The sequence below is a fragment of the Notamacropus eugenii genome, chromosome 2, assembly GCF_028372415.1.
Source record: "Notamacropus eugenii isolate mMacEug1 chromosome 2, mMacEug1.pri_v2, whole genome shotgun sequence".
NCBI classification, from domain to species: domain Eukaryota; kingdom Metazoa; phylum Chordata; class Mammalia; order Diprotodontia; family Macropodidae; genus Notamacropus; species Notamacropus eugenii.
In genome coordinates this window covers 59480261-59618819 of record NC_092873.1, presented here as the reverse complement: position 1 = coordinate 59618819, position 138559 = coordinate 59480261, and the positions used below count along the sequence as shown (strand labels likewise).

Genomic DNA, 138559 nt, shown 5'->3' with positions numbered 1-138559 from the left:
TCTTGATGGTTGTCCAGAGGTTTAAGTCACCAAAGATGTAACTAGGTTGAATAATTGCAGACTTTGTCATAGGGTGCCAAAATGTAGAGAGTACACTGAAACAGCAAGATTTAGCAACTAAGTTACAGAGAAGAAAAGCTATGGAGGTGGATGACTTGCATTGGGTAGACTGGGACCTAGCCCTCTGGAGTCAGGAAGACAAGTTAAAATTCCTCCTCCTCATCTATTCGCCTTCAAATTAATTATTATGCCTTCTCTGAGTCTTCTCTATTCCACTGTTACTACTCTTGGTTCCTTCCACAGATCCTCATGTGACGTGAGCCTGAGGTTGGGCATCATCCTACACACTCTCATTGCCCTGGGCTTGTCAAGTCTTTCCTCAAACAGAGTTATCTGGGACTGGACACAATATTCTAGATGTGGCCTGGCCAGGGTGGAAGGGAGTGTCACTTTCCCCTCCCTGTCTGTATCTTTCTTAATGAAACCAAAGAACTTTGGGGGGTAATTACTTCATCTTGCTGCTTTACATTGAGCTCTCTGTCTACTAAAAGCCCCCAAATCTATTTCACCTGAACTCCTGTCCAGACAAGCCTGATCCACCTTCTCCCTCTCCCTCTGCTAAGGGCTCTTTCTGTATTGGCTGTATTTGTACCCCCAGGGCTTACCACAGGGCTTGGCTCTTAGTAGGTGTTTAGTAAATTCTGATTGTTACCGATTTACAGTGGATTGATTCCATGGATCAAAGGGTTTAGAGCCCTAAGGACTTTATAGAATTTGGGGCAGAATTCCCCCTGGTGCAGACCATTTCTCCTGGCACAGTTCCAAACCCTTCTGTAATTGGGTGGGGGGTGGGGGTGGAGAGAGGGGAACCTTTCCTTTCCCCACCCAAGTTCAAGTTTGATCTGCTCAGTGCTCTAGGCCACAAATCTGCTGGCTAAGACTGGGACTCATCTGCAAACACTTTCTGTAGGACTAAGCCTGGAAAAGCCTATTTTTCCTCTAGTGAGGCAAAGTGTGTGTGTGTGTGTGTGTGTGTGTGTGTGTGTGTGTGTGTGTGTGTGTGTGTGTGTGTATGAGAGAGAGAGAGAGAGACAGACAGACAGACAGACAGAGAGACAGAGAGTAGGTAGTAATTGTTGGCCAAATGTTGTGCCAAATGATGGAGATTTTTACTTTTTTTTTTTTTTTGCCATTTTCTTAGCAAAGAAAGTCAGAAGTCTTGTCCAAGAAGTCTTGGACAAGAGCCCTTCTGGGAAGATGGCAGAGTGGGAATTCCCAAAGGCATCTGCTTTGCTTATGAATCTCTCAAAACCAGCAGTAGACATTCCCCAGAGCAGTGGAGAGGCTGAGCCCTCCTGTGTTAACAAGATTAAGTCCTTGCTGCCTGACCAGGTCTGTTATCCAAGTTAATATATTACTGGGGGAACTGACCCTCATAAACTTAAAAACAAAAAAACAAGAAAAAAAATGAAGAGACTTCAGAATATAGCCCCCACCCACCCACCCAAAGGACTGAAATATATTTCTCATTAGATTTTAGAGTTGGAGGGGATAATAGAGGTCATCTAACCACCTGGATTTTCATTTTCAGAAAAATGTATTTGCTTTGGGGGTCAGAAAATGTAATCTTCCATGTCTAATTGGCCACATTTAAAGCTAGAGAATCTTTGATCTCTGCTGATCTGAAAGGCTTGGACATCTAAAGGTCTCTCTGTCTTTCCCATTTCCACTCTTTTGTTTATGAGTTAGGCTAATGGCAGCTGAAGTCCCAACTCCTCAATTCTGCCAGTGTGTGATCCCACACACGTGCAGCTGCCCAGCTGATATTCTGAAAGCATAGGGTGGACCTCTTTGCTTCCTATTATCTTTAAGAAGGCAGCTAGTAAGAGACTCCATAGTGCACAGAGCCCTGGGCCTGGAATCAGGAAGACCTATCTTCCTGAGTTCAAATCTGGCCTCAGGCCCTTCCTAGCTGTGTGACCCTGGGCAAGTCACTTACTCCTGTTGGCCTTAGTTTCCTCATCTGTGAGTTGGAGAAGGAAATAGCAGAACACTCCAGTATCTTTGCCAAGAAAACCCCAAATGGAGTCTCAGAGAGTTGGATATGACTAAACAACAACAAGAAATTATTTTTAAGATCAAAATTCCATCTCTTTGATCGGGACAATTAAAGCCCTTCCCAGTCAGACTTTCCCTTCCATTATCCCTCTTCACAAACTCCATGCTCCAGCCAAGCCTACAGGCTTACTGGTCACAACACGACATTCCCTGTGCCTTTGCAGAGGCTGTGCCTTAATACTCCTCTTCCTCCTGGGCTCTCAGCCCATGTGTCCCCTTTCTTGATTCCCTCCACCCCTGGTTCATGTCCCCCTGTCCCCCAAATTACTTTGTGTTTACTTTACATAAATGGTATTTACTTCTAAGGGTGCGTATTGTTTCCTCCCAGAAGAAGGGAAGCTTCTAGAGGACAGGGACTGTTCTTGTCTTTGTGTACCCATCACCAGTGTTGGGAATACAGGCATATAAGACAAATCTGCTGAATTAAAGTAATGCAGATAAAAACAACAAATCTAGAAGACAGCTGAAGGGAAGAGCTCACTTTTATTGACTTTAGGAGCCAATGAAATGGTGCAGCGGATAGAAGGCTGGGCATGGAATCAGGAAGACATGATACAACAGATACTTTCTAGCTGTGTGACCCTGGGCAAGTCATTTTGCCTCTATTTACCTCAGTTTCCTCATCTATAAAATGGGGATAAAAATAGCATCTACCTCCCAGGGTGGTTATGAGGATAAAATGAGATAATATTTGAAAAGCTTTTAGCATAATGCCTAGCACATAGTGAATTATTATGTTAGTTATTATTCACAAAAATATTCAAGAAAAGTATCAGATCCCCAGATTTCAAGATGTTAGAACTCCCTAAAAGTATCTAAAGGAAGCCACATACTGCTGACAGAATAAATCCATAGAACCCTAACGAGGAGAAATTCAAAATTAAACTCATTTAGTCACAGCATTGTCAAATTTCAGTAGTGCAATTACAAAAAAGAAAACCATAACCTTTAAGCTGTCAAATTGAACAGAGAGAGAACTGTCTACAAATCAGTTTCTCATAAAAGAAAAAAAAAAACAACCAGAAACCAGAAGCAACGGAAACAACTGGAGATGCTACATACACAATGAAAATGCATGAGCCTTGACCTCAGAATCAGTTTCTCAGCATATTTAGATATTCTTTTTTGAAAACAAAGAATGATTTAAAAACAAGAAAATGTTAAAGAATTTATGGAGGAAAACAGACCAGTGGAGTCTATGGAATGGACTTAGAGAAACAAAGAGGTCCTAAGGGACTCTTAGAGAAAAGACAAGCTTGAAAAGAAAAAAGAAAAAGTATTTGGATCTGTAAAAATACCCTGAAGAGTTAAACACTTAGAAAAACAGATACTTTTCAACTGTGATTAACCAATTGTTATCTGAATATAATCATTAAATACCTGAAGTGGTTTATTACTGAGTGAAACAGTTCGGTTAGAGAAAAAGCTACAGATAGAGATTATACAATTATAATTATAAAATACTGTTTGCAGAAATAAAGGAGGACACATAGTTGGAAAATATTAATTCTTGATGCAAATGTAATTAAAACTATAGTATTAATTACATTAATTTATAGATTTGATACTATGATAAAAATATTTTAAAGTTACTTTAAAAATTATATGGATAACAATAAAATTCATCTGGAGGAGAAAAGGGCCAGGAATCTCAAGAGAACTAATGATAAAAAGTAAAAATGAAGGGGACCCTGTGGTACCAGATCTCAAAGTGTCCTATAAAATAGTAATCATCAAAACTACTTGTTATTGGTTAAAAAATAGAAAAACTGACCAATGGAGCAGGTTAGGTAAGTAAAACCAGGGAACAAGAGAACATAGTAGCATTGTGTTAAAAAAAAATTCAAGAAAACCAATTACTTAGTTCAGGATTTCCTTTTTGACAAAAACTGCTGGGAAAACTGGAAAGCAATCCAACAGAAATTGTTTAAATCGACATCTTATACCATAAACCTCAATAAATTCCAAGTGGATCTATGACTTAAATATAAATGCCCATTTCATTAAAAAAAAAAAATAGAGGTCAAAGCAATGACCTACCTTTCACATTTATTATGCCTCCTGCTCACCTCTCTATCGCCCTCTATAGGACATTTATTTTTAATTCATTGCAAGCTGTTACATCCATGACTCAGCAGCCATACATAGGGATATGTCTGGACTTGGACATAGGGATGCCTTAATTTAAAGCTTGTCTCATACTTACTATCAGTGTGCCTCAGTTTACCTCTCTGTGCCTCAGTTTGCTTATCTGTAAGGGAGCTGGACTCAATGACCTGTAAGGTCTTTTCCAACTCCAAATCTATGATCTCATTTTCAGACAATACCAATAGACTATTGGTTTTAAAAAGATGAGTCTTTGTTCCAGGCATCAGGAAGGAGAAATCTGCAATTTCCCAAAGGCAATCCTTTCATCCTACTCTTTTCCTTCTGTTTAGTTGTGGGTCAAACTCATTGTCCATTTGTGGTGTCTGTTCAAAATCTCTATACTGACAGATGAGCTTTCTAAGCTGTCTAGCTGGTTTCAAGTCATCAATCACCCAGGAGCATTACATTTATAAAAGAAAATTTCTCAGGCTTACATAATAGTAGAAAATTAATAATAGGACATTTTTATACCCCTCCCATCAGGATAAGATGAATGAAACACAAACATAAATAAGAAAGAAGTTTTGGACTTGATCAGATTGTTGGGATTTATGAGACATTGATGGAAAAAGAAAAACATCAGAGAATAAACATTGTGGGACATTAATTAAAATGTATCATATTGCTTAGAAGTCATGGGTCAGAGGGTATGAAATAAGTTATTATTAAGCTTCAAGAATTGATAGAGATGTGTATAGCAGTGATTTGGAACTCATGTGCCAACTCTTGCTTACCTTAATAAGTTGGGTCCCCAGAATGTGGAGCCTAAGAGCCTAAGAGGCTTTGGGTGGATAAGCCCCCACCAGCATGCTTCCAGCCATGAGTATTGGTGGGTGTCAGTCAGCCAATATGTTTAGAATAAGATGTTTACTAAGATAGCATAGTAATAATGAATGGTACAAAATATCTCCCCCAAAGTCTGTGACCCTCTCTCCCACCAGTATATACAGAGAACAGAAGAGCACACTGCAAAAGGGTAACGTAGCTCTGGGCTGCTTGAAGTTTCTCCACTTTATGTAGTACTTAAGAAGCCCCCATTAGGCATGGGACAGCTTCTGAGTTGAGTGCCTTGTGGAGCCATGAATCTGCCTGCCCACATAGCATCTAAACTGTTCGCAGCTCCTGAGGCAGACACACTGCTAGCTGCTGCTTGTTCTGGGGGATAAGATGAGAATGTGGGAGGTCCAAAGTCTCATGGACCCTGAAAAAAGTCCTATTCTGACCAAGGGGCAGGCAAGGAAAAAGATCTAGGCCAGGGCTGAAAGTTAGGCATTCTCCTCTCCCCCTTCCCTATCTCTATGAGGCTCTTCCTTGGACATTTTGCTGGAATCCACTCTCCTGGCTCACATTTTCCTTCTCTTGATATTTTTGAGATGAACCCTAGGATGTGACCAAGCTTTCTCCACCATTCCTTTGTGGTATCAGCCAAACATCATTTATTAAGCACTTACTGTGTTCAAGGCACTATGCTAAGTAAGCCCTAGGGGTATAAAGAAGGGCAAAAAGAGAGAATTCCTGGTCTCTAGGAGCTCATGGTCTAAGGGGGAGACAAAATACAAATAATTTTGTTACTGCAGGTCATCAAGGACTTTTTTTTACTTAGTTTAAAATCTTTGAATGTCTTTACATTATTTGTCCTTTAAATGGGAGTCCATCAATTTGATTGATTTACCTATATTTACAGAGAATACAAAGAATGCAGAGAAACTTGGGAAGATTCATATAAATCGTTACAGGTTTTCCTGGAAATCAAAAACCAGTTTGTTGAAGAAGATCTGGGTTAGAGGAGAAATGAGTCAACCAATACTCATTTATTAGGTGCCTACTGTATGCCAGTCACTTTGCTGGGGATTAAAATGCAAATGAAACAAACCTGACTAAGTGAAAGTAATAATGGGCTATTTTTCAGCGGGTCTCACTACCTCTGGGGGCTACAGCCAAAATTTCCCAGAGATCTGGCTAGTTCCAAACCAGACTGAGGCTAGGGCAGAGGTGACCAGGCCCTTGGGAATCCCATCTCCACTTTACCCCTAAGCTCCAGGCCTGGAGCCCCTGACAAACATCTGTGTCTTGACTTCTGGTCTTGTTTTATGGATCTGGAATCTGGGTTATCTCTCAGTGGCTTGTTGATAATTGACTCTTGGGTTGACCCAGCTCTGTGGACAATCCTGCCCAAGGTTTCCCCATATCTGATTTATCTGCCGGGCATCTCCACATGACCCCTGAGGACTCTCTTTGGCCAAGGTTTGGAGTGACTTTCTACATGGTGTCAGAGATAATGACAAAGTAAACAACAGATGGACAAATTTATAGGTGGTCGTTAGTGCCAAATTTATAGTTCAAGGTCCATTTACACAAGACAGGAAAAGAGGGAACACAGTGAGCAGAATCTATAAAAAAAATTAGGAAATAAAGTAACAGACCAAAGGATAACAATGAAGGGAATTAAGATCAGAACAGAAATTGCTCAGAAAGAAAGGAGCAATTGAACTGATAAATAAAACCACGAGTTATTTTAAAAAAAAGTCCAATGACATTGATAAATAATTTACAAATTTAATTTTTAAAAAAGGAGAGAGAAGACCCTTGGCTTACAGATTTAGAACTGGGAGGGATCTTCAAGACTGCTCAGTCCAAACCCCTCATTCTAGAAAAGAAGAAACTAGGACTGGGAAAGATTGACCCGCCCTGGGACACACAACTAGTAAGTGGATGCTTAGTTTTTTCAGTCGTATCTGACTCTCCATGACCCCATTTGGGGTTTTGTGGGCAAAGTTACTGGAGCGGTTTGTTGTTTCCTCTTCCAGCTCATTTTACAAATGAGGGAACTGAGGCAAAAAGGATTAAGTGATTCACCCAGGGTCATATAGCTACTAAGTGTCTGAGGACAGATTCGAATTCAGAAAGAAGTCTTTCTGACTTCTGGCCCCATACTCTATCGGCTGTGGTGCCACCTAGCTGCCCCAAATGGATGAGGTGGGATTCAAACCCAGGTCTTTCTGACTCTAAGTCATTTAATCAATAAATAAGTCATTGCTTTATCTGCTGCACCACTCAGATGACCAAAATTGGGCATGAGAAAGGAGAGATTACAAGGCATATTAAGAAAACCATTGGTTACTATAGGCATTTTACTTGCTACTTGAGGGTCAGGGTGGCATAGTTGAGATTATTGGACTCAAAGATGGGAAGATCTGGGTTTGAATCTCACTTCTGATATTTACTAGTTGGGTGACCCTGGGCCAGTCACTTTCTTGCTGGTGAGTTAGCCAACCAGTGGCCTCCTCATCAGGGAGATCCTAGACACCATTCAGCCGCTAAGATTTACCTTTCACTCCCAGGTCAGCTGGTTTCTCTGAACTTCCCAGGACTAGGAACAGAGAGACTCCTCCCTTGGAGCCCAGAGACAGTTAATTCAGTCAAGATCTAAGCTAGACTGTGGGCCATAGTCCTATTCCATAAGCAAGGAGAGCCTCCAACAGTGCTCAGGCCTTCTGATTATTCGGACCTGTACATGTCTAGAGTGTCAGGTCCAGAGAATTCCTCTCTCCTCATCCTTCGCTGAAAATGAACTTGACATCTTCTCAGGAGCTTAGGGAAAGGCTGCCCTGGCTCTTGGGAAAGGCATACTGGTTTGAGAGGCAGTGTGATGTAGTGGATAGAGCCTGGGAGTTGGAGTGAGGAAGACCCTACCTGGATCTTGGTGGCATTTATCTTATAGGACTCCAGGTCATTCTCCCTTCTTTTCTCTAGGGGGTCAGTACTTGCCTCCCATGGCCTTCCCTTCCGCCCCAACTCCTGTCAGGATATTTGGAAACTCCTACAAATACTTTGTTGTGCTGTGAAATTCCCTGGTCTCTCGGCTCTCAGGAGAGTTTTTTCCTTGACTTTAGATCCTCAATACATACAATGCACAAGCCCTGTCTCTTTTCTAATCTCCTCTTCTATCTCTTCCAATCCACTTACTTCTTCCTTGCTACTTACAAATGTTCCTAGATCTTTCTGCAACCTGAAAAACCCTTTGCTTGGTCAGTCTGACATTTCTTGGAAGTACGTTGGAACTATAGGGAAAAAGTCACTAAGCTGTGCTTGCCCTTTGACCCACCAATACCACTTGTACCCCAAAAAGGCCAAAGGAAGAAGGGAAAGACCATATTTATAGCTGCTGTCTTTGGGGTGTCAAAGAACCAGAAACAAAGGGAGTGCCCAAACAACAAATTATGATTGATGAATGTAATAGAATACTATTGAGATGTAAGAAGAGATGGCAGGGACCGAGAAACTAGGGAATGAATGAACTTATGCAGAGTGAAGCGAATAGGGAGTGGAGTCAAGGTGCAGCGTGAAATCAGCATTTCCCCCAGCTCTCCCAACACCGTTCCTCCTTCCAACCAAGCCCCCAAATGGATCAAACCAAATTCTGGGCTTGAAAGTCAGTTATAAGTCACAGTGAGTCATTTTTTTTCTAGCTCAAGGTAGCTTAGGAAGACAGAGAGGTTTGAAGATACTGTGAAAGGCTGACTTGGAGTGAAGTATATACACAGCTCTGGGCAGCAGCTCAGGGAACCGCCCAACACACAGCTATGGTCAGAAAGGGGACCCCTGCACTAGCACTGGGCACAAGATGGGGTACCATCTGGCAGCTCTTACCCAATTCTGAGTGATGATTTCAGGGTGGAGAGAAGAGTAGGTGATGTATTATTGAGAGGGATCAAGGGTATTTTCTGGGTAAGGACCAGAGCACAGACCAAAAAGGTAGTGACCAGACCACTCCCTAGATCACATCACCTTGGAAGTATCAAAAATGTACAGGTCTCCAGGCTGATCTGCAGAAGCAGCAGAGGTGCATAAAAGAGAGAAGCTCAGTTTCCTCATCTGTAAAGCGGATAAACATGCTTGTATTGTAGTCTCTGGATTTGGTACACAGGGTCAAGATTTCTTTGCCAGGTCTGTGGTTTCCTGTTTCCTTCACCTACCAAGGTCAATCATCCCACCACCATCCCTTTAGCATCTTAAGGATTCTTGTCCTTATCTCTCTGCCACCTGCCCCTTCAATGCAGAGGCTTTCTGGTTGTTCCCTTCCTGACTTGGGGATTCCCATCTTGTCTTCTGCTCTCACTACTTTACCCCCCTTTTGCCCCCTCCCTCCTTGGCCTTCCTTCCAAAGACTTTAGTGCCAGAAGAATAATGTGGTTCGAGACAATTTAGCCCAAGCCCTCTGAGAAGCAGAGGGATGAGGTGACTTGGGGCATGTAGGTGCTCCTGATCTAAGTTAATACCAGTTAACAGTTATGTTGTAATTTCAGGGTTACAAAGTGATTTACAAATATTGACTCATTCTATCCTCACAGCCACCCTGAGAGGTGCTGTTATTGTTCCCATTTTACAAATCATGAAACTGAGATGAAGTGAGTTGCCCAGGGTCATACCAGCATTAAGTTTTTGAGTCTGGATTTGAACTCAGGTCTTCCTGACTACAGGAGGCAGCTACATGGCACAGTGAATAGAGCACTGGAATTGAAGTCGGGAAGACTCATCATCTGACCTCAGACAATTACTAGCTGTGTGACCCTGGGCAAGTCACTTCATCTTTTTTGCCTCAGTTTCTTCACCTATAGAATGAGCTGGAGAAGGAAATGGCAAATCACTCTAATGTCTCTGCCAAGAAAACCCCAAAATGAGGTCATGAAGAATTGGACACAACTGAAATGACTGAACCACAGCCAAACCAACAACTTCCAGGTCCAGAATTCTATCTATTGCTTATAGCTGAGCTTGGATTTGAACCCAGACCCCAAGACTCTTTCCCAATGGGGACAAATGAGACTCCTCTCCCATCCCCACTTTCTGAAATGTAAATGGTTTTGTGTTTATGGTTTTACATTGATTTTTATTCTTATTTTGTATGTCCCCTTGATTGTTTGATTGTTATCAGGTTTACAATAAAATTACTTTTGCGATAATAACTGACACCTGGAATTTTAAAGGATCACAAAGCACTTCCTACGTGTGTTACAACAACCAAGTGAAGCTGGTTTTGTTCCCAGTTCTGTTTCTTGGCTGGTTCCCATTTAGGGGCTTGATCCGTCTTCTCTGCCTCTAGAATGGGATCATAGAATTAAAGTCTTAGAGTTTCCGGGGGCCCCAGAGGGTATCATAACCCCATTTTTTACAGAGAAGGAAACTGAGGCTCATAAAGGTCATAGGATCCTAGATTTAGAGATGCAAGGGACCCTAAAGGCCAACCCGCCCAACTCCCTCATTTTGCAGACAAAATAACTGTGGCCTAGAGAAGTTAATTGGCTCATTGGAGATTAATCAACTTGCTGATAAGTGAGAAAAATAAGATTTGAGCCTTTCAAGGTCCACCACACCACCTCTTTTTAGAGGAATTAAAAATAAAAACAACTACAAACCAGTTGGACCAAGTCTACAGATTTCTCAGCCAAGTGCAGAGTATGATCAGTGAAAGTGTCCCAGGAGATGTGAGAGTTCCCAGACCCCGATGACTTCAGTGGGCTGCAACTTGGACCCAAAGCCAGAGGAGGGCGGGTCCCTGTAAGCAGCTGCTTAATCATCCATGACCATTCCAACAGGATCTCATCACCAAGAACCTGGGGACTGGCCAGATGAGACTGAGAGGCTGGCTCTTCTTTATTAGAGATCATAGATCCAGAGCAGGAAAGACCCTTAAAGACCACTAGTCCAAATTCTCCATTTTACAGAGAAAGAAATTGAGACTCAGGAGGGGAAGTGATTTGCCCCAAGATCAAACAATTAAGAAGTGACTCATCGAGTATTTGAATGCAGGTCTTCTGACTCCAAATCCAGCACTATAATAGTATTACTTCTACCTTGAATTAGGAGGAATGTCAATAGTAAAATTAATTTTGTGGATTATTTCTAACATTATCATTGTCATGGAAGGTGCAGCGTGACTCATCAGTTACCCTCAGTTGGCCACCTGTGAGCAACTTAGTCCACCATTTTGAAACAAACGAATTTCCCTGAAATAAAAACATGCCCACTTTCTCTTTACACCATGCTTTTCACTCTTTGTTGATTGTTTCTGCCACTTAATCATCTATGAGAATTTGAGCAAGTCCCTTTTTTTCCTCTGGAACTTAGTTTCCTCATCTGTAAGATGAAGGAGTTGGCCAGATGACTTCTGAAGTCATCACCTTGCTGCAGGCATTTGTCAATTGAATCAAAGATTTTATTGATGTTCCCATAGGATATTTCTTTTAATATTAATAGCACAGCTGTAACTTATGTAATATATGGGATGAATGCTAAATATACTGCAAACTTTAAAAAAGTAATATTTTATTTTCTCCAATTACATGTAAAATAAATTTTAATATTTGGTTTTTTTAAATGTTGAGTTCTAAATTCTCTCCCTCCTCTTTCTCATTCTTGAGGTGGTAAGCAGTCTGATACAGGCTATATATGTGCAATCATGCAAAATATATTTCCATATTACTCATGTTGTGAAAGAGAACATAGACCAAAAAAACACCAAAAATCCAACAACCACCAAACAAACTACAAAAAAATAAATAAATAAAGTGAAAAATAGTAGGCTTTGATCTGCATTTAGAGTCTGTCAGTTCTTTCTCTAGAGGTGGATAGTATTTTTCATCATGAACTCTGTGGAATTGTCTTGGATTATTGTATTGTTTTTGTTTTCTTTTTTCATTTTCTTTTTCTTCTTTTATTTTCTTTTTAGTGATTTTTAATTAATTTATTTGTTTTCAATTTTCTTATGTCTTAGATTTTCTCCCCTTCCCTCCTCTTTCTTTCCCCCCTCCCTCCCTGAGATGGCATGCAATGTTATATGGATTCTACACATACATTCTTATTAAGCACATTTTCACATTGGTCATGTTGCATAGAAGAGTTAAACCGTGAGAAAAAAACAAAACAAAACAAAACATAACACAAGAGAAAGTATTCTGATCCATTCTGTGTTCCAAATCCATAGTTCTTTCTCTGGATGTGGATGGCATTTTGACTCAAGAGTCCATTGGGAATGTTTTAGGTCCTTGCATTACTGTGAAGTGCTAAGTCTACCAGAAAAATTCCTCACAACACTGTGGTTGTTACTGTGTACAATATTCTCCTAGTTCTGTTCCTTTCACTCAACATCAGTTCATATAAATCCTTCCAGACCTTTCTGAAGTCTTCCTGCTCATCATTTCTTATAACACAATAGTATTCCATTGCATTCTTATACCACAGCTTGTTTAGCCATTCCCCAATTGATGGGTATCCCCTCAATTTCCAGTTCTTGGCTACCACAAAAAGAGCTGCTATAAATATTTTTGTACATATGGGACCCTTTCTCATTTTTATGATGTTTTTGGGATACAGTCCTAGAAATGGTATTGCTGGGTCAAAGGGTATGCACATTTTTGTAGCCTTTTGGGCATAGTTTCAAATTGCTCTCCAGAACGGTTGGATCAGCTAATAGCTCCACCACCTATGAATTTGTGTTCCAACTCTCTCTCCCAAATTTTCTCGAACATTTATCATCTTCCTGTTTTGTCATGTTAGCCAATCTGATAGGTGTGATGTAGTACCTCAGAGTTGTTTTGATTTGCATCTCTCTAATCAATAGTGATTTAGAGCATTTTTTCATATGATTATAGATAGCTTTAATTTCTTCCTCTGAAAATTGCTTGTTCATATCCTTTGACCACTTATCAATTGGAAAATGACTTGTATCCTTGTAAATTTGACTCAGTTGTCTATATGTTTTAGAAATGAGGCCTTTATCACAGACATTAGTTGCACAAATTCTTTCCCAGTTTTCTGCTTCCCTCCTAATCTTGTTTGAATTGGGTTTGTTTGTGCAAAAATGCTTCAATTTAATATAATCAAAATTATCCATTTTGCATTTCATAATGTTCTCTATCACTTGTTTGGTCATAAATTTCTCCATTCTCCATAAATCTGACAAATACACTATTCCTTGCTCCCTTAATTTGTTTATAGTATCAATCTTTATACCTAGATCATGCATCCATTTGGATTTTATTCTTGTGTATGGCATCAGGCATTGGTCTATGCCCAGTTTCTGCCACACTGTTATCCAGTTTTCCCAGCAATTTTTGTCAAACAGTGAGTTCTTATCCCAGAAGCTGGGGTCCTTGGGCTTATCAAACAGTAGACTGCTATATTTATTGACTATTGTGTCTAACCTATTCCACTGGTCTATCCCTTTATTTCTTAGCCAGTACCAAGTGGTTTTGATGATTGCTGCTTTATAATACAATTTGAGATCTAGTAGGGTTAGGTCACCTTTCCTAGCATTTCTTTTCATTAGTTCCCTTGATATTCTGGACCTTTTGCTCTTCCAGATGAATTTTGATATTATTTTTTCTAGCTCTAGAATGTAATTATCTGATGGTTTGGTTGGTATGGCACTGAATAAGTAAATTAATTTAGGTAGAATTGTCATTCTTATTATAGTAACTTGGCCTACCCAAGAGCAGCTGATGTTTTCCCACTTACTTAGATCTGACTTTATTTGTGTGAAAAGTGTTTTGTAATTGTGTTCATATAGTCCCTGGATTTATTTTGCCAGATAGACTCCCAAATATTCTATAGAGTCTACTGTAGCTTTAAATGGGATTTCTCTTTCTATCTCTTGGTGTTGGGCTTTGTTAGTAACATACAGAAATGCAGATTTGTGTGGGTTTATTTTTTTAACCTGCAACTTTGCCAAAGTTGTTTATTATTTCAAGTAGTTTTTTACTTGATTCTCTGGGATTCTCTAAGTATGTTGTCCTATCATCTGCAAAGAGTGAAAACTTAGTTTCTTCTTTGCCTGTTCTAGTTCCTTCAATTTCTTTTTCTTCTCTTATTGCTACAGGTAGCATTTCTAGTACCATATTGAATAACAGTGGTGATAATGGACATCCTTGTTTCACCCTGATCTTATTGGAAATGCATCTAGCTTATCCTCATTGCATATAATGCTTGCTGAAGGTTTTAGGTAGATAGTGCTTATTATTTTATGGAAGACTCCATTTATTCCTATGCTTTCCAGTGTTTTCAATAGGAATGGATATAGTATTTTTCAAAAGTTTTTTCTGCATCTATTAAGATAATTATATGGTTTCTGTTAGTTTTGTTATTGATATGATCAATAATGCTGATAGTTTTCCTAATATTGAACCAGCCCTGCATTCCTGGTATAAATCCTACCTGATCATAATGTATTATTCTTGTGATAAGTTGCTGTATTGTTTTTGCTGCTATCTTATTTAAAATTTTTGCATCTATATTCATTAGAGAAATTGGTCTATAATTTTCTTTCTCTGTTTTGGCTCTTTCTGGATTAGGTATCAGAACCATATTTGTATCATAAAAAGAATTTGGTAGGAGGATTATTGTATTGTTGAGAAATGGTGTTATTGAGAATATTTAGGTCATCATTGCTGTGTTACTGTGCTGTTACTGTAATGTTTTCCTGGCTCTGCTTATTTCATTTTTCATTAGTTCATGTAGATCTTTCTGGGTTTTTCTGAAAGTTTCCTGCTTATCATTTCTTATAGCATAATAGTATTCCATCCCAATCATTTACAACAACTTGTTCAGCTATTCCCCAAATGATGAGAGTCTCCTCAATTTCCAATTCTTGCCACCACAAAAAGAGCTACTATAAACATTTTTGTACAAATAGGCTCCCTCTCTCCCTTTTTAAAAATCTCTTTGGGATACAGACCTAGTAGTAGTATTTATTGCAAATCGTTTTCATTTATTTACCTTATACATAATATCCCTCATTTATCACAGATTTCAAACATTGTACCTGATCAAGGATATTATTGGGATACTATAAAATATTATAAATACTATAATGGGGTGTGTGATAAATTACAATCATATTCACACTAATCCTAGCCATCGTTCTCTGAAGTAAAGATGAAGTACTAACCACTAGGAAACTATAATTGGAGACATTGGAAAACAAAAGGAGTCACAGAGCAGAAGCTATAAGAAGTGGGGAGAAACAGAAGAAGAAGCAGGAGAGTGAGCAGAAGTTGAAAGATGCTGGGGACAGAAGACAGGAGAGAAATCTATGAGAGAAATTCAGCTGAAAAGCTGAACTCTCTAGCTACTTTGCTGGGGGACTATTTTTAGGAAAAAGAATCACTGTTTTGCTGTTTGACCAGAGAAAGAACAGGTTTCTGAGGAGCTGGGAGAGTTCTTCAGATGCTGTGCTGTTTAGAGCAGAGCTGAATCCTGCTGCTGTGTAAAGAGCTAAGATTATTGCTCCGTAGTGCTCTCTATAACCCGAGAGAAAGGACAGTTTTAAAGATAACTTCAACTTTCTGTGCTGTGAGCCAGGGAAGGCTTTGCACCTGTGTTGTTTTGAGTTGACTTTCTTTCCCACCCTCCTCATTTAATAGTATTTTATTTTTTCCAATTACATGCAAAGATAGTTTCCAACATTCACTTTTATAAGATTTTGAGTCCCCAGTTTTTTTCTCCCTCCCTCCTCTTCCCTTTCCCCAAGAGGGCATGCAATCTGAAATAGGTTCTACATGTATGATCATATTAAACTTATGTCCACATTAGTCAGGTTATGAAAGAAGAATCAGAACAAAAGGTAAAATCCATGAGAAAGAAAAAAGAAAAAGAGAAAATGGTATGCTTCAATCTGCATTTAGAGTCCATAGTGCTTTCTCTGAATGTAGATAGCATTTTCCACCATGAGTCCCTTGGACTTGTCTTGGATCCTTGTATTGCTGAGAAGGGTGAAATCTACCAAAGTTGGTCATCAAATGATGCTGCTGTTGTTATTGTGCACAATTGTTTTTCTGGTTCTATTCCCTTCACTCAGCATCAATTCATGTAGGTCTTTCCAGGTTTTTGTGAAGTTTGCCTGCTCACCATTTCTTATAGCACAGTAGTGTTCTGTTACATTTATATTCCACAACTTGTTCCATCATTCCTCAATTGATGGGCATCTCTTCTTCCAGTTCTTGCCACCACAAAAAAAGATGTTGAGCTGACTTTATTGAAGGAGAGTCTTGGCTTTTCTAGAAGCTGATTGAGTAAAAAGCTTTCTGGGCTTTAATTCATTGCTCAGAGAGTGATTGAACTGCTTGTTCCTAAACAAGTGAAATGTTGATTTCTGCTAAATGAGTGTAACATTTCTTAGTGCTCTGTTTCCTGCTCAACAGGAAAGTAGTAAATACTGGAAAGGGATCAACTAGTAGACAAGTGATTTTCATGTGATGTGGACTGTTACTGAAGGGAACATCTTTCTGTCAGATATGAACCTGCGAATCCTTATGTAATTTCCCCATATTCCTCAGTTATTTGATTCAGTTTCTCAGTTATAAACTTCAAAACTCCCCAACAGATGGTCACATGCAATAATCTGAGGGGTCACAGTACCCCGCAGCCATCGAATGTTCAGTCATGGCTCTGACTTCAAAAAAGTCCCTCTTAACACATTCATCTGAGAGGTGGTTCTCTTTTTGAAATAATCTGAGACTCTCAATTAGATCTTATGAGATTCAAGATCAATTGATCTTATTAGAGACTGTTTCTTCACCAGTGGATTTTTGTCAGTTTTCCTTGCACAAATGTTGTTTCTGTTTCCTTCCACCCACACCCCTTCAGCAATCAAACTGGACACTAACAACTGGGGAGGGGGAGATAGGAAATCCTTCTTGTGGGAGGTGGTGGTATTGAGTACTCGAAGAGGCACATTCAAGGCACAGCTGACAGTCTAAGGAGGAAGGTGACACGTATATGAATAAACATAGGCAGATTAAATGGAAAATCTGGGATATGTGGCCATCATAGGCCTATATCAGGTGACAGAGAACACATGACACTGGAATCTGGCATCAGAGGTCTTGAGATCTGAATCCTGGCCCTGCAACCATTTACTACCTGAGGGAGCTTGAGCAAGTCTCTTCGGGGTTGTGAGTCTTATAAATCACTTGTTAAATGAAGAGGTTGGGCTGAGGTCCCTTCCAGCACTGGTTTGGGAGTTTGAGGATCTGAATTCAAATCCTATTTCTGGTATTTAATGCACCTGCCCCTTAACCTCCTTGGACCTCAGTTGATTGATCTGTAAAACGATAGATTTCTAAGGTCCCCTTTAGCCCTAAATCTATAATCTCAAATGTCAGGCAATGTCAGGAAAGGTTTGTGGGGTAAAAAAAGCTCTGCTTCAAAAACAGATTAGGAAAAAGCAGCAGCATAAACAACGTCCCCAATGTGTTCCTGGGTGTCTGCTTCCCTGCATTGTCAGTGCTGACATTCACACATTCTTCTTGGGCCGTGAAAATCCCTGGGATCATGAACCTCATGGGGTTTGAGTTCAGCAGCATGAGATTTAAGCCACAGATTGCTTCTTGTTCTGGGGCAGGCTTGGAGCCAGGTCCAGGTACTTTCCCACAGGTTCAGACCATTTTGTTTCCTGGCCTGGAGCAGAAGTATCATTCCTTGCTGGTTCATAGATCCATACACTGCCTTGGGGAGGAGAAAGCCAAAGAAGCCTTGGTCTTGGGTTGGGTCCAGCTGGGCTGTCAACCCCTAGTAAGTGAGATCATAGAGGGATGAGCTCATGATACCCACCCTCCCCTTCAGCCCTTCCCCTGATCAGGGACAGACAAGATTCAAGGCTGACTAGGGGAGGCTGGAAATCCCTGGACTTAAGGGACAGAGCAGAGAGAGCCCAGAGAAGCAGTCTCAATGAAATCACTTCAATTCACTCTCATATTGGCTCATGTGGCCTCAAGGCGGCAGGTTCCTCCCTCTGGACCATGATCATAGATGTCCCTTTCAGCTTTAACCGTCCGGGACTGAGCTCATCTCCACAAAGATGAAGATGAAGGAAAGAAAAGAAATCGAGAGAGGAAAAGGAGAGAAAGAAAATAAGGAAAGAGAGAGGCAGGGAGATGGAGAGAGGGAAAGGAGGAGAGAAGAGGAGGATGGAGGAAAAGGGAAAAAAGTAAGCACATGTAGCCTCAGACTGAGGTGCCACAGACTGACTCCCTACTGCTACCCTCTCCTGTCTCTGCCAATGACCTGAACTTACTCCCTTGTTGGAAGTACTTCTCTCTGTCTCCCCCACACTCTCCTGCCTCACTGAACCCCTTCTGTGTCCTCTATTCTCTAGTCTGAGCAAAGGCTCACATGCCTGAAGCCTGGGTGTCCACATCCCACATAAATCCTGGAGCTGAAGGAAGGGATTTCCATCTCTTTTCCTGTCAGTTCTGTTGGTTACTCAGAACCATTTCCACCTGATAATTAACTTTGGGTGGGATAACAAAATAAAACCTTTAACCTGTCCCTAAAATCACTGCGGATGGAAAGCCTAGCAGCCTGACCAGAGGAACATGGGCTGCAGATGAAGTCCCCAAGGGATAAGAGAAAGGAAGTTTGGGACAGGGATAATTTGTATCAAGTATTCCCATTTTACCGAGTTGTCTAAGTAGTGGCTCCTGGCTCTGTTGGTGGATGAAGGCAGAGGACTTGGGTTTGAATCGCAGCTCACTCCAGGGAACTCACTCCCTCTTTCTGGGCCTCACTTTCCTTCCCTCAAAAATAGTGATTTGGGCCCAAGTGATCCCAGAAGTTCCTTGCAATCTATGATCCTGTGCCCCTTGTCCTCTTCCCAAATGCATAAGATCATAGATAAAGCACTAGAAGGCTCCTTAGAGGCCAACTCTCCCATTTTATAGATGAGGAAAGTGAGGCTCATAGAGGTCATAGACTTAAAGCTAAAAGGGGCCTTAGAGAGAGTAAGCCCAGCCCCCTCCTTTTGAAGGTAACCCTGTATTGGGATCTCCCTGGAAAGAAGATGCTTCCCCAGACTCCATCAGCATTGACGTTGTAGCATGAGGGTGGGGAGAGGGCTGGGAGGGGTTATTTAATGAAAGGTTCTTGGAGAAAGATTTTGGGAGGGAGGGAGTAAAAAGGCAGAGTTCATATTCCTCCATCTTAATAACATCAAAAAAAGAAGTAGTAATCGCTAGCATTGATATAGCACTTTAAGGCTTACAAAGCACTTTGCAAATATCATCTCCTTTGATCCTCCTAACAACATTGGCAGGGAGGTGCTCTTATGACTCCCATTTTACAGATGAGGAAACTGAGGGAGGCAGACATTAAGTAACTTGTTTAGGGTCACATAGCTGGAAAATGATGGAGGCTAGATTTGAACTCAGACCTCCCTGATCCCAGGTCCATCCTTTAAACCCGTGGAGCCTAGCTGCCATCTTGGTACCCTGAGGGGACATGTCTGGTACCTTGGCATTTTACATTCCCAACTCTTGCCTTCAGAGACACCATAATGAGGCACTGAGTTGCAGCCACCAGGGCTGATGAGGGAGTTTGTTCCACTGATGGGGACCCCTCAGAAATGTTGTCTTTCTCCTTGTCTTTGAGTAAGAGAAAGATGCTCCTATCAACCTCTTCTGAGTTCAGTGTCTCCATCTTTCCCACAAGGGGGAAGGAATCTAAGAAGAAAAATGATTAGAAGCACCTGCTGCTGGCCACTGTTGTGTATCCAGCTAACTGCTGGTCTTGACCTCCCGCTCCCTACCCTGTCATTGCTTTCGCTATTCCCCACAAACCCTGGGAGTATAATTGATGTGGTGTAGATAAAGGTGAGGAAGCAGTCAGCCTGGGGAAAACAGCAAAAATCTCCAGGATCTGGTGAGAGAGATGCAGCAAGATAGTGGAGCCCAGGAGATTTCAAACCTTGTGTGTCTCCTGGTGATTGTGTTCATTATCCAACTTGAATCTGATTTGCAAGAGAGCATGAAAATCACTAACCTGAAGTGAATCCAGAATCCCCTAAATTAAATAAGAGAATCCTGTCAGGACTGCTATCAGTCACACCAGGACAAAGGTGGGGGAAGGCACAATAATAATGAATTGGATTGAGGAGGGCTTCCTGTAGGATGTGGCATTCAAGGTTAGCCTTGAAAGAAGTCAGGGATTCTTAGAGGCAGAGGTGAGTCAGTGGGCGTGGCAATCATGGGAACTAGCCTAGGAAAGTGCATGGAAGTGAGAGATGGTATACTGAGTCTGTTGAGTATCAATAGGCCAAGTTGGGTTAGAACACAGTGTATAAGTGGGGGTAATTTGAAAAGTCTGAAAAGGCAGACAGAAGCCACATTGCAAAGGACTTGAGATGCCAAGAGAGTTGGTATTTTATCCCAGACATAATAGGGAGTGTTAACAGGATTTTTTCTGAGCCGCACAGGTTATATACTTGCATCACAAGTGAGGATGGAGGGGGGAAGGTAGATTACAAAAACTCATTTGGTGGTTTTCCAAGAGAAACCCCCAAGTCCCACAACACAACAATTCTGGAGTCACATCTTTGGGGGTTGTGATCACCTCCCTTCGGATACAGAACCAGAGTTCTGTGTTCAGAACAGGTTCTACAATCTTTGATTCACTTCACTTAAGGTCAAGGGATGGTGAATGTTGTCAGTTTTGATTAGTCAGTTCAAGCTGCATTGTGAGCTCTGACTCCCTAGTCAGAGAGGCAGCTCTTGAGAAAATTAATTATTAGTATATTCATTACATATATCATATTGATAAATATGAAAATGATAAATTTCTTTCTCAAGAGCCGCTAAACATTTTGAATCTGGGAAGTGACAAGGCTAGTTATTTTGGCAGCTGTTGGGGCCTGGGGGAGAGTATGAGTTAAAAGCGGGGAGGGGCTGAAAGTAGGAATTCTAGACCAGAGGAAGTAGCTTCCTTAGTCCTTGGCCTTTCCTTACCAGGACTGGAACATTTTATGTACTTTTAATTGAAACCTCACAGGAGATCCTTGAATGTATTTTAAATGTCTTTCCTCTATCAAACCACTGTACTTGACCCCGAACTTGGTGGTCATGCCTGCCTCTCAGCTCTGCCTTGGATGGAGGAAGGAGCACCAAGAAGAAAGTTTGGCTTCTTTATTTGGTTTTGGCTGCACTTGCCTTGAGCCTTTGGATCTAATTGAGTAATTGTCTCCAACATCAGCTTTGGGTAGGTGCAGAGTGCTTGTTGAAGGATTGTGTTCAGAATCAGACATCCTGTCTCAGACCATGCATCTGGAATGGGTCTTGGAGATCATAGGATCATGATCTAAGGGTGAAGGTCAGTAAAAGTAGTTAGACCTAGCACCTTAACCAGGTCATAACATGTCTTTTGGATCAACCAATCAAATGCTTTAAACTAATCTATGCTCTGTTTACTTTATAGAAAATAGCAAGCCAGTCTGGAATCTAGCATTTGAATGTTCGACAGTTCAGAGAATGGAGTAGCTCCAGTCAAACCTCTGAGCAAGATTTTTTTTGGGGGGAGAGAAGTGTTTCCTTACCCTTCTCTCCTTTTTTAACAGGAAGACAACCTTGTAAACTTTGGAGGGTGAAAAGATTTGGACTTCTCAGCAGCATCCTAACAGCTTTCAGGGGACCATCTCTAGTCATCCTGATTTATGTCTGGCCACTAGACCCAGATGGCTCCAGAGGAGAAAGTGAGGTTGGTGACTTTGCACAGTCCTCCCTCACTTAATCCAATTCACTTGTATGTCATGGCATCATCTCCCTGATGTCATAGTTCTCTTCAAGAATGATGGACAGACAACAGCATGACTAGCTGAAGTATCTGCTTTGGGACAGAAGGACAAATCTGACTGAAGAAGCTGGAGGGCTTTACAAGGAGCCTGGCAGAGAGCTATGCCATGGTTAAGGGGAGCTTCAGGAGAGCCCCACCAAGGGAAGAAGAGCTCTTCAAGGATTTGTGAGTTATCTCTTTGAATGTGTGATCTCCAAGTATGAGCCCATATTCCTCTGGATTCTGGACTTGGGGGATTGTTTGGTATTCCCCTAATAAATACTCATTTCTACTAGCAAATTGAATCTGGCTGACTAATTAATATCAACTGATAATCACTGGGGGAAGCACAGTGTTGGGGACTCATGAATTAATAATATTTAGAATCCCCCTTAGTCTCTAGGGAGCCCTAGGACCCTGATGAGGATCCAGCTGATGAGTCTGAGGAGAGGCTGGCAAAGAATCCCAGAATCAGGGGCTAGAGGAGCATCAGAGACCTACAAGGAACCTTAGAGTTTCCTTAGTCCTGCTTCCTCATTGGACAGACAAGGAAACAGAAGCCCACAAAAAGAAGATTGTTTCTCCAAGACCATATTAGATTCAGGACTAAACCTATGCCCTCTTTCTGTTCTCTTCTGGTCTAAACCCCTTATTTGACAGATGAGGAGACTGAGACACCCTCAAGGGGAAGTGATTTACCCAATGTCACACCACAAGTTACTGGAAGAGTGGGGTTTTAACCCAGGTTTTCTGGCTCCAAATTCAGCACTCTTCATTATCCTATATCCTGATCACTGGCTTGGTACTTGCCTGATTATTTCTGCTTTCTTTCCTGAGGATTCTATTCAATAAGCCAGGCTTCAAAAGTTCCTAGTTTTAAAAAAAAAATTTCTTAATGGATAAGTAGAAATTTCTGATACACACATAAGTCTAGAAGGAAGAAGAACTCTCTGGAATGATCATAGAGTTGCCTCCCCAGTCACCAATCTACCTCTGCTCCTAGACTGCCCTGGTTAGGCTCAGAAGCTAATTTCAAGGTTTATTATTGTTGCTGGGGGATGAGGGAGATGTCAAGCCTTCTGGGTCCCTTTCCTCTTGCCTACTTCAAATCCCCAGTACTGGTGTGGTGTGGGGGTGGAGGGTTCCTTGCTTGAGGCAGCTAGCTGAGTTTTTCTACCCCAATGAGGTTTGCTGTTCCCTGGCTGCCACTGAGTTCTAGGTATGCAGATAATTAATTTAAGCGTTCAGAGGAGTCCACAGGTGCCAATTAGACCTCAAGAATGAAGATCATCATCTACTCATGGTCTGAATAAGAAGCCTTGTGCAGCAGCTTTCCATGTTATTATATCCCGCATGATCCCCCTGCCTGGAGTTCTTAAGATCAATTTCCTTTTTTATGACAGTGTCGTAGGATTTGGAATTCTAGATTCAGAACAGAAAGAATCCTCAGAAGGCTTCTAGTCTGACTCCTTTTACATAAGTGAAAAGTGAACCCTTGGGAGATTCAGAGATTCTCTGAGCTCCTGGTCCATTGGGGTGGTTTCACTCATTGTACTTGTCTCTATAGGGCCTAGCCCAAAACAAATGCTTAACAAACTCTTGTTTATTGATTGCTCAGGGTCACAGAGGAAGTAAGTGTTGAACCCAGGTCTACTAAGAGCAGTCAGTGTTCTCTCCATTGTACCATTTATCTGATAAAAAAAAAAATCAGAGGATATCAGATCTTCGATCGGAAGCTAAAGGACCTTCAAGATGCACTTGTCCAGGATCTTTATTTTATAGGTATGAAAAGTGAGACCCTTGAGAGAGGAGGTGGCTTGTCCAACAGAGCTGGGATTCAAACTCAGGTTCTCTGACTTCAAATCCAAACCCTCACTGCTCTTCCTAGACTTACTTTAAATAGAAAGTACATGTTATTATTTGAGGCTTCCAGAAGGCTCCAATTCTTTCTCAAATAGCATGTGAAAACTTCTCCCAGTCCAATGGGTCTCAAATCCACTGATAAGGTAGGGGTTCATCTACCCCAAGCTTGTGAAGGCTTCTCCTGGTGGAATGGGCAGATGTGTTCCAATGACCAGGGAGGTGGCTGAAGCAGGCACTGTGGAACGATTAGAGTTTGGTCAGTCTTCGAGAATGCTCAGGTCATCCACTGCATCCCTGGCCAGTGAGCTTTGTCCTGACACTGGACTCTGATGACTCTGAAAGAGAGAGGGAGGCTGATTGATGACTTTGTGCAACTCTGGCTCCTTTAAATCTAATTCATGAACACCCATCCAACTGTGATGTCATTGGTCCTTTTCAAAAATAAAGGAGGAACAACATTTCTTTCTGCTCACTGGTAATGTTGATTAAAACAAAGAGAGAACTCCAACGGTGGTGCAGCAGAGAATTTTTTCATAATACGTTAATAACTAGCTGCTTGAAGCAGGGGTGCACTGAAGCTCTTCCTCCAGGTTGGGCACGCTTGCTGGCTCCTTCTGGTGAGATGAGTCCTGGAGCTTGGTTCCCTGGTTCTTCTGAAGATGGGCAGAACCTGTGCCAGGAAGACCTTTCCCTCAGTAGGCTGTAAGAGCTGTAGGAAGCTCTTCTAAGCCCATCCTGGGTCCTCTGCTAGCTCTTCCTTGGGCTTAGGTTAGGGGGGAGCGAGAGGATGTGGATTTTGATCCTCTTCCTTTCTCCCCAGGAGTAATGGGAGCTATTAAGTGTCTGGCAGTGGGCTTGCTTCAGGGAGTCTGGGACTGGGGGAGGGGAACGCAACAAGCATTTAGTAAATGCCTACTATATGTCAGGCACTGTGCTAAGTGCTTTACAAATACCTCTTTTGATTCTCACAACAATCCTGTGAGGAGATGCTATTATAATCCATAGGAAACCCAAGCAGATAAAAGTTGAGTAACTTGCTCAGGGTCATACAGCTAGTAAGTACCTAAAGCTGAATTTGAAGTCGAGTCTTCTTGACTCCAGTCTCAGAGTTCTATCCACTAGGATGCCTAGCTGAGGGAGAAAGCTCCTCATTCATCTAGTCCAACCCATTTTACAGATGAAGTACTGCGGAATGACCTCCAGGCTCTGGAGTAGGAGGACAATGCCCCTGCCACTTTTTATTTGTATGACCATGTACAAGTGACTTACTCTCCCTTAGCTGTTTTCCTCATATGTAAAACAAAGGGGTTGATGAGGTTAATTTAAGCTCTAAACTCCAGGAACCCATTCTCTCAAGGACAATGGGGGACAATGATATGCTTGGAGTGGAGAGGGCAATTTGTAATATTGCCACCAGATGGCACTCCCAACTTAATCTAAATTTCCTGTCTGACATTGAGTGATGGGAAGGATCTCAGGTCTCTGGTTTTTACACCTTAACCCAGCTTGGCCAAGCTGTATATTTCTCTGTATAAGCAGAGGGGAAGCCAAGGTTAAGCAGCAACTTGCAAGGGAGTTTGCTGAAGTGAATAGTATTGGAACTGATGTCAGGAAAATCAGAATTCAAACCCCATTTCTTACTTGTGTGCCAATCACTTGGCCAAACCAGGAGGTCCAATCACTTAGCCAGCCTCACTTGCTACATCTGTAAATGACAGCACTTTCCTCATAGGGTTGTTGTATGGACCAGGTAAGAAAATACCTGGATAACGAATGCTATGCAAACCTTAAAGCTCCAGATTATTGTTAATATTATTGTCTCATCCTTGATGTTGTCAAAGGATATGTCCTGAAAATCCTCTCTAGAGAAATCAGAGAAGTAAAGAAACAGGAGAACTAGAGGCAGAGTCTGAGGACCTAGGTTTTACTATGCCCCAGATGAATTACATTCTCTGCTACCACATCTACAAAAGGAAGGGGGTGATCAGAAAAACCCTGGCAAGGCTTCATAGCAAACCATGACCTTATGATGTTAATAGTGTACATTTAGAGTTGAAAGGGACCTCAGAGTCCATCTAATAGTTTACAAATGAGGAAACTGAGGCACACAGGTATAATTGCGCTAAAATTTGAACCCAGGTCTTCTGAGTTCAGAGCCAGGGTCCTATCTACTATGCCATGCTGCCTGAGTCATGAGAGACCAACCTCATTTTCTTTTTCTGCCGGTTATTCAAATTGGAGATCGGAAGAATGGCCTGGTTACCTAGATTTTAGAAAAACATTGGGAAAAGTATCTCCTTCAATTATTGTGGCAAAGAAGGAGAACTGTAGAGTAATACAATGATTAGATTCAGCACTGTTTAAATGGCAGGACCCCAAGAGTAATCAGCAATGGTTTAAAGTCAGCTTAGCAGGAAGTCTCCAATGCCCCAGGGATCTGGCCTTGGTCCTGGGCTGTTTGAGTTCACACCATATGTAGGCAGGCTTTGGGTTCACTCTCCCAACTCCACTGTCCAATATGACTGGCTACCTTTCGCCTTCATAGCTCTAGAGGTGTTCCTGAAGGGGAGTAGGGTTTCTTTCAAATGTTATCAGCTCAAGCTCCAGAATGCTTGTGTGATTTCCCTCAGCAATCAATCACCAGTAATTAGCGCTGCAAAATCATCTAACCAATTAATATCATTTAGTGTTTACAAAGGGATAGGAAGGGTATAGCAGGGACCAAAGTATAAGAACATTCTTCCAAACCAGGGCATCTCAGTCCCTGGCAAGAGTGGACTCAAACTGAAATTGGTTGTGGCAAAGCATCTGTTTGCCCTACTAAATTCACTTCCAAACATGGCCTTGTTGATGGACAGTCATTCCTCCATTGCTTGCAGGACCTAGAATCTTGCGGGGCTGCCAGACTGACTCATTGCTTGTCTGGGTGCTATGGGTCATTCCTCAGGGTCAGGGTTGTGCTCCTGCCTCACCTGGCTCAGCTCGGGCAGCTAATATAGGAGCCTCTAGCATGGACACCAGGCATTTAACTTCTGGAGGCTCTTCCAATTGCCCGAAGCTCATAGTGTCATTGTCTTTTAATACTCTACCTTACAGAAAGAAAGAATAGATACAACAGGGATGGAAGAAACACAGGCACTGTAGGGCTTGGAAGCCACATGGCACCCAGGCAGAGGAGGGCTTCCCACCTGGACACTTGCAGCATTTCTTCTCCACTCAAACTAGAGGAGAGAGAGAGGAGGCCATTCGACTGGTTAGTGCCTTTGGTCTGTCCATTCAATAACCAATTAAAAGGCTTTTCTTCACCACTGAGTAAGCAGACTCCAGCTAGCTATAGTGTGAATAATAAATCTCATGAAGTGGGTGCATTATTTAAATTTGCCTGTTGCATATTTCTATTGGGCTGGAGCCAATGACCATTCTTTGTATAATAACTTTGAATAGTGTGAATTCAGAGACATGCAGCAATTTCATGGGTCTCACTCACACTCATAAGGACATATTGTGAAAGAGAGGGTCATAGTCTTCTCATCTCCATCACCTTCCAGAAACAAGCTCCCAGGCCGAGGCAGTCCCCTACTATGCATGTCAATCAGAACTGTCATTAGTTCCATGATGTCCTTAAGAACTAAGGGTAAACAACAACAAATCAGGAAGGAACTGGGGGCAGTTTACCCTGAAGAAGACTTGTCCTCATTTCATGTGGAAGAGGTATTGCACTCAGCCTGCTTGAACCTAGAAGAAAGAATTAATCAACAAGCATTCATTAAACACCTCCAATGTTCAAGGCATAAGCATGAGGGGAGGTAGGTGGATAGAGTACTGGGTCTGGAGTCAAAAAGATTCCTCTTTCTGAGTTCAAATCCATCTTCAGACACTTACTAGCTGAAGTGGGAAAAGTCACTGGGAAAGTCACTTCACCCTGTTTGCCTCAATTTCTTTCCTCATTTGTTACATTAGGTTGTTGTCCTTTGTTTTTGAAGAGGACCAAAATGACATCACCATGATAAAGTGAAGTTTCAGTGTGTCCAACTGTGGCTAATCAGACCAATACAAGCTTGGAATGCTCTACCACAGGTTGGGCACAGATAGTCCATATGAATTTTGGTGGTGGGTATTCCAAATTTGCACACCCTACATTTCCTTTGTGCTGTCTCAATTCTGCTTTGCTCATAGAGCACAGTACCCTTTCTGATGTGGGTATGCCATGTTGAGCGGTCCTGTGCCAGTGTCTCCCATGTTGCATAGTCAAATCCAAAATTCCTGAGAGAGACCTTGAGAGTGTTCTTGTATTGCTTCTTCTGAACACCATGTGATCGCCAGCCCCATGCAAATTCTCCCTAAAATAGTCTTTTTGGCAAACGCACATTTTGCATTCAAACAACATGGCCAGTGCATTGGAGTTGTGCTCTCTGAAGCGGAGTTTGAATGGTTGGCAGTTCAGCTCAAGCAAGGACTTCAATGTCTGGTACCTTACCCTGCCAGGTGATTCTCAGAATCTTCCTAAGACAGTTCAAATGGAAGCAATTCAGTTTCCTGGCATGGCACTGGTGACTGTCCATGTTTCACAGGCATACAACAATGAGGTCAACACAACAGCTCTGTAGACCTTCAGTTTGGTAGTCAATCTAATACCTATTCTCTCCTAAACTTTTCTTTTCTTTTCTTTTTGTATTGATTTATTTTTAGATTTCAACATTCATTTCCACAAAACTTTGAGTTCCAATTTTTCTCCCTATTTCTCTCCTCCCCCCTCCCCATAATACCCATCCGCATCTTCTCTCATTTCTTGTAGGGCAAGATAAATTTCTATACCCCATTACCTATGTTTCTAATTTCCCAGTTATATACAATAATAATTTTCAACATTTGTTTCTAATACTTTGAATTCCAACTTCTCTCCCTCCCTCCCTCCCCATCCCCACTGAGAAAGCAGGCAATTCAATACAGGCTATATATGTGTCGTTTTGCAGAAGACTTCCGTAATAGTCATGTTGTGTAATACTAACTATATTGTCCTCTATCCTACACTGTCCTGCCTTTTCTTTTTATTCTCTCATTTGACCTTGTCCCTTCCCAAAAGTGTTTAGTTCTAGTTACTCCCTTCTCCCATTTGCCCTCCCATCTATTATCCCTCTCACCCCATTTGTCCCCTCCTCCCCTACTTTCCTGTAGTGTAAGATAGATTTTCATACCAAATTTAGTGAGCATGTTATTCCCTCCTTAAGCCCTATGTGAAGAGAGTAAACTTCACATTTCCCCTCTTGCCTTCTCCCTTTTCTCCTCCCTTTCTCCTTGAACAAGATTTTTCTTATCACTTTTATGAGTTACAGCTTGCCCCATTCTATTTTTCTCTTTCTCCTTCCAGTATTTTTCTCCCTCACCCCTTAATTTTTATTTTATTTTTTTATGGATATCATCTCTTCTGATTCAACACAACCTGTGCTCTCTGTCTATGTATGTGTGTGTGTGTGTGTGTGTGTGTGTAAAATTCCTCCACCGACTCAAATCCTGAGAAAAGTCTCAAGAGTTACAAATATTATCTTTCCATGTAGGAATGTAAACAGTTCAGCTTTACAAAGTCCTTTATGATTTCTCTTTCCTGTTTCATTTTCATGCTTCTCTTGATTCTTGTGTTTGAAAGTCAAATTTTCTCTTCAGTTCTGATCTTTTCATCAAGAATGCTTGAAAGTTCTCTATATCATTGAATGACCATTTATTCCTTTGAAATATTATACTCAGTTTTTCTGGGTAGGTGATTCTTGGTTTTAATCCCAGTTCTTTTGACTTCCAGAATATCCTATTCCAAGCCCTTCAATCCCTTAATGTAGAAACTACCAGATCTTGTGTTATCCTGATTGTATTTCCACAGTACTTGAATTGTTTCTTTCTAGTTGCTTGCAATATTTTCTCCTTGACCTGGGAACTCTGAAATTTGGTCACAATATTCCTAGGAGTTTCTCTTTTTGGGTCTCTTTCAGGAGGTGATTGGTGGATTCTTTCAATATTTATTTTGCTGTCTGATTCTAGAATATCAGGGCAGTTTTCCTTGATAATTTCATGAAAGATAAGGTCTAGACTCTCTTTTTGATCATGGCTTTCAGGTAATTCCATAATTTTTAAATTGTCTCTCCTGGATCTATTTTCCAGGTCAGTTGTTTTTCCACTGAGATGTTTCACATTATCTTCTATTTTTTCATTCTTTTGGTTTTGTTTTCTAATTTCTTGGTTTATCTCATAGTCATTAGCTTCCCTGAACTCAATGCTCTCTTTTAAAGAACTATTTTGTTCAGTGAACCTTCTTTTCCATCTGGTTAATTCTGCTTTTTAAAGCTTCCTTTTCCTTATTGGCCTTTTGGACCTCTTTTTCCAGTTAGCCTCTTTTTTTTTGAGGATATATAAATGGATTTATAGCTTCAATTTGACAGAATGTAAAATTCTGTTGAGAACTTTTATTTTAAAATATTGGAGAAAACATAACAAATTTTGATTACAACAAAGGCAATTCTTAATTTAAAAGATGACTTTCACTTATAAAATACCAGTAGCTTGGAACTTCCCCTATAATACTATTCACTATAGAGTGAAATTCAAGAAAAAGAGAATTCATTTTGTACAATCCAAGGGTTTTTTAGTTTTAGATATATCAAATGTAACTCTTTATTTCACCTCTAGGTGGTCCCAAAGAAGATAAAACATTATAGTGGGGATTCAAAATCTTCCATATACATACATGAAATCATGTTTTTACGTTAGAAAAAAGTATGGTTAAGTCAGAATTTAAACTACATTTATGAACAACCTTATAGCTCAACTGTTTTACATTTGGAACTACTATATTAATACTAAGGAGTAGATCTACAATACTGAAATCTTAACTGATGACATATTCAATAGACAACTCTTTCCCACATTTGCATTTATTAAAAACTGACATCATAAACAAAACCTGTAAAAAAAAATATTCTGACTTTCGTGGAAATGTATAACAGTATTCATGGAAGAAGTTATCATCTGGGACCCCCTCTTCCTCTGCCACGACCATGTCCTTGTCCTCTACCCCGACCTCAGCCTCTTCCTGCAACAGCTTCCTTTTTCTTAGATTTCACCTTTGGTTCAACATCCACAAATAAAGTATCCAGAGGTAAGTTGTCTGGAAGGATGAAGTACCGAATGTTATTTCCTCGTATATTCAGTGTTTCCAATTGTACAGGCTCTCTGTTCTTCAGGGTCATTTTCACAGCTTTAAGATGTATATTCATACTGACATCCACACCTGCGATTGTTCCATGTACTTGTGCTCCATTCTTCAATTCAATGGTTACAGTTTCATGACTCAAGTTCATCAAAAATCTCACGAGCTTCATCCTTCACGGCACTGTCAACTTTTTGTCTTATAGGTTGCAAAATCATGACCCCAGGGTACTAACAGGGGCTGAGGGAATGAATGGCTGGAAGCCTAGCTTCTTTTTTAAAGGTGTTATTTTCCTCAGTATTTTTTTGGTTCTCCTTTAGCAGGCTGCTGACACACTTTCTAAGCTTTTCTATGACCCAAGCCCATTTTATATTCATTTTGGAGGTACTGGAGGCAGAGACCTTGACTTCCTCTGACAGTATGCCATGTTCTTCCTCATCAGAAAGGATGGAAAGAGACACCTGTTCACCAAGAAAGTAACCTTCTATGGTCTTATTTTTTTTCCTTTTTTGGGCATTTTCTCAGCCAGTTACTTGACTTCTGAATCCTTTGTCAAGAGGAGGGTCTTAGTGCCCCTCTTCTCTCCAGTACTGTGCTCAAAGTTGAGATTCAGATCAGCTGATTGACTCCCCCAGGGGCTTTGAGTGGAGACAGGACCTCCACTGAGGGTTGAGGTTCATATTAGCTCCTCAGTTCCATGAGATGCTTTAAGATGAGCTGCCTGGACAATGGACTCAGGTTGCTTCCACGTAGACGTGCACTACCAGCTGCTGCTGCTGCTGCTGTTGTCACTGCCTGGGGCCAGTGCTGTGGGAACCTGGTTCCCCTCTCCCAGCTGGGAAAACCCTCCCACACTGACCTTTGGAGTTTTCTTTGTCGCTTGTGGGTTGAGTGATCTGGGACCCTCCCTGCTGGGAATTCTGCCCTGGAGGTCTGTTCAGGTCCTGTTCCTCCCAATGCCACACTGCCAGGGCTGGGCTCCACTCTGCTCAACATCCTATGGGCTAGCCTTTGCTGTTGGCCTTCCAGGTTACCTTCTACTGGAAACCCCTTACACTCTGTTGTTCTGTGACTTCTGCTGCTCTAGAATTTGTTGAGAGTCATTTTTTACAGGTATTTTGTGGGCTGTGGGGGAAGCACTAGAGTATATGTGTCTTTCTACTCTACCATCTTGACTCCCTGAAACTTTTCTTCAGAATCTCCCAAATACTGAACTAGGTCTGGCAATGCGTGCATCAACCCCATTGTCAATGTGTACATCCCTGGAAAGTGCACTACCAAGGGAAGTGAACTTATCCACAGCATTCAAAACTTCTCCATTTGTTGTAACTGATGGTTCCATGTATGGATGGTGTGGTGGTGGCTGATGGAGCACCTGTGTTTTCTTGATGTTAATTATTAGGCCAAAATGAGCACAGGCAACAGAGAATTGATCCATTGTTGCATCTCAGCTTCAGAGGCTGCATTGAGTGCTCAATCATCTGCAAACAGAAAATCATGCACCAACACTCCCTCCACTTTGGTCCTGGCTTGTAGCCTTTTCAAATTGAAGAACTTGCCATCAGTACGGTAGTCGACCTTGATGTCGTGTTCATTCTTATTGAAAGCATTTGACAACATGGCTGAAAGCATCATGCTAAAAAGCACGGGAGCAAGCACACAGCCTTGTTTCACTCCATTGGTAACTGGGAAACATTGTCCATCATCCAGAACTCGGGCAAACATGCCATCATGAAATTGACATACAATATTGATGAACTTCTCCAGGCAACTAAATTTTGACATAATTTTCCACAAGCCCTCACAACTAACAGTGTCAAAGGCCTTGGTCAGATCTACAAATATTGTGTACAGACCTCTGTTCTGCTCCTGGCATTTCTCCTGGAGTTGTTGGATAGCAAACACCATATCGACTGTTTCTTGGCCCTTTCTGAAGCCATGCTGGCTCTCAGGTATATGACCATCTTCCAGGTGAAGCATCAGCCTATTAAGCAAGAATATTGCCAGCAATGACTAAGAGACAGACCCCCTTGTGATTGTTCCAGGACAATCTTTTCCCTTTACCCTTATAGAGATGAACAATGGAGGCATCCTTGAACTCCTGGATGATAACTTCCTCTTGCCATATAACCTGGAAAGTTTCAGTCAGCTTTTGTATCAACAATGGTCCCCCTACCTTGTAAATTTCAGCTGGAATAGATTCAGCACCAGGTGCTTTGCCACATGAAAGGAGCCTAATGACTTTCAAAACCTCTTCTTCAGTTGGAAGTTCAGCTAAGGAGGGATTGACTTCAACCTGAGGTAAGTGGTCAATGGCCTCAGCATTGATTGATGATGGTCTGTTGAGAACACTATGGAAGTGTTCAGCCCATCTCTCTAGGATCATGTTCTTATCACTAATCAATGTGGCTCCATCAGCACTGAGTATTGTGATGCACCATAGGTTTTTGATCCATAGATAGCTTTCAGGGAATCATAAAAGTGCTTTGGATTGTTACTATCAGCATAAAACTGAATTTCATCTACCTTCTTACTGAGCCAGGAATCTTGCATCTCTCTAAGTTGTGCTTCTACTTTGCTTTTGACTTAATTAAATGCTTGCTTCTTAGAAGTGAATGAACTATCCTGCTGGTATATCCTGTGGAGTTCTCATTTTTCATTTAGCAGTTTCTGAATTTTCCCATCATTTTCATCAAACCAGTCTTGGTGTTTGCTAGTGTTCTGACCCAGATGAGCAAATGCAGTTCTGTACACCAAATCTCTGAAAGCTGCCCACTCCTTTTCTGCTCCACTGTTGTCAACTGTGTGTTGGCTCAACTTTCCCTCCAAATTAGCAAAAAACTGTTCACACTGAGAGAAGTGCTCTAATTTGTTGACATTGATTCTTCTGGCTGTCATTTTGTCTTGGGGGTGGCACTTTTGATGAATATGAATATTTAGCTTGGAAAGGATAAGTCTGTGATCAGTCCAACACTCTGCACCACGCATTGCTTTTGTCACTCTCACATCTTTCCTGTCTCTTCTCCTTATAATCACACAGTCTATTAGATGCAATATTTGCTGCAAGGGTGCATTCATAAAGTTTTATTGAGTTTAGGTAAATGGAAAACAGTGTTGGTGATGAGAAGGTCAGGAGATGCACAAGTCTTCAGCAGCAAATGACCACTGCTGTTGTTGTTTCCAACTCCATTCCTCCCTAGGACTCCCTGCCAAGTCTGGTAGTCTGAGCCTACTCTAGCATTAAAGTCACCCAGAATTATGAGCCTGTCCTCTTTTGGCACATTAGGAACAACTAATTTATCAACAAGCATTTGTTAAACACCTACTATGTTCAAGGCATAAGCATGAGGGGAGCTAGGTGGATAGAGCACTTGGCCTGAAGACAAAAAGACTCCTCTTTCTCAGTTCAAATCCATCTTCAGACACTTATTAGCTATGTGACCCTGGGCAAGTCACTTCACCCTGTTTGCCTCAATTTTTTCCCTCATTTGTAAAATGAGGTAAAGAAGTAAGTGGCAAACCACTCTAGTATCTGTGCCAAGAAAATCTCAAATGGGGTCACAAAAAGTCAGACAAGACTGAAACATAACCAAACACATGTTCAAGTCACATGGCCAAACATTGAGGGTTTAAACATAGGCAAAACAAGTTCTTGGCCTCTAGGAACACACATTCTAAGAGTAATGAATGTCAGACACAAATGATTCCTGCCTTCAGAGAACTCCTAGTTTAATGGGGGAGACAGCTCTCCAACAAGTGTGTATGGACAAGATGGACACAGAGCAAGGGGCTAAGGTGAAGGAGGACTAGAAAAGGTCTCTTACAGAAGGTGGGACATCTGCTGAGATTTGAAGGATGCCAGGGAAGCTACGAGGTCAAGATGAGGAAGGAGAATGTTTTAGGCATAGGCATTGAAAATGCTCAGAGTCTGGAGATGGTGAATCTTGCTGGAGGAGCAACAAAGGGGCCAATGTCATTGGATCACAGAACGTTGTGGAGGAGTGCGAGGTGTAAGGAGTCTGGAAAGGGAGAAGGAAGGGGTCAGGGTGTAAATGGAATTGAAAACTAAACAGAAAATTTTGTATTTGAGTCTAGAGGTAGTAGAGGAGCCACTAGAGTTGACTGAATAGTGTGTGTGTGTGTGTGTGTGTGTGTGTGTGTGCATGTGTGCATGTGATGTGATCAAGCTTATGCTTTAGGGAGATCACTTTGATGGTTGAATGAAGGATGGACTGCCATAGGGATAGACTTGGGGCAGGCAGATCTATCAATATCTAGTGGAATAGTCCAGATGGGAAATGATGATGGCTCGAACAAGGTAGCAGTGTGTGAGGAAAGAAAGGGGTGTATGTGGGAAATGTAAAGGTGAAAATGTCAGAACTTAACCTCTGATGGACTACAGGGTGTGAGAGAGTATGAGGAGTCAAGGATGACCCCTTTTTTTGTGAGTCTGGGGGACTGGGAGGATGATAGAACCCTTGACAGTAATAGGGAAATTAATACAAGGACAAGGCTTTGGGGGAAAGATAACTAATTCTCTGTTGGACATGTTGTGTTTGAGACAGCCACATAGGACATCTGACTCAAGATGTCTAAAGGGCAGTTAGATATTTGAGGCTGGCGGTTAAGAAAGATTAGGGTTGGATAAGTAGATCTGAGAGTCTAAGATGATAACTGAAACCATAGGAGGTGAGGAGATCATCCAGCGATACAGTGGAGAGGGAGAAGAACAGAAGGTGCTAGGGGACACCCAAGGTGAGCAGTCACAGCCTGGATGAAGATCCAGCCAACAAGGCCCAGATGGAGTGGTTGGGCAGGTAGGAGGAGATCCAGGAGAGATGTGGCATGAAAGCCTAGGACAGAGTGTCTAAGGAGAACAGGTTGTGATCAACAGTGTCAAAGAGTGCAGAGAAATAAAGATGATACAGATCGAGAAAAAATCGTTAGCTTTGGTGATTGGGAGACCATTGAGGACTTTGGGGAGAGTGATGAGGTCAGAAGCCAGACTGTAGAGAGAGACCAGAAGAGAGCAGGAGGGAAGGCAGCAGCAGCCTTGATTGGAGATGGAGACAGTCTCATCTTTGGCATCTCTTTCCCTCGGTTTCCATCTCTTTCCTGCTCTGTTCCCACTCCTGCTGTATCTGGAAGTTCATCTTTGGCTGTCTTGGCCTCTACCTTCACTTGTCTTTCTATTGGTCTCTCAAGCTAGACTGTGGCTTTATTTTCGGCCTATGAATGGCAGGTCTGGGTGCTGGAGATCTGGCTCAAGGCCAACTCTGTGAGAGTGCCTTTCACCTGCTCTGAAATCTTTTCCTGTAAATGACTCTGTTGCTCTACTGGAAACCTAGGACAGGAGTTTGTTTACTCATTCTCTGTAGTAAAGGGCAGAGAAAGAGACAGAAAAAGAATCACGGTCCCTAAAGAGATCAGGAGAGGAAACTGAGAGGGCTCTCTGGGGTCAAGCTGGGAGGCAACCTGCAAATCAGCCCCTTCATGTCCCACAGGAGAAAACTTTGGCCCGCACAGCAGGTCATACGAGTAGGAATTTAGCTGGAATTTGAATCAGCTCCTGAGTCCAGATGTACCTTCCTTCTACTCAATGAATAAACATTTATTAAATACCTACTATGTGCCAGACATTGTACTAAGCACTGGAAATACAAGAGGCAAAAGATCTATTGGGATGCTCCCATTCCTACAAGAATCTTTTTTTCTGCTTCCCTAATGCCCAGAGACCCTTTGCTAAGTAAGTGTCATTCCATCGTGAAATGGTACTTGTAGGCCAGTGGTGTTAGGTGTTCAGTCTTGGCTTCATGTTTGTGGGGTCTTTTCTGGTAAACTTCCCCACTAGCTCAAGTCCCCACTCCAGCCTAATGCTGGGGGGCTCTGGAAATCGGGTCCTTGTTACTCACTCATTACTGTGACTGGCCCAAGGACATCTTCCTGAAGTCTAAGATACTAAGGACATCTTGGCAGCCTTGACCTAGGTGCTGGGGTGATTTCATGTGCATAAGTAGACGCCTCTGAGCTTCCTTCCAGCTCTGTTTATTATCCTCTCTAATTGAGGGTTTTATTTTGCAGCATCCTATTCAATACAAGGATTGCTGACAGGTACCTAAACAAACAACAGCTTAAAAACAACAAAAGAATTTAATTGGAACAGAAAAGGCTAAAAAATTAGAAACATTCTGAACATTCTAAATTCATTCAAAATTTTATTCTAAACATCTAGAATTGTTTTTAATCAGCAATTCTAAAAAAACTAGAAGCATTGACCCAATAGGTGCTTTTCCATTCTCTGCTTCTCCACCCTCATTTGGAGAGGAGTCCTCACTCACCCCTGAATCCCTGACTCCCTCCCTGCCCACATCCTAAACCCCCTCCCCTATACAGATTCCTGCCTGACAACTAGTTCTGGCTATCTACCTGGCCCTAAAGGACCCTAGGACTACACTGCTCTGGCAGTGCAGCCACATCTCCCTGTACTCATAACATCCCCTATGTTTATGCTCCAGTCTCCTAGGAAGTAAGGTCCTGCTTGGATGGTAATACTCACCATTGCCTAGCCACAAATTACCATTATTTTATGGATTTTGTATATTAGGTAGAAGTTACGCAGTTGAGGTTTTAACTCAATGAAAGGAAACTTTCTAACATTTAGAGTTGTGGACTGAGGACTGAGGAGCCTTAGGAGAAAGTGTGTTCTCCCTCACTGAGGGGTAAGTCTGACAGTCTCAGGAACTGCATTATTTCCCAGACCACTAATGTTGCCTCAGCCTAACCTATATAGCCATCATCCTAATCAATAATCCCAAGGAAGACAGGACCAGCCATCCTCACTAACTGCTGGCCAGCTGCCACCCACCAGGCATAGTGGCTAAGGCAGTAAAGCACCTTGAGGAAGAGACAGGAGGTGGCATGTTCCAGTGAAGACAAACTACAATATTATTTCAACTACCAGCTCCTCCTCAGTATCAGATGTAGATAGTTCCGGACCCAGGAACACTGGTGATACCCAGCACTGTGGTCTGGCATCCAGCCCAGTCCTTGAAGTCAACATTTGGGGAATTAGCCTTAGTGCACTTATTACCTAGTGAACTACTTCTGCAGGCATTAAACTTGACTGCCTCCATTCCTTTTCTTCAGCTGCCGCAAAATTCAGAAATGACTGCCACGTATATTCAAAGAAAACGACCATAGAAAGCCCAGAAGATAAGGTCTTGGCACTGGTTCACCATCAGAAATGGATGTATTTATCAACAAAAAGAAACTAAAGAAGACATCCCATTGACTTCGGTGCTGCATCCTAAGGACCATGGATGGGGCCTTTCTGACTGACTTACAACTGAGACTTTCCCCAAGCGTGGTCATCCCCTCTTAGGTGCTGAGATTCAGATACAAAGAAGGAGACTATCCCTCTCTCAGGGTGAGGCAACAAGGACATATATAAGTACAAGCAGAATAAATATGAAAAGAATAGTTACAGGTGAGTACAAAGGGGTTAGAGAAGCAGGGTCAAGAAAGACACCAGATGGAAGGTAATAGTCGAATTGTGTCTTGAAGGAAGAGATTTTCTTTTTGGGAGGAAATTGGGGTTAAGTAACTTAGCCAGGGTCACACAGCTAGTAAGGGTCTGAGGTCACATTGGAGCTCAGGTCTTCCTGACTGATACTTTATCCACTGAGACACCTAGCTGTCCCAGAAGGAAGAGACTTTCTGTGAGGTCAAGGTGGGAGAGAGTGCACTCTAGGCATGGCATCAGGGCAGGGTAGTGTCCTGTGTGAGGGGGCTGGACTGCCAAGGGGAGGAGAGGGAGGGAAGGTAGGCTGCCCCCAAACTGTGAAAAGCTTTAAAGTTAAGCAGAGGAATTTGTATTTGATCCTGGAGGCCATAGGGAACCACTGTGTTTATTTATTAAAATGGGTGGAATGACAGTCACAACTAGGAATTTTCAAAATGAGAGCACAAACCATGCCTGGAATTAGTGATATGAAATGAGGCCTGGAATTGTCTTCCTCTCCAGGACACTCAGGGTGGGGGGGGCAGAGGTGATGCCAGGGAGGCACTTACCTGGGAGGTAACCATGGTGGGCAAGATACAGTAAATTCTCAGAAATTAATACCCTAGGGTAAGTCCCTAGTTGTCCTGCCCTGGTTATAGCTCAGCAGAATGACACATACAGCATTGACTTCAGAGGATTCAACATCAGAAATGGACTTAAGGGACATGTCTCATCATCCAAAGGAGGGAACATGCTTTTTGAACCTTCGTGCATTGTCTCAATGTCAGTTGTCATTAATGATTGCCCCAATGGTCCTGATAAAGCTGGTAGGGGCCGGGAGGGCCAGAGATGGCTAACCAAAGCTTTGTGTCAGCAGCCAGCTTTGCTTTTGCTGCTCTGTCCCTGCCTGTATCACGAGGGCCTTTGACCTCAAAGATTTGCTCAGCTCAGTCAGGCTTTCTGCAGACTGACTTGGAGCAGTGAGAGGCAGTCCTCTTGCACACCTAATGTATATTCTGAGGCAACAATGAGCATGCTTTCCTTATCTTTGAGAAAAATCAGCTGTAATGTGGTCAATGTTTTACCAAGTAGGTAAAGCATCACTTTGCAGAGAACTGAAGGGGCTTGCAAGTTCCCAGTTTTTATTTAATTATCTCTTGGTAGAGTAGAACTGATCCATGTTTTTATGGGTCAAACCTGGGATTCCTTTGAGATGGGGAAATATCAATGAGGAAACTCACTCTGCTGATGCAGAGCCATGCCTCCTCTGCAAACCTGGAGTCTTAGTGAGCCACCTGGGGGCAGGAGGAAGGCAGAATCATGGAGCCAGTAGGTGTCAGAGGCCCATCTTCCTGACTCTCAGGCTGACACACCATCCAATGAACCATGCTACCATTGGAAATGCCACATGAAGAAATGTTGGCTCTCAAGGCTTACAAAGGGCATTAGAGGCACCATTTTGTATGAACCTCACAAGAATTCAGTGATATTGGTGCCCTCACTGACTGGTCTTCTTGACTCCAAAAGTTCAGAATGATTAAGTGGTCCACGTTCCATGGTGACACAGTGAGTGCCAAGTCAGTATTTGAACCCAGGTCTACTCCCCATGCCAGGTGTGTTCCTTTTTTTTCTTCCTAGAACTCTCCCTTGGAATAAAGCATGTTGAAGCAGACAAGCATGTTGGCTATTTGGGACAACGTATGACTCATTCTGCACCCAAGGTCCCCCGCCTCCTTGCCAAGAAAAGGGAGGTTTGCTTCACTCCTGTCCTCTGGAATCAGGATTCTAGAGTTAGAGCTGGAAGGTTCTTAAATGTCATCTAATCCAGTGACTCCATCTAATAATAGTCCATCACTAATAAATCCTGGGTAAGTACCTACTGTGTGCCAGGCACCATGCTGAGGATTGGGGACACAAATAAGAGTTCCTGCTTTCCAGGAGCTTGCACCCTGATGTGGGAAGGCTTGAGGCCAGGGGTGGAGGGAGGAATGGACCTGGCACTGAGGGCCCCCCAAAGCTAGGAATCACAGTCCTGGAGTGTATCGGGATGGCCACTGCAGGATTGGCTGGGCTTCTGCAAGGGCTAGGAGGGGCTGGTTCATTTGATATAACCCAGAAAGCCAAAAATAGCAGGCAAAAGAGATAATGCTGTAACCACATATAATGATTGGTAAGGCCACATGCACAAAGGGTGAATAAGTTGTTCTGATCCAATCAAAAAGGGAGTGTTGGAAATTGGCCACACCTTGAAGTGAAGCTACTGGGGCCCAGAAGGTTTGTGGGGTCCAAGCTCAGAGCAGTCTAGGGGAGTGTGACTCCTATGCCCATTTGCTCCAACCCTAACCCCTAGCTGATTTAGCCATAGATTCTAGCAGGTATCTGCCTCATCAGCAGGTGACACCCAATCTAGAAATCTGAGAAAAATTGAGTCACCATAGAGTAAACATAGATACACACTCTTTTAAAAAACACAGATATGGGGAGGAGCAGATCTTGGGAGCCCAGGGGGAGCTAGGACAGTTAATTAGTGTAATGGCTAGAACTTGGCACTTGTACAGTGCAGGAGTTGGCTGAGGTAGGCTCTAAGGACCTTTCTCAGTCCTGGATCTGTGATTGTCTCAACCTCTTTCTCAGCACCGAGGGTGGAAAGAGAGATGAGGGCAGCGTAGTCCTTTAATGTCCAGGCAATAGCCCAGAGAAGGTGACAGATACAATTGCATTGAACTAGCCTGGTGTCAGGCGGGGCTCCTGAAAATAACCCTTGGTTGAGGGGCCAGAGCAGCACTGGTCTCCCAGGGCCCCTAAGGGTGCTAGGACACGCCAGTAGATTGGGTTTGGCCTTTCTGGATAAACTCAAGACTGGCTGCCTATAAAACTGACCTGCTGATATGCTTCAGGATGGACTTTGACCGACAGAAAAGTCATGCTGGTTTTATTTTTTGCTTTCATTTCCTGTTCTTAGCACTTGTCTCTTCCTCCAGAGGGATCAGTTTTCTACCCCTTCTGAATTAATTTCCTCCTCTTTTGGCTTGTCTAGGCTCCCTCTCCATGCCTGGGTCAGCTTTGAGGAGAGAAATGTTTCTTGGGAGGAAGCATTTGAGTCTACTTGGTCTTCAGTGCCAAGGTGTTTGGGTGGCCCTGGCATCCAAAGTGTGCAGGCTGCTGAAATAATGACATGAGACCCACCTGATCCTCTGAGTCTAAGATAACAGGGCTCTGGAGCGTCGTGGAGCTGGTCTGTGTGAGCTGGATTTCAACCTTAAGCTCTATTGAAGGTAAAGGAGAGTGATCCTCTGGACAAAATGGCAGGATAACCTTGACCTTTGACGGGGAGGGGAAGAAGCTGCTGGAGGATCCCCTGGAGGATTAGAGGATTGAGACAGATGGGTGGACTGACTTTCTGCATTGGCCAGATCTCCATGGGACCGTAGATTTAGAGCTGAAAGGGGCCTTAATGGTCATAGCTATAATCATAGTTCTATAGCTAGAAAGTACTTTGGAAGTGATTTAGTTCAATCTCCTCATTTTTGCACATGGGGAAACTGAGACCCAAGAAAGGGGAAGCCAATCAATCCACTATGCACCGGACATGGTGCCGTGCACTGGGGATACAAATACTGTGGCGGAATTTCCCTGCCTGTAAGGAGCTGACATTTGTATGGGGGAGACAACAGGAGCACATCTGTCTACCCATTGTGGTTTCAAAACAAAGACAGTTTTGAGAGGAGAAAAGACTTTGTGCAGAAAGGAATCCTTGAGTTGAACCCTGAGGGGAAAGCCAGGCTTCTAGGATGCAGCTGGGAGGAGAGAGTCCTTAACAAGCCTGAGGATAGTCTCAAAGAAACAAGAGGACCCTTGGGAGGGTGGAAAGGTGGCTCATGGCTCCAGCGCAGAGTGCTGGGAGGGCAGGAGAGTGGAAGGAGGTTGGGGGAGGGGATGTCAGTGCAGGAAGGGCCTCTTTGCAAGAGATTTCAGTATTTTTATTTGGTATTGGAGACAAGAAGGAGTCACTGGAGTTGGTGGAACAAGGAGTGACAGAGTCAGATGTGGGCTTTAGGAAAATTCCTCTACCAGCTATGTGCAGGATGGATGGATGGAAAGATGGATGGGTAGATGGATAAAAGGAGGGACTTCCCCAAGTTCTGGCAGAGTCCAAGGAGCAAAGAAGCTCAGAATCCATCACACCCCTCTTAGGCCTTGGGAGCCAAGGCTCAGGAAGGGAGGTCCTGAGGCTCTGTAACCAGGACCTTCCGAAGCAGCTACTGAAGATGGAAGTCCAAGCCCTGCTTTCCTCTTCAACTTGGAAGAAAGGTCAGTGTCTAGATTAAATCAAATAGTCTGGAGTGTGATCTATGGTTTAGAGTGTGAATCTCTCACTTATCACTGGCTCCCAGAGACAGAGAGATCTGATGCTGTTTTATAAGAAACATGCAAATTTTGTCCTCAAAGTACCTACTTAAGTGCCCTCCCCGAGGGATGGAAGGGCTGGGCACCTGGAATCTGCAGCAGGTTTTTGGCTCTAGGTGGAGGGGAGGTGGCATAAAATTAACATGATAGCGTATATGTGTGTGCCTCTGAGTATGTGTGAGTGTGTGTGTGTGTGAGAGAGTGAATGTGTGTGAATCTAAATGTGAACTATGTGGGTGTATTGGGTAAGGATAGGTGAGTGTGTGTAAAGGTGTATGTGTGAATGTGTGCAAGTGTGTGTTTGAGTATATGTGAGTCTGTGAGTGTATATATATATATATATATATATATGCATGAATTGTGAATGTGTGTGAGTGGGTGTGAAAGTGTGGATCTCTGTAAATATGTGTGTATATGAATATGTGAAAGTGTGTGAGTGGCTATGTCTGTGTATATGTGAGTATGTGAGTGTGAATGTGTGTGATTGGGTATGTGTACAAGTGTATGTGAATGAGTGTGTGTGAGTGAGTGAGTGAGTGTGTGTGTATGTGAATGTTTGTACTAGTTGGGCAGTAAAAAGGCACCAAGCAGCTTTGTTTGTGTTGGAAAGAACATTTAGCAGTCACCCAAGACCTGGGTTCAAATCTTACCTCAAACACTAGCTGTGTGATCATGAAGAGATCTTAGCTAACTTGAAAATCAGTTTCTTCATCTGAAGAATGAGGAGAATGATGGCACATACACCTCCCTGAAATGGCACAAGGTCTGGAAAGTACCTTGGGATGTCAGGGATGTCATCATCATGAGAGACAACAGGATGAGCCCAATCAGAATCAGGATGACTTGGACTACTGTGTACTGGCTGTGTGACCCTGGCCAAGTCACTTGCACTCTGAGCAACTGCGGAAGACTACACACTGGAGAGAAATGCATTGAGGGAAGGAGCTCTTCACCAGGCTCTCACTCCATCCACGGAGTCCCAGGTCCACTCTCTTTCTTTATCACAGGGATGGCACTTCCTTCTGGAATTTCACTGTCTTCACATATGAGGAGGAGACTGTTTTGATCTTTTCATTGCCAGATGTGATAGTCTTTTGTCCACCTTTCTGCCAAATTGAACAGTCCTGGTGGTCTGTGAACCATAGTTTGCTTCTGGTTGCTTTCTCTTCTCCGGGCTGTTCTCAGGCTTCTTTGTGGGTTCATCACCCACGTCACATTCCCTCTGATGTTCTCCAAAATTTGGTTCTGGTTTCTTTTTTCTTCTCTCTCTGTGTTCTTTCTGGTGGCCTCATCAGCTTCCAGGAATACAACTATCATTTCATTGCAAATCTGCTTTCAGCTCAATGTACACGGTGCCACTCTCTATCCAGGCTTCAGTGCGACCTTATTGGACATTTCCAAGTGGATGTCCCAGAGTCATCTCCAACTCAGTAAAGCCCAAGCTGAATCCATTCTCTTTCCCCTACCCCGTCCCCTTTCCGTCTTTCCGTAGAAGGTGCCACCATCCTTCCAGCCTCCCAGATTCATAACCTTCCCATTATCCTCCCCTCCCTTGTGTCCCTCCCCTCCTATATACAGCCAATTGCCAAATCTTGTAAAAATAGAACAAAATTGGGCTGAAGTGGGATGGGGTTTGGATCGGCTGACATCTGTGGTCTCTATAACCCTCTGTATACTAAAGGCAGCAAGAATGGGGATAAGTGCGGGGAGAAGGGGAGTGAAGGAGAAGCCTGTGAGTTAGGTGCTGAAAATTCTGAGAAAAGAGATGGCCTGGGGCCAGGTAGATGCTTTCAGTTAAGAGCTAGACACTACTCCAGACTGGAGTGAACCTCAGAGGGTGAAAGGCTGGTCACAGAGGGAAATATTTGGAAGCAGAAGGGAGAGGCGATAGTACTTGGGGGTGGGCAGGAGAGTGCTTATATCAAGTGCCAGAGGGGATGGCCAGGATAGCTAGGGTTCCAGGATAGCAAGAAGATAGAAGGCTTATGAGAAGAAGACTATTAGTATGTTGACAATTTGTTAATGTGGGAGCTGGGAGGGTCCAGGGGGCATCTTGGAACGAGAGGGCAGAGTAGGCAGCAGCCAGGTTGCTCCTAAGAGGATTCCTGTCTCTCCAAGATTTGCTGATTCTGCTTTTTTTTTTTTTTTTTTTTACCAGTCATCATTTCCCCTGCTCCCAAATAGGGGCTTCAGGAACACTCTGAGACTGAGTCCCCCTGGGGCAGGAGAGTGGCTATCCACAGTGAGGCTTTAGATGGTGTTGGATTGGAGGCAGCAAGACTTCACAGCTGACATTTTCTGAGAGCAGAAAGCAGTTGAAGAACTAAGTGCTGTTAGTACCCAGGGAGGTGTCCCACCCAATTGCCCGCTGTCTCCCTCTCCCCCAAAAGAGAGGTTTGGGAGGGTAAAAGATCATAGGAGCTAAAGGTTATCTTGGTTTAACTGAGGCCCAGAGAGGGCAAGGGGTCTGCCCAAGATCACACAGCTAGCCTGTGTTGGAGCTGGCCTGCAGGACTCCCAACTTCAGTCAGATGCTCCCCTTTCTGATGGTGGCAAATCTGGGACAACAGGAATCCCCAGATGATGTGATATACATCCTCTTTGCCAGCGGGGCATTTCCCTCAGTTTGACCACAGTCTTAGATCTTTCTGAGAAAAGGGAAGAAGGGCCTTCGAGGGTCAAAAAGAAACATTCCCCTCCCCCCAAGGGGGGTGGGAATTGAGAAAGAGCCTTGCCCAGCTGTGGTACAAAGCCCCCAAGAAGCTCCGCCCAGCCCTGGGAGCTGATACTGAGCCAGAGAGGAAGGAACTCAGAACTGAGAGACTGAGAAAGTAGAAGAAGACAGAGAAGAGCACCCAGCCTTGAGCACAGCTGATCTGGGCGAGGGGAGAGGAACAGAGTAAGAGAATCAATCATCTGTCCCCTTGTGGATTCACCAGCACCCCTGGCTCACTACAGGTGATCATACAGGTGAGTATCCGGTTGACCCTTAGGAACTCTAGGGGGCACCAGTAATTTGGGGTGGGGGAGCAAGGGGTGAACCCCCAAAGAGTAAGTGCAAAAATGTGTGCAAGGGGGCCCTATGGGTGTGTAGCACTAATAACAGTTATTTAGTGAAAATAGGAATAGTTCCTGGGTTGAAGGATTTGGGAGGGGGAGTATATAAATCCAAGAATATCATAAATTCTGGGAGAGGGGCTTTGAAATGGAGAAGAGGTGCACTGCTGTGACTTCTTTAAGGAAAAAGAGAGCACTCTTTGAGCTTGTCAGTAGAGGCAACAAAGGTGGCTAGGGCTAAGAGACTTGGAGTCAGGAAGACCTGAGTTCAAATTTTTCCTTAGATATTAGGCTATGTGACTCTGGGCAAGTCACTCAACTGCCTTCAGTCTCAGTTTCCTCCTGTGTAAAATGGGGACAGTAACAGCACCTACCTCTCAGAGCTGTTGTGAGCATCATATAAAATCCTCAAGGTGAAGTGCTATCTACATGGTAGCCTTGACTGAAAATTCCATATGACCTCGGTTTAATGGGAAAGCCAGAGAATGAGCTAAATTGACATTTTTTAGTAACTCAGATTTCACTCACCAACCTTAGTGAAAATCTCCCCAGATATAGGGGAGATATTTTCTTTCCTTAGTCCCCAAGACAGTCAGGCAGTTGGTATCTGGAGTCTGAAATCCTGGGTTTGAATCCTGCCTCACTTTCTTCCTCTGTGAATTCTTCTAGTCTTAGATCTGGGATCCTGTGACTAGGCTGTCACTCTGGACCCTGGTGCTCTTAGGGCGACAGTGTGCACAGTATAGTGGAAAGAATGCTACTTTGGGAGTCACGGGTCCGGGTTTAAATTCTGGCCTTGATTCTCATCACAGCATCTATTAAAAAAAGGGGGTTAGACCAGTTAGGATCCCTTTCAAGTCTAGATGTCTGGTCTTATGACGTACTAAAGTCATCACTAAAGGAGTGCAGAAGGGAGAAGGGACATCAGGTCATACCCATGACTTACTGTAACTGTCTTGGAGAATGAGCCCTATTTATGTGAGAAGCACACTGTGTCCTGCTGGATCTCCCCAAGAGCCCTATGACTGAGACAGCTTTGGGTGCTGGTCAGTGGAGACCTGAGTTCCAATCCCACTGTAGACATTTATGAGCTCCAGAGTTGAGTTTTCACAAGTCACTTAAATTCTCTGAACTTCAGGTTCCTCATCTGTACAGTGAAGATAGTGCCATTTGTACTATCTACTTAGTCCCCATTTGTTGGTTTAGAAGCAAGGGTGTGTGTGCATGCTGGGAGAGCTTAAATTCTCAGGGTGAGCACTTACAGACCGGATATCAGCAAACACTCCAAATCAGGGCTTGATTGACTGTTCTGTGCATTGTCTAGACTTAAGGAAGTGATAAAGAAAATTTTATTAATGTAGATTAAATTGGAAAGTATGTCTTGGGTACACTTTTTCCCCCCTAGACAGCCAGTTGTTAAACATTTGCCAACACACTCAGTTTAGAAGTTAACTGAGCATTTATGAAGGGCCGATTTTGTACCTGGTGCTTTTGGGGGTTCTGGGGAAATGACCTCAGAAGTGAGGCATGGCCTGCTCTCAAGGAGCTCACATATGACAGTGTTTTGTTCTCAAACAAACTGTGGGACCTTGGGCAAGTCACTTCACCCTGTTTACCTCAGTTTTCTCATCTGTAAAATGAGTTGGAGAAAGAAAAGACAAACCACTCTGGTATCTTTTGACAAAGAAACCCCAAATGGGGTCACAAAGAGTCAGACAACTAAAAAAATGCTTGAACAACAAGCCTGTGAATTAAGCAGGACAGGTGTTATTATTCCCACTTTAGGGAAGGGGAAGCTGAGTCTTACAAAATACTGCACTGAGTGGCCTGCCCTGAGCAGACTCCAAGCTCTTTCTATTTGTATTGAGTAGGGATGCACCGGAGTTCAAGTCTCGTCTGACTCCTCTTGTGTGCATGCGGTAGGTAGTCTGTGTGGCCAGGCACCCCTCCCAACTGAGCAGGCTGATCTGTATGAGTGGGAGGGATTACTCAGCATCAGTCCCCTACACAAATGAAAACCCGGAGAGGGGGGAAAATGGGGTTTAGAATTACGAGGCCGGCTGTGTTTGTTTTCCTTTAAACATCCTCTTCTTTTTAAATAATGTTTTACGGGTGTAATTCCTTATATCTTCGTCACTTCCCAACATAGAAATGCTGCCAAGAAAAACCAAACTGGCACAGGGGCCCTGGTGAACAGCTCACAGATGCCTCATTTCACTCCCACAGACCCCCACCTCTCTGTTGAGAGGCAAGAGGCTCGAGCATCTTTACTCACTCACCGTCTCCCATGAAAATATCTCTTCTTTCTCCAGGCAAGCAAAGCCCAGTCTTCTGGTTCCCAGCCCTGGCCAGGTCACTGCTACAAAGAGGCAGTCTCTCCTCTCCTCTGGGACTCAGTTGCCTCCTCTGTAAGCTAAAGAAATTGAACTAAGGGGCTGCTAAAACACCTTCCAGCTTCAACATTTGAAGTTTCTAGGTTAGATGTTTAATTATGCCATAATACTTATTACTGTATGCTTAACAATCCCACTCCCAAGTGCTGTGAGGGAAATGGATCTCTTCTTTCTCATAGTCAGTGGAGAGACTGAGTGTTGAATTTGGAGTCAGGGTCCTGGAGTTGAATCCCACGCCATTTGTTGACTACATGTGTGACCTTGGCCTTCATCTTAACCTCCACAGGACTCAGTTTCCACATCTGTATAATGAGGCAGTTGGACTAGAGGGTCTCCCAGGTATGAGTCAATGGCTCTGGAATCCTTTGATCTTCCAGAAAGCTTACGGCCTGGGAGGGTGAGGGGGGAGGAGGAGGCAGGTGGAAAATGAGGTTGCTAGGTGGCGTCATGGTGCAGAGAATGGAGCCAGAAAGACGAGTTCAAATCCAACTTCAGACACTTACTAGCTATAAGACTGAGCAAGTCACTTAACCTTTATTTACATCAGTTTCCTCATCTGCAAAAATGGTGGTAATAATATAACCTACATCCCAGGCTTGTGGTGAGGAGCAAATGAGATAACTATTAATCATTTTACCAACCTCCAGTAGCCAGGTAATAATTGGGATAATAAGCCTAGAGGAAGGATCAAGCACATTTCTGGAAGGTTCTCCATAACTGCCCCCAGGAGCTCAGAGGAGGGCAGGGTGACTGCGGACTGGCAGAGATGGCTGGGCCTGAAGCTGGGCAGCCTTTAAGCAAGTGCTAGGAGAAAGAGTGGAAGGGAGTAAGGAGAGGCAGCTTGGGCACTTCTGTGGCGCTTCCTGCCAATTGGAGTATGTTGGAGTTGGAATTGGCTCTTGCCTCTCACCTCTTACTTCTCCCTCTGGCTCCTTATGCCAGTTCTGGGAGCACCGTCCATCCTTCAGAGAGGCCACTGGCCCCCTGGAGACTGTCCAGAAGAGGGAGACTGGGCCATATAAGGATTGACTGCAGGACACGGGCTGTTTACTCTGGAGAAAGGCAGGCTTAGTGTGGACATGCAAGCTGAGTTTTCATGGAGAAGAGGGAGGGAAAAGAACTAGAAGCAGTGAGGGCTGGAGAGGCAGGCAGACTTGGGATCAAGTTTCCTGACACAGCACTGGCCCCAAGGGGAATGGGTAGCCCAGGGAGGTAGTGAGCTCCCCATCCTTAGAGGTCTTTGAGGGAATTCTTCTTCAGTTGCAGGTTAGACTTAAAGCCTTCAAGGCCTCTCCCTAAGATGCTTAGACCATCTAGTCTGATCCCTTCATTTTACAGTGAAGGAAATTGAGGCCAGGAATGTCACCTGCAGGCAAGACTTGAACCCAGTGCTATTTGCTCTCTCACACCCACATCTCATCAAGAGTAAGCCCTGTGAGCCTGACTGGGTGACCTTTGCATGGTGACTGGTCCTCTCTCCCACCTTGGCCCTCTCTCCTCTGCCCAGTCCTCACCACCTCTGCTCTAGCAGGCACTGGAAAGACCTGGCTTTGTGGCATGTCCTACTAGAATGTAAGTTCCCTGATAGAAGGGACTTGTTTTGCTTTTTATTTTTATTTCTTGGGCTTTCATACTTAATAGATGTTTGCTAACTGACTTATTGATTGTAAAGATTGAGATCCACTTTGGCAAAGTGAGTAGAGAGTTGGTCTTGGAGTTAGGAAGATCTGGGTCTAAGTCCTACCTCTAATAGCTGCTTATCTTCTGAAGGCCCCAAACAACTCTGAGGTGATAAATTACAGTCCAGGTATCTTTATGCGTGGAGGGATTTTCCTCACTGAGAGTTCTCTATGCCAGCAAGATCACAGGTCTGGCTCAAAACAAAACGTGCTTAGACCTGGGGATACAAAAATGAAAACCCAAAGGTCTCTGACCTCAAGTAGCTTCCGTTCTCTTAGTGGTGGGGGATGAGGATGAAGTGGGCCCAGCTGGGCTTATTAGAGGTAGGTGATGATGGCCTCCGTGGAGAGATCTGTATGGAGCAGACGATGTCTGAACTAAGCTTTGAGGAAAGTGGCTGGAGACCTTTGTGGGGCTTGGAGTCTGGCCCTGCTCTTGATCCCCCTTTTCTGTATTTGCTCTTTCTCCTTGCCTTGTCCCAGGCCTGGGGGATGGGAGAGGGAAGGGAGGGAGCCCTCATTCTGGCCCAAGGTCTTCCACTCAAGGACAAAATTTCTGATGCACAGGAAATGATAACGGTCTGAACACACTGTTCCCCTTCCCCCAAAGGAATAAATGGCCATTAGAGTAGTAGATGGAAATCCAGGAGGCCTGAGTTCAAATCCTGGCCCTGCCATATGCTCTGTGCCCTTGGGTACCACCCAGTGCCTTAACTTCTCATTGCCCAGGTCATTTTCTAACATTCTAAGAGGCAGAGAAGCCCATTGGAGTCAAGCTCTTCCCTGGGGGACCTCTATCTGCTGCTTAAATCAATGTGCCCTCTCCCAAAGGCCAAAGAAATAAACAAAGAATGAAACTGGTTGATCAGAGGAATGTCCTAGATGTGGTTTATCTCTATTTTGGAAAAAACATTTGATCAAATATTTCATGCTATTCTTGTGGAAAAGATGGAGGAAAGTAGGCTGTCCAAAGTACCAGTAGATGGATTTGAAAGTGGCTAAATGTCTGGACTCAACCTTCAGTCACAGCAGTTTGATGCTAGCTGGGCATCCAGTTTTGTGGCTGGATTTGACATTTATACCAGTGCCTTAGGTAGAGGTGTGGTTGGATGGTCTGTCCATGTCTGACACCCAGCTGGAAGGGACAGCTGCCACATCCAACAACAGAGTTGGGTCCAAAAAGATCCCTGGGGGCTGCCTAGAGCAGTAGGCTGAATCTGAGAAGATGAAATTTAATAGGTCCAAATATAAAGGTAAAAACCTCAATTTTGAAAAACATCCATTTCACAAAGACATATCATAGGAAGCATGGTTACCTAATAGTTTGTCTGAGAAAGATCTTGGGGGTTTCAAGGGACTTTTAGCTTAATATGAATCAGCAGTGATGCAACAGCCAGGAACTCAAGGTAATAGTGGGCTGTAGTAAGGAAGGCTGAGTTTCCTGGAAAGAGGAAGGGATAGTCCCATTGACCTTTGCCCAGGCTGGCATATCTGCAGTGTTGTGGTTAGTTCTGGGTACCACAGAAGGAAGGATGTCAAGAAGCCAGAAAGTATCCAGGGGAGAGCAGCTAGGACAATGAAAGGCTTTGAGTCTGTGCCATAGGAGGACTGGTTAGGCTTTCAAAGAACTTGGGATGAATAGCCCAGAGAGGAGAAAACTATGGGCAGGGAGGAAAGAGGGCTGTCCTCCAGTACAAAAAAGGGATGAGAGCTGTTCTACCTGGTCCCAGAAAGCAGAACCAAGAGGACTGGGGGCAAATGGCAGAATCCAGTTTAGGGTGAATGGTCTAACAATTGGAGCTGTCCAGCAGCAGCAGTGCTGCCTCCAAATAATGGTCTCCATTCTTTTACTCCTCCTTGTTGGGCGTGTGGTAGGCTGGGATTTCTGCCTTATATGGATCGGAATAGATACCCCTGGGCTCCATTCCAACTCTCAAATTTTGTGATTTGAGAATTCTATTCCCTCTGACTCTGAGATTTCATAATTCTCTGACCTCTCTGCTGACCTCCAATCTTGCATCTCCATCTGCCTTTCATATATCTTAAACTCAATATGTCCAAAACAAAATTCATTGGTTTTTCCACTAAATTCTCCCCTGTTCCTACCTTCTCTATTACCATAGGAGGCAACAACATCCTTCCTATCTCCCAGACTAACAACATAGATTCCTCATGCCTTCTCATCCCCCCACACCCAATATGGTGCCAAGGCCTGTAATTCACCTGGGCAACATCTTTCCGTTACACCTCCTTCGTTTCTCTGACCCAGCTCCTATCCTGGTGCAGCTCTTATTATCTCACTCCTAGACTATTGTAACAACTGCCTCAAGTGTCTTCTCACTCCAGCTCATTCTCCATTCAGACGCTGAAGTGTTTTCCTAAGATGCAGGTCAGATCATGCCATCCCTTACTCCTGTGGCTTTCTATGACCTGCAGGAGCAAATATAAAATGCTTCATTTGGCATTCGAAGCCTTCATAACCCAGCCCCTCCTACCTTTTCTAACACATTTTCTTAGATCTAGTGACCCCACCTCCTGGCTGTCCCATAAACAAGACCCTCTATCTCTTGGCTCCAAGTATTATGTCCAGTTGCTTGGAGTGCTCTCCCTCCTCTGCTTCCACTACTGCCATCCCTGCCTTCCTTCAAGTCCCAGCTAAAATCCCACCTCCTATAGGAAGGAGCCCCTCTTAATTCCAATGCCTTTCCTCTGTTCATTATCTCCTATTTATCCTGTATAGAGCCTACTTTGTAGATACTGCTTGTTTGTTTTCTCCCACAATAATTAAGCTACTTGAGGACAGGGACTGTCTTTTGTCTCTAATAAATGTTTATTGTTGATTTATTAGATTAATACCAGGCCAGGAAGAGATTAGGACAATTGGTTTACAAATGTGGCTTTTCAGAGGTTTGCCAAATAGCAGCAGGACTCCATGTGTGCTCACGTACACACACGTACATACGGCCCTTCATTTGCCCCTGCCTAATGCTGGTCCATCTGTAATGACCATTTTGCTGGTGAGTCCTGAGGCCTGGGAAGGAAGGGCCAGCCTGGCAGAGTCCTATAGCAGCCAGAGTCATGCAAGGCTTAGGGGAGTTTCTAGTCTCTGAGTCTTGAGGTGATGGGAATTGGAAGGTCCATAGAGAAAGTGGTTTCTGTGATTTCCTTGGCCCCAGTCAGGCCTTGCCTTAGATCCATGAGCATTGCTACCATGTCAGACCTAACTCCTCCACACATTGGCATTTGTGGAATGTCTTCAATCCTCATTGATGGAGCATTTTTGGGTCCTTGGGGTAAAACAGCATAGAACATACTTGTAAAAGATCTTTCAAAGCTGGGAGACCGTCCCCCATGGGTGTTGCAAAGCTGCTGTCAGACAGGACACAAATGGGGCTGGGGTAGCAGTGGGAGGAAAAGAAACACAGCTCCAAGTGGGGGGAGGGCTCTTGCTTAGTGTGTGTGTGCGTGTGTGTGTGTGTGTGTGTGTATGTATATGCATGTGTATATGTGTGTGTGTGTGACTGGCTTAGGGTCACACAAATGGCAGGTGAGCCTGGCACATAGTACTGTTTGGTGACTTATTAATAAGTTGAGGAGCAGCTTCTGGGTCTATGAGGGCAAAGCATTTTCTCTACACCAATGAAATCAATGATCCCCATCCCCCAGCATCCCCATTCCTCCAAACTCTAAAGAGAAAGTGGCTGAATAAAGGTGACTTACTATCCTCCCTCAGCAAGGACTGACTTTTAGAAAAGGATTGTAGACAGGGCTATTGTTGTGTTTGTACTTTGTTGAGGAAGACCATGCCATCAGAGAAATCATGACATGACTTGCATGTGACTTTGTTTTGAGTAAGGGAGGGCTGTGCAAAGGTCACCAGCCTCACTTCTCCTCCAGTATGGACAGGGTAATACTTAACCCAAATGTATGAGGAATTTCCTAGTGCAATTTCCAATACATTGGGAAGCCCATCTTGGGAGGGAGGGAGACTCTCTAGGTGCATGAGGAACCTTCAAATAAACCAATAAGTACTGTGCTAGACACGGGGGAGACAGAGGCAAAAGTGGAATGGAAATGGAAAGACCCTTCGTATGTGGCAAGAACTGAGCTAAGCGCTAGAAATACGAAAATTGAGACAGCCTCTGTTCCCATGAAGCTTCTGTTGGATTAGGAGAGACATATACTTATGTGCTCATAATATTTGATCTAAATAAAAGGTGGTTTTTTTTTTTTTAATTTTGGTTTTGGTGAATGGTACTAGCAGCTGGAGGAACCAGCAGTGGCTTCATGTGGAAGGTGGTGCCTGAACTGAGTTTTGAAGGAATTGAGAGAGTCTCAAATCTAAGATGAAGAAGCAGGGCATTCTAGGCATGAGGGACAGCCAGTGCAAAGGTGTGGAGGGTCAACTGTGGACAACAGGGAGAAGGTGGGGGAGGACTAGGTCTCTGAGGCTCACCTTCCTGTTACCTGTTAGAGATGATACTGGTGAGGACTATAGTCAGTACTGTGAGGATCTATTGTAAAGAGCTTTGCAAATAGTAAACAGTGCGTTTCAATCAACTCAGTCTGTAGGATTGTGGATCTCAGCCTGGAAACGTAATTTAATCCAAATTCTTCATTTTCCAAATGAAGAAATTGGGACCAGGGAGCTTAAGTGACTTAGAATTGTGATTGAGAGCTCACAGGGGAGGCCATCTAACCCTATCCCTTCATTTTACAGATCAGAAAACTGAGACTCAAAAAATAAATTGATTTGCTCAGGTTCAAGTCAACTCAATGAACATTTACTGAATACTTATTATGCACCAGGCATTGGGCGGGCTCCTGGGACTACCAAGACAAGGAATAATAGTCCTACTCAAGGAGGTTTCTTCCTAATGGAGATTGCCAGGGAATGAATGCAGAAAGATTGGAGAAAAGGGCTAAGGTTAAGCTTTGGGGGACACCCGCCCTTAGGGAGCTGGAGATGATGGAACACGAACAAGACTGAGAGAGAAACCACTGGCTCAGGGCCGAGGAGAGTCATCCTTCAATTCAACTAAGCACTACTATGTGCCAGGCAATGTGCTAGGGAGACTGAGACCATCCCTCTGGGGCATGTGCTTGGGTAACTTCATATCTAGGCATGATTTATGAGGTAGAAGGCTCTGTTCTGTGTGTGCGTGTGTGTGTGTGTGTGTGTGTGTGTGTGTGTGTGTGTGTGTGTGTGTGTAGGGGACAGATGTAGGAGGGGGGAAAGCAAAAGGGCTTATTAGGGCAGAGAAGCTGGGACACTCCTAAATGTCAGACAGTTTCACTCTCTCTGTCACAGGAGACTTTCTTTCTAACCACCCCCATGTAACAGAATTCTTGCTTGGAACATGGCCAAGAGAAGCTGCTGAATCTCTCTCTCTTGATCTCTCTCACTCTCTCTCTCTCTCTCTCTCTCTCTGTCCCCCTTTCTTTATTTCTTCCTTCCTTCCTTCCTTCCTTTCTTCCTTCCTTCCTTCCTTCCTTCCTTCCTTCCTTCCTTCCTTCCTTCCTTCCTTCCTTCCTTCCTTCTTCCTTCCTTCCTTCCTTTCTCCCTCTTTCTTATTTTTTTTAATTTATTTAACTTTTAACATTCATTTTCACAAAATTTTGGGTTCCAAATTTTCTCCCCTCTTGTCCCCTCCCCCCACCCCAAAACACCGAGCATTCTAATTGCCCCTATCACCAATCTGCTCTCTCTTCTATCATCCCTCTCTGCCCTTGTCTCCATCTTCTCTTTTGTCCTGTAGGGCCAGATAACTTTCTATACCCCTTTACCTGTATTTTTTATTTCCTAGTGGCAAGAACAGTACTCGACAGTTGTTCCTAAAACTGTGAGTTCCAACTTCTTTACCTCCCTCCCTCTCCCCACCCCCTTCCCTTTGGAAGGCAAGCAATTCAATGTAGGCCAAATCTGTGTAGTTTTGCAAATGACTTCCATAATAGTCGTGTTGTATAAGACTAACTATATTTCCCTCCATCCTATCCTGTCCCCCATTACTTCTATTCTCTCTTTTGATCCTGTCCCTCCCCATGAGTGTCGACCTCAAATTGCTCCCTCCTCCCCATGTCCTCCCTTCCATCATCCCCCCCACCCTGCTTATCCCCTTATCCCCCACTTTCCTGTATTGTAAGATAGGTTGTATACCAAAATGAGTGTTCATTTTATTCCTTCCTTTAGTGGAATGTGATAAGGGTAAACTTCATGTTTTTCTCTCACCTCCCCTCTTTATCTCTCCACTAATAAGTCTTTTGCTTGTCTCTTTTATGAGAGATAATTTGCCCCATTCCATTTCTTCCTTTCTCCTCCCAATATATTTCTCTCTCACTGCTTGATTTCATTTTTTAAAGATATGATCTCATCCTCTTCAATTCACTCTATGCACTCTGTCTCTATGTGTGTGTGTGTGTGCATGTGCATGTGTGTGTGTGTAATCCCATCCAATACCCAGATACTGAAAAGTTTCAAGAGTTACAAATATTGTCTTTCCATGTAGGAATGTAAACAGTTCAACTTTTGTAAGTCCCTTATGACTTCTCTTTGCTGTTTACCTTTTCATGCTTCTCTTCATTCTTGTGTTTGAAAATCAAATTTTCTTTTCAGCTCTGGTCTTTTCATCAAGAATGCTTGAAAGTCCTCTATTTCATTGAAAGACCATTTTTTCCCCTGAAGTATTATACTCAGTTTTGCTAGGTAGGTGATTCTTGGTTTTAGTCCTAGTTCCTTTGACTTCTGGAATATCCTATTCCATGCCTTTCAATACCTTAATGCAGAAGCAGCTAGATCTTGTGTTATCCTGATTGTATTTCCACAATACTTGATTTGTTTCTTTCTAGCTGCTTGCAATATTTTCTCCTTGACCTGGGAACTCTGGAATTTGGCCACAACGTTCCTAGGAGTTTCTCTTTTTGGATCTTTTTCAGGTGGTGTTCTGTGGATTCCTTGAATATTTATTTTGCCCTCTGGTTCTAGAATCTCAGGGCAGTTTTCCTTGATAATTTCATGAAAGATGATGTCTAGGCTCTTTTCTTGATCATGGCTTTCAGGTAGTCCCATAATTTTTAAATTGTCTCTCCTGGATCTATTTTCCAGGTCAGTTGTTTTTCCAATGAGATATTTCACATTCTCTTCCATTTTTTCATTCTTTTGGTTTTGTTTTGTGATTTCTTGGTTTCTCATAAAGTCATTAGCCTCCATCTGTTCCATTCTAATTTTGAAAGAACTATTTTCTTCAGTGAGCTTTTGAATCTCCTTTTCCATTTGGCTAATTCTGCTTTTGAAAGCATTCTTCTCCTCATTGGCTTTTTGAACCTCTTTTGCCAATTGAGTTAGCCTATTTTTCAAGGTGTTATTTTCTTCAGCATTTTTTTGGGTCTCCTTTAGCAGGGTGCTGACCTGCTGTTCATGCTTTGACTGCATCTCTCTCATTTCTCTTCCCAGCTTTTCCTCCACCTCTCTAACTTGATTTTCAAAATCCTTTTTGAGCTCTTCCATGGCCTGAGCCCATTGAATGGGCTGGGATACAGAAGCCTTGACTTCTGTGTCTTTCCCTGATGGTAAGCATTGTTCTTCCTCATCAGAAAGGAAGGGAGGAAATACCTGTTCACCAAGAAAGGGTCATGTAAATGAAGCACCTACTATGTGCCAAGGGTTGTGTGGATGCAAATAGAAAAGCAGAGACAGGCCTGGCTCTTCAAGAGCTCATACTCTGACAGGGAGAGACAACACAGTTAGAAAGCTCAGTCAGGTGCAGGGCTGATGGAAAGTCCCTGAGATCCTTATGGTGCAATGGAAGAACAGATGGAGAAACTTAAGGGTGGAGGTGGCAAGGAATCCAGTCCTTGGCTGGAATATACCAGAGAGAGAGAAGGCTGATGGTGGGGCTATATCTCCACAGACTCACAGATGACTTGAGTGATAGAGGTAACTAGGGATGTTTAGGCTGACTTGGAAGGGGCCTCAAGAGGCCTGTAATAGCTGTCTTCAAGTATTTGGAGGAGGGACTGGCTTTGTTTACCTTGGCCCCAGAGAGCAGACCCAGGAGCAGTGGGACATGTTAGATGTGATGTTAGAGTGAAAGGATCTGGCATCTGACTTCTTGGAAATCCTCCTTCAAAGATCCCAATCCAAACACCAGGTCTGGGGGACTCCATGAATGCCCTGGAGCTGTCCTGTTTTCCCCTTTCTCACTGCATGTCCATTCCGCTTCTGTCCCATAATACATTTTATGAGTGATTCCTTCTCCTTCATTCCTTGCACACAAGTCAGAATAAGTCAATATTCTGCCTGACTTGTAGAAAAAAAACCTAGCGCAATTGCGCTAAGGTACAAGACACAGCTTGTTCCTGCACGTTCCGCTTGGAGACCCCTCTGACCCTCCAAGGTTCCCTCTCCTTTATCAGAAAACCCTCTGACTCAGGCCCTTTGCAGGTCACTTTTGTCAGTAACCCTGATGTAGGAATGAGGAAATTCCCCTGAAATAAACCAGAAGTGCCAGCTGAAGTGATCATGTCTTACTTTCTGAACTGAACAGTAAAGATGTACCTTGGGGCCAGGTCTGTCTTCTAGGAAAAGGAAGACTTCCCTGGTTTTTTTTCTTTTTTTGTCTAGTGGGTAGAAAACCCCGGGGCCACCTCCTTTCTGGATCTGGTCCTTGATAAGATAAGGGGTAGTTAACCAAAAACTATTCCTTTCCTGTATTCAGTTCCCGGCCCCACTCAGCATCCATTTGTAGTACTTAGCCAAGAGACTCCCTATGTATGGATTGTACTAGGTGGCAACCGAAGCCAATCAATCAATAGGCATTTATTAATCACCTTCTAGTGCCAGACACTGTACCAGACACTGGGGACAACCAACCAAGACTTTGCAAGGGCCTTATATTCTAGCGTGGCTGACAACCAGAACACATCTCTATATCTCTATCTACATCTCTATTTATAACTATATCTATTTCTGTATCATCTCTATCTATTAAGTCTGGAGATATCTCTAGTATATCTCTATTATATCTATGTCTGTCAATAGATTTCTGTCTAATTAAACCTGTTTCTATCTATAGATATAAAGATATATATCTTTAAATTATGTCTATACTGATCCATGTATTAGTATTTGCATAATAAATATGTATAGATAATATAAATAGATACAACAAATGCAAAAGAGTCAAATACAAGATTGTTCTAGAGAGTGAGCTCTAAAATTTGGGGGGAGCATCAGCAGGAAAGTCTTCACGTAGAAAGAAACACTTGAACTTCATGTGCTATCATGCCTGACACTTCATGATCCCATTTGGGGTTTTCTTGGAAAAGATACTGGAGTGGTTTGCCATTTAATTCTCCAGCTCATTTTACAGATGGGGAGACTGAGGCAAACAGGATTAAGAGACTTGCCCAGGATCATACAGCTAGTGTCTGAATTTGAACTCAGGAAGATGAGTCTTCCTGACTCCAGGTTGACACTCTATCCATTGCACCACATAGCTGCCCCAGCTTAAGGAAAGAGAAAGACTCTCTGAAGTGGACATAAGGAGGGAGGGTATTTCAAGCAGTGGGGACAGAAACTGGAAGGGCAAGGAGGTAGGAAATGAAAAGTCTTGTGTGAGAAACAGAGGGAAAACCAGTTTGACTGGAACTAAAATGAGGCTGGAGCAATATAGTCCAGGTTGTGAAGGCTTTTAAGGGCTAAATACAGGGGGAAGGACTCACTGTTTCGTAAAAACAGTTGGGGAAAGTGGGTAGCAATCTGATAGAAACTAGGGTAAGACCAACACTTTACTCTGTAACTATGATAAGGTCTAATTGAGTGGGTGACCTAGTTATAAAAGGTCACATTATAAGCAAATTAGACGAGCAAGGAAGACATTCTATTTTACTTCTGTGGGTAGGGGAGAGTTTGTGACTAAACAAACCACAGGGAGAATTACACAAGACAAAATGAGCAATTCAAATTTTAAAAGATTCCTTAAACAAATCTAACTTAATTAAAATTAGAAGGGAAATAGGTAAACAGTGACAAAAACCTTTGCAGCATTTCTCTGATAAAGATCATTTCAAGATGCCGAAAAAACTGATTCAAATATGTAAAACAAAGGGCCATTTGCCAGTCGATAGGCAGAGGACGTAAGGCAGGATTTTCAAAGGAAGAAATCCAAGTTAACAATAACCAGGTGAAAAAGTGTTTCAGATCACCGTCAGTGAGAAAAGGAAACTAAAGAAGCTTTCACGTTCTACTTCACACCCAGATGACAAAAATGGAAGCGAATGAATTTTGGAGGGGGACACAGATGGAGCCGTCCTGGACCTGGGAATTGGTCCAGGCTTTCTGGAAAGCGATATGGTCCTATGCCCACAAGGTTACTCAGCTATACCATTACCAGTCCTATATTCCAAAGAGATAAAGGAAAGATGAAAAGGACCTATATCTAGAGGCAGCTAGGTGGTACGATGGATAAAGCACTGACCCTGGAGTCAGGAAGACCTGAGTTCAAATTCAGCCTCAAAAACTTACCAGCTGTGTGACCTTGGGCAAGTCACTTCACTTCTGATGTCTCAGATTCCTCATCTGTAAATTAAGATAATTGTAGCACCTATCTCCCAGGGCTGTTGTGAGGATCAAATGAGATAATGATACGTAGCAGGTGCTATGTAGGGCAGCTAGGTGATGCAGTGGATAGAGCACCAGATCTGAAGGTCAGTCAGGAAGACTCCTTTCCTTGAGTTCAAATCCTGGCTCAGAAACTTAGTAACTGTCTGACCCTGGACAAATTACTTCACCTTGTTTGCCTCAGTTTACTCATCTGTAAAATGAGCTAGAGAAGGAAACGGCAAATCACTCCAGTATCTGTGCCAAGAAAACCCCAAAAAGGTTCTGAAGAGTTGGACATGACTAAAAATGAATGGACAAAGTGCTTTGTAAATGTTAGCTATTTACTATTAATGCTGTGCACAAAATAGAGCAGCTCTTTTCAGATTAACCAAAATTGGAAACTAAGAGCCTGTCCAGTTAGGGAATGATTAAACAAATTAGTGCTTAGCACAACATTTACTAAATTCTTGGTGATTTGACTACATGAATACGTTGTTTTGCCATAAGAAATTGCAAAATAGACAAGTGTCAGAGGAATTTGGGGGAGATCTCTGTGAACAGATAGAGTGAGATGAGCAGGTCTGGGGAAACAGTGGAGATGTATGATGCACCTCAACATTGAGAGCAAAAATCTTTAAAGACTTTCTAACTCTCATCAAGGAAAGGACCAAGTCCAGATGGAGGCTGAAACACATCACTGAACCAATTGTTGCCAGGGAGGTGATGAACTTAGAATCCTGAGAGAGGAAACATGCATGTTGTAGGAATTTATTTTGTTGGACTCTATGTTTATTATGAGGGTTATCTTTCTTTCTTTGCTTTCCTTTTTTTAAGTAGTGGAGGGGGGATGATAGTAGGTGGGACTTATTATAAATGTATATGAGAATAAATTTATTTTTTAAATGAACTAATAAAGAATGTACATAAAAATTCTAAACAGAAAAATTTATCTTTGATTTTGAGGGCATAGGGAGCCGCTAGAGTTTCTTGAGGAGAAGAGGTCCCTTCCAACTCTCAAGTTCTGTCATTTGTGATTCTTTTGAATCATAGAACTGATCACTAGCTCTGAACCTTTTGAAGAACTAAGTACATACCCTGTCTTGAATTGGTTCCAGATTCAAATGATTTGAGAGGTTAAGAAGACCAGACTCACGAAACTGTGATGACAATAATTTTTTATTCTTATAACTCAACAGAAACTTTCATGCTTAGGTTTATTAGACATCTCTTCACTATCCTTTGTGGCATGTGCCCCATTTTTATTTTGAGGGAGATGGGAACACAAGTCACAGCCACAGAACACTTGAGGAAAAGCTGGATTTGAGCATCTGTTAGCAGCTTGGGCCCCTGTGCTATTGAATTTTGCATGTTTGTTTCAAATGTTCTCTTTTATTATTAACTTAAACCTCAACAAATGCAGATACTTCAGTAAGGAGAGGCCGTGTGGTCTTGTAGTCAGGGTACTGGATTTGGAGTCAGGAAAATCTGGATTCAGAGCTCACTCTAGTCACTTACTGGTCATATAATCCTGAAAGTAATATTCCTGCACAAGCAACCTAACTTTTCTGTGACTCAGTTTCCTCAACTGTCAAATGAGGGAACCAGACTCCATAGCCTCTAAAATACCTTCTAGTTCTGTGATCCTGAGTATACTCATAGATTACATTTTCAGAATAGAATCTGGCCTATTTCATTCCTCCAGCTCAACGTTGAGTGAACTTTGTTACCCAAATACAATGCTTATCCAGGATAAAGATTCTCCTGAACTGTCAGCAGGCTGATTCTCTGACCATGCATTCTAGCCTTCCCAGTGAACTTTCTTCATCTCAAAAGGGACAAAGGATGTGTGGATGTATCTATGTGTCTATATATATGTATAATATATTATATATATACATATACATATGCATAATGTATATATATATATATAGAGAGAGAGATGTGTATGTATATATACACACCTACACACATATATGTTTATGTCTCAAAAGCTTTAAATAGCCTTGAAAAAATTCCAGGAGTTTTCTTTTTTTAAGCACCTAACACAGCATTCATTACACAGTACCTGATAAGTGCTTGTGGTTTGATTAGTTGGGTCATCCATTTAGTTTGTCCCATATGAGTTGTTAGCCTGATTTGAGTTGTCAGGGATTTAATGCAGGAGACCCTGTAACCTCTTGGAATTTCATGAAGTCAAACATAATATCAAAAAAAGTGGTTTCAGGAGGAAGACTGGCATGGTCTATGGGGATGTTCCTCTTTCACTTGGATACTGAGTGGAATATCCTCCATGACAGTGATGAATACCTGTGAAGACCAAGCATCTCCCTTTTTAATATTTCTCTTAAAGTGCATAATCACGGAGGCTGTTAAATTTATCTCTGCAGTTGCCTCTGGACTCTGAGTCAGAGGACCTGGGTGCAAACTCTGGCTTTGCCACTTAAACAATCTTCATGACCCTGGAGAAGTTGCTGGATTTCTTGGGCCCTCAATTTCTTCCTTCATAAGATGAGGTCTAGATGCCTTCTGCAGTCCTTTTGAACTCTAAATCTATGGCCCCTTCGTCTTTTTTTTTTTTTTTTTGCCAAAGAAAACAAAGTTTATTAAGGATTCGCCTAATTGGGTTGCCTCTTAAGGAGCCTAAGCACTTGTGACGCTGGAATTCACAAGTGGGCCAGACACAATCCCAGCTAGACAGTCTGAGCTGGATTGCATCTGAGCACCTTCATGGAGGCAAAGTGGGACTTAAATACAGAAAAGAGTATAGGAGGGATCGGGGGGGGGGGGGGGGGGGGGGGGGGGGGGGGGGGAGGGGGGGGGGTCCAGGGTGATGGGAGGAGGGGTTTAGGAAGGGTCTTGAGAAGTCCAAGGAGGGTCAAAGACTGGAAACACCTGGAGGCTATCAGGAGATAGACAATGGAGGGTTTGGGTGGGAAGCAGGTAGGGCAATCAAGGGATAACAGACAATGATCACAGAGCTGTGTATGAAAGGCCAGATTCTGTGAGGAGAAACAGAGAGCACAATCTGAATATGAAAAGCCAGGTTAAGTGAGGAAATTCCAGGGAAGTTCAAGGAAGTTCCCAGAGTCTGAACCTCATCATTACCCCCTCAAACAGATTGAACCCAAATTCTTTTGGGGTAAGGGGCAAAGGTCTCAGTTTCTGAAACTTCTTCCTGCTGGCAAGGGGCGTAGAGCTGTCCCTGCCTCGATGGGTCCTGTTCAAGGGGTCAGACTTCAGAATCTGGGTGGTGCCGGGTCCAGTGGGCTGGAGACCTTGGATTCAGACGGAGGTTGGTATACAGCCTGGGCTGTCATCTGGAAGTTGATGGCTTGCACTCTGGAAAAGACAAACCTGGCAAGGAGGTTAGGCAAACACACACCACACAGGTACAAAAGGAGTGTAAAGAAAAATCAATTTCCCTGGCATAAAAGATAATTTCTCTGGAGAGAATTAAAGATGACTGTGGCAAGGCCAAAACATAGAAGGGCATGTTTGATAGGGGAGTTTTTTGCTATCAGATATCCCCTTTCTTTCCAGATTGCTCCACAGGTTATGTAGAACAAGGAAAGCATATTTTGAGCAAATAAAAACATCAACTGGCCTGGGGTCAGGTCCTAAGGAATGGGTTAAGACTCCCAAAGCCTGTCCTCTCCTTTCATCAACATACAGAGTGAAAGGTTTTCCCAGATTGGGTAGGTCTGGTGATAGGGTGGTGGTCAAATTAGTTTTCAGAGTCTCAAAAACTTTCTGTGTTAGCTTATATGGACTTGATTCCCCCTGCATAGTACATTCAAAAGCAAAAACATATTCTCCATTAGGCTTTTTTGTGGGAAGGGTTGCAGTGTTGCATGGACATAAACAAGGAACAAGGATTTTATACTTAAGGAATTTTTCAATTAAAGGTTGTAGTCCTTCCCAGGTCTCAGGCTTAATCAGATACTGGCTGAGATGGGGGAGCACTTTAGGGTCTGAGAGACTAACAATGGCTGGGGTGGCAGAAGCAGCTCTCTGGAATTCCAGGGTCCCAAATACTTGGCCTGTCTCCCACACTCTCAAGCAAACCAAGGAAGACATAGTAAACAGCGGCAAAAGGGAGATGGGAGGTTTAACTAGAGAAAATTGACTTCCCAATTTCACCATCAGGTCCCTTCCCAACAAGGAGGCAAGGTCAGAGGAGGGCATAAGGAAGGAGCGTTTAAACAACAGATTCTCAAGCAGGCTGGGGAGGGGATATGTCTGGAGACATTCCTTAGTTTCCCCTTCAATGCCTATGACCCGAGGGGTCAAGGGACGGGGAGAGCCAGAGTGACTGGTTAAAGCAGAGAATTTAGCCATGTTAAAGTGGGTAACCTTATCTTCAGCCTTCGTTTTTGCCCAGGGCTTGACGAGAGAGGTAGAGAAAGTGGGAGCACTGCCAGCACCCAGGTTTTCCTGTCGTTCCAAGTCTTGAGAAGACTGGAAGACAGGGTACTGGGGGGCGGCTCCACCACTTTTCCCACCTGAGGGACAATCTTTCCTCCAATGTCCCTCCTGGTCGCATGGGCACGGTTCCATAGGCGTTGGTTCCTGGGGCTCCCTCTGGGGGGGCGCCCTGGAGGGGCACTCCTTGGACCAGTGACCCTCCTTGTGGCAACGAAAGCAGGTTTCCCCACTGCCCAAGCAGCCAGCCTTCCTCCAAGGGGGTGCCCTGGAGGGGTGCTCCCTGGGTCTCTTCCTGGACAAGGCAGCAGCCAGGAATTGAGCATGCTCCCTGGCCTTGGCCCTTCTCCTTCATTCTCTTTCCTCTGCTGCAACGAGGTCTCTGTTGTTAAAGACTCCAAAGGCCATCTCCAGTAACTGGGCCTGAGGTGTTTGGGGTCCCATTGCCAATTTCTGCAGTTTCCTCCTAATATCTGGGGCAGACTGATTAATAAAATACATGCTAAGGATCATTGCCCCTTCCAGAGTCAGGATCCAAATTTGTATGCTTTTTAATAGCTTCTACTAGCCGGTTTTGAAAAAGGGCTGGGTTTTCCTTTTCTTCCTGAGTAATTTCCCTAATTTTTTGAAAATTTGCTTGTTTTTGAAATGCAGTTTTTAGGCCTTCTAACAGGCAAATTACCATAAGGTCTCTCGTTTCCCTGTCCTCACTCTTTTGATAGTCCCATCTGGGGTCACTCATGGGAACAGCAGCTGTTCCTGGGGGGAATTTTATGGGATTACTGCTAGCCATATGATCCCCAGACTTTTGGGCATGTTCCCAAATTCTCCCCTTCTCCTCAAAGGTACAAAAGACAGAGAAAAGAATACGCAGATCCTTCCAAGAAAGTTCAAATTGCAGGGATATGTCCCTAAAACCCTCAGTAAACCTAGTGGGGTCTTCCGAGTATCTCCCCAGTTTCTCTTTAATCTGGGGGAGATCTGAAAGAGAGAACAGAACACGCATCCTGGTTGTCCCACTGGGTGGGGTAGGTACTTCTCTCAAGGGAAACAGCCCAGAGGGCCCAGTGGGGACAGGGGCTTGTGGAGGAAGATAGAAGTCCCACTTCTTGTGAGGGAGGGGCTGGGGAATGCCTGCTGAACTGGATTAAGCTGCAGGGCCAGGGGATCTGGCTGGCAAGGGGAAAGATCCGCTGGTACCTGAGAAGAGTAGGGATCAAAGGGGGAGATGCCCCAGAGAATGCCACGGGAGCGGGAAATAAAACCTGAGCGAATGTTGCCCCAGCAAGAGGAGCTGCAGAAGGAGGCACCGCAGCACACCCAGTGGCTGGGAACTGATCGGGGGTTACCAGGATGGAGGGAGGCACGGGAGATACAGGATAAGCAAATGAAGCTGGAATTGGGGGGGGTTGGGGTACAGGAAAGGTTGGGGTAGAGGTGGCTGGGGGGGGTGGAAGGACTCAGGGGAGGTGGGGGAGCAGTAGGAGGTTGGGGAGCTGGTGAAGGGCTCGGGAGGGGTTGAGGAGAGGGAGGGGAAAGGGGTACCGAAGGGGGGGGAGGCACGGGAGGAGGTACAGGATCAGGAATTGGGGGGGATTGGGGCAAAGGAAAGGTTGGGGTAGAGGTGGCTGAGGGGGGGGGTGGAAGGACTCGAGGGGGTGGGGGAGCAGTAGGAGGTTGGGGAGCTGGAGGAGGACTCAGGAGGGGTTGGGATGGTGGTAACAGAGGTAGAGAAGGAGGTGAGGTCAAGATCCCAGGAACCATAAACAGGGGGTCATCCAAAACATCCAATTCACCCCCACTTCCCTTTTGTGGGACAACTTTAGCTACAAGCATCTTACAACCTGTTCTGAGAATGGGGTCCTGAGAGAGTTCCACGAAGGCCCTTACGTAAGGTATTTCTATCCATTTTCCCTTTTGGAGGCAATATAATTGTAATTTTAAAACGATATCACTTTGTAAGGTCCCAAATATGGGCCACACCTCGTTGTCCTCCAGGTGATACTGAGGCCAAAGTGTGTTGCAAAAGAATACCAACTTTTTCTTTTTAAGGTCTTTAGAGCAGTTAAATTTTTTCCAGTTTTGTAAAAGACAGCCCAAAGGCGAATTCCTCGGAATTGATGAATTTTGATCCATTTTTTTTTTCCTTTGGGACTGGAAGTCCCCCCCCTCCTAAAGGAGGACGTGGAAGTAAGCCTTGAGAAAAAAACACAAGAGGACAAAAAATAACCGAGCTTTCCCTGATTTCCTTGCGCCCAGGAAATCCAGAGAATTGGGCACCCACTTAACTGACGTTTCTCTAACCTTCGAGCACCCAGAAAGTTCAGAGAATTGTGCTTTGGAGGGTATGCCCAGGTCCACGGCCTCAAACACAGCCACTGGACCGACAACCTGAGTCTCTAACTCTCTAGCGCCCAGAAAGTTCAGAGACTTTGCCTGATACTGGAACCTGAAGACAGGTCCGAAAAAACGCTTCCAAGGTGCTTGGAGAGCAAGAAGGGGATAGAGAGAGGGGAGGCTTACATACCTTCCAGTTTGAGCAGAAGAATTTGAGATTAGCAGGTATCTGGATCAGGGAACCAAAAATGATGAGGTTAATGGTGAAGGGGACCCCAAAATACCGACGGTCCGGGTCGTGCTCGAATGAATTCGACTCAAGCCTTCTTAAAGCCAAAGAAAACAAAGTTTATTAAGGATTCGCCTAATTGGGTTGCCTCTTAAGGAGCCTAAGCACTTGTGACGCTGGTGTTCACAAGTGGGCCAGACACAATCCCAGCTAGACAGAGTCTGAGATGGATTGCATCTGAGCCCCCTTCGTCTTTTAAGGACCCAAATATGAACTTAGCAGGCTCAAGGAAGACAATTGTCTGAAGAAAGCATTTTAATTGGGATTTTGCTCTACTGAGTTAGTCTACCCCCTCTCCCCGCCTTTAAAATAACCAACAAGCAAAAAGTACTGTGGAATCTCGAATTTTCTGCCCTGCACGATCATTGCATGCTTGGGAAGGTGTGTTTAGCTGTGGAAAGCTGTTTCTGAATGCCTACCTATTCCCTTCTTATATTTCCATCAATGATACCCCTAATGTATGTGTAGATCTGTAGAATCCCTTTCAACTCCTCCTTGTTCTGGTGGATCTGGTCCCCAGAGGGGCAGCTGCTCCCTTAGGTCCTTGTGGGTGACTATCCTCCCAACACTGAAACTCATGAGCTCCCCACTAACATTCAGCTAGTAGCTTCATTGGCTTTTAGGAAAGTCATTTACTCAAAGAGTACAGCAACAAAAGGAGTTATAAAGCTGTCTGTGACTTGTGAATTCTCCCACATTGTGCATAAAGTCCTTGGCTGGCAAAAGTGAATGTGAACTTAGAAGACAACAGGAGTGAGGCATACATGTAGGAGACACATGGGATCAAAGTATTGCATAGCAAATAAGAACCAGTAGCAAGCCCGTTGTAAATAAAAGGTGCTGCTGCCTTGAACTGAGCTTTGGTGGTCCTGCCTTCCTTAAGGAGTGATCTGCCTGGACAGAATCTCTGCTTGCACTCTTTTTCTCTCTTGGATCATGGTTGCTCTAGTGAAAAGCTCTGCTCCTTTTTGGAGGCTCTTTCTTTCAATATTTTTTTTCTTTTTTGTTATCTATGTTTTAATCGTGGGTCTTGTTTCTAGAAAAAAAATACATAGATTTTTATTGCAAACCAGGCATGTATTTGCTACTCAAGAGTGGACCACAAAGGGCAGGGGAAGGAAAAAAACAGAACCACAAGAGCCATGGGTTTACACTTAGCCATGAGCTGCTCCAGAAGTGACTGGTGGCACATGGAGTGGATATTTTGCTTTCCCATCCCCTTTATGTCCAACTGTATCCCTTTCCTGTCCCCACCCTGGAGAGACCCAGGGCTCGGAACAGAGAATAAAGGTGATGAGTAGGAGGGAGATGGAAAACGTTCTTGTCACTTCCTGAGGTCTCTGCTTCAGGCTTAGGCTTGCTCACTGGAACAACAACTCTAGGGTGTGGTGGCTGCTTTGTAGGTGGCTCTTCACATCTATGTTAACTGGAATCTTTGTGCGTATTGAGTTCTCCTCTGGCTCCTGATCCCCCTTCCCAGACGGTCCTGTATCCCTCACATGTGTCATCTCTTACAGCTCAAACGATCCTGGCACATCCACACTTCACCATTTGTCCCTTCTCTCATCCCTGGGCATCTGCTTGGTTCCCAGTTCTTTGCTACCACAAAAGCACTTCCATAAATACGTGGATGTCTACAGGGACCTTGTTTCTCTGTTGGAACTCCTTAGGGGTCTGGACCTAGTGGTGGGGGTCTCTGTGTCAAAGGGGACTGATGGTTTCCTCTCTGTCTTGTTTTGCAGAAGGAGTGGACTATTCACAGCTCCACCCACAGTGCATTAGGGCATCTGGCTTTCCACAATTCCCCTTAGATGGAATATTCTCATCTTTGGCAATCTTTGCCAATTTGCTGGATGTGAGGTAAAACCTCAGAGTTGTTTGGATTTCTTTTCATTTCTTATTCAGTCGTGTTGGACTCTTCCCATTTGGAGTTGTCTTGGCAAAGGTAGTGGAGTGGTTTGTATTTCCTTCTCTAGTTCATTTTACAGATGAGGAAACTGAGGCAGACAGGGTGAAGTGACTTGCCCAGAGTCACACAACCAGAAAGTGTCTCAAGCTGGATTTGAACACAGGGCTTCCTGACTCTAGTCCCGGGTCTCTGTTATCTACTGTGCCACCTAGTGACTCTAAATCAAAGTTGATATTTAGCTGTGTCCAACTCATGAGATACATATGTCATAATGGGGGTATACGTGACCAGGGTCCAGTCCAGGTCCTCACAGTTAGACACATCAGTGATTTCACTTGTGAGAATACTCTTGGATTAAAATTCTTGTTGTTAAAATGGGCCTCCAAAATGAGAACCAAAATAGCATAAACCATCCGGCATCCTAGAAAGGGCACTAAGCTTGAAGCCAGAGGCCTGGGTTCCAATCCCGCTCTCCTGCTTGCTAGCTCACTGCATCTGGGCAGGTCACATGATCTCTCTGGGCCTCAGTTTCCTCACCTGTAGATGGCAAGATGTCCTCTCAGGCCCTTTCCTACTCTAGGTTTGTGCCTACCTTGCCACACCTCCTCTGCTAGTTGTGAAGGGTCCAATCTCTCCCTGACAAGATGTCATTTTCTGTTTTTGTAATCTTTCACAATCTGCTGAGTGTGAAGAACCAGAGAGTTGATTCACAGTCTGAATAAGCTCTATCTTATCTTGGAAGCTAAGGGGGATGGGGCCTGTTTAGTGCTCGAGTGACAGAAAATCCCTTAGTGACCTGTCACCCAAGGCCACATGGGTGCTAAGTGACCTCAGAGCCACTGTTCAGAGCCTCTCATTTTCTAGTATTCACCTACAATCCGGCCCCCCTCCCACCCTGCATCTTCCCCCGTCCATTATACAGATGAAGCTACTGAGACCTAGGGAGGGGAGTGACTTAGCCAGGGCCATACCACAGGGCATAGAGAGCCAGAGCTCAGACTCAGGTGCTTTGACCCCAGATTGACCATTGTCCCCCTCCTGGCTCTTTGCTCTCCAGCTTTCATCTCTGGATATTACTGAGCATTTCCAGAAACCCAGGCTTTCCTTCAAACCAGTTGGCAAGCAGAGGCTGCCATGGGAATTTCTAATGCAGGAAATGACCAGGAAAATGAATTAGCCTCTCTTGACTTCCCCAGTGCAGATGGGGAGCCTGTGCATAGAGGCACCTAGGACAGCAGTCTGCCAGGCTTTCTAGGCTCCCAAGGGGGTAGGAGTGAAAACAGATGAAGATGAACTTTCTAGTTCGGTTTCCATGGAGAAACTGGGTCAATCTAAGCGGGGGAATTGTCTCTCTAGCCTCAGTGGGCAGCCACCACTGTTGGCCCTCTGTCACCCCCTTGCCCTCCACCAGCTATGACAGGTCTTCATGTGGTCACTGATGACTTAGGACCACAGGAGTCCAGACTGAGAGGGACTTCAGGGGCTATTGAGTCCAACCCCTCTCACTTTACAGAGTGGGGAACTAAGGCTGAGAGAGCTCATAGGACCATAGCACCTTAGATCTAGAGCTGGGAAGACCCTCAGAAGCCAAGTACCACCCCTTTACTTTACAGAGGAGGACTTCCACACTGGACTCAAGGCCAACTTTCTTCAAAAAGGAACAAGGAATGGTGACAGAAAGCTGACTCTGGAGTCAGGAAGAGCTGGGATCAAATTTCACCTCAGATACTTACCAGCTGTGTGACCCTGGCCAAGTGGCTGAATTTCTGCCTTTGGGTCTCTTCATCTGCAAGATGACTCTATGGACTCTAGACTGCCTTCCAACTCTAAGTCTAAGCCTTTGCTCATAGATAATTTCAGGGGAGGGAAGGCATGGAAGGTGAAGAGGGAGAGCATTTTGGGCAGAAGGGTCGTTGTTGTGTTTGTACTTTGTTCTCAAGATGATGACGTGACTTTGATTTGAGTGAGGGAGGGCTGGGTAAGGTTACCAACCTCACTTTCTTCTCCTGAGTCATCTGGGTCCAGTGACCTGATATTCAACAGGATGAATGTCCCGGGCAGAAGGGACAGCCAGGGCAAAGGTGTGGAGGCCAGAGATTGATTGTCACATGTGTGGAACATCAAGTGGCTGGTTTGACTGCATTGTGGAGTGCTTATATGTGTAACGGGACTGGAAAGATAGGTTAAAGTCAGGGGACAAAGAACTCCGTCAAACATAGGAGCCTGCGTTTGATCCTGGGGACAGTTGGGGGTCACCATAGTCTGCAGAGCCAGAGTGATATGGTCACACCTATACTTGGGCAGCTGGGTCAAGATGGATTAAGGAAGGGGAAGACTAGAGGCATGGGGGCCAGTGGGCCAGGCAAGAAGCAGGGAAGTTCTGAACATGGCTCCTGTGTATGTGGTACAGAGAAGGGGAAATGAAAGCCAGTTACCATCTGTGGGACCCAGTTTCCTCACCTGTAAAGTGAAGAGATAGAACCAGATGACCCCTAAGGTCCTTTGTAGATCTAAATATAGTCCAAGGGTTCACCAGTACCTTTGAGGAGGGTCCTGCCCACTCCTACCTCCCTCCCTCCCTCCCCCACCAGGCAAACTTTATGGCTAGACCCTGATGAGGATTTGGAGGGAAGGAGGAGGAGACAAAGCCCTCGGGGACCAACCAGTTGGGGAGATGCATGACTGATGAAAGGGATTCATTTTTTGTGTGACTGGAATGGCAGTCACTGTCAGGGGGGGAGGGGGAAGTGCATCTGCACAAATAGGAGGATGGCTGAAGTCTGTAGGCTGTGGCCACAAATGACCCACCCTTCTGGGAACTGAACCCAGCCCCACTACCACAAGATTATCTCACATCAGAAACCATCTTTTCACCCCTTGTAAGAAAGTGCAAGAAGGAGCCGGGGAGAACGGAAGAGAGAGAGTAAGAAGAAAGTCCTGTCACCCCCCTCCCCATCTCCCAGAATTGGCCCCCTCCTCAGGGACACTGAGGGCAGGGTCTGGAATGCCAACATTTCCTCCTCTAACTCTGAGTGTTGCCTGGGGTCCTGGGTCCTAAGGGAATGAGAAACCAGGGAAAAGAATGGGGTCATTTAAGGTTAGGCTACTTCTCTCTCTGGATAGCTCTGCCTCACACTGCATACCCATGTTCAGGTGGGTAGGCCCTGATGCTCAACAAAATTCCAATAGGCAAGTCCAGTGATTTTTTAACCTCTTGGGTCTTTAGTTTCTTCATCTGTAAAAAGGAGAAAACAGTCTTTCAGGTCATGTCTACCACAGAATCATGATTTAAGACTGGATGGGAACTTTGAGGCCACCAAGTCCAAACTGTCCACCCCTAGGTTAGGAAACAACATGAATTTACAGCTAGTAAAAGTCTGGGGTAAAATCTGCACCCAGGTCTCCCTGACTCCCTGCTTAATGCCTTACCCACTATGTAATGCTGCCTGGTTTTTTTTCGAGTTCAGAACAAGCTTCACAAAACATGATAGGAATATATAGCAAAAAAAAAAAAAAATACCCACAATAACCTTCTAAAAATAAAATCAATTTTTGTAGTGCAAGTGGTGGTGAGGAGAAACAGGAAATATCTGTACCTTGGAACTCAGTGAGGTCTTTAGTCACAGGAGTGAGATGGAGAGAGTGCTTTAATTTTTCTCAGTAACCAAACACTCTATTGAGTTGTTTCTATGGCTGAGTGTAAGTGCTGTCTAAATTTTGGCACCTTGGGAGAAAGCCCTGATTGGGCTGGCCTAGTTACAGCTTTTTCTAAAGATTCATTCAGCTCTTAATCTTATGATCCTATGAACTTCCAACTAAGTATCAAAGCTCATTGTTTGACATAATAACCAATTCCAACTTGAAGGGTGGCTCACAGCATTAAGGAAAAAATATTCATACTGAATACAAGCCTGCCAGAAACAATTTTTTATTTATTAATCATCACTCCAAATCTAAACACTATTCTCCTTGAGACAGAAATGTCCAAACTGGTTGCCTCCTTCTTTCCCTTAGACATGTCTTTCTAACATAAGACCATTTTGAAATAATGTTTAAAGATATCTTGAACAAAGAAAATTTCACGTCACAATGAAACAGTTACATAGGTCAGACTTAACATTTGGCTTCATTAAGTGGAACAATAGTCTCTTAATCTTTGGGGCCCTATTGTAAAGAATCATTTTCCTAAAACCACTCAATCCCTCTCTGATCAAGTTCTTCCTTCTCCTCTTTCCTCAAGAGATCTTTTTCTTTTCTTAGGTGAATCATAGTTCTCTTCCCTTCAGGATATACTCTTACTTGTCCTTGAAAGACTATCACCTAATTATATCAAAGGAGGATTCCTCCCTGGGTTGATTTGAGAGAGGGAAGCCAGACATTGTTTTAGAGTCGATAGAGAAAGCCTGGCAAGGTTCCCCTGGAGGAAGAACCAGAAGCAGTGAGGAGAAGCTGGGAAGGGGCAGCTATAGGCGGGATGTCCGGAGAATTTTCCTGACAATGGGAATGTCCCCAACTAGAGTAGATGCCCTCCACCTAACCTGGTGCCCAGCAGAATCCAGTCCATCCCCTTCTATGTTCTTTGAGGAAAGGCTCCTGTCTGTCCAGGATATCCATCTGTGGATCTGGGGAGAGTCCCAGGATAAAAGTTTGCCTTCCAGCCCTCTAACAAATGCTTTGGGAGGTTTTTCTTCCACCATTGTCATACTTTGGTCTCAGGTCTGTGCTGGGGGCCATGGGCATTGCTAGACCAAGCTTCTGCTAAAGAGGACTTGACAGCTCTTTTGTGGCAGCAAAGAATTGGAAACTGAGGGGAGGCCCATCAGTCAGGTAATGGCTGCACAAGCTGTGTTGTACGATTGAGATGGAATATTATTGTGCTATAAGAAATGACGAGGGGCATGGGTTCAAAAAATTGGGAAGACATACATGAATACATGGAAAGGGAGGTGAGTAGAGCCAGGAGAACATTGTACATACCCAGTAACAGCAAGTGGTAATGATAATGGTAATAACCTCCAGATGTGAAAGAGTTAGCTACTCGGACCAATACAATGAGTCACAAAAATTCCAAAGGCCCCATGATGAGAAATGCTCTCCACCTCCAGAGAAAGAACAGATGGACTCAGAATGCATACTGAGGCATTCTTCCTTTATTTTTCTTGTTTTGCCCGCCTTCATGGCTGATGTGGAAATGTTTTGGATGACTTCATAGGCATCATTTTTCTTGGCTTCTCTATGGATAGGGGAAGGGTAGAAGAAGAGAGAAAATTTGGAATTGAAAATCAAAATTTTTAAAAAGGGAGGACTTAGGATGCCATCTTCATTTCCCTTTCCCAACTGTCTCCTGGCATAGGGCTCACCACATAGTAAGAATTTGCTAAGTATTTATGATGGACAAAAACCACAATGATTTTGCTAAGATAATCAGATGGAGATAAGGGACTCTTGTGGCTTGATTGGGAGGCTGGAAGAGATAACCTTTTAGATTCCTCCAAACCAAAAGAGTTGATGGTTCACAAAAGCTTCTGTTTGATGAGTGGTGTAATGTCAATTGTTGGGGCTAGGCAGGACCCAGGAGTTTGTGTTCTCAGTTTTCAAGTTGTTGTGGGAGGCTGAGGATCGCAGGCTGGTTACCTAGAACACTGGTCTGGTTGCTAAGGATGTCCTGAAATTGTTACTGAAGGTTCTAGGCTGGTTAGAAACCCAAGAAAATTAATTGAAATGCAGTTGGAGGAAGATGTCAGAGGTTAAAGGAGAAAGCCTCTATCTTCAGTCCAATCCAGGCTAAGAGGAGAAAGTATTAGTTGTACTGTAGAGTTCACAGTGGACCCAGAGCTTGGGATGTTAACGATAGAGACCTAACAGGAAAGGGGGAATTCAGAGTGACTTAAAGTTTCCATCACAGGCCAGGATTTAATTTCTCATCTTCCTAATGGTTCAGCGTATAAAATGTTCCCAAAGGGAAGTGCTGTAACTGGCTTTATGGAATTAAGGAGCTCTGTCTCGCCATTAATCACAGCTAATTGGTTCCATCTAAATAAAAAGCCTGTTTTCTTTGCCTTCTCTTTTACTGTTCTTTTGAATTTTTGGTCTCCAGTTTTAATGGTGCAGCAGTAGCTTCAGTCTATACAGAAGGGAATTAAAAAGGACAAAACAGGGTATCTTCCTCCCCTCCTTGTTTGTATCTCTCTGTGCCCATCATTCTGAATGAATCTTCATTCAGAAATGTCCTGAAATGAAGCTGCTTAGGGGTCCCTGGACCTGTGTCCCTGAGCAGCCTGTGAGACATCCAGATGTTGGCATCACCTAGATAGTGTCTGGGGAAGCTCTGATCTGAATGAAATGAGTTATGGTAGGCTTGGGGTACAAGAGACATGTAAGCAGAGTCCTTACCCTTTTCACCAAATGCCAGCATCAAACCCACTGGACTTGGGAAAGTTTAACTTTATTAAATCAAAACAAGAAGAGGATTCCAGCTACTTAGAGTTTGCCTTTGTGATTCTCCCAAATCTCTAGCAGCCTACTGGACATCCCTGGGCCTCCATTCAGTGTTGGTAGAGTGAACATGGGGCACACAGGGATCTGACCAAGGAGCCCTTCCAAGTCAGCCCTGGAACCAAACTTAGCATTAAGTTCTCCTGACCTAGAAAGACAGTTGAAATCTTCCTCAATGCCTTTCTCTTCTCAGAAAGAACCCACTCTGAGAAAGTTGAGTCCCAGGGACAGTCAGGGAAAACATGATCTGGACTTGGCGCTCCCTGTCCCCATTTGCTTACTCTGTCTTGGGCCCCTTTGTCAGATCTTTAACCTTATCATGCCCATTACCGGTGGATGAATTTGCCAAGATGGCATGGGTAGGAAGCAACTTTGTTGAGATTTGAACCCAGATTCTCTCACTGAAATATAATAGTCTTTCCACATAATAGTTACTTAATCAATGCTGGTTCACTGACTAACTGTGCAGCCCTGGTAAGCTTGCTATCTTCCCTACCTCAATCCTCTGGACAGCTGAGATCTGACCTGAGAATTTTTAGTCAATCGAACAACATGCATTTATTAAGCACTTATTATGTATCAGATACTGTGCTACCCACTAGGGATACAAACACAGAAATGACACAGTTCCTGCCCTCACGGAGCTTATATGCTAACGGGGAAGACAATACACCCATAAACAGTCAGATGCATGATACAGGTAAAATAATTACAAGGTAACTTTGTCAGGGAAGAAACAAGAACAGTCTCGAGGGAAACCAGGAAATCCAAGAAGAAAGGGATAGGATGGGGAGCATCCCAAGCAAACGTAGATGGGAAAGACAAAAAGAGAGAGTCCTGGTGAGGGACCACCAGTAGGTCTACTTGTGCAGCTGCACCTTTAAGAGTTTTCCCCAGAGACTGTAGAAGTAGGAGGGGGAAAGAAGAGGCATTTGAATTTAATCCTAGTGGTGATAAGGAGCCACTGGAGTTTACTGAAGGAAGGGATGACTTTGTCAAATCTGTGTCTTAGGAAAGTCACTTTGACACTTGTGGGGAAGGATGAGGCAGAGAGGCCAGTCAGAGGCTAGTGCAATCATCCAGGCAAGGATTTAATGGCTTTGTGAACGGAAAGGATGGGGCATATACGTGGATAGAGATGAGATTTGGCCGCTGATTGGATCTGTGAGATGAAGGAGCAAAGAGGAAAGGACAATGAATCTGTGTAATGGGAGGATGGTGGTACCCTGAACAGTAGTGATAGGGGAGTAGTCTTGGAGTAGGCTTAAGAAGGCTTGGATTTCAGGAAAAGATCATGGTCTCTGTTTTAGGCACGTTGGCTTTTCAGCGTTTCCTGCATGTCCAATTAAGAATGGTCAATAGGAACTCAATAAGAAATTGATGACAAATAGCTGGAGAAATGACATGAGTCAAATTGAGCAAGTTAGGAAAGCTGAGAGTGATCTAGTCTTACTGAAGGTGCCCCCAGGGAAGGGGAGTGGTGGAGCCAGGGGCGGAGGGATGGATCAGGAGCAAGAACAGAGGGAAGGAGGGCCAGGGAGAAGGCAGAGAGCACAGCACGAACAGCTGTGGGTGCTGGAAGGCATCCAGCCTGAAGCTGAAGGAGGAGCTCAGACACTAAGAAGCAGATTCCCCCAGGTCAGACTAGGAGGGACATCAGAGGTCCAGTCACAGGTGAGAGACCTTCATGTCCCAAAGTCCTTCTTCTTGAGCCAGAGTTCAGGAGCCAGACCAGATGGCACCACACACAAAGACCCGCAGGTAACCAAGCCCCCAGCCTACTGGCCTCCCCAGTTCTCACTAGAGAAGAGGACTGCTTGCTCCTCCTCAGGATGGGAGGAACCTGGTGAGGAAAGGTAGGAAGTTTCTTTTCAAGAGTGTCAGAGACCTGGAAAGGAAATATACGGGATCAGATTAGAGGAAGCAAGTGCTGAGTCCAGGGGCTCAGGGGAAGGGGAAGGTCTCAAGGGGTCTAATCTTTATGGCCTGGGTCTGTGAGATTTCTGTGTCATAGGGAACTTCCTGTGTGGAAACCCTCTCTGCCAATGGGCGAATCTTCTCAGAGTTCTAGTCTTAGAGGTCTAGTCTTAGCCTGGGGTTCTGAGAAGTTAAGTGACTTACCCGGGGTCATACAACTAATATGGGTCATAGGCACTTTCACTACTATATTATCATTTAAAGGCCCTTTCCTAGGCGAGAAGGGATGGGGGGACAGGGAGGTGAAGGTGTCAAGTCACAATAGCAAAAAAACAGAACTAGTTTTCAGGTGACTTGGGTTCAAACCCTTGCTCTGACACGTAATGACTATGTGACCCTAGGAAAGTCACTTAGCCCCTCTGAGCCCCAGTTTCTTCCTCTGTAAAGGGAGAAGTTTGGGCCAGGTTAACCCCACAGTCCCTTCCAGCATAAAAGCAATGATCCCAGATGGAAACCTCAAAGAAAATTCATGTCCCTGGAGATGTTGGAGGTATGCCCTGGGTTCTGGAATCTTTAGATTAGGAAGGGGAGGTGAGGAAGCAGCCTGCTGTGCCCAGAGTCCTGACAAGTCCTTATGACATGGGGTTCACACTCACATACAACCTATATTTGGAGGGTCTTTTGTCACCTCTGGGGACCCCAAACTGCCCTGATCTCACCTCCCCCTGGGGAATGTACTGGACACCTACTTGAGTTCCGGGAAGGGCCATCCTCCCCCCTCACCTTTCCTATCTTCTCCTCCCCTTCTCTTGTCAGGCCTGGGCTGGGAGGGGGAGAGGGCCACTTAGCTGGGTGAACAATGTTTTCTGGAAACTGAACCAGTGATGTGTGCGTTGAGGTCAAACACTGCATCCAGAGCCAAAGGTCAAACCTCAGCCTTGCTTTTTATTGTCTAGGCAACTTTGGGCAGGTCACTTAACAGGGCCTTAATTCCCTCATCTGTAAAATTAACATGATTTTACTACGTAACATAATTAATATGAACTAGAAATGGAGAATTAGCAGACTGCAAGTTGGCTGACCGGCTCCACTCCAAGGGTAGTTACTAGTGGTTCAATATCAGCTCGGCAGGGCTCTTGGTCTGGACCAGAGGGAGGTCTCTTTCGGCTTCAGATCCATGGCTCTAGGATCCCTGTCCCACCTGGCAGTATGGTAGAGTGGAAAAGGCCTTGGGCAGATATCAGTAGACTTGAATTCTCTTCCTGGGACCCACCAAATTGAGATGCTAGAGTGGGTGGGGGATGCAAGGGGACAGTTAGCTCAGTGTAGGCTACTTTCTGGAAAATGACTCAATGGGTACTTTAGAATACTTTGACACTGAGTTAGACCCTCTCTGGGTACTCTTGCAAGGCAGCTACAATCTTTCTCAACCTCTCTGCCAAATTGAACAATCATGGTGGTCTGCTGACCATCATCTCCTGCTGCATACTTTCTCTTCTCTGGGTTTTAATGACCCAAGCATCCTAGTGGGGGGTGGGGGGAGTCTCAGGACTAGGAAATACCCAGTAATTTCATCCCGGAAACCATTCTTTTGAACCTCGGTTTCCTTGTCTGTAAAATGGAGATGATATAGAAAAAGAGAAAAGAAAAAGAAAATCTCTGCCTCTGGGCATTTAGGTGGATAGACTGCTATACTGAAAACCAGAAAGATCTGAGTTTAAAACCTCATTTAGATATTTGTTATCTGGGTGACGTAGGAAATCTCCTTACCTTCCTTAGTTTCTTATTCTGTGATGTGGGATCCATAATAACAGCTACTTCACAGGGTTGTCATGAGGATCAAATGAGCTGTCAAGTGTTTTGCAGCTCCATAAATACTAGGGATGGGGAGGAGAACTGGCCCTGTGATTTCATTGGTATAAGAAACTCCCTCTGCCAAAGCAGACTGGCACTTTCTCTGCCACTTCTAGTTTTAGAAACGAAGTGACTTACCCAGGGTCGCACAGTCAGGGTGTGTCAGAAGATTGGAACCCAATTCCTCCCAGCTTTGAGGCCATAATATTTGCTATTCTAACATCCATAAACCCATAGGATGCAAGTGTGAGAGTCAGGATTCACATTCATGTCTCTTGCTAACATTCAGGGCTCCTTTCAACTTCACTTCCCATTGAAAGGGAAAAGGTGCATAAAACTGGAAAAGACTGTGAAAAGGAAGGGACTTCTCATGATTTAGAATTGTATCTGGTGTATCCTATCCTCCTCACTAATGTGGAACTCTCCTTGAGAACAGGGTTCACATCATCTTCTTTGTCTCTCCATGGTACCCAATACAGAGCAGACACAGAGTAGGTCCTCAGAACTCATTATCTGCTCCTACCCCAGCCCAGCTGGACACCTCCAACTGGGCTGAGCACTGCCATGCTAGGCTTCTCTTAACCAGTCTCCCTTTTTGAAAATCAAGTTTTATTGATGTGTATTTTTATATCACCAAAATTCCTTCTGTACCCCTCTCTTTTCCCCCTCCCTGAAAAGAATTAAAAAAAGAAAAACTAAGAAAAGAGAGATCAGCACATTAATACATGACGAGACATAAATTCATAATTAATAATTAGCACGATCAATAATTAATGCATTAAAAATCTGACAAAGTATGCAATGTTCCACCCCTGTGGCCCCGCCCCTACTTCTTCCTGGGGTGGGAGAGGTGTCTTGTCATATCTTGTTTTTTGAGGGAGGTGTCACTGTACGACATTCATTTTCCATTGTTTTGTGGTTGTTCTATTTCCATTGTTGTCACTGGGTCAATTGTTTCCTTGGCTCTGCTCAACTTCACTTGGTATCAGTTCCTGTGAATCTTTCATCATACTGGTCATTTCTTTGTTGTGAATGAGTCTTTCTTTGGTCATGTGTGACTCTCCATGACCTCTTTTGGAGTTTTCCAGCAAAGATACTGGAAGGGTTTTCCATTTCCTTCTCCAGCTCATTTGACAGATGAGGAAACTGAGACAAACAGGGTTAAATTACTTGTCCAGGGTCACACAGCTAATAAGTGTCTGAGGCAGGATTTGAACTCAGGAAGATGAGTTGTCCTGACTCCAGGACCAGCACTCTGTGCACCATGGCGCCCCTTAGCTTGCCCAAACCCAGTAATAGTCTATTATATTCAATTTGCATAGCCATTCCCCAATTGCTGGGCAGTGACTGTTTCTGTTCTTTGTTACCACAAAGCATACTTGGTATAAAGATTTGGTGTACAGGGAGTGATCTGGAGGATTCTTTCATACAGTTTTTCATCGTTTGTTATTCTTTTGAGAACTTTGTTCATGTCCCTAGACCATCAATCTCTTTAATTTTTTTATTCTGAATTTAAGAAACATTAGATAAAATGAGCATTTTTATATACAAAGTAGAACAGAAAAAGAGTATTGTATCTGCAGATCTCTCTAATGTCCTGCTTCCTTTCCAGTCTATAAGAAGCACATGTAGCATTCAAACTCAACATTCAGACACGTAAATCAAATTCCACAGGTATCTATCCTGCTTGTGTAGGATTCTTTCTGGCTTTAACAAAAATTCTTCAATGACCCTCTTTTCTTTCTTTGCTTCTTTTCTTTTTTGGGGTGGGGCATGCCACTCTATTGCTATCCCCATCTCCATCCCACCTGCTTCTCCAGAACAGAACCTTTGTAACAAATAGAATCAAGGAAGACAAATTCCTACATTAATTGTATCCAAAAACTCTCTCTCTCTCTCTCTCTCTTTCTCTCTCTCTTTCTCTCTCTCTGTCTCTCTCTCTGTCTCTCTCTCTGTCTCTGTCTCTCTCTGTCTGTCTCTGTCTCTGTCTCTGTCTGTCTCTGTCTGTCTGTCTGTCTGTCTGTCTGTCTGTCTGTCTGTCTGTCTCTCTCTCTCTCTCTCTCTCTCTCTCTCTCTCTCTCTCTCTCCCTTCTTGAGCACCTTGAGCTCATCACCTCTCAGTCTGGAGAAAAGGACTGTGTAGATGAGCCCTGACTTGTAGTGCTTCACCCTAGGAGGCAGAACCAGGAGTGGAGGGAGCGGGATCACTTCTATGTGTATGACTCCCAGTTCTAGATATCAGGCTCCCCTCATCCATGCCTGCTGGACATCTCTATTTGGATGTCCCACAGACATCTCAAATCCAACATGTTGAAAACTGAACTCATTATCATCCCCCCTATACTCACCCTTACCCTGTCCTCCTTATGTCTATCAAGACCTGGGAGACAGGTGGTGCTGGGCCTAGGTCAGGAAGATAATGAGTTCACATCTAGTCTCAGACATTTACTAGGTGTGTGACCCTAAGCAAGTCACTTTACCTCGTTTGTCTCCTCATTTGTAAAAGGGGGATAATAATAGCATCCACCTCCCAGGGCTGTTATGAGGATCAGATGATATAATAAGAACATAGTGCCTGTTGAAGAACACCTAGGGGTTCCCCATCCACTCTCATCTAGACTCTAGCACACTGTTCTGACTGGCATTTAAAGTCTTTCCACAATATAGATCCTTTCTGATATGTACCTTTCCAAGCCAGCTGTACATGGCTCCCCCTCACACACTCTAACCTCCAGCTATATAAGTTCCCTTGGTGCTATTCAAACATAATATCCCATCTCCACCCCTTTGCCCAGACTCTTCCCCATGCTTTCCTATCTGATCTCTGCCCTTTGCTTTCCCTCTGGGATAGCTCCAGTTTATTCCAGCACCCAGCAAAGTGCCTGGCACACAGCAGCCCCTTAACAATCGCTCACTTGACTGATTAATTGAAATCAATTAAGGTAAATGAAATTATTGAAGTTATTTCAATTGGAACGAGGCAAGTCATGGAGGTATCCCCTTCTCTGAGGTCAATGACCTGAGTGAGGAAGGTGGGGAGACAGGAGGGGCTGGGCTGGGGGTGACAAAGCCTCAGGAACAAATGAGCTTGAGCAATAAGGATATGACCCCTTCTTCACAGTGTTGACTGAATTACTCTTCCCCACAGAAATACCCTGGGATGAACAGGACCATGAACTGTACCTTTGAGGACAGAAGCCAGTCCCAACTGGTGCCCAAGATGGTGTATATGGGCACTTTGCTAGCCCTGGGCATTGTGCTCAATGCCTTGGCCCTGTGGGTATTCTGCTGCCGCATGAAAAAGAAGTGGACGGAGACAGTCATCTACATGACCAACCTGGCCATGGCTGACTTCTGCCTACTCTGTGTCCTGCCTATCATGATCTACTCCTACACACAGAGCAGGAAAGAGGACACTGTGCTGTGCCAGGCATCCCAGAGCATTTACTTGGTGAACAGGTACATGAGCATCAGTATTATCACTGTGATTGGCATAGACCGCTACGTGGCCATCCGCTTCCCAATGCAGGCCAAGAGGCTGCGGTCCCCTGGCCTCTCTGCCATCATTTGTGCTGTGCTCTGGGCTGTGGTCATCATTTCTGTAGCCACCCGCTTTGTCTGGCAGATCCAAGATGGCAGCTTCTGCTTTTCCAATGAGAATTTCAAAGGGACAAAGACATCCATCTTCTCTTTGCTTGGCTTCTTCATCCCCTTGAGTATCCTGACCTTCTGTTCAATCCAGGTGATTGTGATCCTGGTGAGGAAGAAGAAGATGGATACTCACGAGAAGAAAGCCATCCAGAAAGCCATCTGGATCATCAGTACCAACCTGCTTGTCTTCCTGGCCTGCTTCCTGCCTCTGCATATGACTTTGAGCGTCCGTCTCATCATGGAGCCCAAGACTTGCTCTAGCATGCAGGCCTGGAAGAATGCCGTCATTATAACCTCACGATTATCTGATGCCAACTGCTGCCTAGATGCCATCTGCTACTACTTTGTGGCCAAGGAGTTCCAGGAGGCATCAACCCAAACCATCTCCACTTCATCCAGGTCCTACAAGCTCCAAGACTCAACATAGGCATCTATTGTTTGGCCAAGCATAGACATCAGAGCTGCCACAGCTTCTTGGATCACCATTCTGCAGTGTCTTGTCTTGGAGGACCACATACTTTGCTGGTGCTTCCTGCTTTACCCTCCAGCATGCACCCTACACCACCCTCAGAGCCCTGGAACTGGGATTCAAGAGACCCAGGTACTAGTCTGATGTCTTATCACCAGCTTGCTATGTGATCTTGGGCAAACTATCTGGCTTCCCTGGGCCTCTATTTCCTCATCTGTGAAATGGACAGAAGGCCTCACAGGATTGTTCTGGGGAAGCAAGAAGATGATGGGCACAGGGAAATACTTTGGAAAGGCAGCCTTGTGTGATTGGGGAAGCTCTATCCTAGCTCAGATAAGATGTAAGCTTGACCATGGCATTCCTCCAAGTAAGGAGTTTCACTAACTCCCTGTCACCTCTTGGATCAAATAAACCCTTTGCCTGGGGTCCTTCACAACATGGCCCCAGCCTATCTCTCTAGGCAAACTATACATTCCTCCCTTTCATACACTATGCCTTCCAGTCAGACTGACTTTCTTGCTGGTCCTAAGCCATTATTCATCTCCCAACTCCATGCCTTTGCATAGGCTGTGGCCCACTGGAATCTGTGGTTAAGCAGCATTGTTAATGTTCCCCTCTTTTGATCACCTTGTATATATTTGGTGTCTCACGTGGCTATAAATGTGAACTATGCCCCAGGAGAACCATGAAAGCTGTCTAGTTTTGGTCTTGAATCCTCAGTACCTAGTACAGTGCTTAGCACATAGTAGGTGTTTAATAAATACTAGATGGGTTTTTGTACATCCCGCCTTCCCCACCTGAAGTGTAAACACCTTGGGGGGGGCGGGGGCAGGCAATACCGCTTCTGTTTCTGTTTAATATCTGAGCACATCCTTCAAGTCATTTGGTGCACAGTAGGTATTTAATAAATGTTCGCTGAATTGAATTGAACTAGGAGTAGCCTTGACACCTTTTCTTCTCTTCCTCCCTCAATACATGCATATACATACACCACATACATATAAACACACATGCACAAATACAATACATATATACACACAGAACACATAAATACATACATGAATACACAATAATACATATCACACAACATGCACACACATATAATGCATGACACAATACACATACTTATAAGCATACATGAACACACATAAACACATCATAGCACATGTACAAACATTCCCATACATACATACAAGGCACACATATACACATACCACATACACACAAACACATGCACCATACAAATGAGGACACACTTGCACATATACATGCATACCATATGTATGTACATATATACACACCTATATACACATGCCCATGTTCATATACACAAAGACCCATAAAGACACACACACACACACACACACACACACACACACACACTCTCTCTCTCTCTCTCTCTCTCTCTCTGCCTTCCCTTTCCCTGCACCCCTCACTCCCCTCTCCCTCAGTTGTTTGGATGGACTACCTTAGGACTACAAGAGTTGCTCCCGGCATGACTGGAGGTCTGGGCCAAGGACATTCCTGAGGATGGAGCTGGAGAGAACAGGGATTAAGTGAAGAGGCCCCAGTGGGCCTCTGGATCTCTGCCATGGGAAAGGGGGATGGGTTAGAAAGAAGCCTGCATATGTCTACCTGCCAGAGACATCTTGTGAGATCTCCTCTTGGGGGAGGAGGGGAAGAAAGGATTAGGGACAAACCACATATAGTGGAGCCAGGAAGCCCCGGGTTCAAATCTTGCCTCAGACAATAAGTGGCAGGGTGAACTTGGGCAACTCACTTAACATCTCTCAAGTTGTTTCCTCATTGGACTCTCAGTTGATCAATAAACCTTTATGAAGTGCCTACTACGTGCCAGGCACTATGCTAGCACTGAGCAAAGAGGTGAGGTGTAAGATGCTCCTGAAATTCCACCAGAGCTCAGGGCTTCCATGCACCTGGTTCTGGGTCATTCACTCTGAAAACCTCAGCCAGAGCTTAGGAGGAGAAGGCTGGGCCAAGCTGGGCCAAAAGTGCTGGGTCTCCCCCAACCTTGTCTGCTCCCTCCCTTCTCTAGCGTTTGTGGAGAGAAGAGGGGTGGGGATGCCCCCTGGAGTGCTGAGAGCTAGCTCAGTGGGGTCATATGGTGCAGTGGGTAAAGCACCTGGGATCATCAGCTCAGGGCTGCAGGGGACCTCTGAGCTCCTATGGGGAAACTCAATAAGCCCCTGGGCTCCCTTCAGAGGAGGAAGCCTTGAAGGTGGCATACAAACCTGGCTCCAGCTTGAAAATAAAGTTTGCTGTTTGCCTTTCCAGGCTGGTCACCCATGACTCTCCTTCTTTACCTGCCTAACTCCTAGCCAAAGTGGACTAGTTGAGGGGCTTTCTGCAGGATAAATCTCCAGCATCCTTGCTTTTGTCCTAGCTGTAGCTCATGCCTGCCATGCCCATTCACCTCCTATCATCCTCATTTTATAATCTTCAGCTCCCTTGAGGGTTCCACTAATACCACTCGCTCCATTTACCCTGGTGTCTAGAAGGAGCACTAGATTTGGAGTCAAGAAACCCTGGGTTCACATTCTGCCTCAGACACTAACCACCCGTATAACCCTGAGTAAATCACCTAACTTTTCCCTGCCTCAGTTTCTATGTCTGTAAAATAGAGATATCACCTACCCCACAGGGTTGTTGTGAGGATCAAATGAGATGACAACTAAAGTACTTTGCAAAATCTTAAGATGCTAGCTAGTTAGCAGAAGTAGTAGTAGTAGTAGAAATAGTAGCAGTAGCAGCTGCAGCGGCAGCAGTAGTAGTATTGCTACACATTTTCTATGTATGTATGAATGTATATATGTGATACATATGTGATACGTGTGTGTGTGTACACACACAATACATACTTTGTATCTACGATGAGGCAATGTGATACATATAGAGAGATGGCCTTAAAGTGAGGAAGACCTGGGTTCTAGTCCAGCCTTTGACATCCTGGGTGAGTGACCCTGGGCAAGTCACAACTTCTCTGTGACCCCAAGCAGCTCTATAAGACTATAAATTATATAGAAGGTGTCGTTCTGCATTGGAAGAGAGACTCTCACAAAGAAATCACAGAACTGGTTAAAAAACCCTACAACTTTGGATTTATTATTCTTTCATATTTATATGTACATGTATTACTATTGTAATAGTCATAAGTCCCTTTCTTTGTATCACAGTTGCCAAGCAGCATCTGGCACCTAGAAGGGGCTCAGTAAATGCTTGTTGACCAATTGATCTAGTCTGAGCCCTTCATTTTTTGGATGAGGAAGCTGAGCCCAGAGAAAAAGGGACTTTTCCAAGGTCACACAGCTGGTCAGTGTTGGTGGCCATCCCAGGGAATTTGTTCCTAGAACTCCCTTGGAAAATTCTGGGGATTCCAGAAAAGTATCAGACTTCACAGACTGTGACAGTTGTTATAAATTAAGTTACAGAATGCTGTTTTAAGTTTGTTTTGTCAAGTGTATGTTTGTGTGTACTCTATGTTTAGTGTTCCTTTGGTGTATGTAGAAAATAAATAGCTGTCCCATACCTGATTCATATTATGTTGTTTATCTGTTTATCTCTCTGTTTGGGGGAAACCCTAGATATCAGCTTTAAAAAATTTGTCTTTGAGGCACCAGGGTTGGAGTTTGATGAACCAAAAAGTATTAGTCTCACTGTCATTAGAGGTTAGGTTCTCCCCAGGAATGAACTAGGGCCAGATCACGTGCCTGAGTGCATAGCAGAGCGGTTTCTGAGGGAGAGCAACTGGACACAGTATTCCAACCCTGTGGACCCAGCAACTGTTCTTCAACTCTGTTACCCACCTGTAAAATGCCAGCTCTGACAAACCGTGCCACTCTTTTGCTCTAATTTCATTTAAGGGAAGTGTACCTCAAAGGAGGTATAATAAAAGAACCTTCCCTGTCCTCAGAAAAGACCAGAAATGCTCATTTTGGTGCTGGCACCAGCTCATCCAAGAAGCCTTCTCTGAATTATCCACTTACTCTCTGCCCTTTGAAGTGCCTTTTCCCTCCTTAGGATTCTCTCAGAATATCTTTGAGTGGAAAGGAGCATTGGATTTGGAATCAGATGTCCTGAGTTCAAATCCTGCCTTTGTTACTTGCTACCTGTGTGACCTTGGGCAAGTTAACTCTCTTTTCTGGGCCTCTGTTTCCTCATTTATTAAATAACAGTATTGGTCTAGAGAGCCTCAGGGGCCACCCAGCTCTAGAGACCCTCCCTTGAGATTACCTTCCATGTCTAGATCACTGATCCTAATTCAGGCATTTATTAAGCACCTGCTATGTGCCAAGCAGGAGGCAGCTGGGTGGTACAGTGGATAGAGCTCTGGTCCTGGAGTCAAGAGGACCCGAGTTCAAATCTGCTCTCAGATACTTATTCGCTTTGTGATCCTGGGTAAGTCATTCAACCTCTGCTTGCCTTAATCCACCAGAGAAGAAAATGGCAAAGTAGTCCAGTACCTTTGTTAAGAAAACCCCATGGAGAGTATGGTCCACAAGCTCAGGAAGAGGCAGACCAACTGAACAGTAACACCAACAACGTACCCAGCACTGGGTCAAGCACTAGGGATGCAAATATGAGAGAAAGAAAGACCCTGCCCTCAAGAAGTTCACATTTTAATGAATGGAAGACAATGCATGAAGGGGAGTTGGAAAGGAGTGGGATAGGGAGGGAGAAGGTGCCCAATTGGGACTTAGTAGAGAAAATCTAGGTGGCAGAGTGGCAAGAGTGCTGGGCCTGGAGTCAAGAAGACTCGAGTTCAAAACCAGCCTCAGACATTTACCAGCTGTGTGACCCTGAGCAAGTCACTTCACCCTGTTTGCCTCCGTTTCCTCATCTGTCAAAAGAGTTGAAAAAGGAAATGGCAAACCACTTCAGTATCTTTGCTAAAAGCACCCCAGATGGGGCCACAGAGAGTCTGAAATGACTGAACAACAAAGAGACAATTGGGGAGAGTGGAGAGCAATGAAAACATGGCAGCCTTGGAACTTTTCATCTGGTCAAACAATCTTAAATACTGGGATTGTTAATTAGTAATAATTAATTAGCCATACTAAATTAATCATAAATTAATGTTGCCTGAACTGTGTAATTGTCCTTAAGAACACTGGATCCCATGGCATCCCACCTAATTATCTTCTCTTTGGAGCCTTTGTCTCCTAACTATTGAAAGAAGATACTTCTCTCAGAAGTAGCTGCTTCAGAGTTCATGTTGCCCTGTGCCATTGGTTGATGCCATTTCTCATAGTCTTGGTTCTTGGCCCTTCCCTGCCAGTGGCCAGGTGTGATCACTTCAAGTCTAAGACTGCACATAGATTATTCTGGAGCAACTACAACAACCTGGGCTTTTCTTAACTTCAGCCCCACTTTGGCAGACTCCTGGCCTTTGCCTCCATGTTGACCCCTATGCTCCGAATGCTATTGTTCAACTCTTTTCTTGAACCTCCTAACTCCCTCCAAGACTCAGCCTGAGGTCCACTGCCTTCCAAGGCCACTCCTCATCCCCCCAGTTGTCAATGATTCACCCCCTCCCCCCAAATTGCATTATACTCCTTTTCTATAGATCCTGTATTTGCTTGTTGGACAACATGTGAATTATAAGCTCTTTGAGGACAAGAATAGTCTTGCTTTTGTATTCGTGTTACAAGAGCCTAGCACAGCACCTGGGAATGTAGTTGTTTGTCTTGTTTTTGAAGAGGACTGATGACATCATAGCTCAGTGTCTTTGACTTGTGTGTGAATTGGATGTGAGGCAGAGTCTTGCAAAGTCATCAGTTTCACTGTCTCTCTTCCTGAGTCACCAGAGCCCAGTGACAGGACAAAAGTCAGGACAACTAGTGGTGGCCCAGAATGTGGTAGATGACCTTGGCATCTTTGATGCCTGACTGAGTATAACATCAATTGTATACCCACAGCAGTCACTATGGATATGCATGTGTATTTCCATGGTAAAAATTTCCAGGGTAAATTAGCAAAATATAAACTCTTCCTCAGAGATGAAACCAAGACATTTATTCAAACACCAGAAAGTCAAATTCATCATAGTAGCAAAGAAATTTCTACACATTATCAATGCAGGGAGAATGGCCATCCCCAAGCCTTCCCTCCATCAGACCTCCCCATAAACAAGCTCCCTTAGGCAAAATCACTCCCTCTCTCACTCGTGCTAGCTTCTCTACTCTGCTCTGCCTGCTCTTTCTCAGCTGCAGCCTTCCTGCTTCACTGTTTGGCAAGCTCCTCTCACTATGGGCTTCATGTGGCTCAAGTTGTGGACTGGGCTAAAGCTTAAAGCAGGTTACATGGGCCTATTAAGGGGCAGGAAGGATCTTCAGATTCCCTTCCCATTACACCAAACTTCAGACCGTCATGGCTATTGGAAAAAATTGTTCTCACCTGCGTTCCTGGGGAAAGTCTTCACATGCTTGGGGTGGACCCCCCACCCCATCCCCCAACTCATGATGGATTTGAGGCCTGGCAGTTACCCTCAGCCTAGTTTAGCCTGTCAGCTGAAATAGTTTACTGGGGTATGACCAAAGCATGAGCTACAACTCCTTGGAACTACAGGTGGGTGAGTCAGCTAGACACCAAAGGTGGATGAGAAGCCCAGCAGTGCTCATTCTCCCTGAACACCCCCTGGGAATGTAGTAGAGCTGTAGTAAATGCTTATTTATTGAAGGATTAAACTGGAAAGTGCTGTTAAAGTATCTGAAGTTATCATGATCTCTGCCTCCCTCCCACTCCCCACCTGGGCCCCAGCAGCAGCAGTGGAAGCAGCACGGAGAAGTGATTAACATCAGGACCATCTCCCAAAGGGTCGTTCGGCCATAGGGCTCCCAATTCCATTGGAGGATGGCATGTGTGCCTGCCATCCTTCTCTGTGGCTTCCCATCTTATTGTTACCTTCCCACCCCAAGGTGCCCCAGGCTGCAATCCTTCCTTTCTCCCCCAGCTACTCCAGGTGCTACCTTCCACCTGAGGCCTTACCTGATCCTTTCGCTCAGCACTTTGTTTGCCTGGAAGTCATTTTGTCTTTGAGAGAAAGCTTGGGATAGTGGGAGGGCTGCCCTGTGAATTGAGAAAACCTGGGTTGAAATCCTACCTCTGACACTTACAGACTGTGTGACCTCAGGCAAGTCAGGAAACAGCTATTAATTAAGACCTTACTGTGTACCAGGAATTGTGCTAAATTCTGGGGATAGGAAGAAAGGACAAATGTGGCTCCTGTCTTTAGGGAGCTCACATCCTAGTAGAGCAGGCAACATGTTAGTAACTAGGTACATACAAGGGATAGACCAAGGAGATGGGAGATAATCTCATGGGTGAAGACTGAGGGGGGACCAGAGAAGAGTCCTGCAGAGAGTATGTCTTGAAGAAAAAGAGGGAAACTGAGAGGTTCCCAAGGTAAGGGGACAGAGCACTCTGAGAGGCTGAGGTGAAGGTGTATATCCTCAATACAGAGTAAGCTCCCTGTGGGCAGGAATTGATAAATTGTTATCCTTGTAATCTCAGCACCTCACACTGTGCCTGGCATTTAAATACTTTTTGATCTGAATTCAATAATGCCTCAGCTTCCCAGCCTGTAGAATCTAAGTTGAAAATTTTTCCTTTCTGAAATTCCACTCCTGTACCTAAAACTACTAATTGAACAACTGACCCCTGAATCTTCTTTCCTCAAATCAGACCCCAAAGGGTTACATGAAGCATTAATAACTAATAAAGATACAACTCCTCCATGGCATTTTGCTTATAAAATATTTTGAGATACCTTTTAAGATTCCATTTTATTTTTAAACGTTTATCAAGCATTTATCCTTCTATCCTACCCAACTCCTACTAAAAAAAAGTAAAAAGGAATAGCAAAACCCTTGTAACAAAAGCACATAGTTAAGCAAAACAGATTCCCCTATTGACCCTGTTCCAAAAGGTTTGTCTCATTGTGCAAATGAATTCATTCTGACTCTATCATCTCCAGGTGTTCTGATGAATATCTGCCCACTGGACCCAGATGGCTCAGGAGGAGAAAGTGACGCTGGTGACCTTGCACAGGTCTCCCTCCCCCAAATAATTTTCAACTGCAAATCATGTCATCATCTCTCTGATGTCATGATCCTCTTCAAGAATGAAGAACAAATACAAACAATTCTTGTCAAGAAATGGGAGGGTAGCAGGCTTCATTATTGATCCCCTAGAATCATCATTGATCATTGATCTGAGTTATTAAGTCTTCAAAACTACTCCTTTTTATTGTAATACCAGTTGTTCTCCTGGATCCACTCACTTCCCTCTGCATCAGTTCATACAAATTTTCCCAGGTTTCTTAGAAACTGCCCTGTTATTCCTTAAGCACAATAGAATTCCATGATGTTTCTATGCCATGATTTCTTTAGCCATTCCCAAATGGATGGGCACCCCCTTAGTTTCTACTTCTTTACCATCACAAAAAAGATCTGCTCTAAATGTTTTTGTACAAATAGGACCCTTTCCTTTGTCTTTGACCTCCTTGGGGTATAGACAGCAGTGTGCTGGTAAATGTTGAACAACCAGCTTGCTGGGGAGGGGGAAATGTATAGGTGACTCACTTTTAGCTTTTTCTCCACCTCTTTCTTAAATTTAGAAAAGCAACAACTCAATAAATCAAGCCCTAATTTGTAACATTAGTGGATTTCTGAGGTGAAAATGTTCACACTGATGACTGGCTAAGCATTCATAGGTCTGAGTTGGCTCTCTGGGTAGAAGCCTGGCAGAGGTATTGTTGGGATTGGGGGAGTATATGTGATGAGGTAGAAAGGAGTGCTTGAGGCAGATTTGGAAACAGGATGTGAGACAGGAGATAAAATGCAGGATGTGACCAGCCAGGAAAGTGATCAAAGAGAACCATGCATTGAAGCCCCTCCACCATGGACTTACCTGTGTGATTTTCCAAAGCATCCCAATTACCTGACATTCCAGAACAACTCAGCCCCTGTCCTTTCCTGTTCCCTTTGCTCAGCTGTACATTTCCAGACTACCTGATATCCTAGGCATTCCAGAACCCTGTTTGCGCCTCCTCCCCTTCTCCTGTTAAACTATATTTAAGACTAGACAGCATACCTGGCCAATTGCTCTGTCTCTCCCAAGTGGAAGCAGGACCCACTTAGGAGTGTCACCCCAATAAATGCTTTTCTTTAATTTGTAGATGGTCTCAGTGAATTCTTCAGCATGCTAGAACCCACCTGTCTACATCATTTCTGGTGGCACTCCAACATTCTTGGGGTACACCATAAACTCAATCACATGCTAGTTCAGTGATTTTTCTCTCTCTGTCTGGTAGACCAGACCAGAGGGGTAAAGGTTCCATTCACCTACAGCATGAGCACCATGAATTAAGTCAGGTAAAAGGAAGGACTACCCCCATCTTGGGCCCTGGAGCCCCTGAGAGTCTGGTTTGGGATTTGGTCTGTTTCATTTGTTCTTTTCAGTTCTAGGTCCAGCCAGAGCCCAAGAACCCAAGCCAAGGCAATCTTGGAGGGAAGATTTCAGGCCAGATGTTGCTGCCAGATCGTCAAGGAAACTCTGAGAACCAGGGTAGCTGGAGGGAGCGTAAGGGTACTTTAGACTTGAAACTTGGTGGGAACCACTTAGGCACTGAGTTAAGTTGTAAATTTAATTCCCCTCCCTTCCCCAGATATTGTGGTGCTAAAAGGAGAGGATTATGCTTCATAGGTATTATTAGGAAGAAATGTTTGTATGTTTGCTCTGATTCTATCATTGAGATAATTAAGTAATTACTAAAAAGGAAGGGTTTCTCTTTTACCCAGGAACCCTGAGGATCTTCCCCTCCCAGTTTGATTTTTTGGTTATTTTTTTCTTTTATCAAAAGGGGCCGTTCCTAGAGTATCTACTTAAAGAGGCCTATTCATTGAATGTGTGTATCTCACTCAAAGAATCTGATAAGACCTTAGCTGAAAACAGTTAAGGTCCCACTTTGCATCCTGGGCCATCTCCAGTTGTCCTGATGAATATCAGGCCACTGGACCGAGATGGCTCTGGAGGAGAAAATGATCTTGCACAGCCCTCCCTCACTCAAATCAAAGTCAAGTTCAAGTCATGTCATCATCTTGATGTCATGGTCCTCTTTGAGAATGAAGGACAAACACAACAATCTTTGAAGTAAATACTCCTTTGTAAAAACTACTTTGACTGCTAAGTGGTTAAATGAAACAAGGATGCATGGGACCCCTAAAACTGGGGTATACAACTACTGGGGAGCTTGAGCCAATGGCAGAGAGACTAGAAACTCCCTAACCCCTTTAAGCGTACCACAGTCCCAAGAGAGGGGTGAAATGTAACCTACTGGCCTTGGGCAATAGGGGCCGGGATAGTCACTGTTACATAGTCATCAGAATATTAAAAAAAAAAAAAGTTCTCAGACTCCAGGTTAAGAGGCCCTGAGGGTTGCCTATTTCTAACGTTCTGACGAACTGTTTCAAACATGATGAGAATATTTGCTGAGAAACCTCAACTCCCCAGGCAGTTCAGTGTAATTTGTCAATTCTATAGAAAATTTATCGACAAATGGAATCTGGCTTAATTCTTTAGAAGAGCACCATGCTATCTCTGAACCTTTTTCTGTTTTGAAATATTCGAAAACCTCTGTCTTGAAATTATTCATGACCTTAGTTTCTTTTCCTGTAAAATTTGATAGGGGGTGAGGAGATGGGCAGAGATGAGATTGGATTAGACATTCTCTAGGATAATTTCCAGGTTTTAATCAATGATCCTATAACCAGAATCGCTTCTTTTTGGGTATCAACTTCTCCCACATAAAGTAGAGGGTCAGGTGGAAGGAGATGCCTCTAAGGTCCCTGAGAGTTTAAGTCTATGATCCCATGACATAAGTCACTCTGTGTTTATGGATCTCAGCGTGAATAAGTAAACCTCTAAAGTCTCTTCCAGCTTTAAAATCTAGGATCCTCTGACCTCACCTCTAGCACTGACCAAACCTCTCATTCCAGCCTGCCAAGTGAGGATTGTAAAAGGTCAAGTTTAGTGACTGGTGGGTTTCGTTCCCAGAGGGCCCCTTAACTGCCAACCAACAAATGACTGGCCCATATAGACACACCCTCACCTTGTCATTATTCTGATCAGTAACCAAAAAGGAAATGTTTACTTTTATTTTTAGTCTTGTTTTTTTAAAATGTCGTTTGCAAAGTGGAACTTTCCAATTATTAGAGGAGCTACAATAAAAAACACAACCTTCGCTTGGCCCTGCCATTCCCTAAAGCTACTATCTCATAGCTTTCCCGTCTTTCACAAACTCTTAAATTAGGGAGGGAAAAAAGGGCTGTCTACACCTGCTGCTTCCACTTCCATTTTTCCTTTTCTCTTTCACTTCTCAGTCTCTTACAGTCTAGCTCCTGGCCGCCTCACTCTTCTGAAATAGCCCTCTCTAAGGCTACTAGTAATCTCTTCATGTTTAGGTTTGTTGACCTGAAAACTTGGTCAGAGAAAAGGCAACAGGCTAAATGCATACATTTTATGATTTAATTAATTAATCAATTCCCCATAAAGAAAACAGTACATAGTGCAATGGAGCCAGGATCAGAACTGGCTGACTTAGTACAGAAATTGACTGTCTTAAGTACATTTTGCCATGAGAAAGGAGTTCTCACATTGTAAACACATTGTAATTAGGTTTTGTGATCCCAGGCTATGGGCATCTTCTTTCCATAGCATGCCTTTGTGATTCAAGGTAAGGAAAAGTTCCATCACCCAGATTGCAGACATCCTGTCCTCAACAGGCCTTTGAAATTGTTTATTCACAGCCCAAGGTGTAGGCATCCTCTAAACAAAGGAGACTATTAGGTCCAGACTCTTCTTAATTCAAACTTGGGCCCTTATTAAAGTCTAAAATTTATATTAAATATTAACATTCCCTCCTTTTGGTCAAAGGCAAGCCGAAGGCTTTGCCTGTAGACCAACAAGATATGAAAAACTAAATCTTCATGTAGGTCTTGGGAAAGCTGTCTCTGTCTGATGTCATCTTCTTCAGGCCTTTTCAAACTTGGAAGGCATGGTCCACTCAAGAGCAGGGGCAATGGAGGTGACAGATGGATCCAAGAGTCTACACAGAAAACCTGACACAGTCTCCCAGAAAATATATGATTTGATAGTTGACATGAAACAATACAACATAGTTAACATGGCTAAAGGCACTTAGCAATAGTTCAGTTTCCCAGCCATGCAGGGCTAGGTTCAAACAACACATTGAAGTTGTTTTTTTTTTCCAGTTCACAAAATTGCATTTTTACATTGTCAGGTACAGATGGCTCACAATAGACTAGTTTTGAAAGGGAGATTTACATGTCACCAATATAAACAAGAAAACTTAAGCATGAACTGTACAAATACATGCAATAGTTAATTAACATTAAATTCCTGATATCTCAGTAATCCATGCTTGATTTTCATTCAAACATCACTTTTTGAATCCCAAATTTCTCATGTAGTTATCTGATACCTACATATCTTTTCTTTGACAATAGGTTTTATTCTTGGGATAGTTCAAAAAGAGAATTCTGCCTTTCTGGTTCAAATCTAGAAGTTCCCAGATATTTCTGACAGTATAAATGAGTACAATTACTTAAAATTTGTTCTCCATTTTTGAAATTTCAGAAAATTTCAGTTTATCTTATTTGCTGTTTCTGTTTTTACCTAAATCTTCTACCTGGAATGAGAATCTTTGAAAATGTGAAGTTCAACCATAAAACAAACTCATCTGCCCTTTAAATTATTAGACAGGTACTTTAACAGAGAAGAAATAAATTACCACTATCTTATACAATCTTGTGCAAAAATCCAGATTTGAGATCTTATTATCAACAACATGATAAATTGTAGAAGCCAATCATATACTCCTGTATATAATTCTTAGAGGAATCAGTCTGATCCTGTTACTTTTCCTCAAAATTTGCTCTTATTACTTTGTCTAATCATTTCCTCGATATTATCTCTATATTATATTTATTTTTATTTGGCCAGGAAGTAGGTTAAAACTGTAAGCTATTCATTCCTGCATCCCATTTTAGTAACTCAGAGATGCTCCAATTTCCATTTATTATTTGATAGACTTAGTTGTATTTACAGAACTTCTTAATTACAAGATTTGCTATAAAAGAAAAAGAGAGGGACAATGAAGAAGGAAACAGAAGGAAAGGATTTCCTTAGTTCTGGTTGATTCCAGGAATAAGCTATTATTTGACATGTGAGGTCACCAGGTGCTGAAAGCAGGGCTTCAAAGTAATCAGGTGGGGAATTTCCTTTTTCAGAAAGGAAATAGCACATTTGGGAAATAGAGTTAGGAAGATCCTACCTAGGCTGTGTCCAAGGTCATCTTCAAAACCTTTCCATGCATCCACCGTTAGCCTGCAGTACATGTCAATTGGCTTGATGATAACTTAGACAAGTATTCCTGTAATCAGAGCTTCAAACAATACTAAATTGCAGTCCCAGTCTTATATAGCAAATCAATATTGGCTGATATCCTTCAGAGAAAATACTTCCTCACTCTTTAAGCCATCTGAAACTGACACAAAAGTGTCCAGAACAACTATCTAGGAGCAAGAGGGGTTTAGATAATCCATCCTTATTCCCAAATCTTATCTACCTTTCATAGTTTCAATCAGAACTTAATTTATCTTTCCAAATCTCTCAACCCTATTACCCAGATTATTCCATTTGCCTTTGCATTTTAACCATAAGACAAGATAGCTCCTAAGTTATTACTTTTTACTAGCATAACTGTACTGGAATCTCATTCCAGCTTAAACAAAGCAAAGAGGTTAATGACTAAATTTATAGTTTGATGAAATTATTTCCCTTTCTTAAAAACAGTTTCTTGGAGTTACAATAAACAATAAAGATTTACCAGGACACACACACATAAGGGATTCCATTTAACATCTTTCCTTCTCAAATTTAAAACTTTACTGATGTAAAAGCCAGTTATTAAAAATTCTCTCTATCTATTACAACTTCTGTGCAAGTAATATTCATTGTTTAGAATCTGCATTAACCAACCAAATTCCTTTACTAGGACTGATGATCTTACCCACAGGAATGGGAGGACTGTTCTGAATGAACAGAAGGAATTTAAATAAAGTTTTCCTTCAATCGTGGGACTGTTCTGAATGGGCAGAGGAAGTCTAAAGAAAGTTTTCACTCCATTCCCTCCTTTCCATACATAGGAATCACTTAACCATTTTAGGTTTCGGCATTAAAACAGTAATCCCAAATAACTTAGTTAACAATCCTACAACTTCATAGAAGACAGCCAAATTGTTAAGCTTTAACTTTTTTAACAGACAAAAGGTGAAAATACCTGGTTTTCTAAATGACAATTACAAAACATTAAAAGACAAGGTTAATAGGACTGATAAAATAACATAACTGATGTTACACAATTTTCCCATCTTTTAGTTTCAACAAAATTCAAATTAAAAATTGCTCTAACACTATTTCTAGATTACAGTGGTCACTCAATTTTCACAATCTAAGAGAAATTCAGAAATACAATCCTAGAAATACAGTTTTAACACAACAATAACTGCAGATGGTATAATTTGCATTTCCAGAAATTATTGATCTTATTACTTTTAGCAATTAAAACCACTTCAAAGGTAACAATTACATTAGAAAGATAATAATGTTGTGTGTAACATATCCCAGTCATTACGTTAAACATTTTACAATCATTTTATCATTTTGATCCCATAACAACAAGCACAATTATTTTTACAAATCAGAAAATGGGTCAAACAGAGATAAAATACTTTTTTGCAACTGGAACAGAGAAGTGAAGATTACCAAGAGCAGAGAAACCAATGTCACAGCGGTGGTGATTTTTGTAGGCAGAGTTTAGAGAATGCCCACTACAGGCCTGATTCTTCCACATTTCCCCCAACCTCCCCAGCAGCAGAATTTACTGAGCCCCTAAGGCGATATGCAGGTGCTGGGACAGGGTGGGCGGAATGTCTAGGACCTAGGTGACATTTCTAAGCTTTACCTAGAAAAGCGGGCTACCCACAATCTTAGGAGTTATTTCAAATGATCAGTTCCTGAAATGTTTTATGATTCATCTCACAACATACAAATCTGCTAAAATGATTTTACCTCAGATGATCTAACTTTCCATTGTAATTCCAGGTTGGCCAGACCAGAATGACAAGGAAAAGTGTCAAAGTTTTATTTGTTTATATCCCTAGCTGCAGCCCTTGAAGTGCGGCTGTTTGCATTGAAATCTTACAAGATAACACACTCATACACAGCACCTACCATACGGACAGACAAATTGACAACAGGACAAATACAAATGTAGCTCACAAAAAAAAAAAACCAACCCAGAGAGAGAGGGCAATTAGAAGCTTGTTAGAAATCCCCATCATGAGTTGGCTATTATTATTCTGAGAAAAGGGGGTTGCAAGAATTCAAAACCTGATAATAAAGGGGAATCCTACAGCCTTTGCTCAGAGCACCCCTGCAGTCGTTGGAGGGGTGGGGAGCCTTGGTGCCCCAAAGTTTCTGAGTACCTTAAAGGAACAGGCCCCATGGGAACAAGTCCAAGGCCTCTAGTTCTTACGTGGATTGTAACTGTCCTCTTCAAGACCAGAGTCCTTAAAGGAAAGTGGGGAGGGGGAATGGGGAGGAGGGAGGCAACAGAGGCTGCCTTCCTCAGGGCTAAGGCAGGAGAAGGCTAGGGGGAAGGACTGCATCTAGGTGCCGTCAGTTTCCCCAGATCAGAGGCCTTCAAGGGGAAGGGGAGGGAGGAAAGGGGTGAGGAATAGGATGGAGGGAGTGAAGGGAAGGACAGACTGGAGCCCTTGAAGAAGAAAGGATTTTTGCCAGGACATGGCTAGGTGCTGAAGCAGCTCCCAGCCTTACAGGGAAGAGGCTACCTGTCTTTTGTTCTGGCTCAGCCAAGTCAGCAAGCCCAGGATGAAACGTTCTCACTGCTGGCTAGTTGTTTTGTTGGCCTTTCTTAATTTGGTTGTAAAATAAAGTAACTTTGACTGGTCCAAAAGAGCCCTGTGGTGGCCAACGTAATTTAAGGCTATCTTTAGTTGATTGACACTAGTGCTAGCAATACCTGTACTAAGTTTCCTGAGATCGATCGCCAGAGGAGACCTAAGTAATACAGAACGATTTAATGCGACTTGGTCTCCAGTCCCCAGAGTTTCCTTTAAAGGGAATTTAAAGTGAGAGTTCTTTGGAAGCTGGGAATGGAAGGACTTACCCCGACCCCATCAAGGCCCAGGACTCTAGGAAAAATAGTTCCTATTGGCGCCAGAGTCCTGGCGTTGTCGAGATGAGGAAATGTCCATTTGGTTCCTCAGTTCCAGTCCATGTTTGGGCGCCATAACTGTTGACCTGAAAACTTGGTTAGAGAAAAGGCAACAGGCTAAATGCACACATTTTATGATTTAATTAATTAATCAATTCCCCATAAAGAAAACAGTACATAGTGCAATGGAGCCAGGATCAGAACTGGCTGACTTAGTACAGAAATTGACTGTCTTAAGTACATTTTGCCATGAGAAAGGAGTTCTCACATTGTAAACACATTGTAATTAGGTTTTGTGATCCCAGGCTATGGGCATCTTCCTTCCATAGCATGCCTTTGTGATTCAAGGTAAGGAAAAGTCCCATCACCCAGATTGCAGACATCCTGTCCTCAACAGGCCTTTGAAATTGTTTATTCACAGCCCAAGGTGTAGGCATCCTCTAAACAAAGGAGACTATTAGGTCCAGACTCTTCTTAATTCAAACTTGGGCCCTTATTAAAGTCTAAAATTTATATTAAATATTAACAGGTTCTATGACTTTCTTCCTGGCTTTCTCCTACCTTGGAGTCTGTTCCCCTCATTTCCTCCTGGATATTCTCTCCTCTCTCTCTATCTGTCTCTTTCTCTGTCTTTGCTTCTCTCTCTGTCTTTATGTTTCTCTCTCTCTGTCTCTCTGTCTCTGTCTCTGTCTGTCTCTCGGTCTTTCTCTCTCTGTCTTTGCCTTTGTCTCTGTCTTTATATCTCTCTCTCTCTATCTCTGTCTCATTGAAAAGAGGCATTGTGGTACAATGGAAAGACCCTGGCTTTCAGTTCAAATTATTCTTCTCATAACTATTACCTCTGTGACCTTGGAGAAGTTGCTAAACCTCCCTGGGCCTCAGTTTCTTTATCCATTTATGCATTTATTAAGCACTTAGTGTGTGCTAAATGTGAGTTCCTGGCCTCAAGGGACTTACATTTTTATGGGGGAAGATAGTACATAAAAAGGAGGCCCGCAGGGCAATGAAATGTGGCCAGCTGGGGACTGTTCCCTGAATGGAGAGTCCTGGGAGGAACTCATCAATGGAAAAAGCGAGCTGTTGTGGTGGATAGAAGCTGCAGATGAGAAGGCCCCATGAGTTGAGTGAGAAGAATGAGAAGCACCTCCCAGTACTCAGGCCTTATTCTGGGTCCTGGGAGGACAAAGATAAAAAGGAAACAGTCCCTGTCACAAGGAACTTTCTAGTCTGCTGGAAAGTAAAATACAATTGATGATAATAGTTGCGCCATCATTATTTAATAAGTGAGATAATACTGTATGACAAGAAAGCCACAAGACTTCGGAAACACAGAAGAGAACTGACATTCTGTGGACCACAGTGCCAAGTCATTCATGAGAGGGAGAAAACATTAGCTGGTCATATGGCAAAAGAAAGGGATAACAAATAGAGAGCCCAGCAGTCACTGTTTCCCCCCCAGAAAACACCACTACCACCACCAAACCCTTGTAACAAATAGGCAGACTAAAGCAAAACAAATTCATATCGGCCATTTTCAAAAAGGTGTATCTCACTCTACATTTTGAGTCCATCACCTCTCAGTCAGAGAGTAGGTGGCAGGCTTTCTCATGAATTCTCTAGTCAGTCGGGTCTGGTGATGGTATTGGTCAGCATTCTGAAGTCTTTCACAATTGTCCCTTTCTACAATTCTGTTCTTATTCTATAAATTGTTTTCCTGCTTCTGCTGACTTCCTTCTGCATTGGTTCATATAAGTCTTTCCAAGTTTTTCTGAAACCATCTCCTTTATTATTTTTTACAGCACAGTAGTATGCTATCCTATTCATTTGCCATAATTTGTTCAGCCATTTCCCTCTTCCCTCTCAATGTCAGGAAAAAGTAAATGTTGGATGACTCCCCATGTTGAGCTCATAGGAGGACATGGATGGGGGTTGTCCACATGGATTGTGAAATGCATCATTGAGGGGACCTCCCCATTTGCATCACAGATTCGTTGGAGAGTTGAAACCCACCAACATCTCCCCACATTTGATATGTAGAGTAGTAACATGCAGATGTGGGAGACCTAGTGTTTATTCAGTTCCCGTAATATCTGCTTACTTAAACAGAGGGAACACTCACAATTACTCGTAGGGTAGGGAAGGGCAGGGGTCCAAAGGTCATAGGGTGGGAACTAGTACACTAAGGCTATAACTCTTCGCACACATTACACACCCAAATGGAATTTACTCAGCAACCCAGCAGCAATGGTTCAAATAAAATCTCTTTCCCATTATCCAGGTTAACTTCATACTTTCCGGAGTGACTTCCTAGTAACTCTTGCAAAAGTTCTCAGAGACACCCTAGAAAGAAGATCATGAGTCACTGGTTACTATAAGCCTCAATCCCTGCTGAAGGAGGCAGGTAGGGCAGTGGTAACTCCTGAATCATTTTCTAGCTTCCACCCCTTTCCTACCCTAACATACTACCTTGGACCTAGTACTTGGCTTGTCATGCCACACTAACCTCATTTTCCTCTTTGGAGAGGGTTATTATAGAACCTGACAAAGTCTTCTCATGTTTTGCTCTCATGCAGGATGAAAATATATGAGCTGGATAAGAGAAGTTGGGCAGCTTCAGGACTGAAGGACTGGAGAGAGGGAGAGAATCGTAGATGACTAATGGGTTGGGGTTAGTCTGAGGTTGGAGGAAGATCTTGTGGAGGCTTAATGATGATTTAAAAGACTAATCAAGCTTTCACATAACATAAAACTGGGAGAGGTATCTCATGTATCATATCTACGGCAAGATGCCAGAGGCCCTGGGTTCCAAATTATGCCATTTGTTATCTATGTGACCTTGAGCATTAACCTTCTAGGACCTGTTTCCTCATCTGTAAAATGAAAGGATTAGATTAGATGCCATCTAAGGTCCTTTCCAGCTTTAGAGCTATGATCCAAGACTCTTTCTATTCTTTGGGCCTCAGTTTCTCCTTATGTAAAATGAGAGGATTTGACTGTTTCCTGTGGGATCCTCTTACCTTTTAAATCTATGATTTGTCATCTCCCTTCTCTGAGGCTCACTTTAATCATCTGTGAAATAAAAAGGGTTGCAAAACATACTGAATAGTGCATGCCCTTTAATGTATTGTGATTAAACTTATTATCATGATTAGACTGAAACCCAAAGAGACAAGAGGAAAGGACCCACATGTACAAAAATATTTTTAGCAGCTCTTTTTGTAGTAGCAAAAAAGGGAAACTGAGGGGGCACAGTGTGCCAGATGTGAAGTCAGGAAGATTCTTCTTCCTGAGTTCAAATCTGGCCATTTCCTCAGTTTCCTCATCTGTAAAATGTGCTGGAGAAAGAAATGGCAAATCACTCCAGTATCTTTACCAAGAAAAGCCTAACTGGGGTCATGAAGAGGGAGACACAACTGAAAAATGACAAAAGGGGGTCTATTTATTTATTGGCTAAGCAAATTATAAAATATGAATGTAATGTAATTCTGTAAGAATGGATGAAATGAATAGTTTTAGGGAAACCTGGGAAGCTAATGAATGGATCCAGAGTGGGTTGAGCAGAACCAGGAAAACAACGATAAAGTAACAAAAGTGTTAACACAACTTCAAATGACTGAAACTGATCAAGGCAATGACTAACCGTGATTCCAGAGGATCCAGGATGAAGCCTGATCGCCACTTCCTGGCAGGGGATGGGCTCAGGGGACAGAAGGAGAAACATTTTTGGATATGGCTAATGTGGGAATTTGTTTTGCTTCACCGTGAATATTTCTTATGATGGTTTTCCCCCCAATAAGGGAGGAGGTAGGAAGGAGGGAAAACTGTAGTTTTAAAGTACTGATGTTGGTGTTTATATTGTATGAGGGTCTTTTCATAGGATCTAGAGCAGGAAGAGACCCCAGAGGGGAAGGGAAAGGAATAAGCATTTAACAAGCATCTACTATGTGTCAGGCCCCGCGTTAAGCACTTTACAAATATTGAATCGTGTGATGCTAGCAACAGCCTTGGGAAGTAGGTATAATTATTACCTGTATTTTATAGTTGAATAAACAGCACAATTTGCTCTAGCTGATCTTTGCAAGAGACTGAAAAGAGGTTCAGCTCAAGAGTAGAATGGAAACCAAGCTCCAGAGCCCATTGGTATGAGATTGTCTCTTCATTGAGGACATTAGTGTCTGGAGCCTGCAGAAGTGATTTCACAGAAGGGGGTGGGTGGTCAACCAATGGTATGGTGGCCTGGGCATTGACTTCAGAATCAGAAAACCTGGGTTCAGATCTCAGCTATGTTATTTACTGGCTGTGCGATCTTGGATAAATCACTTCTTCTCAGGGCCTATTTCCTCACCTCTAAAATGAAAAGGTCAGACTAGATATTTCTAAGGTTCCTTTTAGGAAGGGTTATTTTTTGGAGGTAAGAGTGGTTTTGGAACACTTATTCTTATTTGTAGATAGAGAGGAAAGAGCACTTGAAGATGGAAAGACTTTGAAGACCTGTGGAAAAAGAAAAGGAAGATCCCAGGGAAAACTAGAGGGCATGGAGCTGAGGTTGTAAGTGGGACAGGGAGACAATAAGTAGATGATGAGCCAACCTGCTGGGTGGCTGAATGCAATGTGGAGCTGGAATGTGGCTTGGGATCTCAGCTAGCCAGGAGACAGACCAGGGTAGTGTGCACTCCTTTCGTCACCAGTCATCCGGGTTGGGTCCTAGGAAATGAGCGGAGATGCTGTCTAATAACTTTTAGTTCTAGATTAAATTACGTCTACTCTGAACCCAGCCTTCTTCTAGATTCTGAAGGTGATAGGGCAGGCAAGGTTCCGGCCTTCACAGAGTTCTTGGGTCTGATAGTATACATGTGCATGTACATCAACACGCACGTGCATGCACACACATACACACACATACATACACACACAGAACATTCAAATAAGTCTTTGGATGGGCTCCCCATTACTTGCAAATCCCTCCCTGTCCATAGTGATGGCATCTTCTCTATCCCTTTCATGTTTACAGCCATCAGAGCCTTCCTTCATGTTTAGGTGTACGTGACTGATAACAGATTAAACTAAGCTGCAGAAGGTGTTAAGTCTAACCAAGAGATAAAACTGACTTGTTCCATTCCATGCAGCTAGCCTGCATCAGAGCCAGGCCTTTACCGGGTTCAGACACAATACAAGTCAACAGTTTGATTCAATTCAAAAAACATTAGTTAAGTATTTACTAGATGTCAGCCATCATCCTGGGTTGGGAATATTATGAGGAGTTACAAGTAGTCCCTGCCCTCAAGTAGCTCATATTCTCCTGAGATCAGGATCAGTAAAGACTTCCCATAAGTGGTGGAGCTGGGGGTGAGGGGTGGGGAGATGAATGAGAGAAGATGAATCTGGTGATAGCATCTCTATACTCTAAAGGTAAAAAAGAGGAATTTTTAGTGCTGAGTGTGTGTGTGTGCGCATGTGTGTGTGTGCGCATGTGTGTATGTGTGTGTGTGTGTGTGTGTGTGTGTGTGTGTGTGTGTGTGTGTGTGTGTACCTTCCCTTTCTCCTCCTGTGGCTAACCTCTGAGCCTGGCAGGAAGCTGCTTGAGGTACCGAGCCCAGGATACAGGAAAACAGAACAGGTGTCAACCTCAGACTCCCAAAGGGGGTGGGGATCCAGGGAAGGGGCAGGGGCTTCAGCTGTGACTAGCATTCACAACAGAAATAACCCTGCGGTCAGGGCAGGATGTTTGAAATGATTGTTCTCACCTAGCAGCCTTCTAATTCTTGGTGGTAGGGCCCACGAGGAGAGAGTAGCTGCTGGACCCTGAGAGACAGAGGGGCTGCCAGAAGCCATTCTTGGACTTAGACCAGCCACTGAGGGAGGTGGAGAGGACAGGCAAGGGAATTGTCCAAAGACCTGGTTTTATGGTCCCTCTTCAAAGAGAATCTTATTTTTCTCAGCTGGAGACATCAGCACCTAAGGTAAGGGGGCCCCTTTCTCTGAATAAATGGAGATGTGAAAATCTCAGGCACCGCCCTGATCAGGGAGTAAGAAGACACTGCTGAGCCATTCTCTCAGGGCAGCGAAAGACTAGAGCTCCTTGAAGGATGGTCTAGGGAAAAGCACAGGGCAGGGTGCCAGGAAAACCGAGCTGTGTCCTGTTCTACAACTCACAAGCTATGTCACATTGGGTTAAGTTCCTTCACTTATCTGTACTTCTGTTCCCTTATCTCTAAAATAGGGACACTAGACTAAATCACCTTTATGGTCCCTTCCAGCTCTGGATTCTATGCTTTTGCTTACTGCTGGGGTGATCTTACTCCTTCATCCAGATGGACCTCAGTTTCCTCATCTGTAAAATAAGGGGGCTGGACTAGAGGACTTCCAAGATCCCTTCTTGTCTCTGATTTTCTGTGACTTGATTTCCTCTAATCCTGACCAGGCAGGGTTAGTTTCTCCATTGTTTGACTGCCTACCTTGTAGCTTCTGTCTGAGTAAATTTCTTTACTTGGTCAAGAAAAGAGAGAAAGTGATTTCTTTCTTTCCTTTTTTCCAAATAGAAAAGTGATTGTTGTTACTTTTACTATGCCAGACATTTCTCTGGCCTTGAGTTTGATGACTGAGATTAGCCCAAGGGCTTCTGGTGAGTGTGTGTGTAAGCGGAGAAAGGGGCTGCCAAGGTGTAAAGAAAGCCTTTCCTTCCCTACTTTCACATCTCTCTGCCTCCCCCCGCCCCCCAACCCATAGTACCTTGGTCAGGTCCCTGCATATGACAGTAACTATTTGGAGATAAGTGTGAGTGATCAACCAGAAGAGACTATACAAGGCTTTAGCATTTATATTCTAATAGATGATACCACTGTCCCCACATAGCCCTAAGGTTACTAGGACTCACTGAGAGAGTTAAAAAAAAGACAGAGTGGGAATTCTGAGAGTGGTTGTGTTATGCTTTGATGATATTAAAAGAAGAAAGGAAAGGGAGGGAAAAAGGAATTTATCAGATAAGATAGGAGGAAGGATGGGAAACCTTGCTATCTCATATAAGCAGGGTGTGCATTAGAAATCCTTACAAGCCAACTGTGGTGATAGATGCATGTAGTCTGTGCCACTGGAGAGGCTGAAGCTGATTTGGTATCAGCACCAAGTCCCAGGGGAGCCTTGGGGAGCAGGGGACCAAAAGGCTGCTTTTGGAGGATCAAACCAGAACAAAGGAGGCCAAATCTTGTGTGCTGATCAGAATTGGTGAGTGGTATAGATGAGATAGGGAGACCTGGTCTCCAAAAAAACCGAATAAACAAAAACAAAAACCAATTCAAAACAAACAAGGAGAAATAAGATGAGAAGAAAACTTGAGCGTCACATGAACTGGTCAAAGAAAAGAAGCACAAGCAGGGATTTTGGTGCAGAAATGCATTCAACTCAAGAGAGAAATAAACAGGAAGAGGGGAGAGAAGGGAATAAGTAAGTAAAAGAATGAGTGCAAAACCAACTCTAACTTTGGAAGAAGGATCCTGAAGAGGAATTTTAAAGGAATGAAAGAAAATGGAAGAAACTATAATTGGGATCTGGGTAAGAGGAAGGAAAGAGGAGCAGGGGAGAAAACACAGATTATATCAAGCAGAGAGCACAGAAGGTAAGAATTTCATATTACCTGATACCAGAGCTAGCTTCATATACAACGAAGATAAAACGGACAATCTAGATCATATAAAATTTAATTTTTTGCACAAATAAAACCAATGTACCTAAAATTAGGAGGAAAAGACTTAACTAGGAAAGAATCTTGTCACTGTTTTCTCTGATAAAGGTTTCATTTCCAAAATATATAAGCAACTGATACATATTTATAACAACAAGAGCTACTCCCCAATTGACAAGAGTTCAAAGGATATGAATAAATAGCTTTTGAAGGAAGAAATCTAAGCTATCAACAAACAACATATGAAAAAGATGCTCCAAATCAGTGATATCAGACTCAGATAAAAACAGGGGCCTCTAAACTGTACATAAGGATTCCTGCAGACTGTGTGTTGATTTAGAAAACCATATATTAACATTGTCTATGTTCTACTGTATTTTTATTTATTTTGTTAGACATTTTCCCAAGACATTTTAATCCAGTTCAAACTGCATGAGATGGTGTGGGCAGATTCAGGTATTTAATAATTTTATTCTGGATCACTAATGCAATTTAAAGCAACTCACATTCCACCTTACACTCATCAGATTAGTAAATAGAGCTAAAAACAAAACTGACAGTTGTGGGGGGAAAAGCACACAAATGTGCTAGAGTTGGAACTATGAATTCACTCAGACATTCTGGAAAACAGTTTGGAATTATGCCACAAATATACTAAATTGCTTACATATTTGGCCTATATTCTAAAGTGATCCAAAAAAGAAGAAAAGGACCCATTTGTACAAAAACATTTGCAGTAGCTCTTTTTGTGGTAGTAAAGTGACTGAACAAATCATGGGATATGAATGGGATGGAATACTCTCGTTTATCATTTCCTGACATGTCCATCTCCTCCTCCATATAGAAAACCAGATCTTATAACAAAGTAAAAAAAAGGAAGAGAAAAAAACAGCATTTCAGTAAAACTAACCAACACATCAACCGAAATGGACACTGCAGGCAATGCTCCGCAGCCATAGTCCCCCACCTCTTCCTAGAAGGTATGGAGGCTTAGCAGTCACTTCTGATTAAGTGCTCACTGAAACAACTGAATTGAACAGGGAGAATGCATAGTATAGAGGTGGCTGGATGGTGCAGTGGAGAAAGCATTCAACTTGGAGTCCAGAAGACCTGAGTTCAAATCTGGATGCAGACACTTATTAGCCATGTGGTCCTGGGGAAGTCACTTTACCTCTGTCTACTTTAGTTTCCTCATCTGTAAAACTGGGATAATAATAGCACCTACCCTCTTGGGTTGTTGCATATACCTGCAAACCTTATAACACAATAATAGTAATTGCTATTATTATTGAGAACACTGGTCCTGGAATCAGAGGACCTGAGTTCAAATATCTCATCTGCTCTTACTAGGTATTCGATTTTAGGAAAATCACTTAACCTCCTTTGGCCTCAGTTTCCTCATCTGTAAAATGAGGGAGCTAGACTAGATGACCTATCAGAGCCTTTCTTGCTTTAGACCTATGATGCAGAGCAATTGTGTGACCTCAGGCAAATTACTTCGTCTCTCTCCCTCTCTCTCTGAGCTGCAGTTCTCCCATCTTTTAAATATAAGAGATTCAGTAAGTCCTTGAGCCCTGTGTTCAGCGGGAGGGAAGACCAGGGGAAGATAGGCATTGGGTCACAGATACAGCCCCTTTTGAGCTCAGGGTCTGATAGGAGAATTCAGGCTCACCTTCAGGAAATGAGTGAATAAAAGAGCAGAAAAACCTACCCAGAGTCTAATTTGAGGTTGTGGTCGTAGGTCATAGGCCTCCCTCAAACAGCCTTCCTCCTCTCCAAATGACTTCTGCCTCTTGGATGCTCAGCCCAGAGACTATCTTTGGACTTTTCATCTCCGTAAGATCTACTCATGTCTTTTTTCCACTCCCACTATAGCCCCTCATGGTCACACAGGTCAAAGTCATAGGGTTAGAGCTGGATCAGTACTTAGAAGCCATGGAGACATTATCATCCCCATCCTCACGCTCACCATAATCATCCTTGTCATAAGTAGCATTGATCTGATACTTTAAGGTTTGCAAAGTGCTTTAGAAATATTCATTCCTTTTATCCTCACAATAACCCTGGGAGGTAGGTGCTATTATTATTCTCACTGGAACAGATGAGGAAACTGAGACAGAGGTGAAGTGACTTTCCAAGGGTCAGATACTAAGTGCCTGAGACTGGATTTGAACTTGTATCTTTCCTGACTCCAGGCCCATGACAACATGTAAACAACTAGGAAAACACCAGGTATATACAAGGTAGAAGAGGAGCATTCTGGGAAAGGAAGGCACTATAGGTCTTCTGGAGGAGGAGGATTGGAAGGAGGTCAGGGAAACTGAGAAGCACAGAGGAGGGGCAGAGAGATAGCTAGAGCAAAGGCCCAGAGGGGAGAGATGAGGAGTCTCCTTCAAGCCACTGCATTTACGTCAGCATCTGGAGAGGTTGGTACAATAAAACCAGAAAATAAGAAGGGGCCAAGTTATGAACTTTAGGTGACAAATATCTAAGGAAATTGAGGTTGGAATCATCGCCATCATTATCATCAATATTACCGTCACTGCCATAGGCTCAGTGGTGGAAATTTTACAAAACACTTTACAGACCTTAGCTCAATGTCTCTGGGAAGCAACCACTTCCTTCCAGTTTTGTTGTCCCCATTTTTCAGACACAGAAGTCAAGGTGTAAAAAGGGACAGTGACTTGCCCATGATCACACAGGTAGTCAGCATGGGAGGTGGGATTCAAATTGAGGTCCCTCCCTATATCAAGCCTGAGGTCACTCTGTCCTCCTGTCTCTCTGCCTCTCTGTATCTCTCTGTCCTTGTCTGTTTCAGTCTTTGTGTCTCTGTCTCTATGTCTGTCTGTCTATCTGTCTGTCTGTCTCTCTCTCTCTCTTTCTTTCATACACACACACACTCACACACACTCACACAGAGTTTGTGGCAGCACCTATCTTCCTGGTTCATTTCCCCCTTGATGCTCCCTTCAATAACAGCTTTCTCATGTTCTCTCTCACACAGGGTCCTTTTCTGCCTGAGCATCGTGGAATTTCAATCCTTGGCAATCCAGATGAATTCTATTAACTGCAGTACCGCGAGGAGTGACTTGTCCCAGACTGTCACCATTGTGTACTTGTCTGTCCTCCTGGTCCTGGGAATTGTCCTCAATGCCCTGGCCCTGTGGGTGTTCTGCTGCCGGATGAGTAAGTGGACAGAGACACGGGTGTACATGGCCAACCTGGCTGGGGCAGACTGCTGTCTGCTGCTAAGCTTGCCCATCATCCTGTATACCACATTCAAGGAGCACCCGGGGGACTCGCTGTGTAAAGTCTCCCAGAGTATTTACCTGATCAATGGTTACATGAGTATGTACATCATCACTGCCATCGCTGTGGATCGCTATGCTGCCATCCAGTACCCTCTGCGAGCCAGGATGTGGCGCTCCCCCAGTCAGGCTGCTGGAACCTGTGCTCTCCTCTGGCTGCTCGTCACTGGCCTGGTTTCTTTACCTGCTGCCTTGAAGCAAGGTGGCCAAAACTTCTGCTTTGGCAAGAGTAATACTCGAGGCACCTGGGCCATTGTTTTCTCCTTGGTCCTGTTCTTTATCCCTCTCGTGGTCCTTGTTTTCTGTTCCGTGCAGGTACTCCAGAACCTGGTCAGGAAAAAGGCACAGGCGCCAGCCCAGGACAGGAGGCTGATCCACAAAGCTCTCTGTGTGGTTTCAGCCAATCTGGTCATCTTCCTTGTCTGCTTCCTCCCCCAGCATGTGGCTCTATTGGCCAAGCTCATAACTGAGTATGTGGAGCCCCCCTGCCCTATTGTTCAGCATGTGGTCACTTCTATTAGGGTGACCTCCCGTCTTGCCAATGCTAACTGCTGCTTGGATGCCATGGGCTATTACTTTGTGGCCCAGGAGTTCCAGGAACAAGTAGGGGTGTTCTTAGGCATGCCCAAGTTCCTCCAGAGTCAGACTCAAGGTAGCCCAGGCGCTGACTACCAAGACTTCCTTCAGCGAGGAAAAATAGAAACAGCCTCAGAGAGTTCCCAAGCATTGCGTTCCAGTTAAGGGACCTGTGTGGTGGCTTGACACACAAGAAAATATTCGTAATTTGATGTAAAAGGACTATCTCTGCTTACCACCTGAATCCCCAAGGGCAGGGTCCTCAAGATGGAGCCCAGCCCTCCCTTAATGGGTTCCCCTGGGCCAGGGGTGACATCTTGGAAATTCATCTGGATGTGAGGAGTGGACTTCCAACCCACCCTTCATGTTTGATCCATTTTGGGGAGATGCACAGACATTTGGAATGTCTGAGGTTGTTCCATTTCTTTATGAACTAGGTTGCTTGTTCTAGTATGAGGTGAATTCAGACATCCTTTTTGGATATCTGGTGGAGAGTATGACCCTGGGAGGAGAAATTTAGGTTTGGCTCAGCCTCAGATATCTCCTAGCTAGGTGACATTGGACAAATAACTTCCTCTCTTGAGAGTATAGCTTCCTCATTGGGAAAATGGGGGGTGGGGGGTTGAACTTAAGAATCTCCAAGGTCCCTCCCGGCTCCAGGATTCTGTGTGATTCTGAATACTTCACTCTCTCCAGGGTCTGTTTTAAGTAAAGTCTGGAGAGGGCAATATGGAATCTATAGGAACAGGGCAGTGTGCTACCATGGACAGATCCCTGGATTTAGACAGTGTGACAGTCAGCAAACCAACCTGATTTCTCTGGGACTAGGTTTCCCAGTCTGTACAAGGAGAAGGGATTGGACCAGAAGACCTCTAAATATATTATTCTATGAAGTGTTGATAGGGAATGTCAGTCTTTGCTAGTGGAACAAGAGCCTTGGCGGGGGGAGAGAGAAAGGAAAGGGGAAATTCTGCCTTCCTCTTTTCAGAATCATTATTAATTGGGAAACTTTATCTAATTGAGCTGGCCAAGACATTGGGATTTATGTAATAAAAAGTACGACAACTGAGATTTTCATGAAGACATCCCCTTGTCTAGTCCTCACAGTGGCCTTGGGACGTAGGGCTATCATTCTCCCCATTTTACAGATGAAGAAACTGAGGCCCATGGAGGTCAAGTGACTCTCCCAGGGTCATACAGCCAGGAAGAGTCAGAGGCAAGAGTCAAACTCAAGTTTTTCCTGTTGCCAAGTTGGTTAAGTAAGGAGAATTGAGATGCAGAATAGTTGATGGTGTACTCATGTTTATCTATGTTCTGTCTGAATGAGAAATTCCTCCAACAGACCCCTATGAAGGCATAAGACAATTCAGGTCCAGAGGGACAACACAGGGATAGAGATAGGGATTAGAATTAGAATCTTAAAAAAAAAAAAAAAGAATTAGAATCTTTCATTAGTAAACAGAATTTCAAGTGAGGAAGCTCTCTCTACTAAATCAGCCTTTTTTTCTATTTACAGTTTCAGAGGGATGCCTGCGCAGGAAGCTGATGAGTGACTTGCCCAGTCAGTATATGTCAGAGGCAGCCTAAAATTTCCTCAGGGGATCCCTGTAAAATATAAGGTATTCCAAATGGCTGTCCGAATTCATCCCATGCCAGAACAAGCAGCCTCATTGGGGCTCCCCCAAAAATATAAAGAAAGTACTTGGTAGATATTGGAAATATACCCTCACATCTTGGACAAGCCTTCCATTTATCACCAATAGCCCAGGAGAATCTATCAAGAGAGGCATGGGCTCATATGGACTGGAACATATCCTGAAGGACCTGTCCTTACAGGGTTAGATTCTCTCTTTGCCTCTACCCCTCCTTTTTCCTCTAAGGAAATTTCTAAAAACCAAGCTTACAGTCTACCCAAAATGAAGGTAAGAAACTCCTTTCTAGAAAAGGTACTCTGTGTACAATATGGGCATCATACATAGAACAGCTGCTTATTTCCTCTACCACAAAAACTATATAAGATGCAAAGGACTCGCAGTTAAAGGGGAATAAATATAGGGAACATATGACATTATGTCCCGAAACTCAAGATGTTCTTTGGGACTGTGGAATCAATATTTTGTATTTATCTTAAACCCATACTGTTTGAGGTTTAGGCTGTCTTCACTGTGTGACATATAGCAATTTCCTTTGCCTCTCTAGGTCTCAGTTTCCTCATATGTAAAAGGAGAAGGGATTGGTTTAGATAACTTCCAAAGTCCTTTTTTGAATAGCTTATCTGTCAGATTTATGGATAACGGGAGAATTTAGAACTAAAGAAGATATAGATAACATTACAAAAAGTAAAACAGATGATTTTAATTATTTAAAATGAAAAAGTTTTTAAACAAACAAAACTACGCAACCAAAATTATAAGGAAAGTAGAAAACTGGGGGGTGGGGGGGAAATTCACCAAGTGTTTCTGATAAAGGCCCCATTTCTCAAATATGTAGAGAACTGAGTTAAATGTATAAAAGTATGTCATTCCCCAGCTGATAAATGATCAAAGGATATTAACAGACAGCTTTCAGACAAAGAAATCAAAGCTATCTGTAGTATTATGAAAAATTCTCTAAATCAGTATTGATTAGAGAAATGAGAATTAAAACAACTCTGAGGTACCACTTCATCTCTATCAGAATGGCTAATATGACCAAAAAGGAAAATGTTGGATGTTGGAGAGGATGTGGGAAAACTGGGACACCAATGCACTGTTGGTGGAGTTGTGAACTGATCCAGCCATTCTGGAGAACAATTCAGAACTATGCCCAAAGGACTATAAAACTGTGCACACACCTTGATCCAGCAATATCACTGCTAAGTCTATTCTAAAGATCAAAAAAAAAGGGGGGTAAAGGACCTATTTGCACAAAAATATTAATAACAGCTCTCTTTGCAATGGCTAAGAATTGGAAATCAAAGGAATGCCCATCAATTGGGGAATGGCTAAACAATCTATGGTATGTGATTGTAATGGGATATTATTGTGCTATAAGAAATGACAAGCAGGATGATTTCAGAAAAACCTGGAAAGACTTACATAAACTGATTCATAGAGAAATGAACAGAGCCAGGAGAATGTTGTACACAGTAACAAGAATATTGTTCGATGAAGAACTGTAAATAACTTAGCTATTCTCAGCCATACAATGATCCAAGACAATCCCAAAGAACTAGTGAGGAAACATACTACCTTCCTCCAGAAAAAGAACTGATATTGACTGAATATAGACTGAAGCATGCTATTTTTCACTTTTTTCTTTCATTTTTTCCTTTATTTGAGTCTTCTTGTAAAAAAAAAAGTTAGTAATATGGAAATGTTTTACATAATTGCAAAAAAAAATAAACAATTAAGTCTTCTTTTGGTTCTAAATCTATTATTTGACAAAGTTTTGATGGGAGATTTTTAGGAATTGCTACTAGAACTATTTGGGGGCAAGAGGCTTAGTGGAGGTGGAAGGAAAGAGAGGGCATTCCTTCTTCTTCCTCTCTGATCTCCTGATCATCCGGGAAATGAATTACTTTAGTCCTATAGTCAGAGGAAGATACCAATGGTGATGATCTTTGAAAACTGTGCTGTTACAGAAATCTCCTCCCTTTGGTCAGTTGATGCCCTAATCCCAAATTCAGGAACTCCAAATATATGAGATAACAATTCAGGCTAGAGGAAACCGTTTCTCAGGATCATTAATTACTTGACCTGTGCACAGTAAAGGAAAAAAAGGCAAAAAAAAAAAAAAAAGACACCCCAAACTGACAATGCTAGAAACTTCTAACCCCAGGCTGTGAATTAGCACATGTCTCCCATAACCATCATTTTCTGCTCATCTTCCCCATCTTACCTTCCTCTGTCAAGAACTACAAGGAAGAGAAGGTACTTGAGAATTGTCCAAAAGAGATGAAAGGTCTATTAGAGGCTACAGAGGAGGAGGTGCTTCCAATAAATCTGGTTTATTAACTCAGTCAAATAACTACTCCAGCTACTAGGAACCCATCAAGGGAGCTCATGATGTCCTCTCAACTGGGTGCATGTGCCTTGGCAAGGGGAAATGCATACAGCTCTATGGAAGATGCTCTAAGCTAGCAAAGGCTCACACACTGTACTCTCAAGTGAACTGTGGGACTCATACAACCTATGTAAGACTCCCTCTCATACTGAGAAAAGTGCAACAAAACAACATAGTGCAATGTTCTTGGATTCAGAGTTCAAATCCTTCAATTTCCATTTATTACATTGTGGAGTTTTTCTGAGCTTTCTGTTCCTTTACTTCTAAAACAAGATGATAGGACCAGATGACCTTTAAGATCCCTTCTAGAACTATGGTCTTATAAAGCTTTGACAGAATATTTTCAAGGATCAATGACAGAGGGAATGTGAGAGAAAGTTGCTCAGGGAATTAAGGGACTTCCCTCTTTCCTCCTCTACTGTGATTTCGGATGATCTGCTTCATGGGGCAGAACCATTTTTTTGCCCCATCACCAGAGGCCACCAGAACATTGACTCTGTGATCAGGTCACAGGACCTGAGTCTGAATCTTGGCTCTGCCAATCTTACCGAAGCCACCCGGGGCAAGTCAACTCATCTATCAAGGTGTCTCTTCATCTATAAGATGATCCTGAGGTTTCTATCATCTCTAGGCCTATGATTCAATCAGCAATCAACAAGCATTTATTAAGTATTTGCTGTGTGCCAGGACCTGGGCATACAAGGTCAAAAATGAAACATTTCCTCACTTTGAGAAACTAACCTACTGGGGGAGGTGACCTGCCCATATATAATAAGCACATACAGAATAAACACAAACGATTGCTTTATTTTATAATTGTGTTTGTCCTTCCTTGCTGAAGACCATGCCATCAGAGAAATGATGACATGACTTGCACTTGACTGTTTTGAGTGAGGGAGGGCTGTGCAGGTCACCAGCCTCACTTCTCCTCTAGAGTCATCAGAATCTAGTGACCAGATATTCATCAGGATGACTGGAGATGACCCAGGATGCACTATTGTTAAATTGATTGCCTCTGGCCACTAGGCTATGTGCACATCTGGCCACAGTCAGTAGAGGGCGTCTGATCTGCTAGGGAGGGCTGGTCCAAGCCTTAAAGACCACAGACCAAGTTAACAAGATGAAGTCAGAACAGACTTTCTGTTTATGAAGTTTGACTGAGGGCTTCCCCTTCCCAACTCTGACAGGCTGACAAACCCCCAGACTCTGTCACTCACCAGGGGCTCTTCTGCCTTCCCTGTCACCAAGAGTGAGTACACTGATGACTGGAAGAAGTAAGTGCAGGAGGGGCTCCTCTGAGGTGCTTCTGTCATCCACCTATCAGGTTTTCAACCACCAATGATCTTACATCCAATATAGAGGAAACCACTCCCATTAGCCATTGGAGGAGACAACAAGTTAGTGGCCCATTTTGCTCTGGCTCCAGTCACTGTTGGTGGTTCTAAGTTGAGGGACCTAGTGAGAACAACTGTCCTCTGGAATTACCCCTTTCACATCCTGACCTGTGGCCCTCAGGATTCCCACAGTCAAACTCCAGGTGAGTTAACACCTGCTTTCGCATGGTGTGGGCATTGCACACATTCCCTAGAGGGAAAAAGAGGGGAAGGGCAGAAAAGAGAGTCTTCTATTGCTTTTCCTAATTTTAGTTGGGGGTGAAGTGGAAGGAGTGCAGGAGGCAGGAGATGTGGCATGTGAGCCCCTAGCCAGGTCATCAAGTCAGTGAAATATAGATTTAGAGCCCATTTACCCTACTCCTACATCCAAGGGATTGGAGGGGTCATCTTGTCACTTAGACTATGAAATTAAGGTCTTCTTTTGCTAAATAGCAGAGATGTACTGGCCCATCCTCTCTGATTTCCTCCTATGGAAGAAGAGACTCTGAAATGCCTTCAGAGTTAGAAGCTATTAAACAGTGTCTCCAGGGTATAAAGCCAGAGTCCTGACCTCTAATCCTGCCTGGGTCACTCAGTATCTGTAGCCCGAAATAGGGAATCCACTTAGCTGGCTGTCCTTCTGAAGGGGGGAAAGATCACCAGGTGTGAGCCCAAGCTTCTCAAGTGGAACCATTCTTGGGATCAGTAATATTTCAGTCTTCTTCTAGGGACTCTTGGAGACTCAGGGAGAAGGAAGGAGGGAGACAAGGGGAGGAGAAACAGGATCCAGAGAGAAGGTGTATGGGAAGGAAAGGAGAAGGGAGTTTGTAGGTGCTTTTCAGTTCAGCCTTCCAATGGTGTTCAGGTTGAAATGGTCCTGGGAAAGTGGCTGTGTTGCCATCATTCTTGGACTCTTCTGTGAACTATTATACCAGCGAATAAGATGACTGCCATTATTATTATGATGAACGATGGAGCTTTTCTCTCCCTGGGTAGGTTTCTGCATGAATGAATGTGTCCAACAGCTGCAACTCAGCACTCAACTCCTCAGGAGAGGCATATGTCTACACAAGTTTTTATGGGCTCCTCTTCATCTTTGGGCTCATTCTCAACCTCCTGGCCCTGTGGATCTTTTGCTGTCGGATGAGGAAATGGACAGAGACACAGGTGTACATGGTCAACCTGGCCATGGCAGACAGCTTCCTGATCCTGCTCCTCCCCATTGTCATTTACTTCACACTTACCAGCTGCCTTGAGGATCTCTCTTGCCAGGTACCTCAGGCCATCTATCTTGTCAATGCATACATGAGCATCAACATCCCCATGGCGATTGGTCTTGACCGCTATGTGGCCATCAGGTTCCCACTGAAGGCCAAGGTCCTTCGAACCCCAGGCCGGGCGGCCATCATCTGTGTTGTCCTCTGGGCTGTGGTCATTGGCATGCTGGCTTTTCGTATCATCTGGCAGATCCAAGATGGCGCCTTCTGCTTTTGGAGGAAGCCAGAGATCCATGTTTCAGTGGTAATCTTCTCTGTGCTGGGCTTTTTTATCCCACTTGGGATACTGGTCTTCTGTACATTCCAGATTGTATGCAGCTTATTGAGGGTTCAGAGAAGGGAGATATCCGAGGTCAGACAGATCCGCAAGAGTGTGTCTATGGTGTTGGCCAGCCTGCTTGTGTTTGTCATTTGCTTCTTACCCTTGCACATAACAGTCCTGCTGAGCTTCTTCCTGGGATCCAGCGACAGACTCAGAAGGGTCTTTAAAATAGCCACCTTTCTTGCCCACACCAATTGCTGTCTGGACGCCATCTGCTACTACTTTGTGACCAAGGAGTTCCAGGAGGTGACTCCTTTCTTCTGCTTCTGGTACATACAACCCAGACCAATGGCCTCTCAAGACAGGAAGACTTTTACAACCCTAATGTAACCTGAGGTCCAGCCTCCCCAACCTCAGCCATGACATCATTTGATTTTCATCTGGGGGCAGTTCCCAAAATCATTTCCCTTGGTCTTGTTTTGCTCCCACATGCAGTTACCTCTGAGAAATCTTATAAGCCCCGATGTATCACCTCTTCCCTCTCTTTTCACTTGGAAACCCCAACTCTTGACTTGGGCATTGTTTTAAAAAATGGAGGGAGCAACTCTAAGGATAGAGCTGCCCAGAAATTCCCCTTTCTCTGTCTAGAAGGATGAATTCTAGAACTTGGGAACCTAGAACTTTCCCCTCAAGCTGAATGAATTGAGAGTTCGAGCAACTCTTGTGTACTCTCCTACAGAGCAGCCATCAGGGCTCTAGGGGCTGGTTGGTGGGTGATGGGTGATGGGTTGGAATTGTTTGTGTATGAAGACTCTTTATGCTTAGCTTTGCTGTCGTGTGATTAGTCTGCAGAAAGGGGAAAGAGCATAGGGATAGAATCTGCAACTGGACCCTATTAATTATAAACCCACAACTGAGGGGCAACTCCTACCTACAGCAGTCTGGAGTTGACCCCCTCATGCCCATGTTTCACTGAGTTCTTCCTATGATCCTACCATCCAACCACCACTGCCACTGTTCTCTCCCATATCTCTGGAACCATACTGTCCAGATCAGTGAGAGCTCACTATGTCTAGCCAACTCTGGCCACTTCACTGACATCTTCCTGGCATACCACTGCACCCACACCCTGGCCCTGCCCCTTCCCAACTCTTGCTGTGAGACCAGTAATTAAATCAACACTTTCATCTCTTTCACAAAGGGCATATCAGTTGACCATCCCATGTCACTCAGGCTATTTTATAATTATATCCCCAATGATTAGTACAGTGGTTGACACATAGTGAATGCTTGGTAAGTACTTTTAGTTCATTCATTCATTCATTCATTCACTCACTCACTCTCTCATTCATTCATCTCTCCTTATCCTGACATTCTTTGACATAATATCCTTTCATCACTAACATTCCAACCCAGGCAAAGAACCTCGGTTCTTTGTCCTAAATCAATAGGCAAATATTTCTTACCCACCAACTATGTTCTTGGCATGATGCTAGGACAGAATGAAGCACATTACCTCCATAGTCCTAATATGGTCCTCCTAAGCCAGAAGTTCTATATTCTAGGTTTCTTTCAGCTCTGATACTGTATGCTTTCCCTTCTATCTGGGATATCCTTCCTTCTAAAGTCCTTCCCATTTCTAAAGTTCTCTGCTTTAAGCATGGTTGACCACAGCTCAAGTGTTGATTCAATTTGTAACTAATTTTAGATTCAGTCCAAGGTGGCCTCGAGGGCTCAAACCCTCTCTGCTTGGCAAGTGGGCTGCTCCTTTTCCTTCTTGTAGGTTGGATGCTCTGAGGGGCTAGCCCTTTGTCTCTTTCCTAGCAACAAATACTCTGTGCCCTGATAAGCAAACACTTCTACACAACACTCCCTTCCCCCATCCAGCTCTGCTGATTTAGGAGAGAGACCTCAAGCAGACTTCAGCTTCCTCTTCAGGTCCTTGCTGGTTCTATTAATATTATTGGCCATTGAGATTACCAAAGTAATCCATCGCTGCTTTATTGATGCAGTGTTGGCTTGAGTTTGTCGTTGCAATCATGAATGCATTGGTCATCAAGCTACCATCAATTCATACTTCAAGCAGAGAATGTTAGAACTGGGAAGGCTCTTAGAACCAAGAGTCCTCCTTATGGAAGGTTCCCTAGAACAAAAGCAGTGTAGGAACTGAGTGAGACTTAGAACATAAAACTTCAGAAATTGGAGGGACCATAGAACAAAGTGAGGAGGTAGTGTGTCTCATTCTTGTCTTTGTTTTTTGCTCTTTGTTCATCCCCCACTTCCACCTCCAGTGCCTAGCATAGTGCCAGGAACAGAATAGATACTTAATAAAATACTTTTTAATTAATTGACTGACCTAGACTACAGGATGCAGCCTGGCTAGGTTGAAGTAGTATCAGAGAGAGATCTTAGAACATTGAATGTCATGGCAGGGAAAGTCCTGGAATGTAAGATGTAGAATTTTATCTCTGGAGGGAACTTGAAGGCACATCTAGACTGGAGCCACCAATCCCTGCCCCACCTTCTTTTACAGATAAGAGTTTATGACGGACTTGTGGGCCCACACCGGAGGCAGCTGAATCTCTCTCACTTCCAGTTTGGTGCTTTTTGAAGATACAGGACAGGAAATCTTCAGGTGTTGCTTCCGGAACCTTTGTCTATTGTCTTCTCCAACCTTAGGACATTATGGGATGAGAACTTGATTGGAAATCCTAGGATATGGGTTCAAATCCTGACTCTGCCCCTGCCTTGGTGGGTCATCTTGACCAACTCACTTCATTCTCCGGATTTTAGTTTTCTCACTTGGGCTGTCCTGACATAGGACAATGGCTGCAAAATGCTTGTAAAAGAGTCAAGGGCAGCTGTTTTTCCTTCATCTGGAAGTCTAGGCTTCTGCCATCCTGTAGTAGGATGAGCCTTGAGTTCTAATCCCAGCTCTTCTGCTTAATGCTGTGTGACTTTTGGCAAATCACAAAACTTCTCTGGGCCTCACTTTCCTCAATAGTAAATGAGGAAGTTGAACTAGTTGGCCTCTGAGGCTCCTTATAGCTTTAAATCTAAAATCCTGTGATTCTGCCTAGGTGACTCTGGGCAAGTCACTTAACTTTCCTTGTTCTTAGTTTCCTCCTTTTTGGCAATATGGCTAACATGGAATATTTTTTGCCTGATTTCACATGTATAATTGATATGCTACTTGCCTTCTCAGTGGAGAGGAGAGGGACAGAAGGGAGGGAGAGAGTTTGAAATTCAAAATTTTGAAACATGTATGTTAAAATATTCATTGAAATTAGAAACAAACCCATAGCATCTCTGTGGGAGGCAGAGAGGGAAAGAAGAGGAAGCCGGCTATAGTTTTGGGGCTAGGGGTAGGCGTGTCCTGATGAGGGGGCCTCAATGGGGATGGAGGTAGCCCTGGGAGGCCAGGAAGGGGGGACTCCCTGTTCCTTTCCCCAGCTCCCTGACCCCAAACGTGGAAAGTCCTTTCCAGAGATGCTGTGACTTGGTTCAATTCAATTAAATTCAGTTCTGCTTGGTTTGGTTCAGTCCAGTTCAATCTGGTTCAGTTCAGTCCAGTCTGGTTCAGCATATTTATTGTGTCTATGAGGATGTGGTCGAGAGGCAGGTGGGGTATTGTGGATAGAAAGACAGAAACTCAGAAGGGCTGGGGTTTCATTCTCTCTCTCTCTCTGTCTCTCTCTCTCTCTGTCTCTCTCTCTCTCTGTCTCTCTCTCTCTCTCTGTCTCTCTCTGTCTCTGTCTCTCTCTCTCTCTCTCTCACACACACACACACACACACACACACACACTCTCACACGTACACAAAATGTGTGACCCTGGGTTGGACAATGAGTAAATGGAGGCTGGAAAGCTGAGAGAGAGCAGAGGAGGAGGAGGGGAAAGAGTGAGAGGAGAGGGAAGGAGGAGGAGGGGAAAGGAGGAAGAGGAGGAGGAGGGAGAAGGAGAGAGAGGAGGAGGAGAAGGGGGAGGAAGAGATAGACACATCTGGAGAGCTGTGAGTGAAGGGAGGCATGGAGGAACTTCTCCTGAATGGTTGTTAGGGCAGGTGGTCACAACTCAGGATGGCAAAGGCTTTGTCCAGGTTTCAAGGGCAGCTTGTGAGGAGGGGGAGAAAAGGAAAGAAGAGATTACAATTCAATAATATTCCATTACTTTCAAGTACCACAATTTGGCCATTGATTCCCCAATTGATGCCATTTCCTTTGTTTCTAGCCTTTTGCTGCAATAAATATTTTGGGAAAATGAATCCTTTCCCTCTGTCCTTGGCTTTTTGGGGGTGTATTTCTAGTAGTGGGCACTTCTGGGTCAAAAGGTAAGCACACTATCCCAGGCTTGCCCGAGACTCCTTCACACTCTCTGTTGCAGTCACACTGGTCTTCGTTCCTCATACTTGACTCTCCACATCCTCCCTCCATGTTTTGTTTTGGTCTCCAAGCCTACCCCCTAATTTTCCTGGGCAGCTAGGTGGCACAGTGAATAGAGTGCCAAGTCTAAAGTCAAGAAGACCTGAGTTCAAATCTGGCCTCAGATACTTACTAGCTTTGTGACCCAGGGCAAGTCTCATCACCCCCTTGGCCTCAGTTTCCTCATCTGTAAAATGAGCTGAAGAAGGAAATGACAAACTACTCCAGTATCTCTGCCAACAAAATCCGAAACTAGTAATCATGATCTCAGACAAAGTTAAAGTTAAAATATATTTAATCAAAAGAGAAAAATAGGGAAACTACACTATATGTCAGCCATATTTAATCAATATTGTTTAAAATAACTAGACAGAATATGACTGGGACTATTGCTGTGGTATAGGAAACGATGAGTTGGTGGACTTAGAAAAATATGGAAAGACTTGGACCTATGAAGGAAGACGTTATTCACCCTCAGAGAAACAGAGGACAAACAAGTATAGGAGGGTCTTACATAGATGCATGTGAATGTATTTGTCTATATATATGAGTATGATTAGAGATATCTAAGTATATACATGTGTAGTTAAGTGCATTTATGTATATATGCCTATATAGATGTTTGTGTGTACATGAGCTTAATTGTAGCCTTCTGAGGATGAGGAAGGGAGAAAAAAGAGCAAAGTAAAAAGTTCACAGCAGAGAACAAGAGAAAACTTACAAGAAAACAAAGAAAGGATAGACAGTTCAGAACACAACGTGTAGTATTTATTATATCGGCTTTCTCAAAATGGGAATTTATTGCTGTATGTTTTGAATCCTCTTACATTCTGCTGTACACATGGCCATGCTTTTTTCTTTTCTTATTTTGTATTTGTTTATAATATTTCTTTTCCTTTTCTTATTGGGTGTTTAAATTTTTGTATTTGTTTAAAATAAATTAATAAAAAATCTAAAAAAAGAAGAGAAAGAAAACCCCAAAGGGATCAGAAAGAATTGGACACAACTGAAGGCACTGAACAACATTTCCTTAGGTCAGCTCTTTTCTGCTGTCCCCAGTTGCCAATGTCCTGGTCCCAGAAATCTCTATGCATTTACCTACCTGACCCCCTCCCCAAAAACAGCCTTTGATTTTTGTCTTTACATCCCCAGCACTTAGGGCAGTACTCGACCAGTAGAAATCAGTGTTTGTCGATACTGAGTATGAGATGTGGTGTGGTACAGTAGAGAATGCTGGGTAAAGAGCTGCATCCAAATTCCACCTTTGGGCACTTAGTGACTCTGGACCAGTCACATCACCTCTCTGAGGCTCAGCTGCCTCGTCTGTAAAGTGATGGGCTTACATTCAGTGTCCATGAAGGTCCTTTTCAAGGAGAGGATCCTCTGACTAGATGTCATCTGAGGTCCTTCCATCTCTAAATACAGGATTCTGTGGAGGTCTTGCAGATTTTGTCCTTCCCAGGCTCCACCTAACTTCACGTTTCCCACGCTGATGTCCTGGCATCATCTCAAATTCACATTTAAAACCAGACTGATGACTTTTTCCCCCAAATACGAAGCCAGATGCCCCTTCCTAATTCTTTGTTCCACTGTCACTACTCCTTGATGCTAATAGTCAATGACTGATGAGGTTGGTGAAGAGGATGGTGTCAGTCAATGAACATTTATTAAGTGCCTACTATGTGCTTGGTGCTGTGCTGGGGATATAAGTACAAGAAGATCAAGACAGCCCCTGTCCTCAAGGAGCTTCCAATCTATCAGGGAAAGACAAAGCACAGAAGGAAGCTTGCTGAAAGGAAGCGGGGGGGGGGGGGGGGGGGAGAAGTTTTGCAGGGGTGGAAATGGTGGAAACTTCAGTCACTGAAGTCCAAGAAGAGACGATTGATGGTGGGGATAGGGGGATGGTAATGATGTAGACAGTTAAAAGCTCTATTTTCCAAGTTCACAGCCACTCTACATATATCTTGTTCAACTTCTATGCCTAATGTCACTCCCCCGGATATTCTGAACAACCTTCAGCCGTGATCAACTCCCAGCTACCACCAGCATTTCCCGACATAAGAAATAACTGGATTTGAGTAACAGTGAAAGTGGTCCCTTTCATCTATAGGAAAAAAAATTCCAAATTGGTCAGCCTGGTATGCAAGGACCTCCGCAATCTGATTCCCATCTGCTACTCTGACCCCATCTCTACTCTCCTCCTTATACCTGACACTCCTACTCTCCTGGTCTATTTACAGAATCAGGAATGTGCCACACCCCTGTTCCACTTGCTTAATTTTTCTGAGTCTCAATTTCTTCCGCTGTAAAATAGGCACAATAATACTTGCGGATCAAATGAACCAACCACAGAATCACAACCACAAAGTGCAACAGAAATGTCAGCTATCCCCCTCTTCCTCCTCCTTGTTAGTTTTATCTATAACTTTTTCATGGCACTCTACCCTTTGCTCAGAATGTCCTTCTTCATGGCCTTTATCTAAAGCCTGCCTAGCTCAAACCTCCTCTTCTGCAAGAAGCCCCAGTCCACAGTGACCTCTAACTTTTCCTGAATTCCTTTTTGGAAATTCCTTGTGGAAAGAGCACTGGGTCAGATGGAACTGGGTCCAAGTCTTGTCTTGCCATTTATTATCTATATAATTCGCCACCTCTCTGGACCTCAGTTTCCTTATTTGTTGAACTGCTAGTCTTATGATAGACCCAGGAATTCATCGTTTGTGTGTTGTTTTTGGACCTAAACCAGTGGTTTCATTCCTGGTACAAGGATCTCCCAGGTCAGTAACTTCCTCTGCCACATAGCTCTGTAACTCAGAGTCTCTGAGAGTTGACCAGGGTCCTAGAGGAGTGACTTGAACTCACGTCTTCCTGGCTTCATGGATCCTAGATAATACTGATGCTCTCTGACTTTCCCCAGCACCGACAGAATGAAGCAAAGCTGTGGGCATGCTCCCATGCTTTTTAGCATGATGCTTTCAGCCATATTGTCAGATGCTTTCAAAGCGGACAAAAAGAACATCAAGGTCAGCTACTACACTGACAGTAAATTATTGAACTTGAAAAGGCTACAAGCCAAGACTAAAGCAGAGGGAGATTTGGTACATGACTTTTTGTTTGCAGATAATTATGCACTCAATGCAGCCTCTGAGTCTGAGATGCAAGAATATAGCCCAGTTCTCTGTCACTTGTGCTCATTTTGGCCTGACAATTATCACCAAGAAAGCAAGTTTTCCATCAGCCAGCACCTACCACAAATGGAGAGATTTTGAATGCTATTGATAAATTCACATTTCTTGACACTTTTCTTGTACTCTTTGGTACAAGAGGACATAATACCTTTCTTTTCCCTTCTGCCACCTTTACCTTTTGGCTCAGACAGTTGTGGCTTGTCCATACAACTGCTCCCAGAAAGTGGGAGATCCAGGCATCCCTAACCACTATGGGGTCCACAGATCTTAGGAGTTGTGAGATTGACAAAGGGACCTGGAGTTCATCTAGAGTGAGTCAGAAAAGGCTAAATATGGGAGGTGGTAGAATTCCCTTAGAGTCAAGGCTGCTCTCATCAGTTCATCATATCTTCTAGCTTCCTTCATTTGTATGTTCTTGGCTGTCCCTTGGGCACTGAGCATAGGTCAGATCAGCCTGTGCAGCAGGATGCAGCAGTTTTTGAAGGTCCTACCTACAGTTACCAGGACCTGGTTTTCAAGGTCATAAAAGTCCCCAACCAGATATGCCCTCCTTTAGCACATCACTTTCTCTGACCCATTAACCGCTCCGTGATTTGATCTATGTCAGCCTTGGAAACTATGGCCATCATCTGCTGTGTGGGGGTGAGGAAGACATATATCTCACCATCTCTATGGTTTCCTATTTTAAGGTCTGTCAGCTCAGTGCCACTGGGTGAAGAGAATGCTTAATTGCCTATAAAAAGTTGGGCTCTCTGGCCCCCACCAGAGGTACTGGAGGTTAACCTGGTGAAAAGAGGTCAGAGCTTGTACTTCACTTTGAGTTCTTTCCTTCTTCAGAGAAGGCTTCTCCTTCTATTTTGGGGGTATCTATGGAAACAGAGGTGATGGGAGCTGACTGATTTTTTCACCCCACCACCTAATCTCAGAGCATTAAACAGGCTCACTTTTATTCATTGTAGTTCCTGTGTCTTCAGAAAGACAAAAGACTGAGTAAGTTGCATTTGAGTCTTTCCAGGTCTGGTGGATGCCGACCATTGAATGGCCGGTGAGACAGTAGAGGATGAGCTTGACAACCCTTTTGTTGTCTGCATGTCACTGTGGCTCAGTCAGTAAATGCGTGATACCCAAGATCAGGCAGACCATGAACTTCTTAGAGGTGAAAAACTTGGGTTTTTCTAGGCCTCGAATATTCTCTCTCCCAATCTCTGACGTAAAAAATGTAACTTCCTTTAGGACTTCCTCAAATGTCACCTCCTCCAGGAGGCCTGCTAGGCTCCCACTCCAGGCTGGGGGGTTTCCCTACTTTCAGGCTGAGATTCTTAACTTTTGTGTGTCCTTAGGCAATCTGGTGAAGGTTATGAGCCCCCTTCTCAGAAAAATCTTTGGGTGCATAAAATACAATATATAGAATTGTGAAGGAAAACAATCATACCGAAAGCCAGTTATTATATATACATATACTTGTATTTATAATACACATATATATAGTCAGTCAGTCAATTAAGATTTATTGAGTGCTCACTACACTAGCTACGTTAGCTAAGCATCAGGGATACAAAGAAAGACAAAAGACAGCTCCTATCCTCAAGGAGCTCAGAGTCTAAAGTGTGACAACATGAAGAGAACTGTATAAACAAGCTACAATTGAAGAGAAAACTCCAGAATGAAGAGGGATGAAGGAAGGCTTCCTGTAGAAGGGGGGTTTTAGATGAGACTTGAAGGAAACCAGGGAAGCCTGGAAGCAGGCAAAGTCACAGCCCCAAGGGTAAGCACCGTCCTCTAAGGCTACCTTTGATTTTTCTTCATTAATCTCGTATATTCTGATTTTTTATAAACTGTCTTCCATGTTAGATTGAGGATTCCTTGGCTAGGGTCTGTGGTTTTTTCTTTGTATCCTCAGAAGTTAAAGGCAGAGTGCTTGACACATAGTAAACACATATAAATTCATGCTGACTGGCAGATGATTGGACTTGCTGGCTGTGTGACCCTGGCAAGGTACCTGACTTTTTAATTCCCCTGGATAACTCTCCCAGACCAACAGATGCTGATTGTCTTAATAGAAGGCCTGTCCTCCTTACATCCTTCCATCTTCATCACCAACACAGAGACAGACCCAATCCCCTCCATATTACCCTCCCCCATTAGAATAACACAATTTACTAGGAACTGGGAATGTAACCACAAAATGAAAAATAGTTCCTGCTCCCCAGGGGCATTCTACTGGGAGGAAATATTTATACAGTAAGTACATTTACATAGAGTAAATACAGTGTCACTAAAAGAAACCAACAAAATTACTAAATATGCTATCATCAGGAGAGGAGTCAGTAAGAATTAGAAAAAGCTAAAAGAATCATGAAGTGCAACAGGACTTTCAGGACACACGCCCAGATCTAGGTATGCTGGCACAAAGCCCCAGCTGTCACCCTTACTTATGACTGTTTAATAAGATGCCTTTCTCCCTTACAGTCTAACCAACACTAGATTTGTAAAAATCATTTTTAATGATCTGCTAATTTGGCAGGTATGACAGGAGAATCTTAGAATTTCTTTTTTAAAAAATGTTTTATTTTTTCCAGTTACATGAAAAATAATTTTTAACATTTGCTTTTAAAAATTTTGAGTTCCAAATTCTTTTCCTCCCTCCTTAAGAAGGCAAGCAATTTGACATAACTTAGGTTTGGGCCTTGATCCACTCTCACCCCAGGGAGACAGACTTTTCCTGCAAATCTTCTAAGTTGTCTTGTGCTGGAAAAATCATTTCACCCCATCCTTCTGTTGGTTCTGCCACTCCAGAGCTTATTTTGAGGCATTATTGTAAAGTTGTTTGGAGGGGCATTGGGGAGAGCTCAGGTGAATCCCTGCCTTTGCTCTTCTGTATTGTTTCCATCCCAGTAGAATGGATCTCAGAGTTTCAGCTTACATTTGTGGATATTTCCAATTCACTGTTGGGCATTGAAGAGGAGAAAGGTCTTGTAGAAGGTGACACTTGATTGGTGTTTAAAAAAAAAAAAGAGCCAGAGATTCCGAGTGGAGGAGATGAGAGTGTAAATAACATTCTTAAGATATAGACTTAAGAATGGCACCCTTGAGTCAAAGGCCTTTGACATAGTCTAAATTTTTAAAAATTACATAATATTTTCCTAAACAGGTCACACCTATTTGCAGCTCCACTAGCAGTGTGTTCTAGTGTTTGTGAAGCATGATAGGAGGATGAGAGGGAAGATCTTCAGGCATCAAGTACTATAAGGGGATTAAATTAGACATAAGGGGAGGATATGCTGCCTTGGCAGGAAGCATGCTGGTGGCAGCCTAAAGTGGGGTTCACCTAGAACAAGTCAAGGCCTTGGGATATTGCCCCATTTGGCACTGGTCCAGCCTTCACTTTCACTGTATGTATCATGGGGTGACTTCATGTAAGCCACTCAAGTCAACTGTGACCATATTGGGGAAGAGGCATCCCAACCCCCAGGAAACCAATCTTGTGACCTCAAGTCACAGCCAAAGTTAACTAGGTGTCCTAGTCCCCTGTGGGGAGGCAGAGATGTGACTCTTACCATCTTCCCTGACTCCAGGACATGGCTGACAGTGTCCCCAGGAGAGAATTTTGACAACCATGAAGAGTAGAAGCCCAGGGACAGTCAAAGAACCAGGAAGTGAAGAAACACTGTCAGGAGAAGGAGGTATGCCCCCAGATGCTAGGTGTCCTGGGGCAGAACTCCATTTGCCCAACCTCGGTTTTGGTCCTGTTTAATAGTATACTTGGTTCCTCATAGCACTGAGTTTTATCATCTTTAACAGTCAGCCACTTTATCAGGTACAATGTAGGATCTTAGAGTTTTAATGAACATTTACTGGATGTTTCTAATTCCCCACTGGGCACTGAGGAGAAGACAGAGAGGGGAAAACCTTAACCTATTCCCTGAAGAAGAAGGTCTATTGTAAGGGAGAAAGAATACACACACAGAAAACAAAGGATGAGACAAGTCATTGTAACAGGAAAGAAAAGAAATTTTTTTTTAGTGTCTAATATTTTTCCAAACCAAGCAGTAACCACCACCCCTCCCCTGGACATGTTTGTTAAATATTAGCAAAGGAGAATCTGTAATTTTGGGGTCGGGGACTTCCTGGTTTCGTTTGTGTCAAACATTACAGCCTTCTATTCTAAGCTGGAAAGTCTAGCCACTGAGGGAAAAATCAAACCAGAAAGCAATGATGTTGGCTGCAAGCCAGGAGGTGGAATGGGCTCTCTAGTTAGGCAACTTCTCTATCTCACAATATTCTTTCCATTTTACAGATGAGAAAACTGATTCTGGCAGGTTAAGTAATTTGGCCCATGGTCGCCTGGCTAGTAAATGTTACAGACAGAATTTGAACACGAGTCTTCTCGACTCCAGGCTGAGCACTCTATCTACCACAGCAAACTAACTGCATCTACTAAAAGTCATGACTTCTTGAAAATGATAAAAGAAAGAAAAAGGGAGATTTCTGTTGTTTATTGGCTGCGTGGCTTTGACAAGTCAGTGAGTCAAGAGGCATTTATTAACTACTAAAGATGCATCAGGCACTGCACTAAGCTAAACTACCTTCTCCAAGAACCTTTCTCCATGCCCCTTAATGTTGGTGTTTTCCCTCTGTTGGTTATCTCTTGTTCATTCTATTTATAGCTTGTTTGGACGTAATTATTTCCTTGATTTTACTGGTAACTCCCTAAGGGATCTAATTCTGGAGAATTGAGAGGAGAAGTAATTTAGAAGAAAAAGTGGTAAACCTTACCCAAGTAACAGACTCCCAGGATACTAGAATAGATCAAACAGAAATCAATGACTCCATAAGCCAGCAAGACATATTCGAAAATAATCAAAAGACTGAAAAAATAGAAGAAATATAAGATATTTGATATTTTAAAAAAACCTGAAGAACAGGTCAGGAAGAGATAATTTGAGAATATTCAGGTTCCCCCAAAATCATGATTTTTAAAAACCCTGACACTATAGTTAAAAAAAAAAACATACATGAAAACAAATAAGATTTTTTTACAACCAGAGGGCAAAGTAAAGATAAAAAGAATACACCAAACACCTCCTGAAAGAAACACCAAAAGGAACAGTCCAGGAATGTTATGGTCAAAACCCAGAGCTCTCATGTCAAAGAAAAGTACTGCAAGCAACCAGGAAGAGGTTAGGAAATTCAAATATCATGGAACTACAGTCAGGATTGCACAAGATCTGACAGCTTTTACTAAAAGGTCAGAGACGATCTTGGAATACAATATTCCAAAGACAAAATAAACAGAATTAAAATCCTGAATAATTTACCCTGAAAAGGTGAGTAAAATCCTACAAATTATAGATATTTTATGGAGTAGAAGACTTTCAAGCATTTTTGATGAAAAGACTATAGCTAAGTAGGAATTTTGAAATACAAACACAAGTACAGAGAATCTTAGAAATACATCTTATTTGTGCAGCTTAGAAAGGGTTGTATGATGATGTAGTCCTAACAACCTAATGATGGAAAAGAAACAAGTATCCTTCCAGAACCTTAATATCTTCAAAAGATATTGAGTTAAATAATTTCTTTAATGGTGGGGGGATTGGTTCTGCTCTGAGACTCTGACAAGAAGAGGAAGAAGAAGAAGGAGGAGGAAGAGGAGAAGGAGGAGAAGAAGAAGGAGAAGAAGAAGAGGAAGAAGAAGAGGAAGAAGAAGAAGAAGAAGAAAAAGGAGAAGAAGAAGAAGGAGAAGGAGAAGGAGGAGGAGGAGGAGAAGAAGAGAGAATAAAAGGAATACATGAGTATAAAAATAGAAAGAAGGGAGAAGGTCTTGCCATTCCTCATAATTGGGGTGTTTGAGGAGAAGAAAATACAGTGAGGAAGGAGGGAAGGGAATGACAAACAAGGCAAATTTTCTGATTCTGAAGGGGGTGATTAAAATTGGGGGCTGGGGGAGAGGAGATAGAAAGAATTGGAGTCTAGGAGTGTTGTTTATGTTATCTCTTATAGCTGAACAAATTGTACATGAATGCAATACGTTAGTGTTGTGCTGTAAAAGAAAATGATGAAAGAGACAATTTCAGAGAATTCTGAATGGATAGTGAGTGAAGTGAACAGAACCATAAGAAAAATGCATTAGAGGGCAACGTTGTAACAAGAAAACAACGGAAAGGCTGAAAAACTCTGATCATGTTTCCAGAGGACCTATGATGAAGTGTTACCCATCTCTTGACTGGATGATGGATACAAGGTGCAGAGATAAATACTTCTGGATATGACCACTGTGTGGATTTTTTGTTTGTTTGTTTGACTCTACTTATTTGTTACATGGGTGTTTTTTTCTCTCTCTAACTTTCTCTCCATTAACTGGGCGGGGAGTGCCTAGGTTGTGTATGGGGGAGGGGGAGGGAGGTTAGCAATAGCGATGCCAAAGAAGACCATAAAAGTATTTTCTTTCAATGAACAAAAGAGAACAGCAGAAAGGTCAGAAGTAGGCACAAACAAGTAGAGTTTAGAAAGTAACTTGTGGAATTACTTACTTTGAAAAAGGAAATTTGTATGGCATGATGAGTCATAAAGGATCCTCTTTTGGGGTTCTGCTATTCTGTGGGTATGGAAATATTCTCTTTTGTGGTGTTAATTCTAAGCAGAAGAGTTTATATTTGATCATGGAAATAACAGAGGACTGAGGACTTCAGTGTGCCAGGGAACAACATAGTCACACCTATGCCTAAGCGAAATCGCCTTGGTAGCTGTGTAAAGGCAATGAGTCAAGAGGTAATGAAGGACTGGACTGGAGGCATGGCTATATGACTAGAGAGAAGGAAACCTATACAAGAGACATAGTGAAGACAGAAATAACAGATTGGATTGTGGCATGGGAGAGAGGAAGGAGTCCAGAATGGGGCTAAGTTATTTGAGCCTGGGTGACTGGAAGAATGCTGATGTAGTCTACAGGAATAAGGAAGTTCAGGAGGAGGTAGAATGGGAGGGGAAATAGGGGACGAAAGGAAGAAATAGGCAAGTCGTTCAACCTCCACGCTAGCAGCCTTCATTGGGGGAAGTTAGAAAGAAGACAGTTGAGGCTGGAGATTAGAACAACTTCCTCTAAGGACTAGAGCATTTCCCAAGCATCCTGAGCTGCCGTAGGAGGTGAGAGCTCCCTCTCCCTGGAGGTTTTCAGGGAATCTCTGGACAGCCCCTCTTAGGGGAGCTTATGAAGCTAACCCAGCTCCTTCCAGCTCATCACTATGTCCACCTCTAGTTCCCTGTGAGTCCTTGATGGGAGCCAGGAATGTTTGGGGGGAAATTCCCTCCATGACCGCCTCCTCTTGCCTTTGCTGCTAACTCAGATGGCTTCTACGCTGTGGTCTTGGAGCTGAGTTGGTGACAACTTGTGAAAGTCCTATCAGGAAATGGGCTTATTTTTGAGACTTGCCTAATAGCTAGTGGGTGGGGAAATGTTTAGTCTCCCGGTCTTGGCATGCAGGCACCAGGGGGGTGTCTATCTCCCTGGTCCTCCAGTCTAGGAACCTGTCTCTGAGGGGGTGCCCTGAGCTGGGCTTTGATGGAGATGGGTGGATGCCTCCCTCCCAGATGACTTGAGGATGGGGTCCCTGAGTGAATTATTAGATGCTCCCATCCTCTCATGGAGAGCACAGAATCACAGGACCTGAGAGATCCTTGCCTCAGTTTCTTCATTTGTGAAAGAAGGGAGTTAGACTAGATCATCTTTGAAGTCCCTTCTAGCATTGGGGTCAGGAAGATCCAACTTCAAATCCTACCTCAGACACTTACTAGCTGTGTGACTCTGGGCAAGTCACTTAACTTCTTTTTACCTCAGTTTCCCTATATGTAAAACAAGGATTAAAATAGCACCCACCTCTCGGGTTGTAAGGAAAAGATATCGTTTTTGTAAGTACTATAGAAATATTAGCTATAATAACCCTTCAGATGACAGCTGAGGAGCCTGAGGTCCAGGGCAGGGAGGTAGTCTGCCTGGGAGTGAGGACCAGTGCAATTCAGATCTTCCCATTCCAGATCTAAGGCTCTAAGTCCTGCCCTTCCATCCATCCCTAAATGACAACATTTCTTTTCAGAGAATTGTGCCGTATGGACCCACACTGAAACATGAAGTGCTCTGGGTTCCTTAGGCAGTCCATGGGCGTTACCATCTAATCCAAAATTGTCTACAATAGACTAGGTCTCTTTAAAAGAAGGGCTGAAATAAATCCTTACTTTTCTACTGTCTTTCCCCCACTTTTTATTCTGAGCTTAACAAACATCAACAAAATGAGTGCTTGCAGACACACAGCCAAACAGAGAGAGAGAGAGAGAGGGCTGTATGCAGAACTGAATCTCTCACACTCAGCATGCTCTTCTTAACTTTTATTTCATAAAATATCACTAAGCTAATATAGTCTGGACATTAGCAGGCTGAACTTAGGATCTTATAATACATTAGGTCTTTTCATGGTTATTTGGTACAACACAGCAAACACTAGTTAAGCACCTACTTTAGTGAATGGCACTAGTCATGTAGGAGGGCACTGGGATGGGCAGCAATGGGTGCCTCAAAACTAGCCAGTTCAGTTCAATTCAACAAACATTCATTGAGCTTCTGTATTGTGAGAGAGACTGAGAGTGAGAGTTAGACAGAGAGGCAAAGAGAGAGGGAAGAAGAAGAGGAGGGGGGAGGAAAAGGAAAAACAAGAAAGAGAAGGAGGAGGAGAAGGAGAAGTAGAAGTAGAAGGAGGAGGAGGAGAAGAAGTATGAGGAGAAGGACAAGGAGAAAGAGAACAAGAAGAAGGAGAAGAAGAATAAGGAGGAGGAGGAGAAGGAGGAGGAGGGGAGGAGAAAGGGGAGGAGGAGAAAGAGTGAGGAGGAAAAGCAGGATGAGGGGAGAGGGAGGGGAGGAATATGCCCATGACTATATCAGTGCTCTCTCCTACTTCCTCAAATGATCATGTGTTATGTGTATTCATGTTGTATCCCCCTAGTAGAATATGAGCTCTCTGAGGGCAGGGACAATTTTGGTATTTTGTCATTATATCTCCAGTGCCTAGCACACTGTAGGAGCTTAATAAAGATTTGTTGAGTTGAATTGAAGCAGCCCATCGGTGGGTGACAGTGAATGTCAGTTTCCTGAGAACAGAAAGGACTTATTTCTATTTCTGTGTCCCCATAACCTAGGGCCAGGTAGTGAGGGCCAGGATACCAAGATGCCTAGGATGGTGTGCCCCATATAGAGGGACTCGCTTCTGGGAGAATTCTGATGAAGTGGAATGGAAGCACCTTGGAGAGGCCGGTTGGGTTCAGCTGATCATGGGGATCCTGGGGGGCTCTTTGATTGGTTGTGGAGGTGTTCAGAAGGCCTTGGCTGGCTTCTGCCATCTGTTTCAGGTACCCTCTGTGGGTAAGGCTCCTTTCCTCACAGGACCTGGTGAGGGACAAAACTACAAGGTCTTATGGCCTGTGAAGTCCTCGATTCCCAGCCTCTGTTACGTGTTCTTTTCCATTTTGGGGTGAAGCAAATTGGTTCCTCCAGCCCCGTGAGTTTGGCTGCATTCTGCCCTTTCGCTGGGTACATAGTAGATGCTTCACAAATATTTGTGAGTTCAGAAAAGATCATACAAGGTAGTATTGCAGATGGACAGTTGAGGAGATACACTGGGACCCACTGGATGGGAAAAGACCCAAAAGAAGGAAGACCTCCCACAGACTAGGGAGAATTTGCAAGAAGACAAGGACAAGAGAGCCACAAGGGTGGAGAGAATGCCCCCACTTTTGGGGTTGTAGATCCAGTGTTATGATAAGGGTGTGATAAGGTCCAAAAGGAAAGAATCAGACAAATGATAATTTGAGGAGGGAGAGAATCCTCTTTCAGGCCCCAGGCAAGGTCAGGGCTGGGTCTCCACTCTTGGTCTTTTCACCTTAAAGAGAATGTTTCCTCTTGCTGTGCACCCGGTCCTAGCTCCTACAAGATTCTGTGGGGGAACAGGGGAAGAGAAGCCACAGTCGCTGCCTTCAGAGAGATTGGCCCTCTGGGAAGAAACCAAACCCCCTTTCTTCAGGCCTTTGAACGTAGGGAAGCCTCTGTTGGGGGAGATTCTGGGTCTGTCTGTCATATAGATTAGTCTGAAAGAGGACATGGCATTTGAGCAGATGAGAACACCCATGACCCAAGATTGGCAAGGGGGAGAAGGGAGCAGACATATCAGGTGTGATTGGAACCCAGCTTCTCAGACCCCAAAGTCAGTGTTTGTTCTGGGGCACCTTGCTGATGAAGATTCTCCTCCATATCACCCTTAGAGCGCTGCTGTCTCCTCTCCTGGTTCCTCCCCTCCTCTAGAATTCTGAGGTCTTCACTGGCTTCCTCTTGGACCAAGGCTGCCATGAGGTCCTCTGCTGCCCTCAGGTGGTGATGCATCTGTCACGGTTGTTCTGGGTACCCATGGTTCCTGTCCAGCCCCATCATTTTATAGATGATATGATAGTGAGACCTAGAGAGGTCACAGGATCATCAATGAAGGGACTTCAGAGGGCATCTGATCCAACCCCCTCATTTTACAAACAAGGAAACGGAGGTCCATCCCATTTCAGTTTGTTTCCCAAATCTGTTTATGCGGTTAAGCTCAGCATCAGGGATGGAGAGGACACTACCCACACCCTCATGGAGTTTGTGTTTGTTCTTCGTGTTGTTTTTCATCCTCTGTTCTTGGAGAGTTCCGCTGACAGGAGGAGGGCAACGTCTTGGCCTACCTGTGAACTGGATTTGAGTGAAGCCCCGCTCTCCTCCAGGGTCATTGGTGGGGTTTAGGATTTTTCATATAAAGTTTCATTGATAATACAAACAAATGGCATGTCATAACGGGTGTTCTTAAGTTTTGCAGGAATTATGGATTCTTAAATTTGGTGTTCATATGTCTCTATTATCAATGTGCCCAGAATCATGAGGCTTGAGCTGGTTTCACCCCATAACCTCGTTAATGGAAAAAGCAAATTTAGGAGAGAGCACTAAATGTACTGAAATTTGTTTTACAAAATTTTCATAGAATCAATTTGGAGGCAGAGAAAGGAACCCACTGGAAAGAGATGTCTCCGGAGCTGCCTGAGGAGGAGTCCTATTCCAGGATGTCTAGGGAAAGATGTTTCCAGGGACCAGACAACTGCGTGGGACATCCAGGACTCAGGGTGAAATGTGCTTGTTAACTGAACATTGGGGGTGGGTTACAGGTTACAAGGGGACTATTGTTATTGGACATGAACGATCATTAATGTATTGCTTTTCTCTTTTGTTTCATGGTACTTATGTTTACTGAATTTTCTTAGCGACTTTGCTGATATGTACATGTCCCCTCTAAAATTGTTACATGGTGTGCCTTAGTTTACATATAGGGTCTACTTACCGAAACTTGGGGGATTGTGACTATCTACGTTTATTCATTTTTATGGCATTGATGGAAATGGGGATTGTGATTTGTGACACACCTCCTTCCTCTTGTGAGTTTAAGTGCCTTCATTCGTAGGGGCTAATTTGGTCCAATCAGCAGCAGAAGATGATGAATTTGGAGATAAAGGGGCACCATGAGACTGAACCTGGTGCTGAATCAGATACGTTTTGGTTCAGTCTTTTCCATAAATATGATTAAAAGTACATGGGGGACTTGTTGAGCCTTGTTTATCAACCAGTGTTGGAGGAGGCTCTGGTGGGCAAGGAGCAAGTCTGCAGGTTTCTGTATCACCTGCTCTTTGTCACTGACCCCTACCTGCAAGATGTCACGTTCTTGCTACCTGGGAAGGGATGGGATGCACGGGCCTGGCCTCTTCTGCCGAGGTGAGCCTGTCTGGATTGTTTTAGAGTTCCCTAGAAAAGCTGGCCCCATATTGAAGCCATGGCTGATCTTCAGTGATACCCAGATGTACTTATAACAAAATTATTTTAATTCTCTTTGGCCTGAGTTTTACCTCATTAATCAGGGTGAAAGCCCCAAGAAAGGATTTTCCTTTCGACATGTTGGCAACGTTTCCCAGCTTTTGTACAATTGGGGGGTGAGGTCTCCATAGGTCAGTTCCTACCACTCTCAGACAATACGGCAAAGAAAATTACTATAAAACCTCGTAAGAACCTGGTTCAACCTTCCCACAAGTGCTCCCATGGGAGGGGCAGGCTTCCATTTAGGCCATAATCATAGTGAGGCACAC

General features: G+C 43.5%; 4 protein-coding genes across 4 annotated transcripts; 3 read left to right on the top strand and 1 right to left on the bottom strand.

Moving 5' to 3' along the window:
- Positions 1 to 30791: 30791 nt before the first annotated feature.
- On the bottom strand, positions 30792 to 31094 carry LOC140523493 (small nuclear ribonucleoprotein Sm D1-like). The gene has a single exon (XM_072638336.1). The coding sequence runs from the start codon at positions 31089 to 31091 to the stop codon at positions 30792 to 30794; it is 300 nt and encodes a 99-aa protein (XP_072494437.1). The 5' UTR covers positions 31092 to 31094.
- An 11272-nt stretch (positions 31095 to 42366) lies between these two features.
- LOC140525285 (G-protein coupled receptor 35-like) lies at positions 42367 to 92569 on the top strand. Its single transcript, XM_072640517.1, has 2 exons — positions 42367 to 45797; positions 82928 to 92569. Exon 2 carries the CDS (start codon positions 82940 to 82942, stop codon positions 83855 to 83857), a length of 918 nt encoding a protein of 305 aa, XP_072496618.1. The 5' UTR covers positions 42367 to 45797; positions 82928 to 82939; the 3' UTR covers positions 83858 to 92569.
- A 13393-nt stretch (positions 92570 to 105962) lies between these two features.
- On the top strand, positions 105963 to 116652 carry LOC140525284 (G-protein coupled receptor 35-like). Its single transcript, XM_072640516.1, has 2 exons — positions 105963 to 106198; positions 110921 to 116652. The coding sequence occupies exon 2, from the start codon at positions 110970 to 110972 to the stop codon at positions 111963 to 111965; it is 996 nt and encodes a 331-aa protein (XP_072496617.1). The 5' UTR covers positions 105963 to 106198; positions 110921 to 110969; the 3' UTR covers positions 111966 to 116652.
- A 1573-nt stretch (positions 116653 to 118225) lies between these two features.
- On the top strand, positions 118226 to 119146 carry LOC140523492 (G-protein coupled receptor 35-like). The gene has a single exon (XM_072638335.1). It carries the CDS (start codon positions 118226 to 118228, stop codon positions 119144 to 119146), a length of 921 nt encoding a protein of 306 aa, XP_072494436.1.
- The last annotated feature ends 19413 nt before the right edge of the window (positions 119147 to 138559 follow it).

Excerpts from the sequence above, each read along its gene's own strand:
- LOC140523493 (XM_072638336.1), bottom strand. The coding sequence starts at position 31,091 with ATGAAGCTCGTGAGATTTTTGATGAACTTGAGTCATGAAACTGTAACC.
- LOC140525285 (XM_072640517.1), top strand. The coding sequence starts at position 82,940 with ATGAACAGGACCATGAACTGTACCTTTGAGGACAGAAGCCAGTCCCAA.
- LOC140525284 (XM_072640516.1), top strand. The coding sequence starts at position 110,970 with ATGAATTCTATTAACTGCAGTACCGCGAGGAGTGACTTGTCCCAGACT.
- LOC140523492 (XM_072638335.1), top strand. The coding sequence starts at position 118,226 with ATGAATGTGTCCAACAGCTGCAACTCAGCACTCAACTCCTCAGGAGAG.